At 36.1% G+C, this 132408-nt stretch overlaps 1 protein-coding gene, 1 long non-coding RNA gene and 1 other non-coding gene across 7 annotated transcripts in view; 2 read left to right on the top strand and 1 right to left on the bottom strand.

Annotated features, from left to right (window-relative positions):
* Window positions 1-28919: 28919 nt before the first annotated feature.
* On the bottom strand, window positions 28920-83487 carry LOC126823486 (uncharacterized). The gene is made up of 3 exons (XR_007681179.2): window positions 83409-83487; window positions 30719-31064; window positions 28920-30059 (listed from the first exon to the last, which is right to left on the bottom strand). It is a non-coding gene; the product is annotated as an uncharacterized LOC126823486 (long non-coding RNA).
* Window positions 56391-99855, top strand: LOC126823485 (collagen alpha-1(XII) chain). 5 transcript variants are annotated; one of them, XM_050552355.2, is made up of 14 exons: window positions 56391-56835; window positions 68486-68501; window positions 69973-70032; window positions 80155-80730; window positions 81363-81419; window positions 84394-84489; window positions 85949-88354; window positions 88529-88585; window positions 89504-89563; window positions 93248-93521; window positions 95088-95383; window positions 95580-95612; window positions 96409-96969; window positions 97246-99855. In XM_050552355.2, exons 1-14 carry the CDS (start codon window positions 56791-56793, stop codon window positions 97251-97253), a joined length of 4545 nt encoding a protein of 1514 aa, XP_050408312.1. In that variant the 5' UTR covers window positions 56391-56790; the 3' UTR covers window positions 97254-99855. The 5 variants fall into 5 exon arrangements, with proteins under 5 accessions (XP_050408312.1, XP_050408313.1, XP_050408314.1 ...); XM_050552356.2 differs by lacking the exon at window positions 69973-70032 and having other exon boundaries at window positions 56394-56835; XM_050552357.2 differs by lacking the exon at window positions 84394-84489 and having other exon boundaries at window positions 56394-56835.
* A 26711-nt stretch (window positions 99856-126566) lies between these two features.
* LOC126824397 (uncharacterized) overlaps window positions 126567-132408 on the top strand; it is a 10749-nt gene continuing 4907 nt past the window's right edge. The window contains exons 1-2 of the transcript XR_008788617.1: window positions 126567-126762; window positions 130248-130337. This is a non-coding gene — a transcript (uncharacterized LOC126824397). The remainder of the gene's footprint in view (window positions 126763-130247; window positions 130338-132408) is intronic.

Genomic DNA, 132408 nt, shown 5'->3' with positions numbered 1-132408 from the left:
ACAACATCTCTATTTCGATAAAGGCACCTGCCTGCATTATTTAAGAGCGAACTCTGCCTTTTGCAGGTCTTTATTTTGACTTCAAATGTTATATAAACTAATTACATTCATATATTTATTTACATGACAGGTAAAAATACTCTGTTAAAATTATATGTATATTTACAGTTATAAGTATAGTAAAAATACAGTGCAAGATTTGTCAAATCACATGGTTTGTTAACTTATCGTTTGGTGCATATGAATACAGGGTTAATGTAAGATTACATCAAAATGAATGTAGTAATGTCAGTTTACATTATGTGAGCTGTATATTAACAGAAATGCTATTTGAAATATTATTTTTTACAGAAAATGGCAAATTCACTGTCAAATAGTGGTTACATCGGTTATTCCCCCTTTGACCACATATCAAATATTTAGTGTTATGTCAATCAGTTTAGTCGATCAATTTTAGAGAAATAGACTATTCAAAATCTGAAAGCACCGAACTGGCTTATAAAGACGGGCATATGTCATATATTGGGTTGTGTGGGACATTTTGCTTGAACTGTATCATGCCACCCACCCTTTCCATTGTATGTAGCAGAACAGTAGGACATTAAACCCCATTTTATTTAATTTCTTATGTTATTTCACATGCTCGACTGAAAGGTCCGCAAAACTTTCTCTGTTCGCCAGGATCGAACCTGGGACTAATTAGCCAAGCGGGGACAAACACGATCCTTTAAGTAATTTTACCTTGGCAAATTACATAATATGTAATTCTACAATAGTTATGAAGTATTAATACATAAACTCTCTCAAATAACAGAACATGTTTTTTTATTTAATGTTATTGTACCAATTTATGTAAATTAACATCATGGTAATTTTACACACTGTAATTTTACCTTGGATGTATAATAACTAGAGGTAAAATTACATTACTGACTGTGAAATAACATGCAATGTTAAAATACAGTTATTACGATGGCAATATTTCTGCCAGTTAAAAAAGGCTAAAAATACATAATAATTTTAACAGTGTATGCTCTCTAGACCGAGATTTAAACGGATTAGAACATCCGCAAGATGTGAAAATTTAAGATAAATGGATAATTGAAACTTAGTCTCGATTGCCAAGTACCATTGCCACGATAATAAACAATTTTCGATACATCTTGTGAAATCTTCAAGCACTCATAACTTCGCTCAGTATAAAGCAGTTTGAATGAAATTTTCAATATTTTCATTGTTCATTATTTATCTAAATCTTACATGATGTATATTTAAGCCAAACCTTATACCATGCTTTGAGAACTATCCCAATACCACCAAAATGTAGACAGAGGAAAACGTACATTCAGAGAATTTGGTGTGATGGTGGGTGGCCAACTTTTGCCGAAATATCACCGATTTATCAGAATAGTGATAATATTTGTGAGATATTTGTATTGCGTAGTCTTGTTTAAATTTGACTCCTAATATTGAAAATGTGCTCAGTGGAATAAATTAAAGCGCGATGATTTCCCGAAATTTTGTCACCATTTTATACCCCGAAACCTCCACATACCCATGTTCGCTGGGTGTCCCCGATCCATACGTCACCAATACAATAAAACGCATTGAGTACCAGATTATCATCGCATAATCATTGTGGAACAGATTACTAGTAAGCTTCCTGATATTAATCGAAGGAAACATAAGTTACACCTCCTAGTATAAATAACTCAATGAAAACACTTCTTCTTATATCTAGTACATGAATATCGGTTCAGGAATTCTCGTTGCAGTCCTTTCTCACGCCAATCGTAAATTAAAGATCACAAACTTTTCACAACCCCACCTTAATTTATTCTCTCAATTAAGATACAGATCATTTTGAGAACCTGTGTGCAATCTCTAAAACCTGTGCATTTAATTGTAATTTCTGAACTTTTCCAACCCAGAAAAGAAATAAAATGGCACGATGCCCTTCCTTATCTAAAATATATTCTTTGTAGCAATTAGATATAAATTATTTTAATTGGGGTTTTAATCTTTTGTAAGCTTTTAAAACAAACACCTACTCGCAATAAAATTGAAATGTATTTTTTAGAAGTCGAATTCAGACACATTAAAAGATTAATGATGGGATTGGCAGATGCTGGAGAAATGTTTTGATTTGAATATCATTGGCATGGGCGTGGATCCAAATTCCTTTCATTTATGAACACATGAATTCTTGATTTTGTTTTCCTTTGATGACTTAAAGTACACTGTTTTTACCCCATAAATCCAATTATTAACTTAAATAGTTACCAATTACGACAATAAACACATCATAATAATGGATACCAAGGAGGCTTAGAATAATTCACTTTTTAGAATGCGTTAATGGCGGTGAAACATCATATTAAGCGGCGAAACACACAAGTACAATTGAAACTGATATTTTTGTGAATTTTTCAAACAACTGTAATAATGAAATCAGGGTTCTAGAAAAATTAAGCATATAATACCCCATACACCGTAACATAACCAATTTAAACGATAATTCGAACTTGGATTTCAAAAAGTTGAAGCTACGTTATAGAACTTAATAAGTTAATACTAATCAAATATTTAAATGTTTATATTATTGCGGGCTGTGAGTAGGCATATCCCACCTCGCACACGACACCCATAACTACATATAGCTAATTTAAGGGATAGTTCACGTTTGGATCTAAAATTAAAACTACATGACTAAACATAACCTTGGGGTAGTGTACAATACTTATAAGTTAATGTTAAACAAATAGTTTAGGGGTTTAAGATATAGAACCCAACCAGTACGTTCCGTGGCGTTTACATTCCCGGTTGTCACTTAGCAGAGATGGCGCAGATGGGACTGTCATAAGAAGAGTGTCTAGTTGCTAGGATTGGACGGAAAACCAAGTTCCCTAGTATAACTTTGAAGTTTACGTAAACCCTGAATAACGATGACCAGTTTACCTACAATCAATGGTGATCACAGACCTATACCATAATAAAAATCACGCAGATTAGATTCTAAACTGTGATCAAAACACAGTGATGAATTCAGAATAATGGAGTGACGACATAAAGTGAACTCCCACTAGAGAAAAACCTATAATGAAAAGTGTCACCATTTTACTGTGTTCTATGAAAGAAAGTATACCCTGCATCGCGCTCGACACCCACCAATGACTTACTAATTTACTTGAATACAATCAATTAATAGTTACTTCTTTAATTAAATATATACCTAAACCGGAATTGTCCGTATAGAAACCGTTATATTAAGTGAAGATAATTAATTTCTAAGTGATATACGAAACCGGAAGTAGACAGGAGAAACAATTGCCAATAGATAATATCTTTCAACATTTATCTGTCTTAACGTTTTGTCTTCCTTTTTTTCCTTTGAAAATTCTACGTTGATTTATAGGTGGAATACCTAGCAAAACTGACATAGAAATCAAAGTAGAGCATCAGTTGTATGCTAAAAGACGAATAATTGTATAATTGGGTATCTATACAAACCTAGAACACCAGAGTTAACATTAAACATTCCCAATAGTTACTATACCTATGTTTTGTCTTGTCTCATAAAAAAATAAGAAATGTTCAACAACCACTGTGTTGTACCAGATTACAAATTACTCAGTTCACTGTAAAACTAATTGTGCGAATATTTCACGGGTCTCGTGTTATATTTGGAAAGATATATATTATAACGGTTATACTAAATTCCTTGTTAATTAATTTGTTTCACGCCGATGTTGGTTTCCTCATAATTTATAATCATTCGTTTTCAACAGTGTTATTTACAATGTATCATATTGTAAAAGAAATGGACACAAACTAGGTCATTTCGGGACTAACATGTGGTTAATTTTATTTCAATAATCCGCTCGCGCATAGGGGTCTTTAGCAACGGGAGGAAATCGGAGGAACTGTAGAAAACCCACGGGGATGGACAGGCGACCCAACTCCTTGTCACGTACAACCGGGTATTCGAAACCACGCCAGTTGACTCAATGATAGACCGTATGATACAGCGCGCTCGCGCTAATCATTCGCCCCCCCCCCACGTGATATAGACGGACAGCGGACAGTTTAGCGTAAGACATTTGTTATTTGTCAGACAAAAATTTAATATCGAATCACCCTGTTACACGATTACGTTCTAGTTATAGTTTCGGTCACAGGAGTTTTCAGTCCTAACCCTAACAACGCTGGTGAAAACGTCGATCTATACGTTTGAAATAAAGTAAAAAATAATAATCGACGGTTTAATTCAAATAACATTGAACTTAAAATATTGCCCCGTTTCGTTCGTTTCAGACATTTACCCTACATTCTGTGTTTATAAATCTGTCTTCTTGCTATTTTCTTGTGTTTTATACCTCTAATTTTAACAATGTAGACATTCTTGGCTACCGGGTAAGATATATCGATATGATCTGACATATTTCTTGTGATAAAATCACAATTATCATGTATTTCTCATATATTGTACTTCCTGTAATGTAAGTATTTTATCTACAGTTCATGGTCTATCTTAAACTACAACGAGTAGAACTTTATCTATAATAATTAACAATGATCAGTGTATTAACCTACAAAGGTATGTTCTATATACCTACATTCCAATATATATATATATATATATATATATATATATATATCTTAACTATTGTTCTTTATACCTATAGTGTGGATATATTCGATCAAATCCCGTGTACATTCAATATATTAACACATATATAAGAATGTATGTTCCGTTAAACAGGGGTACTGTAAATACCGCGATTATTTTCATTCTGTTGGTGATTCGGTCTCATTAACAATATTCGAAGAATTTTATATTTTTCCGTGTATCTGACAAGTAATTGTTAATGTTTATGCTGCGTCAATGAGCAACAAATCTGTGTTGGTTTACTCTGATTTAATACTATAGGCTGTATAATACAAAATCTGCTAGCGTCATTAAGCAGCAAATCGCTGTAAGAGTTTACTTCTACATTGCATTACGTTACATTACATCCATTGAAATTAAATTTTTCCACCAATCTATAACACGTGTACCTATAGAACAAATAAAGAAAAGAGAAATTGACTAAGATATAAAGTGACTCGACGTAGGGGTGGGGTTGGGGGCGAATGGTTTAACGTGTGCGCGTTAGATCATAAGGTCTGTCATTGAGTCAAGTAGCGTGGTGTGGATTCCACGCCTGTGCGTGACAATGAGTAGGATCGCCTGTCCAACCTTGTGGTTTTCTCCGGGTCCCCCCCCCCCTTCCAACAGCTAAAGGCCCCTACGCCCATGAGAATTATGAAAATAAAATTGAACCATAATCTTATAGCGCGTTTTTTTTTGTATATTACACAGTAAGAACGTTTTTCCATTTTCGTTTTAGGTTTTCTAATATGAGTGACACCACAATAAAATATCAATTTAGTTGGTAAATTGAACCACTGAAATCTATCACATGAAATCATTAAAAGTGAATGGCAGAGATGAGATTAATTCCAGTGACTGTCTGTAGATAAAATTATAGTCCCGTCGTCTCGATAATTTGATATCTATGATACCCCTTTTAATTGGATTGTGTTATGATACGCTATTCCTATACTCATTATATATTGTTTTATATAGCCATTTATTATCTTTAACACTGCGTTGTTTCCATTACAAAGATATAGCGGATAATTCGGATAGCATTGCCCTATCAGACTGATAGCGGTCAATAGATGATTCTGTTTGTTGGCACGGACTTGCATAGCCTGACTGAAACCATCTTCGTTTTAACCAGGGCTCGCTACAATTAGTTGTGCCAGGTTCCCACTGTCGTGCGATGCGTTACGATAGGATTGTCCACACTAGAGACTTTTGGCAAGCGTAATTTCCTGGTCCGTATCGCGTATCCGTATGGATTTTGCGTGTGACGTCATCAATGTCTGTGTATTTCTCATACGTGATACGGCACACGGATACGGCAGCACGTATGGAACGGCTTTCATACGGAAATGGTCCGTATAACACTGTCGTCTTTTTACCGTCTTTTTTGCTACTTTTAGACGCTGAAATGTTGCATCATAGCGTTTTTATGAATCTATGTGTATCCTGGAACACGAAGGTATATATTTGATGTGATTTTAACAGTGATAACGACTGCAATTTAATCATTTTTTTTATGGGTTTTTCTCGGAATTTTCATATTTTTCCCGCCTGTCTGCATACTGGTTGATCTATGGGCTAAACTTTCTGAAATGATACATTAGTGAAACCAAAAATTGCTAAAATCTGCCAAAACTCTAAAACTACATTGACGCAACGTATCACGTATACGATACGGATACGGGACACGGATGGGAAAAATCCGCTTGCCAAAAGTCTCTATTGAGTCCACGATCTGCTACGTGCAGATACGTTCGGATATGTTTCGATACGGTTAACACGATTGCTACGACTGACCGCAATATATGATAAGACCTGACAGGATCACCACGATTACTCCACGATTAAAACATCGATTTCAATCGTAGCACGAATCGTGATAGTTGAAACCTAGCATTACTCTTGGTGGTATCCACGCTGTTTCCTATCGTGACAAACTTGACATCTGATTGGTTTCAAACCGAAAGTCTATAGGAAATCGACAGAAAGCTGTTTGCATGGTATTAAGTCTCGATCATCAGTTCCTACAGTAATACTGTTATTGTCGAGGGGAAGCCAAGGTGAAAGTAAAAGCAACAATCTTTCTATATTGAAAATTCTCCATCTTTTGATTGTAAATACTAAATTGTTTTCCGGTCTGTAAAATTAAACCATCGAATGTTTTATTGTCAGCAATTTAAGCGGAAAGTCCAGTTATTGAGTTCAAATCAGGACGAGAAAACTATTTCCCTCTGCATCTACACCTAACCATACGATCATTATCACCTCTTTGATCACCGTATATATGATTTAGTATGAACTCTTATATTTCATGGTTCGAGTATTGAGTTCTTTAAGTTAATGTTTTATGGTTATTGGAAGGTATCCCGAGGACAGGCCAAAGAAACGCTGAGAAGCAAGTGCCTACTTCATTAGTGAACTAGTTAGAAGTATTACAGTAAATCACCACCTTTTAGCTATTTAACCATGTTTCCCATTAAAATATTTGACGTTTCACATGTATATTATGATTTATATCCCTTGCTTCCAACTTTAGTATTACAGGAGTTATTTGTACGACAATTAAAGCGAGAATCTCATATTTTCTAAGAAAGTCAAAACATAATTGTCTCTATGTCTTTTGCTCAATAGGTTGTCTACTCACTATTATACGATCATATGTATCATTCTCACACTTAAAAATCATTCACACCGGAAATAATAGCACAATTACCTCCCTTGTTTTTCTATTCCCCCACGGAATAGCTATCTTCAAACGTTTGAATTTGAAGTTGAAAATGATATTTTTGCCAATTTCTCAACTGGCAATAGTGAATTATAGGATTAAAAGGGTTATTCTTATGCTGATTACACTATTTTGCCTATACCGTTTTTTTAGGACTTCGAATTTTGTCTAATGGTTTGGATTGTTCGTACATGGTTTTATTTTATTAACACGGTAGGACTGTTTATAGATACCATCTATTTTAAGGCTTTATTTTAATGCATTTGAAAAATATAACTATAAATATGAAATTATCGCTTTAAGTGGATACGAACACTTATGTTACATTTTTAACTGAATAACTCGCTGTAGATTCTCCTTCTAGAGCCTCTGATACCACTTCCGTTTTACTTGACAAGTTCACAAAATCACTGAGTATGAATTATTTTTATTTTGTAACAAAATAAAACCTTTAAAATATATGCACAAATTAAAGTCTGTATGAATTGCTGTCTGGTTTATAATGAAAAATAAATGTTTTAAATTGACATGCATATACTACAAATTGTTGAATTTAAAGAGACGTATATCTCTGGTGTATATACAAGAAAAAGACGATAGTTTCCGCGAAATAAGCTTTGACCTATATAATGCCGGAAATGGGTTTTGACTTATATTTCCAGAAATTGGCCCAAAAATCTTCAGAATACCAGCGGGCACCATACCATGCTGACCAGCGTAGGTTTGTAATATACATTCCAGAAATAGTTATCTTCGTTAACACACGCAAAAAAAGTAACAATTATAACTCGGATTTATACATAATTTTGCCACGTGGGTGGTAATTAAATTGGGCGTCATGGCGGACAGAGCAAGTTTCTAATCTCCTCGAAATAAATATAACAAAAATCTTTTCAAGTGCTTATATTCTCAACACTTAAAGAGGGTTTAAAGAGGAATTATACGAGGGTTAAATTTGCCTTTTGCTGGGTGCAATAATGTAATACAAAATATTATTTAGACATTTGATGACATGGCAAGCCCATAATCAACACTCTAAAGCATTGGGTGGCTTGGATATTAAGTGATTTAGACAATGCCCGCCATGTCTGCGTTTAACCGTTATATGACAGATCAAGCCGTAATTTAATTTTCCGAAAATGCATGACGGCACTCATGTAGACTATCGATAAAAGGCCCGATGATAGAGAGATACACACAGCTTTCTATTTTTATATATTTTGATTAAAAGGAATACTAATTTAATATAGCTTTAATTGCATCGACTGGTTGAAATTAACCCAGTAAGGGTAACCTTTGATAATTTTGCTCAGAATTAAGTAATTTGACTAAAATTTTCAATATAATCAATATTCAGCTCTTTCTCTATATCACGCATTGGACCAATGGAAGGATTTTTATATGCCCACATTTTAACCTGGACGTATTATGTTGTCGCCTATGCCCGATGCTTGACCGATTTTTATGAAACTTACAATATGTTTACATGTATTACATGTAACTTCTTGGGTTACCGCCCCTACCATACGCATAACTGTAAGGTATTTACAAAGATTGTAGACCCTCCAGAGGCCAAACTATTTAGTCTAATTCAAAAGATCAGGCCACAACTTCTTGGGTTACGGCCCTTGTCGTTTACACAAAATGTGAAATGTACAAAGTTTGTAGACCTGCTTGAGCCAACACTTAGTTTTCCGATTTAGATGAAACTTAAAATATATGTTAAGGTTCAATAAAATATGAAAATTTGGTGAGATTTAATCGCCAAAAATAATATTTTTATTGCCCCAGTATTGCAGTAAAAGGTCGCAATTATAGTAATTCGAATGACTGTTTTATGGGCTTTTTTTATATATATAAAAAAATAGTCAATTAGAAGTATTTTGTGCCAATTGTGATATCAGTATACACAGTTGAAAGATTTACCTGATTGTGTGCAGTTATATGCTGCACTATAACCCCTGTAACGAAATGAAATGAAATGAGCTTTAACGTCCTTCTGTTCTGCCCCAACCGGGATAATGAAGACGGATGTGAAGAAGATGGGGTAGTGACAATTGATTTTGTAATATTTTGTCTTCTGATCTTTCAGTGGATAGTCAAGAGAAATGGCCATATCTGTGTGTACTTGTCGTCTAATGTACGTTATCATGACATTATAATGACACCATTTTTATGTTATGACATCATAATGACGTCACAGAAATGATTTGGGGTCATATTCGGATTTTATGTGCGCATGTTTCTATTATACATTTGTATTGCCTAATGTGAACGGTAAGGCCGCTATTTGCATGTAAAGTTCAAATTAGTTGGCCATTGTGTATTTGGGAACTTTTGTTTTTACATGCAGAATACCCAAATGAACCATAAACAAAGGCTAATTTTGCGGCGCAATTTGTTTTGGGTGCTTTTCTATATTTACCACCCTGTAATGCCCCTTCAAATGGTGTACTGTTGTTATATACATTTGTATAAGTGACTTATTACAATACTTCATAGTGATCTTGATTTCTAAACATAGAATGACTCCATTAAGACTGTCTTTATCAATGTGAAAATTAATCGTGGAGTTCCTAAATTATTTAATTAAAATTTGTAACCGAGTTTTAAATGTATAAATATATAGACCTGTATATATACAGTAATATTGATATATATATATATATATATATATATATGTAGTTAATGTATTTTTGTTAAGTATTTTAAGCTTTAACACATATTTATGATTAAAACAGCCAAATAATTATCAGTTTTGGAACTCTATTACATTTTGCATTATACATGCAAATTGCTCAATTGGCATAGACCCATTTAGTTAATTGCATACGTTTTAAAATCGGTGTTTTTGCAATCTAAGAAACGCTTATGACATGTAATGCAACGTAGTTCAATAGTTTATTACGTCACCATCGGGTTGTAAATAAAAGCATATAACCAGGATCTGGCCATATTCTTGGATAAATTCAAAAATCTAATTCAAGCATGCCAATTTTTATGTCGATCGGACTTAAATTGACGGACTCTGGGCTATTCGAAGAGTGTCATCCCAAGAACAAGATGAACAAAACGAAAAAGATGAGTAGCGGTTAGCGACCTGTTCCTGGTCCAATAATCCGTTGACGGCAAAAGGCACGTATCCCTTAACCACTTACCCTTTACCGGGGATGTTTAGTTTGTGGACGGGGTTGTGGTCCATCCCTCACGATCTTGCGCAATAGAGCACAATATAATAGTTATGCGAAAGCTTAACATGCCTTTTGTGGACTTCGTCCTAATAGATAACCCTCCTTCCCCCAAATCCCCATCACCACCTCCACCCCCTGAAGAGGAGAAACACAACGACCAGTCTCGGCTTGAATCAAAAATTACAAACGGTCACCAATAGCGAGGAACATTAAAGATACATTATGGAAGATTAGATGAAGATCTGTTAGTTCTCACTATAATAGTTAAATTATAGATAATGTAACGGGAATATTCTGAAAATTTCAGTCAAATTACTTCAGTCCAAGCCGAGAAATACTCATTTTAAAAACCTTGTAGCCTCGAATGTCATTGTTGCCGTTGTGAAGAAAATAAAAAAAGTCTCTATTATCCAGTTTTGCGTTAATCATCAATGGTTGTTGAACGGTTGATCGGATTTAAACCGAATGAAAATCGGAAGCATCAGATGGCATCGCGAGTTGATTATGGTCTTGTAATGTTAATAAATGTCTAATTAATAGTTTATATAACATTTCATGCCTAAAGAAAAACCTGCAATAGAAAGATTTAGCTCTTGCATAATGTATATTTAACCACATTTGCATAGAACAACAAATATCTCTATATACCAGTATTGCAAACGACCATCTTCCATAGATTTGTAAAACATAATAAATAAGCATCAGTATTCACTTAGCAATGTTTTATGAAGAAATCGTTTAACTCTTCGTGTTGCCAAAAGTAAAAACACAGAAAACAATTCCGTGAAATGCAGATATAAAATGCACAGCGAAAACAGGCTGTGAAAAATCGTATTCTTATTTAAGAAACATTTCTTTCACTTTGAAATTGCGCGTTAGCAAAATCTTTTGTTAGCTAAGAAACACAAATTTTCGGTATGGTAAACTTTTTAGTAGCTGCACTTGGTGATCCAAAATAGTACACCTCACTAAATGGTTAGTTTACTTTGCATGTATATAAGTAAAATGGATCTGGGTATGTACAACAAAATATGCTGCTTCAATTTGAAAATACTGCGGTATTCTAATATCGTCGCGACATTGTTATAGTACCATTTTAATGTTTGTTCACTACGTCAAAAGGAACCCATTTGCTGGTGCGCCACGATCCTCTACTCTACCACCACCCCTGAGACCTAATCTAATTAGTATACAAAACAATAAATTTCGTTCCGTTTTTTTTTTAATTAAGTAAAAGAAAGTCGGCCACAAACGTCCATTGCACTGTACAATCCCGGACATGTGGTCATACAGACTTAACTCAAAATGAATACAAACTACAACCAGGGAGATAATCCACGAGGTTTAACGATCTAACGGGCTTGTCTGGACAGTGACGTTATGGCCTATTCCTATACCGAATTCCAAATGTCAATGGATCTTTTACATGTACGCTATACGTCGTCCCTTGCCACGCCCTCTGTCGGTCAATGCAGGGATCGAACACGGGACCTCCAGGTTAGCGAGCCCCCCCCCCCCCCCGCCCCATACCCGTTCCATTGATTCTCGACTATATACAACTCTGTAAGCATACCTTTTGATTTATCAAGACTTTTCGCTTGATCCGACAACAAAGAAAACATGTTAGATGTTAAAGACGTACAGCATATGAAAAAAACCCGAAACGATCCGGGTCTAAGCTATTGCACAGTTTATTCGATCGAAGGAAGTCTAGCACTCATTTTCTTGATATAAAAAGATCCCATTCCAAGAATGTTAAATTACCACTTGATTCTTGGCAGTGTGCGGGTGTAAATAAGACTTATAATAACAGAAGTAATAAATGTTTATTGTTCTAGCTCTGTCGTTCAAATCTCGCCCCATTCAAAAACAATATCAATGTTTTGACTTGGAGCAATTTCCATGACGCCAGTCCACTTTTTTTCTGCTTTGTATTAATTATACCATTATTGGGGTAATGAAGATATTGATTACATATGTAACTTGTAAATAATGCATGAAGTATATAAAAACACCTTGCAAATGGCGATATGCCCAACAAATAGCTTTTCCGTTTATAATCCTCACTGTGTTTCAGAATGTGGTTTTGGGTATATTCGCCATTGGATATCGATAATTATGTAATAATAACTATATGTTGCTATTATCATTAATACACATGATCTGTATAATTACTGAATAATTAATTATTCGGGATATGATTTACAGTATGTCTGATTTACACATTATGAAATTTGGATTGACAATATTACTCAAATCACACTAACATCGTATTATCGTTATGTATATCGATACTGTAGCATCTGATCGCAAAGAAAATTTAAAATTTCCAAAACTAGAACGGTAACGCCAAGTGGTAGAGTTTATAGGTTAGGTATTTTCTAACGAAAAACAAGGCGTCAAAGTATAAGGTGAATCCAAGTGTGTGTGGAAATTTAAATAGACTGGAGGAGTTATCACTCCCGGAAGCCATTCAAAAACTAATTCCTTTAGGAACGGGCTCTGATCGAGCGCCGCAATATGAAAATACTGCCCTTTCCCACCTCTGTTCTATAAGGCTATTTTGGAATCCGTTATATTTTTCACCGTCATTCTTTATTTTTCGCCAAAACGAAGCATGTTTCTTTAATTGCAAAATTCGACTTGAAAATAGTGTTGAACTATTAAAAATTTGGGGAAGAGCGGTATTTTCATATTGTACCTTGAAAGGGACGGATATGAACGGTCAGCGGACAGGCGACCGATCAGAGACCATTCCTAAAGGAACTATTTCAGAACCACTGTCTAAGTAAATTCGTTGATCTGGATCTAACTTATTCATCGGGTTTTGGCAACGAAACCATTGCTTCCACTTTGTATCTACAATTGTAACTGAATAATAAACTGAATATCACGTTTACCCTTAAAGGCTTCGTGAAATGTTATTTGACTTTGTAATACGCGACTTCTGGATTTAGATTTGTCTGTGTTTTTGTTTGATTACATGTCTACAGTACGACAGGCAATTTAGGCTGATCAAACTATTTGTTATTGTAAATTAAACCACTGTATATGAACCAACCTTACCAAGCATTAACATGAGGACGATATTCCATTAACGGTGGAAAATAGACCTTTTATATTAAAATACAAAGACTTCGAGCAATATAAGATGTGCTAGAAATATGAACATTTTTCTAACATCCATAGAAAATACACCCTTCGTCTCATCCAATAATAAAATGCAAACTGGAAATCACTGGATTTTGTTTAACTAGAAGTGGTTTCATTCCGTTCTACTCCACTATTACCCGGTTTCATACATGGGGTAGTCACGTATTCAAATTATGTACCCTTGATCGTAGCTTGATTCTACGAACCAATCAAAAACAGTTAACAAACCGGTCTTAGCCTCATTGTTTACGTTCACAACACTATGACGGCTACTTCGCTCGATTACAAGAAAGTTTGCAAGAAATGTAATTTAAAAGAAGTGACATACACACAAAAAGATGTGCTATAACATTTTTGACGGGAAAGATGTTTTTAAGCCGGTCGAAACAGGCTGTGGCAAGTCGTTATGCTATCAAGCATATCGGTCGATAAAAATAGCACAATTATCAAAGGCAGACAATTTGAATACGTGTCTCCCCCATGGATGACACAGGGGTTAGTGGAGTGGAACGGAATAAGACCACTTGGGATACCGAGCATAACCTCACCGCTTCACTTTGGAATCGTGACGTCATATTAACATTCGAAGCCGGATAAAGCGTGCCAAGTTTCATGTTGATCGTACTTGAATTAGCGGAGTCTTGGGCTTTTTCGAAAAGCATTGCCCCAATTAGAATAATAGCAACACGAACAACTGCAAGATGAGTAACGTTCGGGCCCAATTCCGTGTCCAAAAATGACTATATAGTGTTGGCAGCACTTTAAACTCGTTTCCATTCTATGTTATCCTCTTTCAATTCTAAATAATGTAACTAAAATATCAAACCATGTCGGTGGATGATTGCCAAGTTTGCTGGCAACCATTTTTATGAAAATGAACTATTATCACATGTATAAAGATGTAAGACAAATCTTAGCAAGTTTGTTTTCTTTTGTATTCTCTGTATGACTACTGTTACTTATAATATGTTATTACTTATAAATTATCATCTCAAAAACATGTGGCTAATGATTAACTAGTTTGGCATCATACCAGTCTTCCACGCTAAAATATCTTGGGACTTTCTATATTTAAACATTGAGAAACGTAAGAGGAATGGGTGGGTCTGTGAATTGGTGTTATGGTCAATGGCTTAATGATCATAATACCGTTATTTTTAATATGAAGGGGTTGCTACAGTAACGAGTTTATTAATTTATGGCTAATAGAACTGTAAAGAGTTAATCAATTTTCCAGTTGCATTTTACTCATTTCTTAATAGAATATTCTGTACTTCTTCTTGTATATGTTTGTATATTTGTATTTAATTATAATACCATTTTCTACCACTTGTTCACGACAAAAACGACCCGTATTAATGTTAACGTATTTCGTGTTTGTTAAGTATGACATTAATACATACCTCAAATACATATATGGCGTGGGTGGGGTTGGGGGAGTCTGTGAGTAATACATTGGCTCGCTGACCTGGAGGTCCCTGCGTTGGGCGAGAAAATTTGACGGGATTTTCCGGTGTGGTTCCCCCTTATCAGTGGTACTTGGCAGGGGGCATGGCAAGGGATAACGTATAGTGACCGGACAAAAACCGAGGCCCCTTAGACACATTGGCGTGCAAGTAAAAGATCCATTGGCAGTTGGAATTCGATATAAAAGTAGGCCGTAGCGCACCGCTGTCTTGGCAAAATTTCCCCCATAGCACACTAAATGACATATGCCCGTCTTCCTTAGCACAGTCGGGGAAGAACATTAGGACCTTAAACCTCATTCTATTTCAATTCTATCACCGTTGTTCTGGAAGAATAAATATAACTTGACTCGCGTCCGACACTCGTCATTAGACTGGATTAAATAGATCCGTAGACAATATCATAATGGCGATTACTAAAATTTTATATGTCAAGTCGTTCTATCCACAACTTTACAGAACAGATATAAGGCGTACCTGTGTACACAAAGGATAATTTGTAAGCGAATTTCCGTTTCGAACGCATACTTATACAGCTTGATAAATTGTCCAGATGTTTTGTCTTCTATATCTGCTCTATATATATATACAGACAATCAATCGCCGACAAACTATCTGACTTGCTAAATATGTTTCCGTGCGCACACGTTGATAGTATAGATGATATGAGCTCGAGTCTGCTGGACGCCACCGTATATAGCTGTATGCCAACTCAGTCCTCAAACTAAGAACTAAACTCAAGATAAAATAAATAACACGTAGATTTGTTACAAAATGAATATTGTGATTGCACAAGGAATCAATGTGAGCTTTAGGAAATGAAATGAACCAAACATCCTACTGAAGATGGACATACACCATACAGTTTGCTATTAAGGACAGTTTGCCCGGATGGTGTCGTTTCGCCTGCCCTTCGCCGAATTCGAATTGGCAAGGGGCCTTTTATGCGCCGCTGTCCCTTGTCAGGTCCTCCGTCCGGCACCACTGACATGTGGAAAACATGCTGAAAAATCTCGAGGATCTTTCTCGGTCAACACCTGGGGCCTGTTTCACGAAATTTTAACTAAGATAAAATCCAAATTTTAGTACTTTGATTGGATAATATTAGGTTGATTTTAGTGTTTAGCCAATGAAAATTGAAGTATCTACTGAAATTTGGATTTTATCTTTAGTTAAGATTTCGTGAAACAGGCACCAGGACGGAAAGGCAAGCGCTCACCGAGCCCGTCAGCTATAGGCATTTCTTGTCAATGACACGCAATCACCTATGTCATCGGTGTAAAGTTAATCATGATTCCGGTTGAAAACTTTTTCAAATGGTATTCTCACTTAAAAACACCCAACAAAATCTGAAGTATAGCTGAAAATTATCACGCCGCAAATATCTGAGTTAAAGGAGGTTTATTCAGATAGATGGAAGTTAAGAAGCTCGTTGCCAACCTCACCTGCCAGTTGGATGTTGTTACTTATTCAGACACAAGGTGTATTTACCGGCTGAAAACCTCAAAATACCGAATGTCTGACGCGAAGTTATCATTCCGCACCCTTTCGTATTCGTATTTAATGTATGTTGGTATTTATTTGGACAGACCTTCAGAAAGTTGTTGGTGATTAGAATAAAACCATTTTTATTCACTGAATATATCTGCGATTTCTCCTTTAATCTTATAAAGTAATTGATGTAGGTAAATTGCTCACCACAATCTATCTATTAATAAAACTCCTGGTAATGGTAAGAGATAAATTAGATGATGCATCAGATTTTTTTTTTTGGTGAAAACTCAGGTGGTCCGATTTGAGTGACACTGACACGCTTAATGTTATGCAATTGACGTGCCGCGTGAGATCTGTTATATTAGATTTGCTATTTTATAAAACATTATATCAGATATATATATATATATATATATATTTCGAGATAACACCACATGGAGCTGCTAATGTTATAAAAAAACTCAATAATTTAAATTAGATTACAAATTCGTTTCGTTTACTTTGATCTTATTTTTACAGAATTCATCCTTTATATTGCACCCGTTTTTCAAATGGCGATAACCAATCAACGACCCAGAATCATTCTCATACCCACTGTCCCATAATTTAACAAAATGCGCAGCGATGTATATTCATACAGATGAATTGATTAGTGAATAAGTTCACGTGATCTGAACGACGACTTCGTGTAATACATATCAGATGATAATAGAAAAATGAAATGAAACGGGGTTTAACGTCACACTGTTCTGCTCAGACTGGGCTAATGAAGGCGGGCATACGCCATACGGTGGCTATGAGGGCTCATTTTACCCGGAAATCAGCACCTATATCGAATTAAAAATGCCATGGGAATGAACATCGTCTTGACTATACCACTGCCTTCTGGCTCTGTCTAATAAGACTTTAAACTCTATTTCATTTCCCTACAGATGTTCATGTACGTTTAGATTGTGTAAGTTGTCTCCATGACTACGATTTGCATACCCAAGGGCCACCAAGAAAGAAATGTTGTGCCCCCCTCCCAAATTTGTGCAAGGGTAACTTTATCCCTGAAAAGTGCACCGAGGACACGAATACCGTACATGCCGACGTAAATATATTCATGCACATCCCCCTTTCCTTGGTCTTCATAGGCCCCTGAGCGATGTAACGACTGCACCGCCAGACTATATGATCACGGATTAGAGGTGACCATTTAATTTAGCAACAAACTCGACATGTTACGAAGAGACCCACTATTAAACAACCATTGCGGAAGTGACAGACCAGGCATATGGACACAGATCACCAAATATTCCTACGCCGTCACCCACGAAACAAGGACCAAAGCTATTTTTAGTCTTCCTCTCCCTTTTCCTTTTTCCCCCTTTTTGCATGGCGATTTTTGTTGACTTTTTGGTGTAGAATCGAGGAAAAGGGTTTGAAAATACATTTTCTGCCAGGTTTTGGTGAATATTCATAATTTTGATGCGGAAGGATACAAGAGTTGAGAGGTTGGTTAGGTTGAAATGTAGGGCCTGAAATTGCATGTTTATTTGTCTCTAGTGTATCTCAAGTTTTTCATGAAGAACCTCATACGTGCTTTTGGGCAAGTGGTTGCCACATGTTGCTCCATCTGTGGTAAAAAGCGTTCTACCCAACGAAAATTTGGGAAAAAGTAAGAGCCGGTCTAAGATACGAGAATTAACATTGGAGTCAATTGGGAAATCTTTAGTGATCTGTGTCCATATGATTGATGTCAGACATTGTCAGACTCGATAATCTAGTAATAAGACAAGTGTAGCTATATTCTTGATAAAGAACAATTCGGGGAAAAGAATCTAGGGTGTGGGCTAACTCTGAAAAAGGTCTGCCCAATACAAATTGTACTCTAATGATAAGAACCGATATAGTTGCGAATTCAAAACTTCTTGTATTGCGATAACATCTCAGAAGATAGTATGATATGAGGTTAACCGGTCCGTATCTTTAGGGTCTCCTTAACGTTAATATATCTATATTACTGATATTGACACCAAATGATTTTTATCGCCCTTTGAGGATTATAAACCCATAATGTTATTTTTATATTCTGATGAAATATGATGAAGTAAACAATTCATGTATGATAAAATCTTTCATTTTCATACATTGTCTTTAAAGAGACATTCAACCATCATTATCTATAGTTATTTCTTTAAAAATAAAAAAAAATGAACTATTGTAAATACCGGAAAATATTGATTAGCATTAATGATTTAGATTTGATATGTCGTTTTAGGTTACTGTTATTGGTATTACCATTAATTAAACCGCTTTGTATTATCAGGATCAATCCAAAAAGACGAGAAATAATGTAATGATTTTGGGGTTTAGCATTAACTTTTCTGGGACCTCACAGCCCAGAAATTTCGATCTTGGTGTCTAACGGTTAGGATGGGACGAAGAATGGAGGCGTTATATTGCAAAAAAAATGAACGGGGGTACAACGGACCAGGACGAATGCACTATATAGGGTTTTGACCACGAACAGAGTATGACGGCGTCACAGATATTTTGGAATTGTGACGTCAAATCAAAAATGCGCAATTATCTAAGGAAGAAGCATGCCAAACTTCATGTCGATCATAATTAAATTGGCGTAGCCTAATGCTGTTTACGACGACCCTCGTCCCCGAGGAGAGAAAGGAGAAGAATAAGTAGATAATAACGAAAAGAGCAACAAGATGAGTAGCGCATGGGGACCAGATCCTGGTCCCAAAACCCGTTTTGTGCAGTAAGGTAGGGCTTTAAACCCCATTTCATTTCATGTTCTACTTTTCTGCACCAACTCATGAAGACGGGCATGTGACATGCGGCGTGCTAAGGATATTTTGTCGAGACAGTAGCGTTTCCGTCTACTCTTTGTCAAATCCCATCGGTCAGTTTTTCATTTACGTGCACGCCAACGAGTACACGGGTGGCCAGGGATCCATTGTCTGAAACTGACGAGATAATTTGGATTTACTATCCACTTTGGCATTTTGTATTGCTCGGGCTGTTTTCTTGTAGCGTGTATTGTATTTTTAGTGGACAGCTATGCCCCACTCCATATCAGAGACAAGGTGTTTTTTTAGCGGACGAACTCTTCAATAAATACATGTTTATATAGGAAGAACATTATATTTAAACTTATGTATAAATAATCTCCAATCTTAAAACATTATCGATTCATTCCATATGTTGTTAACACAAAGCTCCGTTTACTTCTCGATCGTTTGTATATAAATATGATATGTTGATATTGATGGATAATAAACGATAGTATGTTATAATCCTTACTCCTTTTTAATGAATAATTTATCCTAAATTCTTTTCTTGAAACATAATGTAGCTCAAAACACTGAATCTATTTTTTTTGACCCCAACAGCTTTGAACTCATTGTCCCGTGGCATGAGTTAATCGGGTTGAATTGTTTATGACATTAAACATGTTTTTGAGAGTCGGGTTAAATATTAAAATGGGCGAATCAAAGTTCATCCACCAATTTCTCGATGACATTTAAGAAAAAATATGGCGCCACACTGGTTTTAGAGTTAGTTATATTCTTCTTTTGGTATTTTTTTTTAGTGTTAAACTGAATCATTGTAAAATAATAACAGTTATATTTCATGACCGTTATTGACATCCATTCACCTTGTCATGGGTATGTTTTTTTTAAATTGTCATACAAATCCTAATTCGTGAATTATTACATTGTGAAAATTTAAATGCAGCCACGCAGAACAGATAAGCATATTATATATCTTAGATGTTTAAATAATTTAAATTCTGAATACAATGGAGGCTATTGTGTCTTCTTATAATAGGAAATAGGTGAATCCATCGACATATTTTTAAAGAAAGGATGAAGAGGGCACAACAAAATGCCCTCGTTTTATTTTTTGCGTCAACTCAAAATAATTGTATACCACATAAATATATCACAGTGCATAACATCAACTCCGTAACAAGGAACATATATACATGTATAAACTGTTTTCATAAGTTTCAAGCTGAAATCGTCTTCCTTTTATATATATTAAAGTACCATTCGGTTGTTTTAGCGCAGTGATTCTCAACCAGTGTGCCGCGAGATCTTCCTAAGTATGCCGCGAAATTTTCGACGGCACACTAAGAAAATTTTTCACTAAAGAAGCCAGCTGTCTGATATTCGAAACACTGCAATAAAATATGTTCATGGCTGTGTTTTTCTTTATTTAGTTTGAGTCATTCTGTGTGTCTATGACTAGTGTGTGTCTAGGGTTGTATGCCGTCTATGACTTGCCATGTTTTTATTTTGCAAAATTCAAATATTTTTCATATATATTTAGCCAGGTGTGTCGCTATTTTATCATGTGTTCCAAGGTGTGCCGTTGGCAAAAAAAGTTTGAGAAACACTGTTTTAGCGCAAAAGGAATCTCTTTCATCTGTGATAGATGAGTCTCTAATAGGAATCTCGGTCAAACAAATTTTCAAATCCGTTCTATGCTACTGGTTATGTAATAAGCCCGCCGCCATTTTGTTGTGTTCGAAATGAAATGGGGTTTAACGTCCTACTGTTCTGCTCCTATGCTGGACTAATGAAGACGGGCATACGCCATACAGTGTGCTATGAGGGAAATTTTGCCTGGACAGCGGCACTATCGCCTACTCTTATATCGAATTCCAACTGCCAAGGGATCTTTTACGTGCATTCCAATGTATACACGGGACCTCGGTTTTTCGTCTCATCCGATGGACTAGACAGCTATCCTTGTCAGGCCCTCCCTCCTGCATCACTGACAAGGGGGATCCACGCCGGAAAATCTGGATGAACTTTCTCGGCCAATGCAGGGATTGAACACCCGACCTCCAGGCTAGCGAGCCAGCGTCTTACCCACTTAACCACGTGATCCCCAGAATTGATAAGGCCGGTTTTAAATAAGATTGAATCCAAGCCGTGTGAAATTTTATTATTTTAGCAAAAATGCAAATGACACATCCTTAATTTTAATTCTTTTTTAAGTGGGATTGGGTTGGGGGTGCGAGTTTTATAGTACATTCTTCTGCATCTTAATGCCGCTCATCAGAATCATAAACACATACTAGTACCGGATTAAACGATGCTTTATTAATGATCGTTATGCCCCATTAAATCCCGATTATCAATAAATATATGTGACGAATCGTTACATAATAAGACGAATGGTCTAGACATAATAATACCCAACCTTATGTTGGGTGTATTTTGGGTAGTGATGGAAATAATTTTGTGATATTTGATCTATACCACACTGGCAATCAATGGGAATTTGTTCCAGATTATAGAAATCCGATTTCTAAGTTCTATTTATAGGACGGAATACGTGGTTTGGGGAGGCAATATAGCCACCATTTATTAAAAATCCACGAACAAACACTAGACCCAATAAGAGGGGGTGGGTGTTGATTCTTTTAAAGTAGCTAAGTCTCTAACTCAATATCATCCAAAGTCTTTGACATTGAAAACACGAATTATTTGTCAATTTATATCAACATTGATCTTACGGGGAAAGGATGGGCTCTGCAACATCAGTAAACTACGTGAATGTTTAACCACCGACGCAACCAAAAAGCTAACAAGTGCTCTTGTCTTATCACGACTAGTACTGCAATGGACTTCTGGCAAATTCAAATCAGGAACAACTTAAACGGCTTCAAAATATTCAGAATACGGCAGCAAGAATTGTCACCAGGACTAAAAAGTTTGATCATATTACACCGATATTAAGAGAGCTACACTGGCTACCAGTATCCGCCCGAATAAATTTCAAAATTTTGACTACTGCATACAAGTGTTTTCATGGAACCTCTCCAATATATCTTCAGGAACTACTCACGTTCTACAACCCAAAACGCCAACTTCGATCACAAAATTTGATGCTTTTTACAGTTCCACAATTGTACTCCAAGACATATGGGATGCGATCCTTCCAATATGCTGCAGCCACCAAATGGAATGAGTTACCTCTTGACATTAAATCATCTTCAAGTCTCAACATATTCAAAACTAAATTGAAAACTTTTCTTTTTCAAATCTGCTATTAGTATTGAACAACCAGCGCACAGGGCACTATCAGTAGTGAATGTCAGCGCGATATAAATGCATATATTATTATTATTATTATTATTATTATTATTATTTCTGATATCCAATATTTGAGATAAAATAAACATTTTACAATTGGTACACGAATCGTGTACCATATTGCGTTTTGGCACCATTTGTAACAAGGGACCCGAAGAACTAGGCTAAACATATTCCACAAGTCGTGTCAAACGGTGACCTCATATTCGTATCTGGAGAGCATGCACAATAAATACTATTGGTGTAGACTGGAATAACCAGACGCTAGAAATGGCCATTCGATTGAGACTCCTGGCGTAGTTCTCCGAACATAATTGATTTGAAATCAGAGTAAAAATAGAAGCGATCGAATGTAAATCAGATTATATACACTCATATTACATTATTATATGCATTGCGACCCATTTGTGTCAATTTCTAGGTCCCGAATATTAAATTGTATAACTCACGAAAATTGGATGCGTAAGTCATTGTATTGAGCCGTGGAAACCACTTAGAACCGGCATTAGCCGAGAAAATTCCTCGGGATTCTTCGGCTTGTTTTCCCCTTGTCAGTTGTGTGGGACGGATAACCTGACAAGGAACAGAAAATCATAGTGTTGTGGCCTTAGTAATATTTCATCATTAATTATTCACACAACTTCTACAGGCGAGCATATTTTTTGTATGAAAAATGGATGAAAACAATTTTGGTAACAAGTAACGCCCGTTTGCGTAACGCCCATATGGTTAAATTAGATTTATTGATGACAAGGCAGGTTAACTAAATAACATCTAAAAATGATTTTAAGGGTGGGTTGTCCTAACCTTAACCGTAAATACTTATCATCCAATTCATTGGAATAAGCCAGGATCTCTTATTCACGAAAACTTAAAATTAAAATATTTTTAGAATGCAATCTTTACATTGGCTAAGAGCTAGAATTTTAACTTCCAATCAATAAAAACGTTTAGCTGAATTTTTCGTGATACTCTGTGCCAAGTTTTCACCCCATGGGGGATGCTATTAATTCACGCTATTTAATTCGTAGCAGTTTCACGGATGTTCGTTCCGTGCAGGACAGAATTCAACTGTGATGGCACTCAGTGCATAACATTTCTTATGGCCTCTTCTGTTTTGTATTTAGGTATCATTATAAAACAAATCAAAACAAAAATGAAATTAGACATTTAAATTAATGCAAAATCATCAATATTCCTTCTCTAAGTAAAAAAAAATATAAATAAACGGCACGTCTCCCATAATAACTTTCACCCTTTTTCAGCCCCAAATTTGTGAAATACATGTACAAATTTCGTATTAGATCCGGCTCAGTACTCATTCGTGAAAGACTTGGGAACGTAATATTCTTTAAGACATATGAGAATGGGTAGGGTGGGGGTAACACCGTAAAATCTTGGATGTATGAGCCGCTGCACTGTATACGACCTTGGTTATGTCATATTCTTCTTAGTTAGTTGTATTTTACGTCCGCTTCCACCGAGGTGATATCGCGGACAATTATGCCATATTGTCTTAAAACCTTATTGTCTTAAAACCTATTTTATATTACCGGAGTCTTATAGCATTTTAATTTCGTTAACGGCACATAAATGAAGTACGTAAAAATCGATGTCATAATAGCTACTTACAATTTTAAATAACATTTTTGTCTTAATCCTTATAAGACATATAGAAGTAGATTTCACAAATTAAAAACACTGATATGGTTATACTACTTCTGAATTTATTAACATGCTACGTTTCGATATCCATGTATATAAGTGTTTTTAACATTTTTGTCTATTATTGAGTGCAAAGAAGTGATGTGAATAGCCTATTATTATTATCTTTGACAGATTCCAGACGGTTGAGTCGACATTGACGCGTTAGTTTTAAGAGGCGTAATTTTAAATCTCATTAAACAAGAGATATTATGTTACGATGATCCTGAGTGTAGTAAAAGGTTACACCTACACAGTACAGCTGGCTTCTTTATTGATATGGTAACTCATTTGATTAAAGAGACATTTCATCGGGGTCGATTTATAAAATAAAATTGTTGGTGTGCAGGTACGGGAATGTGAAACGATTCATTGGTTAGTACAAGTTTCATGTTTTGCCAAAGAACATATTAATATCATTATGGTACATAGATTTATTTCAATAATTCATCTGCGCACACGGGCATTTGGAGATAGGAGGAAAGCGGAGAGTCCGACGCAAACCCCCACGGGACTGAGAGAGAGAGAGAGAGATGTAGTCCAATGTTAGTTTTGACAATACAACTTTAATCTTGAGTATTGTAACTATGATTCTTTTGATTAGTGTGTGACCTGAAAGCCAATATTTGCCTATACATCTTGACTATTGTGGCTTTAACTATAATTTAAAACCGCACAAAAGATATGGCAGCCCTTAAAAAAATCACAATGGAAGTAAATAAATCGAGTCGAGTCTTACCCACGCACATAACTGTAACTGTCAAGCCCTACACACCCTAAACGTTATCAAGCTAATGATCTAAGTGCATATAAATCTACCACACGTGAAGCAAGGTGTTTTCTAATGAAGGAACAAGAAGGCGTAAGCAAAAGAAAATAACGAAATTACATTCTTCGGTTTCATACACACCTGTTCAGTAAACATATAATAATCGGTGACGGTTATCGACTGAGACAAAGGGTTTCAAGATAGATGAACACCCGAACTAGTGCAAAGTTGTGCACCCAGAACGCACAACGTTGGAGGTGTTCGACCGAGGTCGAGGTCGGTAACTGGCTTACGCACTGCCACTGGATACTTTGTTTGTGTAAGAAGTTGAATGAGTGAATGAAAATGGACGGATACGACAGAGACGCAATTTTATCACATGCCTCTTATCACCCCAAATCGCTTTACCAATTCGGCTATAACAGGTATCAATAGATTATTTTGTACGTGATATATTGTTGTTTACTCAGAGATTTCTTTTTTTTTGAGGGGGGGGGGGGGGGTGCTCAATAACCTGAATATTGCACGTTTATATCTGCATATGCATATTGCTTATTTACCATTTGGATTGGCATACGGATACAATGTATTTTAAGCCTATTTGCCGATGTCAAGTTTTCGACACTTTTTTATACGCCCACGTGTCGTATATTGTCGTCGCTCCCGCCCTCTGTCCGTCCGGTGTCCACGCTATGGAGGCAAAAGTGAATATCCGATTGACTTTAAATTTATCTAAGAAAAGGCCAAACATAAATTTACCCCAGTTCGCTAGGTTTTGTGTATTTTTTCCTTAAAATATTGGATTAGATATCTAGCTAATGTTACTATTTCACCAACTATAAATCATTAAAAAAATATTTATTTATTGTTAACTACATTTATTTATCTTTTTTTGTATTTATCTTTCTTGTTATTTGTAATGTATGGTTTGTTTTCCACAATCACCGGGTTAGTATGATGGGGTGTTCATTGGATGAGTTTTCTAGCTAATGTTACTATTTCACCAACTATAAATCCTTATTTATTGTTAACTACATTTATTTATCTTTTTTTGTATTTATTTGTAATGCATGGTTTGTTTTCCACAATCACCGGGTAAGTATGATGGGGTGTTCATCTATATGAACACCTACTTTTCCTTAAATAACCGCCTGTACACGTGCTAAAAGAACACATTACAGTTTGATCTGTAACTTGAACAGCTCATTCAGAACAAAGGGTCCAGTGTGTAAAAATAAGTATTACATAATAAATTATATTTAATCTAAAGGAGTGGGGCGACTTCTCTCATTGTAACTGAGAGAGCGGGAGAAATGGGGTTTAAAGTCCACTTGACAAAACTTAGGTCATTTCGGGACTAACATATTATGATTCAGTTTTATTTCAATAATTCGCTTGCGCAGAGGGTTTTTTAGGGGTTCTTTAGTAGTGGAAGGAAACAGGGGGACTCGTAGAAAGGCAACCCTACTCCTTATCCTGTATAAGAGGGAAGTCGAAACCACATCACTTGACCCAATGACAGACCCTATTATCTAAAGCGCAGGCGTTAAATCATTCACGCCCCTCTCCACCAATGCAAACGAGATCTGACAGTCGACTCAAGCCGGTTTAAGATAAAATTAACTTTAAAATATATATTATTATTATTATTATTATTACAGCATATTTATAGTGCACCCTTTCATATAACATGTTCAGGGGCACTTTACAAAGTCACAATGTAAATCACACATAAACAACAAGATTATGGGCATGTTAACGATATACAGAGTCAGTTAAAAGCCTGATTAAATAAATGTGTTTTAAGTTGTTTTTTAAAAGAATATAGAGATGTACAACATCTTAAACTAAATGGTAGATTATTCCATAAAACAGGTGCTATAGCAAACGAGTTTACTTAATTGAGTTAATATCCCATATGCAAATATCAAGATGTTTTCTAATATAGTCTTGTGAACTCTTCTATCATATTCAAACTCTCTTTGCACCCGATAAAGTCTGCACTTTTAGCAATTTGTTCTATTTTGAGCATGTCAAAATACTGTTAATATTAATTTACATATTATATCACAGTGAACTGACAGGTCTGTGCCAACTACTTCAATCAGCATTCTCGGAAATCCACGGCTTCCTCGCTAACTCTTTAATTCCGTACTGTTTGGTTAATGTTCCAGTATAACATATGTTTTTAAGCCCAATGCCATATAAACCCATGGAGTTACCTTATTGGAGTCAAATGTATACTTTCATGTAATTAAGAAGAACTAAGATAATAAATGATACGTTTTATATTATTAAAATGTTATTAAGATATAATGCTACAATTTGTATTAGTAACATGAATTAAGATAAATGCATCTGTTTGTATTATTAAGATGAACTAATTATATAATGCATAATTATATATTAAGATGAACTAATAAATATATAGTGCTATGTTTTGTATTATTAAGATGAGTTCTAAGATATAATGTTACACTATTGTATTACTAATATGTACTAAGATTTGTATTATCAAGATGAACAAAAGATACAAGGCTACATATTGTATAACCGAGGGAGAGAGAGATTCGCTACAGATGGGGGCTGTGAAGAACATTTTCACAGGACAAATGAGTGATGTTATTTCTAGTACAATGTAGTCCAATGTTCATTTTGACAATATATCTTTAATCGTGAGTGTTGTAACTATAATTCATTTGATTAGTGTGTGGTCTGAAAGTCAACATTTGCCTATACATCTTCACTATTGTGGCCTTAACTATAATTCAAAACCGCCCAAAAGACAGGACAACCTTTAAAAAGATCACTATGAAAGTAAATAAACCAAGAAGAGTATTACCCACGCACATAACTGTAACTGTCAAGCCCTAAAAACTCTAAACGTTATCGGATAGAGATCAAGCTAATGATCTAATTGAAAACTCACGCGGATGGACAGGCAACCACATTCCATGTCACGTACAAAAACTGAGAATCGAAACCACGCTACATGACACAATGACAGACCTCATGAGCTAAATCGCACGCGTTAAACCATTCGGCCACCCATCCCTCCTGTACAGATTGTAAATAATTACAACAATTATATGAACCCTGAAGGGGAGTTGTTCACATGTCACTTCCCCAATGATTTGTCTGAAAACACCCCAATTAAAATAAAATTTGAATCCATGGTGCACGGCTGCTCGAAGGAAGAATAGCTGATTTTGATCGTTTCTCATTTTAGACGTGGGAAGTTAGTGAACTTGAATTAACCGTAACAGTTGGAATTAATTCGCTAACACACAAAACAAATATTAACATATGTTAGTCTTAAATTGACAGGTATTCAATACGTTTACGAGAATGGATGAAACCGGAATGCTGCCAATTTAAATAATCCAATATTTCTGTTATCGTCACTATTGGCATTAATCAGTTGCAGATTTCCAGACATCTTGTATCTGTGAAAGGCTAGGATAATATGACCTTCAATCATGATAATAATAATCTTTGGCATATGCAATTAATTTTATCAATTTCTCAAAATATCTATGCCATAACATCATAGTGCATAAGTGTCAAATGAATAAGTTAATTGGTATTTAGGGCTATAAGCATATGCATCAATTTTCTTTAGCAATTGTCATATCAAATCCCAATGATACCAAGACTCAGTCTGGTGCACGTGTAAATAAAATATTTGTCATTCATTCATAAGGTTAGTTCCCTTCTACCTTTAATATTAGAATACATTAAGACTCACGCTAAAGTAAGAGAGGCACATAAGGCCCATAGTATATTATCAACCATTTCGAGGACCGGAATGGAGAAACAAAATGTTTGGTCCAGCAAAACTGAATCTACTTTAAACATACCACGCCTTCGATTTCCTTGACAGTTCTATGTACCTTCAAGAATTGGAGTGGACATAAAAGTAGCCTATGGTGTGATTGATTGGTTTAATGCATAATAAAGTTCATCGGGATTTTCCGACGTGGTGCCCACTTTTTGGTGATGCAGGACAGAGGGTCCTGGTAAGGGAAAACGTATAATCGTTCGGATGGGGCGAAAAAGCCGGTCTCGTGTACACATTGGCGGTGCTGTAAAAGAACCCGTGGCAGTTGTAATTCAACATAAGAGTAGGCCGTAGCACACTGTATAGCGTAATCCCGTTACCATTAGCCCAGTCGATGCAGAAAAGTAGGACGGTAAACCCGATTTCGTTTCCAGGTGATGTTTGCTGCTTGTAAGAGTTCATAAATCAGATAATGTCCATATTATAGTGCATCAACATCATCTATATATTCCAGGATAGGCTAAGTAATCAAACATGTTTTATTTCTACCTCATCATAAGATCTGCCATTGAGTCAACTGGCGTGTTTTCGATTCCCCGATTGTACGTGACAAGGAGTAAGGTCCTCCCACTGCTAAAGACCCCTACGCGCAAGCGAATTATTGAAATAAAATTGAACCATATGTTAGTCCTGAAATGACGTGGTTTGTGTCGAGTGGACGTTAAACCCCATTTCTCTGTCTCTTTTCTTTCTACCTGGGTTTACAATATCAATACGTACTTCGAGATCATGTTTAACTGTACACTTGCCAATCCCCAATAAATCATGTCTTATAGATGTGCAAGATGTGTGTATACACGTACACCAATCATTGTTGCTTAGATCAGTGGCATGTTACATAAAACTTTAATTATTTTATTATCGTAAAATATTTTTTTTCCAAATCCATTTTAATGAATAGAGTTTTCCAGACGAAGTCAGTCGTCATCAAACTTTTAGATAGTGTTGGTGGGATCTGAAAGACAAAAGCATTATTGAATCATTTTTGGCATCTTTTTATGTCATTTTTGTTAGTAATAGTAAATGAAGAGGAATCTTGCACACGCAACCAACAAACACAAGCTACAAAGCTAAACGACAAACACATGTTCAAGGGTAAGACATTGGCTAACACATTAAATACACGTTTGATTGGAATAGTGTTCAGCATTTCGTTAAACCAATATTTCGGTCATTTTGAGACCAACATACTGCAATTTGGTTACGTATGCTATTCGAGGAGCATTTGGTATAGGCAGTGGCCTTTCCACCTACTCGTACTCGAATTCCAACTTCAGAGGGATATTTTATGTGCACAACCAATTTGTCCACCAGATCTCGTTTTTTCGAGGGCTAACTTGATTGCCCATTGTTATATATTCATTTAATATCAAAGAATTCTCGTATTTACCTTTTGGACTTGATTCGTATAGTACAGAATCACGGATGGGATTTCGAAATTTACTAAAATGACTAATTTGTAGACGTACACTATTTTTAAAGAATACAACAACCAACGATGGTATAAACAAAACGTAAATAGATATGTCTATGTTCTGTTAATTACCAATGTGAACAGGTCCTAAAAGGACAAGCATCAACTGAAAACTTATTTTAAAAGAAATAGTTCCTTACCAGCTGGTGTCATGGTATTCTGTTGTCCCATTCCCATTCCATACATAGCTCCCAAACCGCCCATCATACCTGGATACATACCGGACATACCTAAACCGCCAATCATACCTGGATACATACTGTACATGGGATTGTACATAGATGCGGCAATCATAGGGTATCCCATCCCGTACATGCCAGCGCCCATCAAGGGATTGTACATTCCCATTCCGTATCCGGCACCGAACATTCCTAACGCACCTCCGTACATTCCTAGGCCTGCCCCATACATTCCCAGACCTCCCATAGGGACAGCCATAGAACTGGCCACCAAGCAGGCAACAGCAACAACGACCAACTTCATCATCTGAATGTAAAAGAATGTAATTTTAATTACGAAACCCTAGATACATTAAACCAATTAAATGTGCGCATAACAGTGTAAACAATTTCCTAAAGTGCGATTCGTAATAAAGATCCAAAGGGGCAACTGTTGTTAAAAGTATAAACACAATATGTTAGGTATGTGAGCTGTTTAAACTGTATCCGATGTTCTAGAATCAGCAAAGATACCCTAACCTGTACACGACACCCGCCATATTTTATAACTAAAGGAAGCTGAGATTAGATTAATCGTGGTAAATCATGTTTTGTCCAATAACCTAACTAAAAATAAGGCTATACATTGAATAATTGTTTCTTGAATGATATGATTAACATGAAAATGCAACCACGTTCATCGACTGCGCCATCCATATATTATAACTAAAAGAAGGTGTAGATTGGATAAATCGTGGTAAACCATGTTTTGTCCAATAACCTTAGTAAAATTAACACTATACATTGAATAAACGTTCTTGAATGATACGATTAACATGAAATTGCAATCACGTTCAGCGACTGTGCAATATTTATGCCTAATAAATCCAGTTCGTAAAACAGGCTTACCTTTGTAGAGTAGATATGAGGATACCACGAGAAGATATGCTAACGACGTACAAATTGACCAGTCTTTTATACCCTGGACTCATCCCTTAATCACCATGGATGTCATTTTAATTAATTAATTACCTTTAATGATTTTACGGTATTTCCGGGATGTATATCATTACGCGAATTTATGCAAAATTGTATAAATTTTGTAAATCTCGGTATCCGAATTATATAATTCTAAATAATAATAACAATATTTTAACAATTTGTATTTACGTACACGGCTAAGAGAAAATGGGCAATGGTTTACTCTTTTCTGCTACTTAACACAACAATTTGAATAGTTAGATCATGTGCTATAATAAAAATAACAAAATTGTTGATAGCATATATTTATGAGATCAAAAAGTATTATTAAACTTTACTTGAAGTCTTGTAATGGTTGTTCTTTGACGTACACATTCAATATCCCGTTTTTAGGATAGAACTTGTGCTATATTTTCTTCGATTAACATTTGAGGTTCTGTATCTATAGCATCAATATTTTAAAGTATTGAGAGCTTTTTTCTGAGGAATCTGCACCCGAAATCAGTGGCGTAGTCAGAGTTGATACCCCCCCCCCCCTTCTCCCCAACGACCTTGCCCATAGTCTGGTCTATTAGTATTTAATATTCAGACTTAACTAATGTATTGTTTAAAATGAATTAAGTCAATATGTGCATTTATTTTACAATTTAAAATTTGTAGCTACAATATTATGTAATTCTAGTAAAGTCTTTTTTGTGCAGATGTCTGCGGAATTTAGTTATAATAATAAAAATTGATTGTTAGTTTCTTGTTTTTAAAGTAATAATTAAATAATGAGAAGTATCTGTAAATAAAACAACACGAGGTCTGCTTTAGATGGAACATCTATTTGTGTATGCAAAGAAAGGTTAATAGACTTTATTTAGAGCATATTGATCGCTAGCTCTTTCCCTAAATATAACTTAATCAGTGCAAATAGGTCGTACATTATTAAAACAGATCGAATATGTTTTAAGAAATACTTTTTACCAGTGCACAAAGTTCATACATAAATACGAAAATAGCGTGTTCGTTAACAAAAACACCAGATTTCTCAAAATTCAATCTGGAATCGGTTACCAACAATAACAACAGATGGCAATTGTTTTTCTCCAGATCTAAGTGGTGTCTGTCATGTTTTTATTTAGGACTTTAGGTTTGACTCGGTACCCGAATTGGTTCGTTTCCTTGTACATATGACTTCACTTAAAATGAATCTGTTTGTTTTCCTCTGCTCATTGCGCCTACTAAGTAAGTGTCGTGGTTAATGACCTGGAAATATGGTTTCAGCTTAGAAAAGCACGACTACGGGTGACAGAAGAGCAAAAACTATTGTAAGTTCGCTATGAACGATGTATGGACATAATGGTTGACCAGCGTATCGGCCGCCGATCGGTATGTCATCACATTTTAAATGGGTGATAACTGTACTAATACAGTCTTACGGTGTTGGGGTTAAAAACAGTGTGACCGCGAGGTCTTACATTCTGGAATAATATATAACTAAAATAACGGTATTTTCTTTCAGGAACGAATCAATTTGATTTGGTTTAACGTCACACTTCTCTGCACGTACTGAGCTATGAGGGAATTTGGTGCCAGGATAGCAATTTAACTCCAACGGTGAAGGATTCTTTTATGTGCACGGCAACGGGACCCTCTGCGTTACTGTTATATGTCCCTGATTATTGTAAAGCTCTACCTGATTTAACTCTAAAAAATGCCCAGATCCAGTAATGAACATTACTATATTTTGTCAGATGTGGGGTTGGAGAAATGAACTTTTTTGCCCTCAGCTCAGATAATCTCTCTTCATAGTAATATCAGGAATTGCTGCCATGTGTCATAGACGTCTTGTAAGTGCAGAAGAGGCAACTATACAAGATGGACCTTGAAATATCAATAATAGGTAATTCTGAGTAACGGATAATATAGATAATATAAATTTCGTTTTTTTGTTTCACCAGGTGGTTATATATATTATTGTATATGTTTTACTCAGTGCTGTAAGGTTGTATAAAACATCATGTTCTGACATTAACCCGACTATAGACTTAGTAACTTAATTAAACATCATTCTTTACTACTGATGTAATACAAATTGGTTTACATTGGCATCTTAATTAAGAATTCTTTCAATGAATTTGCATCGAGTAATTTCTGGAGAAATACCAGCTGTTCTTTGATGTTTACATAAAATACTGAAATATTATTAAATAAATACTGTAATATATTGTGCTGCAAAATCTTTTTCAGATATCGTGTGTAAATACACACGCCTGAAATTGTGCTTTTATAATTGACATCAACCAGTGCGCCTGTCTGTCCGTCACAGTTATTTTCAAGGTTGATAGGTTTGTCCGACCGCTCATAACGCGGAGAACTCTACTGAAACCCTGTAAACAGACACGCCCGAAAATCCACCTTTACATTAACGTGTCTGTCCATCACAATTAATTTCAAAGTTGGTGGTATATTTTCCGACCTCTCATACCGGGGAGAACTCTAGCTGGAACCTTGTAAACACTCTACAGGTGAAAATTATTCAGAATTGTTGGGATTATTCTGCTAGTTATACGGAGGTAAAGCTACATGGCATCAAGAACTATGAACATGGACATATTGGGAGCGGGTCACTATCATCCAGAAAAACTATTCTACGAATATTAGTCTGGGTACGTTGTCAACATTAATTCAGAATAAAGGGAGATTGGCTAGATTAACCAGTCTTTTACATTATCATAAACATTATCTTAAAAACAAGATGTTGGCGCCAATGAAATTAATTTAAGAATGCCATTTCAGAAAATCCATTTGATTGCAATGACAGTTCAATATCCAACACTCTTGATTTTGTTTTATTGTAAAATTTCTCTCTTCGTGTGCCATATCTTTGTTTTTCGTTAAAATTAACCCCAATTCGTTGTCACGATTCATGTTTGTTTATATTAATGCAAGAATTGTGGGATTTATTGCGGGAAGGGGCTCAACTCATACTTGACTTGGCGACAGATACTGGATAATCAACGCATAAAAACCAAACTCCCGGTTACGCACGGGCAATGGAACTGTTCGTCAAATATTGACAACTGTCCCAAACCCTCCGTACGTTGAAGACAAGGAGGTTCTGGGTGACTGAGACTAATTGGGAGCTTAAACGCCAGACTGCACTTAATGCAATTCACGAGCTTTACATTTTTTCGTTGCTTAAAAAAGTTTCATTCAACATTCTGCAGAAAGGGATTGGTTCTTTGAACGCATTTAAACAAATGTTATTCTAAGACCTTATCGATCTTTTTACTTAAAGAAATGTAGCAAATTCCTTTCAGACTATTTATAGACAGTTTTAGCTACACATGGCTCAAATAATCTAGATTACGATCATTACAGCATCAGACACTGAAACAAGATGCAATGATAGAAAACGCTTGTTGGTTTGTGTTAAATCTGGAGTCGATGTTTGACTCGGTACTCTGTTTTACTTGGTTCATTGTTTTAATTATTCGGTCTTTTTCTAACTAATGACACAATGTAGTTCCCAATAGACATAACAATCTGTTGGGAACTACATTGTGTATTATGTATATCTGTCATTTTTCCTCGCAAAAATAACAAGGCTGATATCGATTTTATGTCGCTAAAAACATAAGATACCGAGTTAAACCGAGTACCATGCTCAAGATATAGCTAAGATTAAAAGATTTGTTTTGAAAGCCATGTTTTGGCTAGAATAAAGTTTGTTTAAATGCCATTTCTACCTAAAAGATAAACAATCACATACATATAAACTATTTTTAAATTTTATTTTGTCAATTATCATCTAGATTTTAGCTATAATTTGAACAAAATACCCTGGAACATTCGACAATCTACAACTTTTAAATAACGTGAACAAAAATATTTTTTTTTTCGGGGATACTTATTTCATTATGAATATTATCGTTAAGAAATAAAGGTTAATATTAAAAAGAAACAGTCATCTGGGCCCGAGGATCGTTCGTTGTTTTGTGCGTTTCTTTTGAACGAGGCCCTAAGTAAAAATGTAGGTAATTCTAAGAATAAAAAAAGTTTTATGGGCTTAGGTTCCGAATGCCCCTTTAAACATGAACGGAAGTGTAATATTATCGGTGTGTTTGGCTTTCTGGAATGAGACACCACACCTTGCAAATCTCCACGACTGCGTAGTAAAGGCAAACCCATGAATGAAATACCAAGATCACAGATAAGAGCAGCAGAGTTAAATCCACTGCATTCTTTATAGCATGTTATTAAGACTCGATTGGATTTTTTAAAACAGACGAACCCGCGACCCGCTGACTAGTCTTACTCACATAGCCACCGTGGCTCTCAGAAATCTACAGACATACAACGAAACACTGTGAGATAAAAATAAAAGCATCCCATGGCATATACCGTTCAGTCAAATTGAGTGCATCAAAGTCATTATTGTTATGGGAAATTGTTCCATCACGAATGTCAACGATTGCTCACTTCAACACGTAATGATAAATGATTTAGTTTACATGTAGCCGTTGTATTGTCACCACTGTGGTATTCAAAGTATGCCCTTCAATTTAATTATCGAATTTACGTAACTGGCTGAAAAGTTCTAAGCCTATCAGTGAAAGACCCGTACAAAGTCGATGGTTTCCATTTGTGTTTTTACATAGTCCCCAGCTTCGAGGTGAACACACTTTTGCTAACGATGCTGCAAGGCATGGATGCCGGTCATGAAGAAATTTTCTTGAGCCACTCTAAAAAAAAGTGGTTCACAGCTAAAATTTTGGTAAATTTCAGTGTCTGCTTCAAAACGGCACGGATTGTCACGGGACGTCAGGAATCTGACACGTTTCTGCTCCTCAAATCAAGAACTGTGGCCCCCATGTTGAAGAAACTTTTAACATCCCTAACTCGCTTACCGCAACACCATTTCGACTTGTATTTGTGTCGGAGTCAGTACTTTCAGTTGCAAGTACATGAAGACTGCCCTATAGCCAGGTTTGTCCATTTCTTGTGATTTGAATGGGTATAGATTGACAAGATGGACTGGTATGAAGACAATAATAACACTACAGTTGCGGTTCTTATGTCTATGGGGGATCACGTGGCTAAGTGGGTAAGACGCTAGCTCGCTAGCCTGGAGGTCGGGTGTTCGATCCCTGCATTGGCCGAGAAAGTTCTTCCAGATTTTCCGGCGTGGTTCTCCCTTGTCAGTGATGCAGGACGGAGGGCCTGACAAGGAAAGCTGTCTAGTCGTTCGGATGGGACGAAAAACTGAGGTCCCTTGTACACATTGGCGTGCACGAAAAAGATCCCTTGGCAGTTGGAATTCGATATAAGAGTAGGCCGTAGTGCCGCTGTCCGGGCAAAATTTCCCTCATAGCACACTGTATGGCGTATGCCCGTCTTCATTAGCTCAGGTAAGGAGCAGAACAGTAGGACGTTAAACCCCATTTCATTTCATTTTCATTTCTTATGTCTATGATACATTCATGGATTGTACTTGTTGGCGGCAAAAGTTTGTTTCAACCCAATTGATCTGTCCTCTTCGGGCTTCGGGGTAAAAGTGATACATGGGTAGTATGTACTCTTACTGAGTAATTTCAAGAATAAACAATGTCAGTTAATTTACGTGTACTTTAAAATTCCCCAGTCGTAAAATTACATTGACATATTTTAAAAGATTCTTCTGTGTCAGATAGCTCCCAGACTCCGGAAGTAATTAAGGGCGGAGGTTGACAAATAACACGTAAAAATCGACATTATAATAGTTCTATATTACGATTACTAGTATAGCAGGTCGACCTTGTGTCAACCGTGCTAACGAGACAGGATGATAAACTGATCAGAAACGGGTTAAAGATGTATTCCTTGCTGATTAACAACGGAAATACAATCCCTGATCAAAGATGTTTATTATGGTACATAACTGTGAGTTCAAAACAATCTCAGATAATATGTGAATGAATAAAATAGGGTGTAATTTTCTACATTTCCGTACTAATGAAAACGGGCTTACGCCATGAGGGGAATTTTGCCAGGACAGTGGTACAACCTCCTACTCTATTTTCGAATTCCAAAAATCAACGATTTTTAACATGTGTACACCAACCCAGAGCACATGGAATATCAAACACACTTGCAGCCCGAACTGTATTTTCTCTTCAGAACACCTGGTATCCTGTCTCAAAAAGTTTTGAAATTTTACATTGGTCAGAATGCATTTTCGCTGTACTGTAGTTTGTACTAATATCTACATACGGTACCATATAAATTAAAGGACAATAACAGTAATACTGTTTGTAGTTTAATCTGTAAAATGATTACAGTTACAATTTTCTAAGGAATATAACTTTAAAGTACACACTGAAAGCATTGATTTGTCTCTTCCCAATGCTCATAATAAACAGTAATAAAGTTGATGAGCATCAAAATTATTTCAGCCAGTAAATGGATTTTTCTATTTTGACATGCTTGCTTGTTTGTAAAAAAAAATATTTAGAATCAAAATATAAGGTTTTGATATTACGTGTACGGTATTTCGTTTGGTAATTATCTCTCCGGGTCCTCCGGTTTCCTCCCACTGCTAAAGACCCTACGCGCAAGCGAATTATTGAAATAAAATTAAAACCATACATTAGTCCCGAAATGACCTAGTTTGTGTCGAGCGGACGTTAAACCCATCTCTCTCTCTGGTAATTATGTGTACGGTGGTTTTGTTTATTGTGTACGGTGTGCAGCATGTCGTTTGGTACTTATATGTACGTTTTTTTGTTTTTTTTTCTAACTGATGCTATATGTGTACTTTTAATATTTTAATGTGTGCCCTTAGTTATAGTACGGTTGTTAAATAAGGTCGTTATGGCTGTTATTCAAATATGGACTTCGTTTCATACAGGGCGCGTAGAAGATATACATGCTGATCTTTGTAATTTAAATCTTTTGGGATTGTTTTGCTTCTACAATTCACTTGTAATACAATCAGGCCCCTGTTGTCTCAGTTGAAAATGTACATTACATTGAAACCAAATATCTGACAACATAGTATTTGTCCTAAGCTTGTAACATATGAGTGGGTGTATTTAAATGAAGAAAAATGTTTTGTACAGTATAGTATTTAATGGGTGGAGGTTTGGTGCAATAGAAATTCAATCTTGAAATGAAACTGAAATAACGCAATACTTAGGCCATTGATCGAATTTTTGGGATTTCCGAGTCTACAAGACAAACCTTACCCCTGAAGTTATCTTCTTTCTACCCAACAGCATTATCATTCTGAAATCCAGTGACGGGTGTCGAGTATGATATAGGATATATTATTATTTCTAGAACACCTGATACCTCTTCTCATTGTGGAGTTCATGTAATATAATGCATTGGTGTTCATAGCCCTTGACCCCGGAGTTATCTTCTAGTAGATCTATGCCTTTGTAGTGCTAAAAATAGTCGCGAGTGTTATGGTCTAGGCAAGCTACGGTTACATTTTCTGGAACACCCGATACCACATCTCAATTGATTTGCAATAGCTGACAATGTCTGTTTCATCTGTGGAAATTTTAACATTCAGAGAATTTAGACAGAATGTCTGACAATATTGACAAATCTCTACATCGTAAAAGCACGTAACGAGTACATATGAGTGAGTTAACATCTCAATAAATAATCTTTTCGTGTAATCTAGTACACATTCTGTTAATTCTTGAAATACAAGCTAAAATAACGCAAGGATAGTTGTCATTGGGTCCCTTGATGAAATTTCGAAAATCCCAGAACCATAACGGAATTCTACGGTTTCCTACACCTCTCCGACACACCCTAGTTGAACAATAGACAGAGACATTAAAAACCAAGGGGACGGTTAGGTTACAAAAACATGATAGTCAGATTATTAGAAATTTTAATACAAACACGATGATCAAACAGATAGAGAGAGAGAGAGAGAGAGAGAGAGAGATGGTGTTTAATGTCCACTCGACACAAACTAGGTAATTTCGGGACTAACATATTGTTCAATCTTTATTTCAATAATTCGCTTCCGCGTAGGGGTTTTAGCAGTGGGAAGAAGACGGAGAGAGAGAGAGAGAGAGAGAGAGAGAGAGAGAGAGAGAGAAATGGGGTTTAACGTCCACTCGACACAAACTAGGTCATTTCGGGACTAACATATGGTTTAATTTTATTTCAATAATTCGATTGCGCGTAGGGGGTCTTGAGCAGTGGGAGGAAACCGGAGGACCCGGAGAAAACCCACGAGGTTGGACAGGAGACCCTACTCTTAGACACGTACAACCGGGGAATCGAATCGAAACCACACCAGCTGACTCAATGACAGACCTTATCATGCAGCGCGCACACGCTCCAACCTCCCTCAACCAGATAGGCGCACACTGGAATATCAACTTAAATGACCCGGAATCATATCCCGGTGTGAGTGGAGAAGAATCATTTTGCCTTCACGGCTTCACTTTTCATCAGTCGAGAGTGGGGTTGACAAGGACAACAATGTGTACACATAAAATGTCCTTAACGGTTGGAAATCGAATAACAGGCACAATGCCACTGTCTGAACAAAATTAACCTTTCTCGCGTTTCAAAACCATAGAAATAAACCAAAGATGGCTTGTGTTGAACCCCTTTCCATTTCTATTTTCAGAATATGAACAGATCATGGAGACATTTGTTTGTAAACTTTATGTCGTAGAAAGTACAATTAATCGTTGTTCAAATGTGTGCGGTAAAAAGTACGTTTAACCTTACTGAGATGATACACAATATAAGAGTGTCATCGTGTTATTATGAATGAAAATAGTGTTACATTTCTCCTAGGGCTTTACACGTGTCACGTTATCAAAAAGAATTTAGATCTATGGAGATAACGCTTTGACTTACAATAAACGCTTATCATGAAGGGGTCTTTGTTAGCTGTAAGCTTTGTTTGTTGTTTTGTAATATATAGAAAGTTGTCTGTCTGTCAACGACTGGTCATGTTGCATGAATGTAATGTATATATCAAATGAATGGAATACCACCCGCATGTACACATATATTACTGATATGCTTGTATAAGTTAATCGCTTGAAGCAGTTATAGTTAAAGACGAAATCCTATTATAGATTTCAGAACATAAGTCTGGAGAGCCGCGATAGCTCAGTGAGTATAACACTAGCTCGCTAGCCCGGAGGTATGGGACTTGGTCCCAAAGTCGGTCGATAAATTTCCTCGGGATTTTCTGGCGTGGTTTGCCCTTATCAGGGGTGCAGAAAAGATAATTTGACCAGAACAGTGTCTTGGGCACATTGGTGTGCACGTAATAGATCCCCTGTAAGTTGGAAATCGACACAAGAGTAGGCCGTAACGCCGCTGTTCGGGCAAAATTTTCCTCATAGCACTCTAGGTGCAGAAAAGTAGAATGTTTGAGACCGTGTCTTTGAGTGGGGTCTGTAACTTTCGGTTTTGTGTTTTTACTCCAGAGAATAATAAAATTGTTAGTCTATTGCAGCGTTTTAATTACCTCTTAAAAAGTTGACATATGATATTGTTTAGTCCCGGTTATCAGGTGTTTTTGGCGATCTTTTTCAGGCGGCTCAATCTTTTTAACTTTCGGCCAATGTAAACGGGATATTTCATCATATGTTGGTGTCTGACCCGCATATTTATTTTGGAGACCGAGTGAAGTCTTGTTGGCCTTGGTTCAAAGATACAAAGTACATTAACCTGCACGTATTTGGGAGAATAAGAATAGAAAATGCTGTTGTTGAAGCGGAAATGGAAACGTACTATTAATGTTGTAAATAGTGCAAGCTGACTGCAAATTTCTGCGAAATCCGAGCGTACGATGACCTCATATAAATTCATTTATTCTGAGCTATCTGGGTAGGTGGCGCGATAGTGTCGGTATCTATGCATTGTAAGGCGTAGTGCTGCTGAAGGCAGCTCTAGAGTGACTTAAAATTGTTTGATATTTTAAAAATTCTTTGATCTGGCGTGTCTTCCATACTATTTGGATTGGAAGTTTTGGGTAGGGGCGCGACACGGCCGGTAGCTATTGTAAGGCGTGGTGCTTCTGAGAGCAGCTCTAAAGTGACTTATAATTGTTTCATATCTTAAAAAGACCTTAACTCTAATTCTTTGATCTGGCGTGTCTTCCATACTATTTGGATTGGTCGTTTTCCAAATGGGATACTTGAGAAGTTAAAGAAACAAAATTTCAATCAAAATGCATTCAGAATTAATATAGCTTTTGGACCTAAAAGGATATTGAACCGCGAGTAGAGACTTAATGCATCTAAATACAAAACAGCAGATAAAATTTAGCAATGGTAACACAATTAAAACTAGTGAAAAAAAGCTTCATTTACAATGACGCATCCGCCATCATAAATATACAATGTATCTCTCTATGCATTAATGTTTTAGACAACCCACACTTGGTTTTATTCTCAAGCTGCTCATCAAAGACGATCCGTTTCTTCTCAAACAGATTGTTGGTGGATTTTATAACAAAATAGGTTTCTTGAAATGCATTAACAGGTTGTATTTATTGTTTTTCGTATGCTAATAAAACCAAGAATAAAGTTTATTGTTTTTATAAAAATCTACATTTTCAAATCTATTTTGCGTTTGCTATTTAAATCGAAAATAGATTAAACTAGGTTTATAAAAGTCTACATTTCCAAGTTTCTTCAAAAGTACAATCAATATAAATAGTTTTATTCTAGTGTGTTGGGTTCAGTGAAAATAGAATGCAGGTTTGATGGGATTTAAAAGAGATTTGGAAAGACAAAAACTTTCCCTGTAATAACGCATGAACATAGAAATATATGCAGATACAGCCAGTATCTATTTCTATGGTATAAACCAGCAAAATATTCGGAACGTTTTTATGCTCGGATGTGATTTTGACTAAAAAAAACCAATTTACATTAATTTTTTATATCTTTTTTTTGTAATTTTTCATCAGTTATATTTGTCGAAATGTAATTGAATGACTGTTGCTTGCGCCTTGTTAGTCCAGTTTACATGGTGAGTATATGGTTTCATATTTCACTTCCGCATTGACGCTTTATAGAGTACACGACGTCGTCGACTGATTTCCAAAATGTGTCTTAAATATGGGATATCAGTATTGATAGAAATGAACCAATAATGCTTGCTTCTAATGTCGAAGATTGTGCATAATACTGAGTTAGAGCAATGCGCCCTTTAAAATAATAGACTACATATTTTTTACTTTTGAGACACATTTGAATTGTCGGGTTGTTGTGCCTTTCAGACTTCTTTTCTTGCGAATAAATCATTCTGTTGACGTTTTCTCTGAGCTTAACGATATTCGCTTGGTTTCAAATTGATCTTCGTAAAGTTTCCAATTTGTTGTAAAGTGTTCAGTCTATTTACCGTCAAGGAAAACCTTGCCTCTGTAATTTATACTCTAAGATACTCTAAGACAACCGCTGCCCTTAAATGACAAACCATCAACAATAAATTAGATTTGGCAGCAAACATCTTGTGGAACAATCTGAAATTGATATAGATCGATATTGGGTCATTTATTTCACATCAACTAGCCCATTTTTTTTCTGAATTTTGGTGCTTTCAAAACAAGCGTATAAAAGTACAGAGTATCTGCTGTATCTTATACAACCGTAAAAGAAGCCCGAAAGAGTGGGTTGCTTGTCTGAAACTAAAATTAATTGCCTCGCAAACATATGTAAAGAGAATTAAATGTCCACATCAAATTCCTATTGGAAAAGGTAAAATGAAACGAAGATGGGTTTAACGTCCTACTGTTCTGCCCCGACTGGGCTAATGAAGACGGACATACGCCATACAGTCTGCTATGATGGAAATTTTGCCTACGCATATATCAAATTCCAACTGCCATGGGATCTTTTACATACGTATCTTTGCCAAACCCTCTGTCATGCACCATGAGAGTTTGTCGGTCACACCATGTCACAATGTTTAATAAGGCCCTATCATAATGGTCTCTACCGGCGTATGATAACGGGTGAAGGCCTATTTACTGGAGAGGATAATAATTATAAAATTCAGTTCCATCGATCTCATCAGTTGATTACGTATCAAATTAACATTTGAAACATATCGTGCCCTGTTATAAAGATTTCAAGTTGTTGGCGGAACAAAATAGTACATGTGTAAGTGAGTTTGCATTGCCGAAATAATTGCTTATAAAGTAAAGTTCATTTGTAATTGGGCTAGTGACCTTGTTGGTCTCCTTTGATCCTGGGATTATCAAGTAGTTTCGTCTTCTGAAAACCAGTTCCAAGTCCCATTTGGTTAATGATGATTGGTGTCGTGCATATAGTAGGGTATGCTTATCCTTGTGAGAACATCTAGTATCATTTATAATATTCGTGCATGTGGTAGGTGTCAGGGTTTATTTACGTTCTACTAATACCCGATACCACTTCACATATGTCACACACTTTTGTGTAACTTTTGTATTTCAATTAATGAATGAATCACCGGATATTCATCGTAACATTAACCTTAATAATTTTGACTGTCAATATTAACATGGTAATGCGGGTATCAAGTGGTTATCATTATAAATATGGATAATACAGTGTATTGTATATAATTGTGTAACCGTTAACTGTGGTGTTTAGATACCACAATAAAGACCCGTGTAAACCATGGATTATTTGTCGGGGATTGCACCTCGCCAATTCCGTTGGCTATATGTGCGCTACCGGCAAATTATAGGGACCTTTCGCATCGGTACTCAAAAGTAATATTCTGCTTGATTTGTTGTATATCTGCCAAAAAATCGATTGAAAACTTTGACTTGACCGAGAAATTCATGGAGTGAAAATTAACGCCATCTAGCTATTATCGTACGTCGGATTGCGACACCGCGCGTGTTAGAGGATACGAAAACGAAAAAGTAAACGACAGATGCGAAAGAATAAAACGTCTTCGTTGCGAAATTTAGTTCCAAATGTACGGTTTGGTGGCAAAGATAGATTGAACATGCTCAGTCTGAAGCTTCGTTTGATGTGATTTAAAGGAAATAAATGACATGTATATTTGTTACAAAATGAACATTTAAAATCATTATGATGAATGTTTAATAAGCATCGCCATATCCGTGACCGCGATGGCGAATTCCCGTGCAAAACTTACAATCGCCAATGAAACGCGTGCGTCAGAAAATCGGAGTTGTATGCCCCACATGTTTTGCCCGACAATTGAAAACGGGATGTTGACCAAACATAATCATTGACATTGGTGGTTGCAGGCCCTTAAGCTATGAATTGTGATGGTTCTAGAGGCATCAACAAATTAAACGTGTATACACATTCGTCCCCTAATTTATAGCCAAGTGATCACCGTGACGTTTCGAAATTCGAATTCCAGGTGTTAAAAGTACGGGCTAAACTTTTGTGACGGCGAAATAGGGATTAACGTTCACACAGCATAATATTTAACATACTATTACATTGGTATTCAGAAGTGGGAACAACCCGGATAATCAGAAGAAAACCAACTAGGTTGGGCAGATGAACCCAGTCTTTGTATGTACAAACATGTGTCGAAACCACGACACTTGACTCAGCCCTTATGCTCTAACGAAACTAGTTAGACCCCCACAACCTTGGACATTTTGTGATGAGATTTATTCTTTCGCACCGTACGTAAAATATACGCAATTACTAAACGATTAATCCGCGGTTTATCCAGCAACGAGATATATATTTATATTGTCATTAATCTCATCTCAAGAATCCAGCAAAGTCCGTCTAATCTATTTACCCGGGACATAAAAATGTTTGAAAACGAAATAAGCCTGGTATAAAATGACAAATATTTCTATCATATCCCGCCGATCTTGAAAAGGAGTAATCCATTGGAAAATCGCTCTCTTAAAGCGTAATGAAGCGATCAGAAACCCATCGTAAAATTATAAATCATACATTTTTTCTCGCGGTTTTTATGATTCAACGATTCAATAGGTCTTTGATTATTTACTGAGAAACATTCTTTATAAGTTAATTCTTGGATTACACTCACACCGTGATCAATACATTAAGAAACACGATAATCTAATATTTATTTTTGGGATTTAATGTAAACCATATGGGGTTAGGAAACAAGGCCATAAAAAACTATAATCTCTATTACCAAAATATTTCATTCATCAGAAAGTCGCATGAGATTGATTCGAAGGTCGCAACCTTTCACATCAATTACTCAAAAGTGGCGACACCCCGACCAGCATGTTATAAAATTTTACTTTTTTTTTATTTTCAAAATGTCATTTTAGTTAGTTTGAAATGACTAAACCTTTAAAAAAAAGAAAAAAAAGGTTTAATTAAGTTTGATGTGTTGTTTTGCGAACTGGGTTTGGTCTGTTTTCAAAACTGAAGTTCCCCTGAAGGAGCTAATGTTGAGATATAGGTCTAACTGGAACCAGTCATCAAGCGCTACTCGTCGTCCTGTTCTTCTTGTTCATGGAAGTGACGCTCTTCGAAAAAATGTTTTGGCCAATTCAAGTACGATAGACTAGAAACTTTACATGCGCGTTACTTGAACAATGAGACATCGAATGAATTCATTTTATTTTTGATATCACAAAATGGCCGCGATAACGTCACCCTCTTGTTCCTGGTCCATAGTACTCTCTTACTTGTATGGTCAAAGGTGAAAAACTAAATTCAGATTAGTGAATAGCCGAAATTCCATGCTATATTAGAAAGGAACATTCAATTGAATATAATTTGTCACATCACTAGAAATAGGCCACTAGATCAGCTTAATTTAATACTTTATTTTGAAACAAGCAAAGGGGTTTAATACTGGTAGGCAGTGTTTATAAACGTGTAAAAATAATGTACATATAGGTAGAAACAATATTCCATATGAACTAAATCATTTGAATAAATAAACGGTCGGGTTTTAATTAGAATGTTTGAAAATGTTCAATGTTCTACGTCTTATGAATGTCAAACATCAAAGTACTGTTTCATATTTCAGTTACTTTCATACAAATGGTGTGAAGTCTACTATGAAGTTTAACGGCTGATCAACACGGCCATTTAAGACTAAAATATTATAATCTTGCATTGCGCCAGAGAAGACGATTATCCGTACACCAATGTTCCACCTACGCTTTTTGATATCCTACTTCTTTTACATGTCGGGGGGGGGGGGGGGGTTGGATGGCTGAATGGTTAGCGTGCATCATAAAGTCTGTCATTGAGTCGACTGGCGTGGTTTCGAATCCCCGGTTGTACGTGGCAAGGAGTAGGGTCGCCTGTCCAACCTCGTGGGTTTTCTCCGGGTCCTCCGGTTTCCCCCCACTGCTAAAGACCCCTACGCGCAAGCGAATTATGTAAATAAAATTAAACCATATGTTAGTCCCGAAATGACATAGTTTGTGTCGACTGGACGTTAAACCCCATTTCTCTCTCTCTCTCTCTCTCTCTCTCTCTCTCTCTCTTTTACATGTCATTCGAAATTGAAAAACACCTAAGATTGTTCTCGGCCCACGTTTGTTTGTTTTTTTTGTTAGACAATAACATATGTTAGAATTTTCAAATCATTTTGTTTCTTACAGTTACAAACAGTTGTTTTAATAAAAAATAAATGGTTTTAGTTCCCAGACATGTAATATATCTGTAAGTAAGTTTTTGTTTATTAAGAATGTCTTCATACAATTAGTTATCTGTCTCGATACCATCCTAGTAATTAGACATTTCTAGAATAGGCAGCGTCGGCGTAATTATGTCGATTCAGAAGCACTAGGTCATTAAAAAGCTGGGATGGGTGTCTGTCACCAATAAATGAAATATCTTAAAGTGCCCGTTAGACAATATTCAAAACAACCATAGACTCTCCAAGTAATAAACCCCCGCAAATACCATAGTCTTTCGATGTAATAACTCCAAATATCATTGACTCTCCAAGTAATAACCCCAAAGAACAATTGACTCCCCTTATAAAACCCAAATAGTCATATTCTCTTCATGGCAAATAATTTGAAATCACAAGTTTTACTCTGTAAACAGATTCGTGCTTATCTTGTTTATTAAAAGTCGACAAAACATCCGAAAAATAAAGCGATATGAAATGTTGGTATGTATTTGTAATTAGACCAACAATTTAGCTTTTAAATACCTGTTCTTTCGTAGTATGCGAAATGGATCGATATGATATGTTTTGTTTTTTTCTGCATGATCGATTTATACTGGCAATCTAGTTAAAACACAGATCCTATTTCGTTTCGATTTTATAGTTCAAAATTTCCTTTTATTTGTCTTTACTACACTTGGATCTGGAAGAGTTGTTATTTAACTCGTGTTCTGAATGGTGTCAGGGATAAGCAAATGAAACGGTCTGTTACGGCGAGCTTTAGGCGTGTGTTTCACGGAACTGTGGGTAATCCACTAGTAACATCAATGCTGATTGGTTAATCAATTGTCTGACGTCATAAGGTCATAAGTCGGTTTTTTGACCCCTGACGTGACCTATAGCTATAACTTGTCAGATCTTCATGTAGTGTATAAGCCATCGAAAGTATAAAAAACGAAACGAAATATAGATCTGTATTTTAATCAGATTGTTTATACTAGTTAAATGATAATTCTAAGATAAGGCGTTTTTATCTGAAGTAATTTGTCCCATATCTCCTTAATTGGCCATGTTTAATTGTAAGTTGGACAATTCTAGTAAACAAGGAAACTCCATTATTCAACTTGTCACCACGGAAATATACCATAGTTATATTTTGAAAAATATCACATTGAAAACAATTTTATATTCACCTCAAGCATTGACCTTACTCCGGATAAGGAATTAATATTGTCATGAAAGTTCGATAGATTGCTTGAACATCACTAAATAAATTCAACGACGAATAAATTGAAAGTTAAAAGGTATAAATCTGAGCAGATGTCTGCATAGACGAGTGTCAAATTATGCTAACTGTTTAATGACGTTACGTCAAATCAAACCTGTGTTCAATTTTTTACCAATGGATTTAAATGCGTATGCTCCCTAACCAAAAGATCCCTATATAGTTCAATCCTAGTGATCGCCGAGAACATTTCTCACGCTATTACGACGCGATTTCCCTTTGTGAGAGGTATAAGACAAAAACAAGTTGGCGTGCACGTAAAGTAACCCCTGGGCAGTTGTAGGTGGAAAGGCCACTGTCCGTGCAAAATTTCCACCACTGTACACTGCATGGTTTGTACCCGTCTTCATTAGTTCCGGTTGGTTCAGAAAAGTAGGACTTTAAACCCCATTTCATTTATTTTCATTTCTCCTTATTTGAGTTTAAAAGTACGCCCTTGGGAACATATTACATGTACATGCATAATCACTAGCTGATATTATTGCGTATATATCAGATTATGTTAATATATCAAAGATAAATATAACTGTATAATAATTAAATTTATCTGTTTTGTGCTTCTCTAAATATTTTCCTATCTACCGCACTTTTTCATAGGATAACATAGCTGACATTTCTTGACTATTTCACAGACACAAGATAACGGTTATAAAAATATTTGAAATTAAAATATGTAATTTGAAAGAAATTAGTTATAAAAGATAGCTTTTCTAACTTCAAGAAATGGATTTAAAGCAACAATATCAGATGATATTCTTTGAAGGAAATACAAACTTTCTGATTTCATATCGGGGCTGGTGGTACGCTCACAATGTATACATGGGCAGATAACCATTTCTATGGTTAGTTATTGTCGCAGTTATTAAGTCTTGCGATTGAACAATGAAATTTCTTAGATACAAATTAAAACAAAACTTAATTACGTTACCCGGCTTTCATTTCTGAGCGGCACAGTATTATGTTTCGAAATTTTGTAACTGTTCTATTTCTTGAAATTTTGGTATTTTGTTAGCATACTTTAAGCCTATCAGTGTTTAACCATTTTAAATGAAATGAAATGAAATGGGGTTTAACGTCCTACTGTTCTGCTCCTATGCTCGGCTAATGAAGATGGGCATACGCCATACAGTGTGTCATGAGGGAAATTTTGTCCGGGCAGCGGCACTATCGCCTACTCTTATATCGAATTCCAACTGCAGGGGATCTTTTACGTGTATTCCAATGTATACACGGAAGCTCGGTTTTTCGTCTCATCCGAAGGACTAGACAGCTGTCCTTGTCAGGCTCTCTGTCCTGCATCACTGACACGGGGGAACCACGCCGGAAAATATGGATGAACTTTCTCGGCCAATGCAGGGATCGAACACCCGACCTCCAGGCTAGCGAGCCAGCGTGTTACCCACTTAGCCACGTGATCCCCGTTAACCATTTTAATCTGGCACTTTTCCTTTATTATTTCATAGGGCTCTTATCAATTTCTTTTTAAATTCTGCACTTTAATGTAAACATTTATAAATATTTGCTACTTCGTTTCGTCTAATAGAATAATTTTTGAAATGTCAGGTTAAGAATACAGTTTTTGCAATTCCTTTTATAAAGTGTATTTTGCTTTACTTCGCAATAGAGTTTGGTCGTAAATAATTTACCTTTTATGGTTTGTTGAAACCAAGTCACGCAAATGTCTTTTGGCCCTCAAACACTATCCATCTTGTTGTTCTATTTTTTCTTTTTCTTCTTTGGGTAAACTCTCTTTGAAAAAAAAAAAAGCCTCTGACAATTTTAAATTACTCTCGAAACAAAACTTGCCCGTTCCTAAAACCATGATTATATGACGTCACAATTCTAAGATGACTACGATGACGCCATGCTCCGTTCCTGGTTTATAGTACGCTCATGAAATCAAATGATATGGGGGTTGGGGTGTTGGTGCTGGTAGTGTTGGTGCTGGTGGTGTTGGTGGTGGTGGGGGGTAACGTCCTACTGTTCTGCTCCAACTGGGCTAACGAAGACGGGCTTGTGCCATACAGTGTGTTATGAGGTAAAATTTGCCCGGACAGAGGCGCTACGGCCTACTCTTATTACGACTGTCAACTGCCAAGGGATTTATTTTACATGTACGCCAATATGTACACGGGACCTCGGTTTTTCATCACACCCGAACTAGACAACCCCCATCTGCACCCGTGACAAGGGGAACCCACGCCGGAAACAGTACACCCATACTAGAGTTAGCTAAGTGAAGTTGTCTGATTGAACAATTATTTGGAATAGATTTTTGATTATTTGAACAGATTTTTATTGTTGTAAGAACTGTTTCAATAAAAATTCACAATGCTCCATTACCATTCAACATTACATGCCATAATGCCCCATTATAATTTACCATAATATTTCATAATGAATATAAAAAAAACCCCTCCATTTCTATGATGGGTTGAATTTGCTAGTTTCTAACAGACCCAGGCTGTGGACCAACGACATTATCGTCGTAAGTATTCAAAAATCTTTTATCTGACCAAGGCTGTGGACCAACGAAATGCCAGGGGTAAAGATTCAATCCAGTTTCTAGCTGAGGCTCGAATTTAAGAACATTCCAAATTGGCGGAATTACAATCAAGAGATATGGAAATGAGTCCAGTCACAGTTCTGTTAGTCCCGAAAACAGAATATGTTATGTGAGCAGAGTCGTTACGTAATCAAACTGTACACCTATAATGATTGGTCGATATAGTATCCTATTCATTTTGCGCATGCCTTTTCGCCTTGCAGATAAAATTAAATTCTGTTCAATCGACGATCCTAATTGAGTGAGCGATATCTCGCCAGAAACGATGCACCCTCTAACGTCGATTAAAAGACCGTTTCTATCCACAATGAGTTGTTGCCGTATACATCGGGTCTAACCCTTACTTTTTACGCGAAACAAAATCTAATGGATTGGTGTAAAAATAAACAATAACCAGCTGATACTAATCTCAAACCGAATACAATCCTTGCAACCTAGGGTCATTATTCATTACGGAAAAATGCGTTTTCATTGGTTGATCGTTAAGATCCTCGTACAAACTTTTAGCTCTTAACCAATTAAAAGGCTGCATTCTTAAATAGTTTCGAGGGGATGGATGGCCGAATGGTTAGCACGTGCGCGCTGTATAATAAGGTCTGTCATTGAATCAAATGGCATGGTTTCGATTCCCTGGTTGTACGTGACAAGGAGTAGGGTCGCCTTTCTAACCTCGTGGGTTTTCTCCGGGTACTCCGGTTTCCTCCCACTGCTAAAGACCCCTATGCGCAAGCGAATTATTGAAGTAAAATTGAACCATGTGTTAGTCCCCAAATGACCTAGTTTGTGTCTAGCGGACATTAATCCCCATCTCTGTCTGTCTCGCTCTCTCTCTCTCTCTCTCTCTCTCTAGCAAGAAGAAATTATACACCAACTGCAATAAACAAGAATACCATACAGATATTATATTATAGGCATGAATGAAACTAAACGAACACACCTTGATGTTTTCATATTGGATATCTCAATAGCAGACTCATGTTTATCAACATCGTTCTGCAAGAAATAGCATAGATGTCTTAATTCTTTCTTTTAACTGTAGCGTCTTTTTATTAAATAATTCTTTAACGTCCATAAAAAAAAAAAATATTTAAAAATACTATCGCAATTTATCAACGTTGTTACACTGGCTATTCCCATTAGCTTTACTATGTTTATCAACATCGTTCGAAGAGAAATGATTTAGATGTGTTAATTCTTGTTAAATTCCAAAAATCGAGCTATTTGTCTTTTCATTCAAAGTTTACTATATGTAGTATCATAATGACGTTCTTGACCATCATTGTCATCTTCGCTCGGCATTCACAATCTTCACTGCCACCCACAACGCCGATAAAGATAACAGCATTAATCATCTGAAAAGCCATTCATTGTAGTCGAAGTTTATTGCTCCAAGTGGCCGTTTCTATACGTTTAGATTGCGAAACATGTGTATTGCTATAGGTCATTTATGATTTATAATTGTCGAAAACGCAGTCAAATTGTTAAAATTGTTGATTATATAATATTTTGTTCTAAGAAACCATTAGCCATTCCAGCAGATAGTACTACACCCGACCTTACCCGCACATGTGCTCAAATGAAGTTTCAGTTGTTACAACCATGCTTCATATCCAGGCATGTATTTCCCTTGTCAGTGGTTCAGGGCAACTGTCTTGTCGTTTGGATGGTCTAAAAAGCCGAGGTCGCGTGTACACATTAGCGTGCACGTAAAAGAACCTTTGACAATTGGGATTCGATATAAGAGTAAACGCTTTTTCATTTCATTTCATGCTTCATATCCATGTGTTTTATTCCATTTTGAACACGTTTTAGTTGTTTGTCTATTGCAGACTTTGGATTGGCCTAATCCGACAGGACAGGTTTGATTGCAATCGATCATACAAATTTAACAAGATGCACTGGGTGAATCAGAATCGACGGATAATTTAGTACATTTTCAGATGTTGAGATGTTAACGTAACCTTCTAGGTGGAATCTGTAAATTTAATCAATGCCGATAAGTAAAATACGAAAGTCAGTTAGCTACGCGAATCCTTTCAAATACAGAAAACAATGGGGTTTAACGATCACTCTACACAAACGTGCTTATTTCGGAACTAAGATATGATGCATTCTTTTATTTTCAATAGTTCACACTCGCGCATGTGGGAAACTACAAGATCTCGGAAGCGACCCACGCCTTGTAAGATTCAATTGTTGGGTCGGATCCACGATTCTCAGAACAATGAAAGACCTAAGGTCTAAAGGTCATGTGTTAGACAACCGCTTTACCACCCAACACATCAAGATTCTCCATAACATATGGGTCGTGTTTGAAAAGAGATAAATGGTGATTTCCTAAATTGTAAAGTGGTTTCGGATATTCTAGAAACAAAAAAACATAGCCTGCCTCATAAGACTCGCCCAATTATATAAATATGAAAGTACAATGAACTTTCACGTGTTGGTGCATGACCATTTGGAATAGGTAGCCGAAAAGAAGAGAAAGAAAAACCAAAGAACGCATTAACGTTCCAGCTATCACGATAGCTTGTCACTCCTGTTGGCCTCTTCTGACTTGGTAATGGGGGGGGGGGGTGGATGGCTGAATGGTTAGCGTGCGCGCGCTGTATCATAAAGTCTGTCATTGAGTCGACTGGCGTGGTTTCGAATCCCCGGTTGTACGTGACAAGGAGTAGGGGCGCCTGTCCAACCTCGTGGGTTTTCTCCGGGTCCTCCGGTTTCCTCCCACTGCTAAAGACCCCTATGCGTAAGCGAATTATTGAAATAAAATTAAACCATATGTTAGTCCCGAAATGACCTAGTTTGTGTCGAGTGGACGTTAAACCCCATTTCTCTCTCTCTCTCTCTCTCTGACTTGGTAATGACAGTCCCACGACGAATTGGAATTCCTAAGTAACATTAATAATAAATATCTTTCTTCTTCAACATCAAATAAAACAATATATTCATTAACGGCGTTCTATTTCTGGACTATTCTGAAGCGATAGCATTTTTTCAGACTATCCTAGAATACGAGACATTGTTGTTCGTCCCTAATAGAAATACTAACTAATTAATAAAGTTGGATATATACTTAAAACATCATTGGGTGTGACAATACCTTACTTACAAATTAATTATAGTTCATACTTAAAACTATTTGTTCAGCATTCCAAGTCATTTTGATGAAGAGAGGAGTGGAATTGTTAAAAACAAAACCTGCCAACGCAATATTTTTAGACCTAGGCTATGGGTGTGTAGGTGTGGTTGAGTATGTGGGCTGAAGATGTGTGGGTGGGTGGCGCGAGGGATTTAACGTGGACTCAACACTATTTTTCAAATATGCATGTTTGTTAAGTAAAAAGGAGACGTTGAAATATTACGTGCAAATCAACGTCTTCCCATGTGACCGATTACACGTGTTTCCTTGTCAGAGCACCCGTCCTGCACAAGGGGAAACCACACCACAGACGCATCCTCCATACCCGGACACAACCTGGATAGAAACCACACCCCATGGTTAGTGAGTCACCGCCATATCAATGAGCCACCAAGCATCAAGGTACCCCGTACCCTGCTAGTATCTAAGATCGGGACGCATGCTTACCTCTCCGCACAGTCTATTATCTCCCGAGGGAGATGGGTGGTAGAATCTAGCTGCAGTCAGCCATTTTAGCGATCAAACGACGTATTAAAGAGGCATTATCCAAGAACTAAATCTACCCACTGCATGTGTTTCTTTTGGCGTTATATGTTGTATAAATTATAAATTAGACATTTATTAACATAACAAGACCCAACCAGCTCTCAATGCCATCGGATGGCTCCGATTTTAAAAAGATTAGAACGGTTCGGGCATTTAATGATTTAATTTAGAAATGGATCAGTCTCGAATAACCAGCACCATGGTTACGATAATAAACAATCGATGCACACATCTGGTCAAAGCTAAAAACATTGATAACTTCGCTCAGAATAAAGTAATTTGAATGAAATTTCCAATGTATTCATTTTGTATTATCTATTTTTGAACTATTATAGCAAGAAGTGTGTGTGATGGGGGGGGGGGGGCTAATTTTACCCGGACATTGGTATCCAGATATTGTTGTACACGGGAACGACTATATTTAAAGAATCTTCTCCGAAGAGATTCAAGCCTCGCACATACCAATTCTAACCAAATTATCTAACTACAAGACTAGCTCGGCTACCTTATTTCCAATACCTAATTAATATTCCGAGCAAAATAGTCATATTAGATTTAATGTAACATGGACGTGCGTCTGTATGGAACTCGAATTATAGTTTATAACAATAAAATATGTAAACATTATATTTACCAGTGATAAAAACTGTATTCATTAACTAACTGATATTGTACGTTGTCTGCGATATCACTACTTGTGTGGGAAGACCTTAAGCCAACAACTACTGCTACTAATGCTATTTTATTTCTATCCTAATATCGTTATTACTAATGAATCTCTAAAGAGAGAGAGAGAGAGAGAGAGAGAGAGGGAGAGAGAGAGAGAGAGAGGGGAGGTTTAACGTCCACTCAACACAAACTTGATCATTTCGGGACTACGCTCAATTTTATTTCAATAATTCGCTTGCGCGTAGGGGTATTTAGCAGTGTGAGGAAACCGGAGGGACCCGGAGAAAACCCACGAAGTTGGACAGGCGACCTTACTCCTTGTCACGTGCAACGGGCGAATCGAAACCACGAGAGAACTTATGATACAGCGTGCACGTGCTAACCATTCCACCATCCACCCCACCCCCCTCCTCCGACTCTCTCTGTCGAGATTGGTTCGAATTTGTACCACCGTTGACGCTGCAAAGCCTTGAAATGTGGTCAGATCGAAAATAAAACCGTTTTGGTGTTAATGGACAAACTTGTCTTTAGTCGCTGATGATACATTTGTGTTTAAAACGAGTGTAGTTATTTAAAGAATTTTAAACACAAATGTATCATCAGCGACTAAAGACAGGTTTGTCCAAATCGCTGGGATTCATATTTCGGCTAAGAGCGGCAACGTGGAAGAAATCATCAAAATGTTAAGGAGCGGGAGAAACGCGGTTAAATATAGATTGATGATTCTATCATTAGTAACAAACCGTTTCATTAACTACATAAATATCCCAACGATTACATAGTAATGGCACCAAGAAAATAAACAGGAATGACTGAGACAGTGTAATCATTGGCGAACTTGTATATAGGGGAGGAGTTGGCACGGCGAGACGATTTTTATCACTGGACGGGCATTGGTTTAAAAGCAGACTAAACCAGTCCACTTATTCACATCGGTAATAGATGAATGAAAAGTTTTTCGTTTCTTTAAAACCTGTTTTCCATATAAAGACATCGCTACGTGAAAAGTCCCGCCTCTATCAATGTAGGACTTGTCAGTCGAGTTGTATGAATAATATCAAGAGCGTTTTGCTAGTGAACACTTCAAGCGAGGCATTATTGTAATAGCGAGACAACTCAAATTCACACAAAATCTAACCAGTTGTCGCATTGAACACACACTGAATAACAGGTTGATTTAGCAGACTAAACGTAAGGACGTTCAACGTTTAAGTTCTAAGCAACACGAGGGACACTGACTATTGGATTATTATTGAGCGATTTTTAAAACTGTATTTTAATAGCAGATAACAGAAATGGAGTTTAAGAGTTTGTTTTTAGTGATTGCTTTATTTCCACTGGTAAGTATATTATATAACTTAATTAGAATTCCTTTGGATGTTAATACAATACTGGCAACTTTCATTTCAATGAGACTGTGTGTAATACGAAGGGAATAATTTAACCGGGAACCGGCGTTTTCTCTTACTCGTCTTCGAATTCCATCTGACCGGGCGTCGTTTACGTGCGCACCAGTATGTACACTTGTGGACCTCGGTTTCTCGTATCTTCCCACACACTAAACACACTTTGAATGTAAGCCTCAAAGGCGCAATTCTTGGTAATTGGGAACCAGATTTGAACAACCTCGAGGGTTTTCTCGGTTCCCGTCTGGATTTGAACTCCGGACACTCTAATGCCCCGTTGTTTGCCCACTTCAGCTTTGTGTGTTGTTATTGACAAACTAAATGCTGTACGAAATAATGGTTATGGAAGTTGCTCAACAGTCCTGGGAAACCCCATAATCTTTGGCACTACAAGAAGTCCGCATCAGTCTCGAAAATAATCCTTGTAGAGTTTTTAACGAGACGGTGATCTTTATGAATTGCCTAATGACAGCATGCCGACTTTTACGCAGGTCGTGACTCAGTGAGTATAAATTGATCAATCCAAATGATTCAATTCCGTTTAGTATTTACAAAGAAATAATCTTCGCTAAAATCTTGTAAATCTGAATGATTCCAAGCCGGGAAAATCAACCGTTGATATTTTGATTTTTTTGCAGTCAAATGTTAAATAATCAAATTGGGCGTATTTAAGCGTGCATCTGGTTAGTTGTCGGTTTATATTTACAATGAATATTAATAGCAGTTCATCGTTTGATTCATATTTTTGCATTTACTGCTACTTGGTGTATATTGACACGATCTTTATAGTATGCGTGTTTTCATGATTTGTTGAGCTGTTCGTCTTATTCAAAACAGTTAACATTCAAACGGTATTTAAAAAAAATTGCTGGGATCATAATAGTTCCTTAACCTTAAGGTAGTCCTTTTGAATTTGACCCAGTTTTGGGTTAGAATTGAGGGAATTATCATGACAATTGAGGTTTGAAGATAGTTATATCCTCTGTGTAGAGTCTTATATTGTACTACATGAATATATTATCCATTATTTACACTACCGCCTGTAATAACATTTCTATTCACACTTAATTCGCTCTTTATTGCACTGTTCACTTTAAAAAAATATCTTAAGAGATGTTATTTTTATGTCGAAGGTGGCTTTGCTCGAATATTCTCATTATGTCATTTTAGTTGACGGGAGACGTCTGTCTACTTGTAACCTGTTTGAAGAATAAACCCATTTTATCATTTCTTTATTTGCCGCAATTTTCACTTCAAAAACATCTTAAGATATGTTGTTTTTCTGTCGAAGGTGTCTTTACCCGAATATTCTGATCACGTCATTTCGAATTATAAGCAAGACATCCACTCGCTTGCAGATTAAATCTGTTTGATCAATTTATTTATGAATTGTATTTAAATCGAATTGTGTGGGTGTTTCGAAGTATACTACGATTTCTCGCCACAGCATTAAAGCACCTATATTTTCTCTAAATTGAAATCCTATGCGTATTTTATACTTGATGTGATATTGCGCTGTGCTTCTGTCTATCGCTTACTGTAATGTATTTCTGAATCAGCGTATTTTGACAATTATCATGCTTCATTTAACATTATACACTATTCAGCATTAGTATGACCGTGTGAATTTATTGATAGGCGAACAGAAATTACAACATTCGAATTATAATCTGAATAAAGGTGGTCCCACATTTTTTCATTGGGTGTTAAAAAATATTATCTGGTAGCTCCGCGGTTGACGATTAACGCTTAGTTACCTTGCATTATGAAATCAATTTTCGGCCTATTACATATAGCTGTAAGTATTGACAGATGTGGTACATAGTACAGACTATGTCTAGCCTTTATTGAACACCTGATACCACATCTAATTCATTTGTTCCCACCCATATTTTATAAAACGTACTACTAAAGTACTAAGTATTAAGTACGGGGTTATACGTTGGGTTAATAGTTCGTATAATTTGTCTCAGCCTTATGCACATGTATGTCTGGTTAGCCCCCCACCCCACCCAGTCCACTTTCATTTAGAATTAGACACGTTCTATTTTAATATAGGGGCAAAATCACAACAGGTCTTTTTTATAATCAAATTGATTCGTGTAGCGAATCGACGTGTATTATTAATGTCGTTAGTCAATTTTATTAACCCTGAATTATATATCCATTAGACCAGTCGACTTCAAATAAACAAGGACAGTGTCTAGTCGTTTGGATGGGACCAAAAATCGAGGCCCCGTGTACACATAATTGTGCACGCAAAATAACCCTTAATAGTTGGAAGTCAAAATAAGAACAGGCCGTAGCGCCGCTGTCCGAGCAAAATACCCTCGTAGCACACTGTATGGCGTAAGCCCGTCTTCATTAGCCCAGTCGATGCAGAAAAGTAGGCCATTAAACTCTATTTTATTTCATTTCAAATCATCAAAAGCTGTATTAAACCGTGACAATTGTTTTTGTGAAGACAGTTTGTCTCAAATGTATGTAAATGGCGAATGAACTTTTACCATTAAAATAAAATATTCGCCCCGGCGGGTTGTTAAACACTTATGATTTATGACAATACTTTATTTACTTAGAGCTCAGATGTAGGTGATCGTACGCTTAAAATACTTTACATAATTTTGCAGCCACTTAACATTATATTATATGGTTCTCCCGAAGTCACGCCATGATAAAATATAATCTGGGATTATGAAATTAATATTTAGGACTTGCTATTCTGGAATGTCTATGTCTTTGTCGGCCCTGTTTAAGTTCTTTTCGCCGATCTAATATCAGAATTAACTCGACTGGCAAATGCAGTGTATATATAGCCTAAGTTGGTAATTGGTATGGAGGGGGCGGGGTAGGGTGTGTAAGAAACCGTCTACCCTTAAAAATTGGGGTTTGTACAAACTGGAAGACTTTTTGCTTGTCTTAATTAAAAGGGAATGTTCCTTTAATTTTATTTTATTTATGCTGCAGACCACACTAGCTGTAAAGAAGGACATTAAACCACATTACTTAATTCATTCACACCTCGAACTGTTTTGGGGACGGGTACAATATCAGCGACTCAGATACAAATACAAAAACTAGAAATAAAGGAACCTAATCTTTTTAACGACATGTTTTATAGATTATAGTTATAGAACTACAACTTAACTGATATTTCGTTAATAAAGACGTACTTAAAGTAGCTAAGTCTCTAACCCAATATCATCCAAAGTCTTCGACATTGAAAACACGTATTATTTGTCAATTTAAACCAACATTGATATTGTAATCTTACTGGGAAAAGATGGACTTCTGATATCCAATATTTAAGACAAACTAAATATTTTACCATTGGTACACGAATCGTGTACCATAATGCGTTTCAGCGCCATTTGTAACAAGAGACTCTAAGAACGAGGTTAGACATACTCCAGAAGTCATGTCAAACGGTAACGCCATATTCTTATCTGGAGAGCATGCACAATAAATACTATCGGTGTAGACTGGAATAACCAGACGCTAGAGATTACCATTCGATTGAGAATTCTGACGTATTTCGCCGAACATAACTGATTTGAAATTAGAGTAAAAACAGAAACGATTGAAGGTAAATCATGTTATATACATTCATATTACATTATTATATGCGTTGCGACCCATTTGTGCCAATTTGTAGGTCCCAAATATTAGCGATTTAGCTCCTTTAACTGTTGGTCTATATTCCTTGAGTGGCATTTAACGATTGAGCACATTCAAAAATACAACACAATATACCTAGAAAACAATCACTGGTTTATACACATATAGCACGACGTTTCGACAAATATTCTCTTATCGTTTTAAAGTACAATTAATGATTGTTTTCCGTATCAATTGTGCTGTGTTTTTTAAACTGTTGGTCTCATTCTCGAAATTGTTAAAATCAGACTACTGAAAACGCAAAACCTTTTATTTATCTTTATCCTTTTTTTCCTTTATGCATGGTTGATTTTTGTTAGAATTTTTGAGAAGACTAGAGATATTTGAAGTTGCATTTTCTAACAGGTTTTAGTCAATATTCATGATTTTGATGTGGTAGGATAACATAATTAATTACTTTGACATGTAGAGCGGGTTCCACGGCGAGCCTGATACATGCTTTGCCAGATGTTGATCCATCTGTGGTATAAACCAGCGAGAATTTGGGAATAATTTAGAGGCGGGAAAAGAGTTAACATTTAAATCGATGCGTGATCTATGGCCAGTTGTGAAATGTAATGAAATGGGGTCAGTCGAGATGAACTGCCATGCGCGTTAACCGTATAATTCATAGTGACCGAAACAGGTTAACGTTTAGAAAAGTGTCTTTAATGTGTTAATAATACTTTACTCAGGCTACATATGTAAATATAGGTATTTTACAGTATTAATTTTATTTATCTTTCTCAAGGTGGTAAATCATAAACCATAAAAGTAAGAATAACAACGTTTATCTGATGTTATGATAAATGATATGTTTATATCTCTAAGATAATAAAATAGGTTATACAATTATGATATTTATTTTGATAAATATATCAGATTTAATTGTAATTCTAGTTTCAAAAGAATAAATTATTTTAGGCTGCTAAATATTATGGTTATATATATAACGTATATATAGAGATAAACAAGTAGTCTTTAAATACAATAAGTTTAGTTCTCCATCAGGACGGAGGGCCTGACAAGGACAGCTGTCTGGTCGTTCGGGTGGGACGAAAAACCAAGATCCCGTGTACACATTGGCGTGCACACAAAATATCAGTTGACAGTTGGAATTCGATATAAGAGTAGGCCGTAGTGCCGCTGTCCGGGCAAAATTTCCCTCATAGCACACTGTATGGCGTATGGCCATCTTCATTAGCTCAGTTCGGAGAAGAACAGTATGACGTAAAACCCCTTTTCATTTCATTTCATTTCTCCGTCAGGAACAAATACACATGGTGATCATTACAAGACAAGCTAAATATCACACCTCCACCCCGACACCCGCGAAACAAGCCCATAGCCGTGTGCTGTCAAAGCTGGTAAAATGTTTCAAGGTGGGGGGTTGGATGGCCGAATGGTTATCATAATGTATCATAAGGCCTGTCTTTGAGTCAACTGGCGTGGTTTCGAATCCCCGGTTGTACGGGTCCTCCGGTTTCATCCCACTGATAAAGACCCATACGCGCAAGTGAATTATTGAAATAAAAAATTAAACCATATGTTAGTCCCGAAATGACCTAGTTTGTGTCGAGCGGACATTAAACCCCCTCTCTCTCTCTCTCTCTCTCTCTCTCTCTCTCATTTCAAGGTTTCTAAGTGCTCTGTGCATTTAACATGCGATCATATCACTAATTATATTATATCTAAATGTAAATACCCAGATTTTAGTGTAGAGATGATCAAATTAGTATTAATATGGGAATATGATCAATTTTAAATGTATTACATTTTTTAGTAGATATGCAACCCTTATTTTTATAATTCTGGCCACGGTCTTTATATAAAACCCTGTTCTTTTTATCTAGCTTGACATTTGATAGGACATATATCTATACACATAGTGTATACTAAATATCAATTGACGTAAAACATATATCGACAAACGAGCCTTTGATGAGCCCGATAACAAACGACATACAATTCGTATCATTATCTGTAAACATGTACTGCGGTGTGAGAAATATCTATTTTATTTCTCCGACTGTCTCCTTTATAATAAAATATGAAAGTATAAATTATAATCCCTTTTATTGTATAGTTGAATAACTGACAATGATGTCCATTATCCAGAAGTCACATACCGACTCCGTTTCAAGTATGACCTGAATGTAGGGAAAAAAAAGTGCATACAAAAAGGATATGACAAATTTGAGCTGTCAGTCAATGGGGTTGGGCGATTAGGTTTGTAATGTACATTTGATTACCATAATAGTATACCGCAGTAACTTTCATATAATATAATAAAAATAAGCAACGGGAATTAGTCGACTTAACAGAGATTATAGCTGAATCTGAAGTAATATCGCGACATATTGTATAGGATTAAATCCCAGATTTTAAAACTAGATTACTGAACATTGCACGGATTTAGACAAAGTCACCATGGTAACATGTGATGAAAAATTATATACACTATCCCGTCATGGTTACATGCTTTACCGGGTTTAAGATCATAAGGTCTGTTATTGAGTCAAGTGGCGTGGTTTCCAACCCAAAACCAAAGCTAGTACGTGCTTGAAGGATTGCCCGACTAATGGTGTACCCCCCCCCCCCCGGTTTCCTGTCACTACTACTATCTACTACTACTACTACTCTCTCTCTCTCTCTCTCTCTCTCTCTCATAGCGGTTATAATTCAAGATGCGAAAAGAAAGATTTTCTGGGCTTATTATCGCTGAACTTTAGCAACAAAATAATAGAGTTTCAATTATCAGTTTCAAATAACAAATTAGTATTAAAGAAAATGGAATTCATTACCGACTTTCCAATGTCGAGTCACTTCAATTTTTTATCAGGGATAGTAAGAATATTCTGGTTCGTCTGTTTCAAAATTTGATTAATTATTCAATCTAGGCTGTTGAACAACCGTACAACAAAAAGGCATTAGAGACAATAAGAAATTATATCAGCTAATTCATAATTCTTCGTTTATACAACCTGGGAAATAGCCAAATGAAAACGTGGGCGAATAAAAACTAACAATATGAATTTATTAACGGAGCCGAATCATTCATTTACCAATAAATTATTAAATCTCGTCAAATAAAAAACAAGTTCCCAAGAGACATTTAAGCGGTGCTTTGGACTTTTAGAAATGTTGGTTGAAACAACGTTACTATTGACTTTAGCAATTTACCATAAAACCAGACCAATTATTGATGATGGACGTAAACACGAGTCATTAGCATAAGGTTTGAAACAATGAAAAAACTATTTTTACTTCTTTATGATTCTGTATATTATGCTGCCCCAGGGTAAAGAACATTCCTTTTCTGTTTAAGTCACCAAATGATTGCGTATTAAATAATAAATTGTTTCTTCGCCCAATTTGACGAGGAATCAATAAAGGACTTGATCACTTTTAGTTCTCTGATAGTTTCACTCAAAAGCTTTGAAAACATAATTTGTGACTATGGCAACACCACTCTAACTGATTTAGGGGACGCTTCAGTCAAATGTCCATAGACTAAGAAATATGGAATTCGATTTATGTGTTTGTTCTATGTCAGTGACTAGCAGAACACGGTCATATTTGATAAACACCATTAAATATTTTAAAGTTTATGTTAAGAGCGTAACTATGTCAAGTACATTTTATGAATAGACATCCTTTTCAACTTATAGTGGTCTTACCTTTTCTTCATAAAATTTAGCTCTTACACGCTATTATAAAGCTACTAATGTGCTGAAAAGATATTAAAGTATGATAATATGCATCACGGTCTTCGACAAAGCAACTTATTCTTATTTTTTAGCGCATTGTGTTTAAAAAGATTTTAACATAATGCAGATTAGGAAAAATAGGAGGCAGGCCTCCTTATAAACTACATCTTATATTCAGGTTACTAATATAAAGTAGAAGCTAGGCAACCGTGCAATAACCAGGTCCATTATCTCAGGACAATGTTCTATGCAAGATAGTTAAACAATATTCCATGTATCTATTCTCGAAAATACAAAATGACTAACCGAGAAAGTGTTTCTTTTTAATAGTTAAATTAAATGTTTTTCCTTTATAATCGTTGTCTCTTAAAAGAAAAATGATAACAAAAATTTGTGAACTCCCCAAATGAGAAGTGGTATCAAGTGTTCTAGAACCAGTAAGCATACCCTGCCCGTGTAGATATTATGTTGTACTTATGTTGAATACCACACAACCTCAATGTTTTGACATTAAAATACACGAACTGGAAAGGTTTAATATCTGAACAACAATATATAAGGGGTTGATTGTCTCAATAAGTTTATGCCTGGTAAAAAGGAATATGTAGGCCGTGACGATTTTGTGGCTGTTTACTTCCTAGTCATTCTGGCTCAACATCATATCATGAATATTCCTTAATACCTGACAGAAAATCTGAATTCAAACACTCTTCGTCGACTCAAGGACGAATGTCAACAAAAGGTGGAATGTAAAACAGAGGAAAGAAAGAGGTGAATTGCTATAAATAGACGAAATACGCGCGTACATTCGTTAAATCAGCGGCAAAAATTACTAGTGTTAATCCAGATACCAGTCTACTAATTCAGTAGCGTATTTACTGTTTAGGCTACTAGATTGCCTTCATCTGAACTAATCATGTTTATTGTCTACTCAACCAAATACCATATTTAACCCAAGAGGTGGCCAGCCTTTTAACTACTGATACATCCATCGTCAGGCTTGTACGTGATAACACATAGCAAAATCTAGACATCGAAGAATTCCACACAAATTAGTTAGATATCTGGCTTAATTTGAAGTGTTTGTACACTTGAATGATGTATATTGCCTAACAAGATCTTGACGGCATCGCATCTGTTTTTCTTATTCAATTGAAGACAACGTCTTTTCAGAAACCACGTCTACTTTTCAATTATCCAACATCTGTTCGCGCGTTAATTTGATGTTTACACCAAAGGAATAACATCGTGTAAATGTTTAGTTATAGGGTGGCATTCAGGGTGTGGGCGTTATTAATATATTTTCTTATGAAAAGTAATCTTTTTTTGTTACTTGGTTAGAGAGATTTCCATCACGAACTTCGCACGGTTCATTCAATGTTGTTTTAGGTCATGTACAATAATATGGTAATGAGATGCTGTGGAGATCTAAGGAAAATGTACTTATCTAACGTACTAACATAGCGGGGTTCCTATAAATTTAGATAGTTTCTTGATCTATTTTGAGATTGGTATGGCGGGGATTTAATGGTAGAAATACGCAACGGAATCTGACCCCAAAGCAGCACTGAATGTCTACCTCTCAAATTCCTTTCACATTTCCATTACTAGTCATACAATATTTACAATATTTATAATCCATTCAACACTATGTCATTTCAGGATTAACATATATACTCTTATTTCATCAATTAGCTTGTACGACGTGGCCTTGAAAGATACATTATGTAAGATTTGGATAAAGATCTAGTGACACGATGTGTGCAATAATTTCAACCACCGTACTGATTGTTCGAAGCTAAGTCTCGCTCCTCCATTTTCAGCTTAAATCAAAATATGGCTGAACTGTTCTAATCTATTTAATATCGGAGAAATCCGATGCCTTCGAGAGTGGATTATGGCCTGGATATGTTAATTAATGTCTAAATAATAATTTAGAACACATTTCAGGCCTAAAGAAAGACCTGCAATAGGCAGATTTTGCTCTTGCATAATGTATGTTTAAGTAATTTTTGTTGGACATTTGGTGCAGTTCTGTCTTCGGTCGACAATTTACTACTTACGTATCCACTTCATTAAGAAATGCACATCTATGTATATTTATGGCTGTAGATTGTGAAAATAGTGGTAATTTCCCAATAAAGATAACTACCATGGACATCGATGGTTAAACGTGTTGCTCCAGAAATAGAAGCATGCGTATTATGAACATCTTATTTAACAATCAGTAAAACTAAGGTTGTTCACCAAATAAGCTTTTTACCACCCGATGTCTTGAATTGTAATGTCTAAATACATCTTTGTTGACCCGAGACAACCCCATTTAACAGTTTTTCAGTCCTTTGTGAATATTTCAATTCCTTGTCAGTATTGTTAATCTTATAAAGATATATGGTCAACTCTAGTCAAAACAAATACATCTTCAAATGAATGAGTAAACATTGTACAAGTTAAAATATATGCCACTATCTGATCTGAATCAGCGACAACCAATTATTAATAGCTTGATAGTAGCGACTAAAGATATAGTGTAAATAAATATGCCGTTAGCTATATAAACTCCTCGACAGAATAAGCATGCCCCCCCCCCCCCCTCCTCCTCGTACCTACTTAAAGGTAAACGCACCAATAGTCCAGGCAGTTTTGAGGCTGGTCCCTGTGATTTCAGTACAAACGTTCTAACCAAAGTTCTATAGCTACGAGTTCTTAAATATAGTTGTTGAAAGCTAGACACATTAACAATCCCCAATCTCCTTAAAGTCCGTGAGTATACGATAAAATATACGATAATGACATTGAAAGCATCCTATTTAATGCTGCGGTAGTCAGTTGAATATGGATTGAAATTTATGAGCTAGAATTATCTATTCATGTCATTTGTCATTGTATTAGATACAATTGCTGTTTTCTATTGGTACATGAGGCTATAGGAATGGAGAGGGGTATTAAACCTGTTTTGAAAAATATATGGTAATTTTATTCCTATGGATACTTGTGCAATACGAGGTAATGGGAATTTGTCCAGACAGTTGCATTTCTGTCTGTTTTCTTTAGTTGCCAGGGGTTCATTGACGTGCACAAAAATGTGTACACACGTGACCGACTCGGCAGCTTTTCTTGTCAGCCTTACAGACGCCATTCTTGAAGGTTCTTTGAAGATTATGGTGCGATTCAAACCCGGGGTACTAATTACGATTTTCAAGATTTTACATATTCTCTTAAACCACAATTCAAATTCCCAAATTTATATATAGAAAGAGATGTATCGAAACGTGACCAACAAAATTCCCTTCATTTGCGTCTTGCTATTCCACATTTCCAATATATTTACTAGACAGTGTACGTTTATCCTTGTAAAATTGAAATGCCTGTAATCAAAACTCATCGTCTGGGTAGATAAACTGATTTTGTTGCAGTAAGCAGTTCGGGACTGATGAAACGATAAAATTAGAGTTGGTGCAGGTGATAAGATGATATTACCCACATATTAGATATAAATAGATTTTATGTATACACATGCTTGATAATGTTAAATCATAGTAAATATTGACTAAAGCCCACACAAATTACTCAAGTTTTACCTCAATCCGTACCTTCAAATTCATAATTCATACGCTCTAGGACCCACCAATGTTAAAATCGAGCTTGTTTCATACTAACCTTACTGCTAGTACATGTATCATTATGAAATGAAATGGGGATTAACGTCCTACTGTTTTGCTCCGAACTGGGCTAATGAAGACGGACATACGCCAACAATGTGTGCTATAAGGGAAATTTTTGCCCGTTAGCGGCACTACGGCCTACTCTTATATCGAATTCCAACTGTCAAGGAATATTTTACGAGCACGCCAATGTGTACACGGGACCTCGGTTTTTCGTTTCATCCGAATGACTAGACAGCTGTCCTTGTCAGGCTCTCCGTCCTGCATCACTGACAAGGGGAAACGACGCCGGAAAATCTGAGTGAACTTTCTCGGCCAATGCAGGGATCGAACCCACTTATGATTTAGTCACTACCGACTCCTTTTGATCATCAACAGGGTTTTAGTTTTCTGTTTCAAGCTATAGTTGTCATCTGTTATATTAATACGGAGAATTATTGATGGACTGGGAATGAAATACCTGTCCAGAATATCATAACTATATATAGCACCTCAAAATGGTAATAATTTATATATACATGTAAATTAAATTGTTTCATTTTTTATTTGCAGGTTATACGATCACAAGGTATGTTGACTTATGTTCATGATATTATTTAGCATTTTGTTTTATTAGTAGATTCTGTAGAGAAAATAACAGATTTTCAAATAATACATGGAAAGCAGCACTAAATGTGCACATTTGTTCACAATAAGACCCAATATATATGTTATGAAATATGTTTGTTAAGTGTACTAAAGGGGATGTAGGAAACGATTTTGTTAAAAGGTCAATAATTTAATAATTTGTCATAGTAGACTTACTAAATATTAGTTTACAATCGGTATTAGAAGGATTACCCTAAACAAACATAACGTTAGCATGTGGTCTAAAATAACACGTTTTGTTGTTTGAATTTTAAATTTGTAGCACTGTTTATTTTAGTTTTAATATTAACAGTTCCATTGACGTTTGTATAATGCATGCATTTTTTTGTTTTGTTTTGTTGTATAACATTAATATTTTTATTCGTTTTATTTTTTTGTTATATATTTGAATAACATATCGTCTTGAAGTAATAATATACCAACCAGTGTTCTCAAAAATAAATTTGTAAAACACTAAATTCCAAGAAGATGAGCCGGTTTACTTTTACAAAATAACCTTGTAAATCTAAGAAAGAAATATGAAAGAAACAGGTCTCTTAGATAAAAGTTTTGATATCAAATTTTAAAAAAGGTTGTAAATCTTGACATATGTCTAGCTCTAAATCATTGGCAAACATTTAATGTTTTATTTTGACATCTTTGAAACAATGACAGATATCTAGATTCAGCTATGTAAACAAGTGCATCTGGGAGATCTATCTATGAACGGTCTTGGCAGTTTTATCATCACCTTTCATTAGATATATTTGTTTTTTTTTTGTTGGGTGTCTATTGTTACATCATCTGCATCATCTATCAACTGATAGCTTTGTGTTAAAATATCTGGAAATTTGACAAATCTACGTTTTGAATCAACGAGTCTTGAAGGAAATGCATTAAATCAAGAACGTTTAAATCAAATCTGAAAGCTTTATATTATAAAACATAATGGCTCAGTTTAGTTTTTATGGATCAGAAAAAGTTGATATTTTGGATGATGTTATCTCTTCTTGGTTCCTACAGCTGGACATTACTATTATTATTACTCAAGACGACCCTGTTTGTATGTTTTAACTTGTTCAATTATGAGTTTTAAATGGCAGTCTGTAGCAATGACTAATTGTCCCTTTAATTATTGGATTTGATTAGATTTGATGTTTTTTTTAATTCCAGAATGTAAAATAGAATTCCCGTGGATTAAGGCGTGCTAGATTACACTCATACACTTGTCCAAATCTGACAAAAGGGACGTAATCTACGGGTTTCATATCTTGGACTTTTATTCCAATCTAAACACACATTGTCCTTTAAATTCTTTAATGACTAAAGCTGACTGCTGACTGCCATAAAGAATAAAGTAATTGTGTGCTGAATATTTATTTTGTTCCTAATCTTTAATTCTATTTCTCTAGGGAGAGTTAAATATAAAAAGTTTAAACCTCGAAACGATTATCTCGGATTATCAGAATATGGTAGGCATTTTATGAAAGGTGCTTGGTAGATGAATATATTATACATTTATTCATTCTCCAATTCTATCAAATTATTTAGAACTATAGCCCCCGCCTATCTTGAACTTGTATAATGGGATTTCTTTTATAAATACATGCAACTTTATCTGCAATGCATGATAAAGGAAGAAAACATTTACTTTATGCTATGCTTTTCTTTTGAAATATACTAAATTATACTATAAGGATGCTTAAGGGAAATTCTTATACTGCTTCAATTGGAATTTCGTAATACCCTGACAGATTCAAAATCTCAATGGCTTATTTTATTCTATGCTTCCATATAGTAGATACTTCGCATGCTGTTCGCATAACTTGTGATTCATTTCGTCTACATTTAACTATGTGATATACCGTGCTGACAGTATATTTGTTACCCTCTTGTATATAATTATATAGAAAATTAACCATGTTATGCTTACATGTACAGCGTGCATGTTTTTAACGCATAATTTTCGCATTACACAATGTATATATACTACATTTGTTTTTAGCATTACTAATATATATATGTATAACAAGTTTGCGGCCGCGTCATGGGAATAGCTTATTTGAACTATGGAATACACTTGAAGAGAAAGAAACCAAAGAAAACTAACAAGTTTCTAGTTAAAGGCTTTCCTATATATAAATTATAATTAATTTGTGCCACCGATTTTCCCACAGGAATACTTGCGCTCTTCAGGACATTGAGCTTTATGCAACTCACACGAGATCAGAGATTGCACGCCCAAATTTTACGTATATACTCCAATGAGCCTTGAGCTTTCTTTGTATAATTGCATAATAATTTGTTATGTATGTCAGAAGTATGATAATCGCAGTAATTATGAATATGCATTTATTATATATAGCATTTGCTACAATAAAAAGAGTGGATCTGAAAAGTCTTAAACAATCTAAGCAAATAAGCCAGCAGTAATTCATTGATTATTATAAACACCTGGTTAATTGTTCCAATTGCTATGAAGGAAAATGTCAACATCGGCATTATTAATTTCTTATGCCATCTGGACTTAGGGATGTGGCTAAATTGTAATTAATAATCCACCCACACTTAATGCACAATTCGACTAATTAATTCAATCAGATAACACATACTACAAGACCTTGAACCCGATTTATGTTTACAACGTACAAAAAGTAATGCGACAATAACATAATGCGGAAGGATGCATTCAAATCTTATTATATCATAGATATTCTAGGTTAACTATCTGCGGAAAGACTTCACACATTTCCGTTCGCAATCCTGTTTATATAGAACCGTTCCGCATTCCAGTTACTGAATGTATAGAATCCGTTCGCATTTCTGTTCTCGTTTCTGTTTCTTGGTATTCATTTCTATCCTTTTCATCCGATTTCCTCAACAACAAATCATCATGTAAATTGTGTGTACCAAATTTTAATGAAGCAACGGTACACATTTCCAGGCGAAAACGGAGGGAAGTTGCCAGTGGCAGATCTGCGATGTACATCCTTTATTTCAGGCGAAAATAGATCCTAGGGTACCATAACTTAAAAGTACATTGGATAGCCTTGGTACGTCAAAGTTTAAAAACAGCCTGGTGGCTCTAATTAAGCGTATCAAAATAAAACTTTGCCAAGACAACGGTTACAGCCTTTCCGTTTGTTGTATCTTACTACAAATAGCTTTTACGGTATCGATGCTTCAGGGATCACTATAACCAGCGTCTGAGCAACAATCTCAGCTTTGTGTAACTCTCGGCGATAAGAAAATGAGAAAATTCGTTTGCAGGTAAATAGTTAATAAAAGGGGCGATACGCGGTTTCAGAAAAACATACACAGTGAACCTATTGAGAACACCTAAGCACACGTGAGAATAACAATGGAATAATAATAGTTATAACCAGGTCATCTCTTTATTTCATGTCGTATTTTCGGATGTTTGCAAAATGGGTCCATACCAAATTGTCACAGATCACCATTAATGTCCCCAATGACATTGTTAATTCTCGTCTCTACCGGCTCTAACCTTTTTCCAAACTTTCGTGGGGTTGAAAGCTTTCTACCACAGATGGAGCAACATATGGCAACCTCTTGATCAAAAGCAGGCATGAGGTTCACCATGGAAAACTTGAGATACACACACTGGAAGTAGAGACCTTTAAACATACAATCTTCCGCCCTACATTTTAACCTAACCAACCTCTTAACTCTTTTATCCTTACGCCTCAAAATCATGAATATTCTCCCAAACCTGACAGACAATGTATATTCAAACAAACCATTTTCTTCAATATTAAACCTAAAATTCAACAAAGATCGTCATGCAGAAGGCGGGTGGGGGTGGGGTGAGAGAAAGACCAAAACTAGCTTTGACCCTTACTTCGTGGGTGACCAGCGCGTAGGGATAATTGGTGAGCTGTACCCGAATGGACTAACATTAATCCATTAGGAACATTGAGGCCGCGTGCGATAATCATTATCCTTATAATCCGCTGGAGTATAGAGAAAAATGTCCCTTTCACACACTTTACTAACAATAAATCGCCCCCAAAAAACTAAAAATAGCAAATATACATATCCACCAGAAATGATAAGTAATTAGCAAGTGTTGGACGCTTTCTTTCACTTGTTTATTGTTAAATGCTATGGTAAAATATGTTAAATCGTCACGTAGCTATGCTAGATGTATCAGATTTAGAACTTCTAAATCAACTATAACATTTTGATGAGTGAAACATAGATGAAAAAACCACGCGGTTGGTCCAATGGTTTTTCCTTGTACTACACGTGAACATATATCAATAGATAACAGTTTCACGTCTTCCTGTCGTTGTTTTATTTAAAATTTGGTTAAAATCGCCTAGATAATTGATTAGAAATATCCATAAATGTTGTTTAATCTCTTATATGACATAATTGTAGCTTAATATGGAGTTCCCCAATCGAAATTTTGTGAACCTAAATGACCAATGACCACATAAACTGCATCCAGAGTTACCATAAGCTTGCAATATGCAATACTGAAAACAACTGCTGAAACAATTGACATTCCATGTTCAGAATTGTTTTAAAGTTATTATGCGTTCGGAACGGGGTGATTTACCAATATTAGTATTATAAACTTTTGATATATGTACTACGATCTGTAGTGCCTAAACACTGAAATTTGTTAATGAAGTACAGTTTTAGTCATAAAGAATTTGTAAATTACATAAATATAAACCAGATAAACCGGAAAATTGTACATGTGACAAGTTGAAAGAACTTCCAAGAAGACTTTTACATAGTGTAATAAACTTTAAAACTAGGACAAGGCTATGTTCGTTTATATACTATTCAAAAAAAGTAGGGGATATTTGATTTTGGGGGCATAATACTAAAATATGCAAATGACTACGAAAAAAGTCACTATAGAACCTAACAGAAGAAACATTTCCAGTTACATGTGACGCCCAAACGCACCAATAGCTACCGCATGGAATGCATGTGATGCTTGGGATCATCATGGGGGTCCAACCCAAGATTTGCACGACTCTGACTTTGAATGTTACAGTCATTGTGGCATTGAATTCCAGGGTGGAAACATCAGTTTAATTGTTTTAGTGACCAGAAAACAAATTTTGATATGCGTCGGCTTACCCAAAATGAAAGGTTACGTGCCCTTGGCATGCTACAGATCGGCACAACACAGGCGGTTGTGGCGCGGACGATGAATGTTTCTCAGTCTGTCATAAGCAGGCTATGGTCCAGATACCGTGATACACAATCTGTACAGGACAGACCACGCTCAGGTCGACCAAGGGCGACAACTCAAGCCCAGGATCGATTTATCCGTACCTTGGCCTTGAGAAATCGTGTCATCACAGCAAATCAGATCAGCGCTCGTCTTCAAACAGACACTGGTGTGAGAGTGAGTGGCCAGACGATTCGGAATCGACTGCTTAGGGGTCACCTTCGCGCCCGACGTCCTCGCGTGATCCCTTGTTTGAGAGATCATCACATTCAGGCAAGACGTCGTTGGTGTAGGGATCGTCAACACTGGGATAATCGACGCTGGAGCAATGTGATGTTTTCAGATGAGTCAAGGTTCACTGTTGATTTTTTGGACAGACGTAGGAGGGTGTGGCGTCGTCGAAACGAGCGCTTCCAAGACGTTAACGTCATGAGACATGATCGATTTGGGGGTGGTTCTGTTATGGTGTGGGGAGGCATCACTGTTGCTGGAAGAACGGCTTTACATGTTGTTGCAGGGCGTGTTACAGGCCAGTACTACCGGGACAACATCTTGGCAGTCCATGTTGTGCCGTTCGCACGACGTCATGGCCGCCGTTTCATCTTCCAGGATGACAACGCAAGATGTCACAGGGCCAGGATCGTTACAGGTTACCTCCAACAACAGAACATCACCACATTACCTTGGCCAGCACTGAGTCCCGACCTCTCCCCCATCGAGCATGTCTGGGACATGCTTGGACAGAGGTTACGTCAACGTCAACAACGTCCTGCCAATGTCCAAGAACTTGCTGCTGCGTTGCAACAGGAATGGGACAATCTGGACCAAAATGACCTTAGACGTCTCATTAGGAGTATGCCACGTCGGATCAATGCTTGTTTGGCAAACAGAGGAGGATTTACCCGTTACTGACTTGGTTGTGATGCTGTGGTAACTTTGCTGTTTGACCCCGGGTATCATTTTACCCTTATAATGGTCAGTCTGTGCCTTACTTAGTCTAACGATCATTTGGAATAAATCGATGAATGTGAACTTCATTTCATTTTGTCATTTGTTTCTTCGTCAGTTTCATTAGGTGACTTTAATAACACTTAAAAATCAAATATCCCCTACTTTTTTTGAATAGTATATTAGCCCGATTACAAATTGCATATATTACAATAAACATGGCAGCTTGATCACGCGCATGCAGTAATTCCCAACTTTGTGAGACCACTGATAACTATCAGATACCATATAATCAAATTGATTTTAGTGATTAATTTTCATAAGCTACATGTACTCTCCAGTACATGAGCGTATACGCCATTCTTTATTTTGGTGGGGGGTTGGATAGCTGAATGGTTAGCGTGCGCTGTATCATAAAGTCTGTCATTGAGTCGACTGGCGTGGTTTCGAATCCCCGGTTGTACGTGACAAGGAGTAGGGTCGCCTGTCCAACCTCGTGGGTTTTCACCGGGTCCTCCGGTTTCCTCCCACTGCTTAAGACCCCTATGCGCAAGCGAATTATTGAAATAAAAATTAAACCATATGTTAGTCCCGAAATGACCTAGTTTGTGTCGAGTGGACGTTAAACCCCATTTTTCTCTCTCTCTTTATTTGGGTTATTTTTGGCTTGCTAACGATAAGAGAACGCTTGTCGAAACGTCGCGCTAGATGTATATAAATCTGTGATTGTTTTGTGGGTTTTTTTGTGTACAAAATGTGGCTGGTATATGTCTTGAAAATTAAACAATTTTGTTCAGATTATAAGCCCAGTAGGTATAGCGTACTGTCCAAAAGGCTTAGATAATGACCTGGGTGACATAATGATCACTCAGGTCAAGAATAAGAAATCAACATTGACGACCGAACAATTGGGTTAAATATGCATATCTGAGCATTTAATAGTAACATATTTGACCCGTCTTAAAAGTAGATTATGAGTTTATATGCGTCTTATCGCGTCCCTATATTAGGTTGTATTTTTGTGATAAGTGACAAGTATGAACTATATTAATGATAAATAAATAACCAAATAAATATTACTATTAAATGTCTTGATTTACAATATTTACCAAAGCATGTTACATCAATTTATGACATACCTCCCTTATTTTTAAATATTTATTTCCTACTCAAAAATTAAAGATAACGAAATGCGGGGGTCATCTAGATGACCCACACACAAGCATATCTTCGATAAAAAAAATCCATTGAAAAAAAAAAGTCGACCTGATTTAAGCGCGAGTTTTAATATTTAGTGCAATTTGGATGGTCTAAAATAGATCTTAAATGGCTGCTTGTTTATTTTCGCTGTGAAATAACTTCAGTCAATTTGAGACCGGTCTGAATCAGATATTAAATGGCTGCTTCTTTATTTTCGTTGTGAAATTTTAGACTGAGATGGTAAGATTTTATTATGTGTACGACAGGGCGAATCTCCGTGTTTCGTCCTATCCTAACGTTTTGGCAACACATTACCTATCAGCCCCGATAACACTACCCGGATAAGTAGGAACCCGAGTGAGAAATAATAACACAATATGGCATATATTTTGCTAAATTTCAAAAACTCATTCATTAAAAAATTGACAATTTGTGTGAGTTACTCATTGACATTATCAACTGCTTTTATATACTCTTCAACAAAAGTAGGGGATATTCAGAAACAATACAAAACTGCAGAAATGCACGGCTGTTTTTTATTAGACGTAACCAGTGTATGTTAATAACAGGCCAATTGCCTACACATGAACATAAACAGTTCATATGGGCGGCTTATCTGACGGCCCCATTTCACTCGCAAAGAGATACACCTCCAATAGTGAAAATGGACGTTTTTGATTTTTGTCTTAATAATGAATAATTGCTCCACCAATCCTTAGACATTCAGCAATTCGTCGTGGTATGCTCCTAATCAACCGTCCAATCACGATTTGAAGCAATCTGTCCCACTCTTCTTGCAGTGCCACGGCCAAATCTTGCGGTATTTTGTCGACTCCCGATCAAATTAAACGTAACACACTAAAGGAAAGACACACTAAACAGTAAATCTCATGCAAGAACCGATATGTTATGAAGGCATACATGGATAGATAAACCAGCACGCGGCAGTTTTCATCAACCCTTCCTTGAAGTGTCAAATTTGACAATGATCCCCTCCCACGAGTATGGCGCTATTGCGTGTCGCACATGCAGCTCAGTGGTTCTGTTGGGGCGATAAGTTCTTCATCTGTGAACATATTCTCAAAGCACGTCAAGTATACATGACTATTTATCATATCACATTTGCATTTCAATATCCCCCACTTTTTTTAAGAGTATATGATCAAGATACATCTCCTTAATATGCATATTATGCATGTACAAGATCGAGTTATTCACTCGTGTCATCACAGCAAATCAGATCAGCGCTCGTCTTCAAACAGACACTGGTGTGAGAGTGAGTGGCCAGACGATTCGGAATCGACTGCATAGGGGTCACCTTCGCGCCCGACGTCCTCGCGTGATCCCTTGTTTGAGAGATCATCACATTCAGGCAAGACGTCGTTGGTGTAGGGATCGTCAACACTGAGATAATCGACGCTGGAGCAATGTGATGTTTTCAGATGAGTCAAGGTTCACTGTTGATTTTTTGGACAGACGTAGGAGGGTGTGGCGTCGTCGAAACGAGCGCTTCCAAGACGTTAACGTCATCAGACATGATCGATTTGGGGGTGGTTCTGTTATGGTGTGGGGAGGCATCACTGTTGCTGGAAGAACGGCTTTACATGTTGTTGCAGGGCGTGTTACAGGCCAGTACTACCGGGACAACATCTTGGCAGTCCATGTTGTGCCTTTGCACGACGTCATGGCCGCCGTTTCATCTTCCAGGATGACAACGCAAGATGTCACAGGGCAAGGATCGTTACAGGTTACCTCCAACAACAGAACATCACCACATTACCTTGGCCAGCACTGAGTCCCGACCTCTCCCCCATCGAGCATGTCTGGGACATGCTTGGACAGAGGTTACGTCAACGTCAACAACGTCCTGCCAATGTCCAAGAACTTGCTGCTGCGTTGCAACAGGAATGGGACAATCTGGACCAAAATGACCTTAGACGTCTCATTAGGAGTATGCCACGTCGGATCAATGCTTGTTTGGCAAACAGAGGAGGATTTACCCGTTACTGGCTTGGTTGTGATGCTGTGGTAACTTTGCTGTTTGACCCCGGGTATCATTTTACCCTTATAATGGTCAGTCTGTGCCTTACTTAGTCTAACGATCATTTGGAATAAATCGATGAATGTGAACTTCATTTCATTTTGTCATTTGTTTCTTCGTCAGTTTCATTAGGTGACTTTAATAACACTTAAAAATCAAATATCCCCTACTTTTTTTGAATAGTATATTATTTACTGCGATATGATCTCTACTGTTGAATCTTTTTTCTTGGTTCAGTCTCCATTAAACAAAATTTATGATATCTAGATTCACAAAAAAGTTGCAACTCTGTTACTATAAACCCCATTAAATTTTAACCTCAGTATTTTTGTGAATTTATATTTAGAAAAATTTAACGCTTTGTTAAACAGTATGTCAAGCGAAACGGACATCTTATGAAACATGTAAGATTGTTGACGTTTGACAAGATTGAGTAGATTTACGATAAAGCGTCAATTGACATGTTTTGTTGAGTTTGTTTAATAATTGGTTGCGAACTCATATTTTCTGCACTTTCATAACTAGAACAATATATTTGGCTTTGTAAACATAAGAATTAAATGTAAAGTCATTCCAGGTTTTCTAGAAAGAGCAAAATTAGTATAGCATACTCGTTTTTCCTGCTTATCGTCTAATAGACCTAGTGATTTCATTTGACCCCCACACCCCACCCCACCCCAGCCTTAACTGTGAAAGACCCCAAGCGAAGTATTGAAATAAAAATTGTACCATATACTAATGGACGTTAACGCCCCCACCGCCCCTCTCTCTCTCTCTCTCTCTCTCTCTCTTTCTCTCTCTCTCTCTCGATATAGCCTACCCAGAACCTACAAAATATAATGTATTTGTGTATCCCGGCGTGTTTTCACGTAATATCACGTACTCGGTAAGATTTAGAGCGTTATACAATTTGTGATAGTCAAATTCTTCGCAAACTTTTCCTTGTCCGAAATTAGAGAAAAAAATCTTTAAATTGTGAGTTAACATTCCTTTTATTCAATGACCATTAATCACTTCTTTATTATATCATTTAGGGTCGGCCGGACACATTTGTCAGTGTATGGTTATATGTTAACAATGTGACGTGAAATTAATGCGATTTCTTTTGTGAAGATGTGATAAAAGAGTAAAATATACCAGGCGCATTGTTATTAAAGTTATCCTCCCTTCCCTTGGGACATATTTGTAATTAAATTGTTGCCGTGCTTAATTTTTCCTGTACTACCTTTTTTTATATTTACACCTATACGCTAAAGTTTAACTGCATCTTTTAAGAAGTTTGTATTCAATTGACCTGGCCTGGCACTTCTTCTAGCCAATAAAGCGATGTTTTTGCCATGGACAAAGACTGGTTGTAACCAATCGCAGTAGCTAACTGTATAACTTAAACAGAACAATTAAGTGGTTAGATCCAAATTAACTGAGACAAAAACTGGTTTTAATTTTTATCTGATTTACCCATAACAAAATTCAGGAGAACAGAACAACAACACACAAACATAACGAACGATACGAAACACAACATAATTAGATACATTTTGCCAGATTACAGGTAGATATGGAATACTAAACAATATTTAAAACGAAAACGAATTATCAAGCTTGTTATCGTTATTGTTGCTTTCATTTAGTAATTGGTTTATAATTTAAAAACTACCACAATGCAATCACTCAATGAATCTTTAAACGAACAACATTTGTTATATTTGATACCAACCTATGCCCGATAATGTTTGCTTCATTGCGAATTGCATTATTGCTGTTAATGCTTCATATAATATTATGGTTTATTTGCTTTAAAAAAACATAAGCAACCTATTTAGCTTAAGTAAGTTTACCTGCTTAGCTTTCAGGCAAATATAACATCTCATTATTATTTATGGAATTCTGTGTAATGTATCCAATGCATGAATATCATTTCTTTATGGATTTCTGTTTAATGTATCGAACGCATGAATATCATTTCATCTCCGTCGTTACTTTAATTTCTTTCAGACTTTGTTTAATTGGATCAATTAGATTATATCTTTTAAAATTTTGCTTTCGATGGGAGTTTACAATTATAAGAATATGAAAGACATTTTAAATATGTTTAAATATGGCACTTTTCATATGGTAATATTTTGGTTAAAATTAATTAATTAAACCAGTTATTAAAAAAAGCTAACTATCATATTTGTTTCCTTACAGAGGAATATTGTGGTGGAAAACCAGCGGATGTTGTATTTTTACTTGATGCCTCAAACTCTATCTGGGGTCCAGATTTTAAGAAACAATTGGAGTTTGTGCAAAATATTGTTTCAATGTTCAATATTGGTGAAAACTATACACAGGTTGGTATGGCCACATTTAACAGACATACGGATCTTCAGTTTCATTTAAATACCTATCACAAGAAAGAAGATTTAATTGAAGCTATTGGATTGGTGGAAGAGACTTACGGTGATGCTACGAACACTGCGGATGCTGTTCGCTTTATGCGGAGAGAAATGTTCAGTCCACGGCATGGTAGTCGAAAGGGTGTTCCCAGAGTAGGCGTCATTATCACCGATGGACAATCGTCAAATATTTTAAGAACTGTTTTTCAAGCATCGAGAGCCAAGCGGCAGCATATAAACTTGTTCGCCATTGGCGTTGGTGACTTAGTAAATGCTAGAGAATTGCGAGGAATAGCCAGTAAGCCATCTATGGAGTACATGTTCCAGGTTTTGGGTTATGGTGCTTTGGGTTCTGTAAGAAATATTTTAGCTGTCCGAACATGCGCAGGTAAGTAATAAGATTTAGTTTTATTTTGTTTCAGAGGCTATTTTGATCCTTACAAACAAATATTGAACTTCATATATATAAGCAAGCGCATCTAAAATGAAATATAATGTTGTTTTATAATATATTGCTTTCTGTATGTTATGATCTCTTCAATACAACTGTAAATGTCTCCAGTTTCCGGTGCAATAGGTAATCAAACAATCATGTGATTAAGAAATTATCAGGGAACATCACACTTTAATGAACCCACGGGGTGGCGCACTGGGTGTGTGCTGGCCCACTAACGTTCGGCTGTTGGCCGAGAAAGTTGCTCGGAATTGTTCTACCTAGTTGCCCTTAGTCATTGGTGCAGGACAGTGACCATGGCAAAGCAGACGGTCGCGTTGATCAGATTGGATAAAAAAAACCAAGGTGTCGTGTACACTTTAGCGTACAAGTAAAATAACTCTTGGCAGTAGATAAAATGTAGACAGAAAGGCCGCTGTTTGGCAAAAATATCCCTATGCACATTGCATATATACCCGTCTTGATTTACCGGGTTGGCCAAAAAAAAAGGTAAAACATTAAAATACATTTCATTTCATCACACTTTAACAGGGTTTAGAGCTAAAAGCCATTTTGTTATTTTTCAGTAAGTGGTAAGCCAAAAAAGTTAACCACTCCAGTATTTGTTAGAAGAACAACCACAAGTAAGCTCTTTAAATCTGACTTCAAACATTTATATTATTCACGCCCCGTCTACCGACACTGAAATAATTTATATGGATTTGGAATAAAATCCCTGACTTTTATCCTAATTCCAAAGTTTCGGATTTTCCATTATCGGGTCTTAAGAAATCTCAATAGCAGTCACCGATATGTCACGCGATTGTTTACTGACAATAAAAATAAATAGTCGTGCAAATTATCTTTACAACATCAAGATAGAATATGACTGAGTTGATGCATCGATGGCATCAGTGGATTTTTGGTCTAACTGCTGCTTGTTAAGAACACGCAAGGACCTGCCATTCCAGGACCCTTTATTTCAAAATGCCCCCACTCCCTTTCGATAAGGTTGACTAACGCTGTCCCATGTGCTACTGTTTATCATTCAGGGATTTTAAAATCAGTATTTTGAAATGGTTTCTGGCTATGGGGATTTTTTTGATCAACAAAGATTTTTTTAATGTCATTGTTCATGAAAACAAATGACATCATGCCTTGAACGCATTAGCATTAATGCAATAAATGGCTTAGCAATAATCTGTACACATTGTCGTCCATTTTGTTAATCTCATGATAACCCCCAGGTTAAGAATATAGTCCCACGGAAAATAATAAAACAGATAGAAGTTACGGTATTCACAAAATGGTCGTTCGAATTTCGGTCAATACATTTGACGATATAATCCAATGCATGCGGACTGGTTTTATTTCAAACCAAAAAATGTCACATGAATCCATTTGTGCTTTAACCACACAACGACACTATGACGCCAGCATTTGTAAATTAATGTTGCCATTTTGAAAGGTTTCGTGAAGTCATTTATCTCCAACAAAAGCTTAAGTGCAGGTGGCTAGAGTTATGGGGGTTTTTAATATGTACTAAGGAACCATTTCCGTATTCTTCATGTTATACAACGTGCCAGTGAAAGTAATTTACGATATTTTAGCCTTTTATCAACTTGACCCTTAGGGTCACTTATAGAAAGTGCTGTATAATGGCGCAAAAGATCCCTTTTCTAAAGTTTTAACCTCACATAGTATTTGATAGAGCTACCTCTGTTCTGAATACAATGCACGTTTAAACCTACACATGTGTTCATACTTTTTCTAAAACCACAATGTTTATGTATTATCATGTCTGCTATTCAAACCTGTATGTTTCCAATTTTCATTTGAACGACACCATTAGAGTAGTAGAAATAAACGCTTTGATTAGAATAATGTGGCCTTAAGTCATTTAACGTGATCGGGCAAATAAAGAGAATCTTTTAACTGAAATACGTAAACACATATTAGCAGTCTATGCGTTATTTCTTCTAGATATGAATTCATTTGTTGGGTTTAAAAATAATACCTTGTAGGTTATCGTCTCGAAATATTAGGAATAACATTGCACTCATTTTTAAGACGGCTGTACAGTGTACATAACTATTTTAGATTCATTTATCAAGAGCAGGCATTTATCGTCTAATCATTGCTGATTTGAGACACACTCAGTCTGAGTATTCACGTATCTCAAATGCACAAAATATGTAAAGACTCTTGTTATTGCGTAATTAGGAACATTCGGGTAGATAAAAAAAAATCTTCATGAATAATGATATCTTGTATGACGACGTAGTAGAATTATTATTATATTTATTAAAGATGTTGGTGTGTAATCAATCAAAACTATTAACCAAATACTACCACATAATGTTGGTTGATTGTGTACTACTGACATAAGTTAAGTCGTTGGTATTGAAAATAATCCCCTTTCACTTTCTTGAAGAAGCAGTTCATGGCAATAAGGGATAAGTTTGAAATTTAACCATTAAGGAAAATGTCACGGATTGTCTTATTTCTGCTGCCCCTTTCCAGCCTATGAAAAAAGAGACATAAACCGATCGAATGGGCTACATCAGAATGAGACAACTAGAGCATATGGAAAAAGAGATAAATCTAGTTAATTGTGATTAAGCTTTACTCACGATAACCTGGAATATGCAATGGCGTGTACACAAGTTAAAAGCCACTCTTGAATAAAACGCATTCGGTGCTAAAATTAATATACACTGTGTTATCTATTATGCAGATGAACAGATAAGCAACTTTGATTAGTCATTCTCATCTACATAGGTTGAATAACCGACATATGTTGGCATTAAGTAACTACATAAATCACACTAATTGCTCTAATATCGTCATTTTTTCTGCTCCTAAATGCATTTGCATACCGAAAATCTGCAGAATCTATTTAGACATTAATTTATAACATCGCCTACGTTTGTTAATACATTTTTAAAAACATTTGAGCCAACGCCTAAAGAAAACGTATAGAAGTAGCCGCTTGCTTCTGAATTCCTTGATTTTGACCAGCAATCAAACATTCCCTGCTTTAAGGCAGACGACCTTACTTCTAGGATGTTTGCGGTTTATAATTTCTTTTTCAAATTCAAATTACGCCCAGTGTGCAGCATTTAAAAGCTAAATGCAAGTTTTCAAAAAATCAAAGTATGGCAACACGCTCCACTAGTAAGCTTTCACATCGCTCAGTTAACATAATAGTTTCTAAACTGAATAACCTACACGAAATTGCATAATTATACGCATATTTGTTGCTGTACAATAATAGCCTTTGTAAAAATGAAATGTCACAATGATAGGCGAATGGGCATTATGTTAGATAAGAGTGCAGGTAACAATTTATTCCTTTATATAGGAGATATTTCTTCCATTTATGAACTATCTTTTCGAACTGCATTGTGAACTTGTCCCAACTATGTTTTTAAACTCAACTATTAATATCTGCATTCAAACACAGCTATAAAATGTGGACTACATCAACTCAAGAGCCCAAATCGACATTTTTGTCTGGAGTCTTGTGATAAGGCTAAAGTTAAGCATCAAGTTTTTCTGAAAAACTCCCAACTTATTCTTACTAAACAAATGTTTTAAATGAAGCAATGTTTATAGATTCATCATCCACCAATAAACAAAATGGCGGACTGGTGCATGAAAACAAAACTAGAACCACGACGCCATCTTTTGAGCAGACTTCGGGTTTTGTTGGTAAAGTTCGATCGTAGTTGTAGATTTTGTGTTTCATGATAAGAAAATATATGTTCCATAATGCAATGTTGCTTTGATAGTACAGAACTCCAAAAAAGAGTTTTGTCGTTGTTTTTAATGTGTACAATAATTTTATTTTTGATTTGTTGGAGGTTCAATTTGCTGTCATGGAAATATTATGTGTGCATATTAATTGTTAATTTGTGCTGTTATCATACTGTACTAGTTCGTAGAGCTCTGCTACAGTACCATGTTGTTGTCGATTGTCCAGTGTGGAAATACCGGATGTAATACTTTTCGTTTTGTGCTCCATATACATGCTTGTTAATATTGTTATTGCCGGTTCCAACAGTGTTTCTACATTGCCATTTTTATGTTATTGAATGTCAACAGTTTTTGTTGTTCATTGTCTTTGTTCGGAGTAGTCGACTTCATAATATTTTGTTTTTCTGGCTTTGTATTTGTATTCATATTCTGTGCCACCGATTCAATTATTGCCATTCGTTGTGCAAGCGACTATGTCACATATGTTTCAGTTTGCTTTTATACACAGTAATTGCTTCCTGATAATCCTTTTAGTACAATCAACCAGAAAACATATTAGATTATTTTGTTATTGTAAATATTTTGTCAGTGGTAAACATCGCACCAGGACATGTCATTTTTGTCCTGGTGATAATATTTCTTGACCCTGACTTGGTAATACTTTCATAAATTTTAATGATTCGAGAAGTGGTCAAACAACATTTTGTCGTCATGCAGTTCGCATTAAGAGATATATCTTTGGGCTAATTGCCCAAAATAAAATGTTGATTACATTTGGGTATCTATTAAAGATTTCAACTAATATCATATTAGGATTATTAATTGTATGGCCAGCTTCTAAAAGACCATAAGATATGGATTGAAATTCCTCATTTTCTTGAATCTTTAAGATCTTAAAGGACACTGAGCATATAAATCCATACCCTGGATATCGATTTCCAATGAGCTTTAAGATCTTTTTGACACTGTCTACACAACATTTCTGAAATGCCTCTACAACAGTATCTACGCCTGGCTTTCAAACACATCTCTATATTCTGTACATGTATGTCCTTATGTTTGGGTGACAAATATGTGTTTCTGCGTTATTATGCTTTATCATGATTGATCGGCCCATCTGTTTTAATCCATCATCTTAAGAAAAACTGGTGTGTTTACAAGAAATATACAAATCTCTACCTGTAATTATTGCTTTTTCTGTTAACCAAATTGTTAACTTGTAGATCGTTCATCAAATTTAACAGACCTGACTGTATTAGTATGATTATCATATATTTTACAGACGAACATTTTGTTTTCCTTAAAGTCTATCATGATATTGATGTAATATTTCACCACATTCATCCCAAGTATTTCACAAATTCTTAAGCTTTAAAGATGATGGATTTTCTTTTAAAACATTTTCATCTTCTAGAGAAACGTCGAAAAGATCATAAACCTCCCACCTCTACCAAAAATGAAACAGCTGCATCGTCGAAGAGAGGGCACCCTATTCCTACATCTGATATCATTATATCGAAAACTACCAAAACCGGTAATATCCCCATTTCCACGACAATACCAATCCTTTCAACTAGGACATCTATTGAGCAAAGTTCAAGCGATATAAGTAACTTATTTGGAAGAATTGGTCCACCAAAATTCCCTCCATTTCACAATCCTAATTCTAAGTTAGAAGCCGAAGATTTCATAACAGGTCATTCGGAAAACACTTCTCCTTCTGGCTGGCTGCCTCTTGACCCATTTGACGAAAAACCGTCAACTGTCTCTCCTAATTCGGAAGATGCGCGAAATGCAGATAGGTTTTCGGTTACTGACACCCAACACACACCGAAGGACCAGAAGGAAGACACTTATTCGGGTGACGTAAATGCCGATAATTCACAAAACAACAACCATGACACGTTTACTGGTACCAATAATCCAAACAACAACAACGAGCTTACAAATCTCGACAACAATAATAACAAGTTTAGAGCTATTTCAAATTACAAAAACAGTTTAACAGGTGTCGATAACCCAAATAACAAAACTAATCAACCCAATATGAATAATAGAGGCGTCAATCATCACAACAACAGTAACAAAAGGTTAACGGATGATGCCAATACGTACAATAATAAAAGGTTTACGGATGCAGATAATCCGTACGACAATAACAACAGATTAACAGATGCCGATAATCCTTACGACAATAACAAGTTTACAGATGTCGAGCATCTAAGCAACAATAACAAGTTTGCAGATGTCAATAATCCAATCAACCATAATAAGTTTACAAATAGCGAGAATCCAAACAACAAAAAAAGGTCCAGAGACGTCGATAATCCAAACAAACAAAACCGGAATACAGATGCCGAAAATCCAAACAACAAGAACAGGTTTACAGATGCCGAAACTCCAAACAACAATAACATGTTTACAGATGGCGATAACGCAAACAGCGATTACAGGTTTACGGAGGACGACAATCTAAACAAGAACCCCAACAACATATTTAGAGGTGTCGATAATCCAAACAATCGTTTTACGAATGTCAATAATCCAAATAACAACAATAGCAGGTTTACGGATACCGATACTCCATACAAACAAAACCGGTTTACAGATGCTGAAAATCCAAACAGCAATAACAAGTTTACAGAAACCGATAATCTTCACAATAATCGAAATAAAGGTTTTGATAATCCAAACAACGGGTTTAGGGAGACCGATAATTCAAACAACAACAATCCTTTTACGAATGCCGATAATTCAAATAATAACAATAACCGGTTTACAGATGCTGACAATCCAAACAAACAAACACGGATTACAGATGCTGGAAATCGAAACAACAATAACACGTTTACAGGTACCTATTATCCAAACAACAATAACAAGTATACAAATGCCGACAATGACAGGTATACAGATGAAGATAATCTAAACAATAATCAAAATAAAGAACTTAGGGGTGTCGATAATCCATACAACAGGTTTAGAAAAACCGATGATCCAGACAACAACAACAACCGGTTTACAGATGCCGATAATCTAAACAACAACCCAAATACAAGATTTCGTACCATCGATAATCCAAGCAACAACAACCGCTTTACGGATGCCGATAATCCAAACAATAACAATAACCGGTTTACTAATGCCGACAATCCAAACTTCAACGACCGTTTTACAGATGCTGCAAACAAGTTTACAGGTGCATATAATCCAAGCAATCTCCCGAATAATAGATTTCCAGCCATCGATAATCCAAGCAACAACAACCGCTTTACGGATGCCGATAATCCAAACTATAAAAATAACCGGTTTACTGATGCCGATAATCCAAACTTCAATAACAACCGGTTTACAAATGTCGATAATCAGAACAACAATCCAAACAACAGATTTCGTAGCGTTTCAAGCAACAACAATCGTTTTACGGATGCAGATAATCCAAACAACAAACCGAACAACCGATTTCGAGGTGCAGATAAGGCAGGCCACAAAAATCGTTTTACGGATACCGATAATCCAAACAATAACAATCATTTGAATAGAGATGAATTTACCGACAATTCTAATTACCGCAAAGGATTTTCAAATTCATATAATTCCAATAACAATAATAAATTCCCTGGTTCGACCATTCCAATCGACGAACATAAATCCCCTTTTTCTGGATTTCAAAACAAAAGGAATGGATTTTCAGACAGCGATAATTCCAACAAAGAACTTCCAAGATGCAGGAATGTATCGCCGTCCTCTTCTGGTGACATTGTTACTACAGAAGAGCCAAAGAGTAAAGGAAACGACAACCCCACTGCTCTACCTCATGGTGAGTACTGAAGTATGCTCAAACCAGTTGTTAACACATTTAAAACAGAACTTTTAAAAATCATTACAGATTAAATAAGGAATATGCATTAGCATACGTACTAGTAAATCAGTATTCAAATCTTTACTGTGTATACTTATTTTGTGTCATCAGCTATTTGGGTGTATTTTTTAGAAGGAAAAGAGAAGATTAACACAACAGATGAATCATATTCTGGAGATGAAGACAAAGGTTCATTCATGTAACTTCGTACTGAATAAAACTAAACTGCATCGCTTAAGTGAGCAATGTTAAAACAGCTTCTGAATGGGTAGCCTGTGTAATAATAGGTCTGCTTATGCCTGAAATTGGAATTCTGTTAAGGTTTTCGATACCGGAAAATCTTGGTATTAGCATTTCAAAGTTTAATGTTACATTCAGTGGGTGTTTGAGAATTTTATCCGGCCTTTTAACATTGAACATTAATACTGTTATTTAATCAGCTTTTCATTGTTGTTATTTGCAGTTTATTGTTGTTATTGGCAATTGATTTATGTCATTAGTGATAGAATTTATGGATATTTTTGACAGAAGTGGTTACTTTATAGAAGCTATTGTTGATAGTGGTTCCATTTTGGGCTTAGAAAACAGCTTTTATTGTTGTGATTACAGTTTGTTCTCTACTTGGCTTGGTGTATATTGTATTGCTCTGTTGTTTAGTGGACATTATGTTTATGTATACTGTATAACATATTAAACAAAATATTATTTTCTCTACTTGTTTTGGAACATAGATTGAACATGTTCTTTCTATCTTAGAAACTCGATAAACAAGAAAATTCAGCATTTTGTAATTAAACTATGAATATATTATCATTAAAAATATATAAGTATATAAGCATATTACATACTTACCACTTGATATATTATGCATAATGCTATTCGATCCAAATAACGGGTATATGGCTTTTGGTACCTGAAAATGGATTATCTTCAGAACATTTAAAAATTTGATATAAATCCATACGCTTTGCCATTTAGTGTGGTCAAATATATACATGTAGTTATGAACTTTAAATTATATGTTAAATTATGTTTATCTTAGCACGTACCCGATTTAAATTTTATTTTAAATTTTGAATATAATATGGATATATTTCTTTCTTTCAGCAACTACAACAACAACTCCCCCACCTCCAAAACCCACCGAAAGAACCATGCTTGAACCAGGTAACGGAAATAATGCTAGAAATAAGCGATACAAGACTGTTTTTTGTTTATATTGGTCGAGTTTAATGAACCATTGTTATAGTCTCTTTGCTTTATACAGAAGTAGCACCTGTGGGGCAAACAAATGTTGCCTAGTCGTTCGGATGGGACCACGTAAAAAAAACATGGATAATTTGAATTAAGTGAAGGGTGGAATGAAACACATAGATCACCGCATGTTAGTCTTTATTTCTGTCCATGCTTAATAGAAGAGAGTTGTCTAACTCGTGCACTGTATATCATGCTAAAAGCGTGTTATTTATGGATTCATGGATTCGTTCCCAGGGCAACTATTGAAATGCAAATAGCAGATGTAATCCTTCAGTGACCCATTTACGTTGAATGGGGTTGAACCCCATATCCTATGGAAGCCTATAACTACCATTCCTAATTTCTACCTTTCGCCTCTTCAGAACACGAAAGTCGAAAAGTCGAAAAGTAGAAGTTACGACAAATTGTGAGGCGACAAGACGGTATACAAGCCAAAATCAACTCGAAAATAGGAAATTAAGAAATAACACATCGCGATAATAGCGCTCCCCGTTTTTTCTTAATTTCTACTTTTCGACTTGCATTTTGGCTTGTATACCGTCTTGTCGACTTTCGACTTAGTCATATTTTTGTATTTATTGATGTCAGTAAGAAGGCGCCATCACGCTATACAAGCCAAAATGAAACTCGAAAAGTAGAAATTAGGAAATTAACATACTGCGCTATTAGCGACCTATGGTCTGTCGTACTGTCGACTTTTCGACTTTTCTACTTTTCGCCTAGGAAGTTGTTGTAGTCTCTGCCTTCCAGGTCACATTTGAATACGCGCAATTCCCGTTAACAAAAATGTCTGTGTGATAGAGTCTAGTATTATGCAAATTAAAATTCTAAACCAGTCTTTACAATGTAATCAGTGTTGGCGATGGGAAATTAAATTATACAGTCGTCAGTATTATTATAAAACTTACAATCTAAGCTTGATCGAGATATTAATAAAATAATCGGCATCATTACTAGACTCTATCACACAGACATTTTTGTTAACGGGAATTGCGCGTATTCAAATATGACCTGGAAGGCAGAGACTACAACAACTTCCTAGGCGAAAAGTAGAAAAGTCGAAAAGTCGACAGTACGACAGATCATAGGTCGCTAATAGCGCAGTGTGTTAATTTCCTAATTTCTACTTTTCGAGTTGCATTTTGGCTTGTATAGCGTGTTGGCGCCTTCTTACTGACATCAATAAATACAAAAATATGACTAAGTCGAAAGTCGACAAGACGGTATACAAGCCAAAATGCAAGTCGAAAAGTAGAAATTAAGAAAAAACGGGGGGCGCTATTATCGCGGTGTGTTATTTCTTAATTTCCTATTTTCGAGTTGATTTTGGCTTGTATACCGTCTTGTCGCCTCACATTTTGTCGTAACTTCTACTTTTCGACTTTTCGACTTTCGTGTTCTCAAGAGGCGAAAAGTAGAAATTATGAATGGTAGTAGGCTTCCATAATATCCCCTTTTCACTTTAATCCTCGAATTGAAATACGACAAAGAATTGAAGAAGCTGTAAAGGCAGTGTTATTCTATCGCTCATGACATTGGTAATCATAGGTGATTTACAAACACCCCCTCTATCGAGCCCTGTCTGTCTCCCAAACTATAGTCTCTTGCACCATATCTCTTAGCGGTGGGTGAATGATATTGTTGCAAACCTACATGACCCAATTGTACTCTGTTAACCAAAGCATCAATGTATTTTTTTTTAAAAGTTATCCAGGCATATCATAAAGGTTTTTCTTTAATAGTTTAAAATGGTGGTAGTTATTCGGTAACGGAACGCCCATTACATTAAATGAAGCGTATAACTTGTATAGGTCAGTGATTTATTGTAAAGGTTGCAGCACCCTCTTATTTAAACAGTCGGTATTAAAATGATTGAACTACTTTGATCTGGGTCAAAAATAAAATAGTCGATTTCATTTGATTTCATTTGACTTGTTTTTCGATGGTGTTGAACGATCGTGACGCCAAACTAAAACCAATGTTTGTAAACAAAGCTATTTCCTCTGAATCTTTCGACACAAAAGCATATGTATAAAGAGGGCGTGTCAACTTTAATAGAACTAACGCGTCATGTTAATCTAATACAACACCTCATACCGATCTAAATCAAAGAGTTTGAGCTCTTTTAAGTTTTCTGGCACAATTATTAGATGACTATCAACTCATGCGTTTGAATATAATAATAGAAATAGAACTATATGAAATCAAGCTCATATGAAACGTCTCTCCGGAAATTATTCTATAATTGAGATGCATGAAAAAAAATCATTTTGTAGTATATCTTTGATCTGTGAAAACCAATTTTCTGTGGATTAATACGATTTTGCCTTAGGTTCACTTACACTATGTATTAAGCTTTGAAGAAAAATCATCATTAGATGTTATTTGATCCAACCATAAAGATATCATTTATCATGATGGGTAATTTAAATTGAAAGATTACTTTCTATGAAAATCTCTATATACGTGCGCTATAATAATAGACGCTATATGTCGATATAAGAAGTAATATGTGCGTGTGATCCATTGTCAAGCAATTTTGACAGACTGTGGCGAGGAAACAATGTCACAGCATCCTACCCACTTTATCATATGAAATTAGTGGCTCTAAATTTCGAATCGTTGTACAATAAAACATGCGCTTTATTACAGTCATTTGATCATGATGGATTCAAATATGTGAGGGAGAATATTATAATATGTTAAAACGTAATGGAAATTAAAGTTGAAGGGGATTACGACATGACATCTACCTGGGACGATTTATTACACCTTTTATGAAATGTTTGTTGTTGTTTTCATACATGAGTGCGTCTGACTAGGTTGTGGAACGTTAAGTTTAAATTGTTTTATGTCGACCTTGGTGATTCGAAGTTTGTCTATTCTCCACTTTCCTTATAAGACATACATACAACGTTGCTTGGATATTTAACTGCCACTACTCGCTTTAAAATGTTATTATTGTACAACAAAGGCCGTAAAATTAGATTTGTAATAGGTAAGACATACGAGAGGGTGTCTGTTTTACAATATTTATGTGGTATGTATATGGTGATGATATATAGTTAACGATGCGAAATAAGACCCAATTATACTGTCTTACAAATTTTATTGTGTTCTTTATCGTTTAAATCATACCAGATAGCGTCACAATGAGTGGGGAATCCCAGTCCCGAACTTAATATTGCCAAGCTCATTGGCTGGTCATTAAATTTTCTCCGATTTGGTAAAACCAAACAAAACAAAGAATGCTTCAACTCGATCTCCCTCCACACCGACCATACGAATAACGTGGTTAATTTTAAGCCTTTCAGCAATAGTTTCATGGAATTCTAAAGCAGGGTAATGAATAAAGATTTAAGCATTATACAGTAAATAGGCTGCAAACATTTTTTTTAGCAAACCAACCATGGAATTATTCAGGAATCGTTTGTTTGATTTAAGATTCCAAACATGCTCACAAACTAATTTGCGAGATGGAATATTTTGTTTCACAAGAAATAAATACAATATTGAGGGACAAATGTCTTCATGATGTTTTGGATTAATGATGTTTTCCCGATTTTCATTAACTTTGTTTATTTATATCTTCAGCATGTAGAAACAAGAAAGCTGACATCGTCTTCGCCATTGATTCCTCTAACGGCATCAACCGTAACGATTACTGGCAGCAGATTCGCTTTGTACGTGAAGTAGCCAGACGTATGGATATCGGCGAGAACAAGACCAGGGTTGGCCTTATTGTATATACTGACCAGGTCTTGCGCCAGTTTGACCTCTCAGACCATACCAACATGAAACCCTTATTAGAGGCGATTATCAGTTCCAGACGAAGTGCTGGTGGTACTAGGATTGACAATGCCGTCAGGTACGTTTTACTAAAATACCTAACTACTTACTTATCGTTAGATCTGGGTTAACGGTCTACTTTGATTTCAAAGACCTGTTCTCGTCTACCAGCTTTGATGAAACCAGTTTTACGTCACACCACGTCAAAATGTATTAATATGATAGCCAGTATAACCATATGCTAAAGTGTTCTCCCCACAGGAGCAATCATTTATCATGTGTGCCCTCTGTGCTATATGTCAAAATTAGATTACTTTTGACGTTTTATGTTCGTATCTACATGTATGTTGGACAACATTTTGTCCAATCTAAAACACTGACCGATACTTATAATGTCATTTACAACAAGTGGTTAAATCTGTATCATGGTGTTTCGGTTCATTCCCACCCAGCTCAAAACTTAAATAATCATGTTAGCGTGACTAAGGTATAATTGGAATTTCTAAAGAAGGATTAGCTGTAGTCTGTTTCACATTGGGCACTGTTTATTTCATTAGGTTAAACCTAATAGTAAAACAAAATCACTTGATAATGTTTTATTCAACATTTATTATAGTAAAACATGTTTATTTTAACACTTTTAATGTAAATGGAAAAACTTAATATAAAAAATAAATAACTAAATAGCACTATGAAATGAGCATCAACATTAAAAATATATATTTACATGAATATATATATTCATATATATATATATATATGAACATTTACATTTGCCATTTTGACATATCAACTGAAGATGTCACTCCCTTAAATATGTTTTAATTGAACCAAATAGATTCATTACTTTGTAAAAAATCACTCATTAAACACAGTTCACATGACACTTATTAAACACAGTTCACATGACACTTATTAAACACAGTTCACATGACACTTATTAAACGGTTAATCCATATCTAATTAGGTGAACACATTTCAGCTACAGACCATAATCCCCCAGCCCTAAACCCTTAATCCTCTTAATCAATATTTTGAGCTGGATGGGAACAACCCGGTGTTTCACACTCTTACAACCTGCTTAGATATTAATTATAGCCGTTTAAACTTTTAAGAACAAGATATGGGACGGTAAATACCTACTTAGATGGAAATCCATGGACAATGGTCGAATATTTTAGCTTAAAAGCATAAAAGAAAGTATATTTCACTGAAAGAATAGATAGTAACGCTTAAAGATTGATTATGTAAAATAAAAAAGGAAAATGAGCAAAGTTATGAATGTTTGAAGTTTTAACATGATAGTCTCGATTGTCAAATAACATTGTTGTGGTAATAAACTAAGTCTCGATTATCAATTTTAACGTTCAATTAATAAATGATGCGGTGGTTCTAATTCACAGCCATCCAATGGTCTATAAAATTGATTATGGGATTTTCATGTGAAAAAATGCCTAATTGATACTTTATATAACATTTGAAGCCAACATGATCTGTAATAGGCATATTTACCTCTTATATAATACAGCTTTAATATTATCCCATATTATTAGTCATATCATATACATATTTGTAATGTATAGAAGATTTGCTTCCTTTGTTTTCTTGTGGGATAATCAAATAGTTATTATTTTGTATCATGCAGATATGTAAGAACAAAAAGTTTCCGGAGAAGTCTCAGTCGACCCGGTGCTGCTCAGGTTGCCGTCTTCATTGCCGGAAGCAAATCTAGAAATATCCATAAAACAAAGAAAGAAGCTGGTGATGCTCGAAGTGCTGGAATGACTCTGTTCAGTATAGGGGTTGGCAAGGGATACAGCAAGGATGAGATGCATGTCATATCCAAGGGTAATAAAGGATGGGGTAGACATGGTTATTTTGTGGATGATTTTGACCAGATAGAAACAATTATTAAAGATTTAACAATTCAAGCCTGTCGAAGTGAGTATTTAAACCTACTTCGTATTTTAATCGTATTAAAACAGCTTAGTACAGTATATCATTGATGTCAAATTTCATTAACATCTTGACGAAATACAAAGATATTCAGATTTTAAAGATAATTCTTTCTACTCATTAGCCATTTTGACTTTGTGGAACGTCTTTTAACCTTTTCTGTTTTCTCTTTCGTTTTCAGCCAAACCAACAGAAACACCTCTTACTAACTTGTGTAAGTAACGATATTTATTTCTATAGTAGTAAATACTAGTAAATATATGATGAACGAATGCACAATGAATAATTAAATGGCATGCAATGACAGCACTCCCTCTATGGATTGGCTTGCCTCTTATGATTTGTTCTGAGAGATGACAGTTTGAGATTTAAGCATCTAGATGAGACATTAGGTCAGGTTAAAGAGCACAGGTGTCTTAAAGATGTAAAACCAAACATTCTGATTTTAATACACCGTGTCGCTTGACATTTTAAATAATGAAATATTTTGTGTGGAGTGGGGAGGCAGTAGGGTGTTACGAAATGAACTGAAATGGTGATGTAAAGTTTTAGTTTTCTGCACCATGAATCGAACTGATGGTGGTGTTTGTTGACTATGTATGCACGAGTAGCACTGCAAAGTATTTAACCGCAATGAATTGAAAAAGAAAATTGCTTTATGTAAAATATTACGAAATGTCACATTTACTCAAAACCTGTGCGTTAATATTTGTGTAAGAACATAAAACAAGTCGAACTAGTTTGTGGATTCACCAAAAGATATTGGTGCAAAATGTAGGTTAGATTATCATTCAATACTGGTTCGGGTGGGCCTACATTATTTGGCCTTCTACATAGTTATATATGAGTGATCTCCCATTTCAACATGACTGTAGTAAAATAACTAATTGACCGATTCACTGTTAGGGACTAACACAAATTTTTATTCGATTGAACGTATAACCATTTGTAATAATGTGTATATTGTCAGGTAAATGGTGTTAATAATTTACCATTTTATGTTGTTTCAGCATGCGGATTCAGGCAACAAGCTGATTTAATGTTTGTTGTGGATAGTGCTAATGCAGGGAGAACAAACACAAAGAAGACACTAGAATTTGTTCGAGATGTCAGTAAATCAGTGGATATCGACCAAGACAATGTCCATGTTGGTCTAATGTCGGCCGGATGTGACGCAGGCGAAGAAGGGTTTTCGCTTGGAGCTCACAGAAATGAACAAGCCATGAAAGACGCCATATCTAGAAATCAAAGGGGAACGGATATAAGCAAGCTACTGAAGGATATGCGTAGGAACTCGTTTTCCTCAAAAGAGGGTGGCAGAAAAGATGCTAAAAAAGTTGCAGTAGTGGTTGTTGATGGGCAGTTGGAACAACCACTGAAAGCTTTAAGAGAAGCCAGGTTTGCTAGAATCCGGGGCGTGGAGGTGTATGTGGTGGCGGTTGGTAATGGTGAAGTTCAGAAAGAGATAGAAATGATGTGTGATGATCCTCTACAGAAGCACTTTTTCCGTGTTGAAAATTATGATCAACTAAAAGGCTTAAAGACGGATCTTGTTGATATGTTTTGCGATGGTAAGTTAAAGAATCATCATTCCAAGCCAGATTCTCAATAATACAAAACCCTATTTTTTGTTAGCTTTGAAAACCTCTCCAAACTGGCATTACATTATAAAGAAAGAACTAGCACACTGTGCATGGGCGGTTCTTATTATAATAGTGTGTGACATTTATTGTTTGCGCGATCTGTTTTGAATGTTAATTTCCTGCTTTCAGGAAGCAATTAGTCAACATTTAAGTTAGTTTCTTTTAGATAAAATTACTTATCATTTCAATATTTTTGTTTTTCAGAATTATAATTCAGACGGCGATTTTGAGATATTCTGTGATAGGGTGAGAATGTATTTGGGGGACCAGGATTCCTTAATGTAATGATAAACCTACACCGGACATAGACCAGGTCAAACCAGTATGAACGGAATGTCCATGCTCCTATTTGATATTATATGTCCCTATTCCGTTCTCCAGTAGCTGACCATTTTGCTCAGTTCTAACCAGGAACATTTTGTGCTCATGATTAGTCTCCAAAGACATATTTATTTACCAAAGACTATGGATACGAAATTGCGGCGGATGTAATGACTATTTGGAAAACTATCGTACAAGTGCTGAGTGGAATTTTATGAGATATTGACTCGCAATTCTTTCATAGCTAGTGGGAAGTACATTGAAACCGGTGTAGGGAAGATTGGGGGTAGGGATGGGCGTGTGTGCAATATCGGTGCTGCTAGAAATGAAATCGCTGTCTCTATGACGTAATTACTAGTTTTACGGTTCATCAACGTAATGTGTCGTGTTTGTGTATTTGTTCTTCAATGAGATTAATTGTTTCTCTTGGCCCAAAGGAATGAATCTCAGGAACATTAGAGTGAATAACAGTGGGCTTAACATATTACACATCAACTTAAAAAGGACAATAAGAGTGATGTTTTCGCCAGTTAAAAGCACTAGGCCAATAAAATAAATAAATACCTGTGTTTACGTTTAAATGCCCCCCCCCCCCAAAAAAAAAATTAAAAAAAATAAGATCGGTCGCTCTGATTTTTTTCGTTGTGTTGTTTGTATTACCTATTTCCTAACGTTTCTGTATTAATTATTGTGAAAGGTTTTTGCAAATAATTCTAATTCCCTGGGAAATCGAGAAAAAAGTTTATGGTAGGCGTTATCGACTCAAAAAATAGGATCGGTGAGGTAACCGTAAACACAGGTATTTTTTATATTGACCTTACATATATATATATAAATTTGTCTGAATGTCTATGTCATATATTTTTGTACATCTAATAGATTAGTTTAATCCATAAAAATAGTGCTATTTACAAATGTATAATAATAATCATAAATTATAAATCTAAAAGACGTGCTCAATGCACATAAATTGTTCTTGGATATATGATCGCTATACTCTGCTATATTTATTACTTGTTATTAAATTGAGATATCTTCAACTTTCTATAGGATTAATGCGGTGAACTTGGGATAAATTAAATAATACGTAACCGATTTTCCTTTGAAGTCGCTGATCAAAATATGAAATATGTATTTTAAAATTCACATTAATCATATTTATGCAATAACTAAAGCTCGGTGATTCGTGTCTACATGAAACTTTTTTAGCTTCTGTCTTACTTGAATTTATATTATAGAGCAATTCTTGCCTTGTTCATATTTCCTAATCCCATGCATTTTTTAAAAATAAAATATAGAACAAATAATATCCCAATAAATAAATATATTATATAATAGTTTGGAAAATATATATTATCTGTTATTGTTATTTTTGTCTTTTCTATTATCCTCCCTTACTTCTTGTATAAAACTAGTGATTTTCTCACTCTTGTTATTACGTTACTTTTTACAAGCATTATTTGTTATTATCCTATCAGTTATCCGTATTATGCATTTTATTATGAACTGTCCATCCATAATATTAGTCATCATTTTGTTGATATTTTCATCAGTAGCCCGAGAGTACATTTCGAAGTTTACATTATGGGTAAAAAAACTTATTGTACGAATAGTTTCCATACCTCCACATTATTTCAAATAAACAATAAAGAGAAAACTAGCTTGCTGATACCCACAAATTAAAAACAGATACTGACAAACCACAACATATTAGAAACCCCCAAATAACAACATGATTGGGTGATAAAATCACATGATTTCAAGTGATTTCCAAATGGCGGCGTACATTCAATTTAACACAGATACCCTACAGCTCCAAATATAGCCCCAAATATAGCTCGTTTACTGTATTTTTGTTATGTGCACGAACCACTCTACCTACGGGTAGTTTGTTATTAAGAAATAGGAGACGTCGACGTTAAAATGAAAGGAATTTTCTATTCAGGGGACAAAGTTTCGATGGGAGTTTCCATTTTGAATGTCACATGATACCTGTGTTCTTTAACATGATTGGTCCAATGTAGTCTCTTAATTCTTTAAATAATGTCTGTTCAGCTAAACAGTTGCTTTCTGTAAACAGGAGTGCGATATTTTTCCCGTTTGTTGTATATTTGACTAAATCAGCGCCCGGATTCACTTCCCAAGTATTTAACAAAACATACGATGAAAATTGTTAGTGGCATAAACTTCCTATTTCAACGATAAGTGTAATCAGATGTTCTAGAACAAGTATTTTCGGGATACATCATGTTTAGAAGATTATCAGAGTATATGTCTATGGTGTAATATATTAATGTAAGTTTCTCCCGAAATTTGTAAAAAGTAAATTTGCCAGTTAATGTATATATAAAATATATTATTATTATTATTATATTATTTTTAATAGATCTGTTGTATGATAATTTATTTGTTAGTTTCGTGTTGATGCGCTAATAGTTTCGTAGTTAACAGAAGTTTCTGTCGCAGTTGGATAATAAAATATTATAAAACCCAGGTCTCGTTCGAATTCTTTCTAAATGAAAAGGGGATTTGATTGCCGAATGGTTAGCACGTGCGCGCTGTATCATAAAGCCTGCCATTGAGTCAACTGGCGTGGTTTCGAATCCCCGGTTGTACGTGACAAGGACTAGGGTCGCCTGTCCAACCTCGTGGGTTTTCTCCGGGTCCTCCGGTTTCCTCCCACTACTAAAGACCCCTTTTATTGAAATAAAATTAAACCATATGTTAGTCTCGAAATGACCTAGTTTGTGTCGAGTGGACGTTAAACCCCATTTCTCTCTCTCTCTCTCTCTCTCTCTCTCTAAAAGAAATGCGTGTCTAGTCTTTCGGATGGTATAAAACAGTTTTCCAGGGTACATGTTTCTGTCTTAGTTAGACAATATAACAGGTCTCGTTCGAATTCTTGTTTAGGGTTGTCGAGCGTGCAAATTGGAATTGCAATTAAAATGATCCATTGAAAAGGAAATTTAAAGAAGTGTCTTCGGGATTCCAGCTGTTAGGGAAAATTCTTCTTCTCGCACACATTACAATATGTTAGTCTCAAAGTGGCCAAAGTAGTCAGTTGATGAGATGTTAAACACCATTTCATTTGAATTCAGTCTGTGCTTCAAATGGTTTTCTTATTTAGTACCACCCTTTTATCAGAAATGAACTGGGGGTTTAACGTCCTACTTTTTTTGGACTGACTGGACTAATGAAGAGTGGTATAAGTCATGAAGTTTGCTATAAGGAACGAGAGCGGCACTCAGGCCTACTCTTATTTCGAATCCAGCTGGCAAGGGTTCTTTTACATGCCTTCCATTGTGTACACGGGACCTCGGTTTTTCGTCAACAACTAGACCTACTTCCTTGTGAGGCCATCGGACCTGCACCACTGATAAGAGGAACCACAATGGAAAATCAGAGGAACTTTCTCAGCCAGTACTGTGTGGTTAGTGAGCTACTGCGGCAAATTATCAGTCAACACCTTCATGATTAGCAAGCCAGCGTCATACTCACTGATCCACTTCGACTCCCCTTTTCATAGGATTTTGTGAAGTAAGACAGCTGTCGTTAACAGTCTGCTAGCTAGGCCCAGCCCATAAGTTTCCTAGATGTGATTTTTAATATAACTTTTCGTTGTAAACGGCTGACTTAAAGTCAATCACTGATGAAAACCAAGCTGAGGCAACGGCGGCTCTGATAACTCTGCTGCCGAAGGTTCTTTAACGTTCACGCCAAAATTTATAGGGTTATTTGGTTTGCTTCTGGTTCACCTTCAAATCTAAAGGGATATTCTCAACCACAAGAGTGTCGATAAGGTGTTCATATTTGAGGAAAAGCCAATAATGAATTTCAAATCACTTTTGGGATAATTATTTAATCATAAATTACACATCCACCTGTAGGCCCACCAATGGAGATGGAATAGCTGTTCGCACACGTGGGGGGTTGGGTGGCCGAATGGTTAGCACGTGCGTGCTGTGTCATACGGCATGTCATTGAGTCAACTGGCGTGGTTTCGAATCCCAGGTTGTACGTGACAAGGAGTAGGGTCGCCTGTCCAACCTCGTGAGTTTTTCTCCGAGTCCTCCGGTTCCCGCCACTGCTAAAGATCCCTACGCGCAAGCGAATTATTGAAATAAAATTAAACCATATGTTAGTCCCGAAATGACCTAGTTTGTGTCGAGCGGACGTTAAACCCCATCTCTCTCTCTATCTCTCTCTCTCTCTCTCTCTCTCTCGGTTCGCACACGTAATGAATAGTATTAACTAAAATGCGAAACCACAATAGCTAATTGCTTAGAGTTGCAGTTATAGTGCTTCAGAGATCTCAGACGCTCGCTCAAAAAAATCCAAACATTTTTTTATTTGCCACCTCTAAATACAGTTTTAACATCGAAGATTTATTCGCAGCTCAGGTTTGCAATACTTTTGAAACTATTGACAAAATGACGGACTTGTCGGTTTATGTCGATGATTAGCCTTATTGTCCATTAGTTCAGCAATTGCGTAAATTTTTGTTTGATTTGGGAAACAAATGTAAACATCATACAAGCGAAGAACCATTTGTGCGCTTGCTCTAGGGTAGTTCTAGGAGAATGCAAGAGAACAGGAATTTCGCAGAAAACATTATTCGTCTGTTGGTTTTTTTTAGCAAGCAGGATATGTTTACGTCTTCCATTTTGTATGACGAGAATGTCACATATAGATTTTGTGTATTTTTTTTATTGTCTATCTGGTTAATAAAATCATTCAAGCGGTTTGATTGATAGAGTCTACCAATCACTTTAGTGTCATATATTTAGACAAAGATGAAGTTAAGTAAACCACCGTAGAATAAAATGGAACGATAGAACGAAATGTTAGCATAATTTAAACGCGACTGTGGTTTTTAATGATTTAACAATCAAATTGAATGTCAAATTAAGGACTGTTAACAAATCCACCCATGAGATATTGATATTTAAATATTCATTAACTGTCGTAGATAACAACCGCCAGTGGTGTTCAACGATTTCAGATGACGCTTTGTTTAGCTCATTTAGGCCATGCAGTGCTGAAAATTCAGACAACAATGCGGGTCTACGTTCACTTTAAATTGGATATTATTTAACAATATTTACATTTATTGTCTTGTTGAATGTTAGCCTGCCTCTTTAAAATACTAAAACAGTTATATCGTAATGAGAGTTGAGGGTCGGCAAATTGGTCTATATTTAAACATACACATGTTGGAAGAGAATTTAGAGACATTATAATGGGTAAAATTGCCATGCCAGATTCCAAGACATTTAATTGGTGCCAACATCTAGTTACTCTCTGATGATTGTATCTTTAGTTGTCTTTTCTTCATCACGTCAACCTTGTATTAGTAATTCTTTAAATATTAGTTTGTGTCGGCAGATTGCTATTCACCCGAGCCACGTACCGATTTATTTTTTCTCCCTGGAATATCCATCATTTGGTTACGTGTACACATACACGTCTTCGGATACGAGAAACTATGCAGAATAAATAAAAGCTAAGATGTATTTTTATTTAAGACGTTGATAACCATGATAACAACTGAACAATTAATCCTAAGATGATTATTAAGTCTGTACTTCCTAATTATTTCCATTAACGAGTAACCTACATGCTTGTAAAAAAAAAATAGCACTTTAATGTGTGGCACGCTATTTATAGTGCAAAAAAAGTGAAGAGGAGTATAACGTCCTACTTTTGTTCACCGTCCGGCTTATGAAGATAGGCATAAGCCATGCAATTTGCTGTGAGGGAAATATTTGCCCGGTCAGCGGCGCTACGACCTTCTCGTATATCTAATTTCAACTATCGATAGTCTTTTCTAAGAACACGCCAAAAACGGGACCCCGATCGATTAAACAGCTGTCAGCCCCTCCGTCCTGTACCAATGACAAGGGAAGCCGCACCGGAAATCCCTTTGAACTGTCTCGGTCAACACCGGGTGCAAATCCGGGACTTCAAGACTAGTGCTCCAGAAGTTTATTCCCCGAGCCATCGCGGCTTTTACGCTGTTTGAAACGACACATATAAGTGCTTTTCCAGCCCCAGTTTCCCTCCAGCTCCGGAATATATAAAATATGTTCTTGGTAGTTTAATTATACATCAATCGACTGATGATATCGTAAATACAGCCCAGCTCACCAATGGACTATACTGTAAGGTAGAGAGGGAATGGGCGGAATATATGTGGAAAATATGTGAAATATATTTGTGAGCCTAGTAGATACTGGGATTTCCCAAACCCAGTTCTTGTTATTATTTGCTCCCATACACGTAAAATACCAGTTGGGAATTGGAATTCTGAGAAGAGACGACGTAGACAATGTTTTATGGACAAAATTGACCACCTCCTTAAGTCAATGTACTCATACAAATTATCGTATGTCAGTTGGTCATTCTCGCATTTTAAAAATGACCCAAGTAAAGTTAATATAAGAAGTTAAACCATTCCATTCTTTTCTCACATTTTGTATATTAAATATACGTACACTTTAGCATTATTGGTGTATATTACGTATATTTTTGTATATCGAAAACTACTCTATCTCTGAGAGATATTTTCTACATTTCTCTCAAGAATAATTGGCAAGTAGTTAAATCTACCGAGCTTCAATATAATGGATGCATCCTTTGTATGATCCTATTCACAGTAAAGCGATTCCTATAAATCTGTATAAATGACCTATAAGTGGTAATGTTAGGAAACAGTTAGTATTAGTACTACACAGCTTGGCTACATTATGTGCCTTAGTCTGTTTACAAAAAATCTATAATATTTAGTACCCCGGGGAGGCCGCGTTTATTTGTGTGCCATCTTTTAACCATTTATCTAAAAAGAACCTCGCCCGATCTTTGATTTAGGTCAAAATAGAGTGTTGAATTAGGTTGATCTGCTATTTTGATTACTGGTAAGATGAACCTTATATGATTAAATGGTTGCTTTGCGAAATTAAGTGGACGTTGCTTCTTTTATCCATTTTAAATAGACTGTAATCATAATCAAATCGTCAAGTTTTTATCAAATGTCGAATTCATACTTACTTCTCTGCATCATACTGCATCTAAAGAAAGATTCCGCTTTCATAAACCCCCAGTTAAAATAGACACCCAAAACACCAAAATTGGTAACGTTTTGCATGTTTACACGGTTGCTAAGTACCTGAGATGTGAAGTGAATATAATGACAACTTTTTGTCAAAGTGAACTTGTGAGTTGTTTTCTATGTGATGGAGACAGGTTATTTCACGAAGTTTAAAATAAAACGGAACGAAATGGTGGTACTATTTTATTTAGACATTTTCCACGTAAACGGACATAATGTAATATTTAGATCGGAGGCCATTGTGGTGTTTATGGAATTTAACATCCCGAACATGTGACTTTTACACATCCATAAACCTATAATTCAACATTTAATCCTTAAATGACCTAAGATTTATTGTACTCTTTGGTGTACATCCATGATGCTAGATCAATGATATAGTAGGTACCCCGGGGATATAAAGGTTGGTTTTTTTATGATACATAGCTAGTTAATTTAAAAGTAGACATTTTTTCTTGTAATATTATCTAAAAGTACAACCGTTGGGGAGTCGATGGTTATTATTTACTGATAGCATTTTGTTAATTAAACTGCAAATGAGCTCTTTGATTACCACCCCAAGTATTATCTTCTGTAAATATTATTGTTGGCAGTTCTAGCTATGAATGAGTTTGATGGTGTATCTTTTTACTTCCCTCATGCCAAGGTATTTTTTACGTATTTATTTATTTTATTTACTTTTTTCCTACCTTTTGGAGGAGAAAACAAGCTTGATGTTTTGTTCAATTAAATCAACGTGGGTGTAAAGGTCACTTATAAAAGTAAAACTGAAATACATGCAGTCAAGGTATACATATGTATATATATGACTACTTGTAGTCAAGGTATTCTTTTCGTAAGTGTTTTTATTTTATTATTTTTGTTTTGTTGTGCAGCCAAAATTGTACATGATGCAAACCTTCTGCCAACGTAGATGTGATTGGCCTCCGTGGTTCTATATATTAAATATAAATTGGCTAATTTTTGACAAAACAGGAAATGTTTTACGGATGGGACCAGAAATAATCTCAGATTGCCCATATCTCGGCTATTTCTTAACGGATCGTCTTCGGGTTTTTATTTGTGGAACCCATATGGGTTCTAACTGATGATTTTTCGAAATTCGGAAGTTCGCTCAATTAGATTAAGCATCAAAGATTTGCGAAAGTTTTCTTCATCATTTTTTCGACATTCAAGATGACTTATCTCCATCACTATTTGAGGTACCAAGTTGAAACTTGGTAGGAATAAGGAACATATCGATGCCTTCAAAATGGCATAAAATTGTGTAACCGTTTCCGGAAACTTCCGGAAATTACCGAGCCCTCCGATTTTTCCCGAACGTGAATAGTTCTCTCCATTTTAAAAATAGACCCAAAATGACATATGGTGGTTTTAGCCCCAGATATTATCTTTCATTTTCAGAGACCTTTTTCGATAACATTTTCAATCGATATTCAGCCGCCATTTTGATTCCGATTTTCGCAAACTTTTTTTTGTTTTGAACCTACTCTAATTGGCAAAAATCCTTAAGGAACCGATTTTTGAATTTTGATTTCGTCTACTTACGGTTTAACTTTAAATTTTCTTCGACTTTTGTACTACTATCTGGTGACCTAACCTTTTAATGGTCCTTCACCCTTTCATATATGATGACCCTCATGTCTACGTACAATTATCATAACGTTCGGCCTTGAATTATAACTTCCGGTTTTTATTAAGAGTTCAAAATTTTTCAAATTTAATATGTATTGGATCTTACTATACTCAATAATGCATGGTGTAACTTGATTGTTGACGTGACAAGGGGTGGCAAGGCGTGACTTGACGTACCGAAAAACATGAGTACTCTTTGGAGTATTTAATTTTCGTCATGCTCTTTCGGGGGATAAAACAAACGTGATGTTAGTGTCCAATTAAACATCGTCGGTGTAAAGAATATTTCTATAAAAAGTACAACTGAAATACATGTAGCCGGGTGAAACAAAAAGTACAACTGAAATACATGTGAAATTAAAAATACAACCGAAATACGTGTAGCCGGGTGTAATTAAACTAAAAGTACAACTGAAAAACATTTAGCTGTGTGAAATTAAAAGTACAACTAATATACATGTAGCCGGATGAAATTTAAAAAAAATGAAATACACGGAGCCGTAGGCAACTAAAAGTACTACTGGAATATATGTAGCCGGATGTAACTAAAAGCACAACTGAAATAAATGTAGCCGGATGGAAATAAAAGTACAACTGAAATACATGTAGCCGGATGCAATTAAAAGTACAACTGAAATACATGCAGCCGGATGTAATTAAAGTACAACTGAAATACGTGTAGCGGGGTGAAATTAAAAGTACAACTGAAATACACACCACCGGATGAACTAAAATATATATGGCTTAGGTCACACCAATTTGATTTTCTGTTCTTCAGGAACACCTTTTTCAAAATGTCCCTATTTCTTTATGAAAGGGACTTACTTAAAAACCGAAAGTACTTGGTCGCGCCGTTCAAAAACTTTCAGTTCCAATTTTTAAACTTAGATATTTTAAACAAAAATATTTATTTATTGATCAAAACTGCGAAGAACAGAAAATCAAATTGTTATGGCCTTATTACAATGACACATACAAATTAAAGGACATTCTATTTATATACATGTAGATCATACGAAAAGAAATACTGAAATTTTCAGTTTACCATACATAACATTTATTAGTATTGTTATGCTAAGAAATTTTAAAAAGAATACACAATAAACAGACCGCTAAATGCAAAATAAAGTATCATGTCTAAATTCAGTAATCAAACTCTGCTGTGACTAAAGGGATGGAAAATAATATTATAAAAGAGAAATAATCGATAGACACTTGGCGGCAAAAAAATAAGCTAAGAAATTTAAAAGAAAATACACAATAAACAGACCGCGAAATGCCAAATAAAGTATCATGTCTAAATTCAGTAATCAAACTCCACTGTGACTAAAGGGATGGAAAATAATATTAAAAAAGAGAAATAAACGATAGATACTTGGCGGCAAAAAAATATTCGGAGGTTTTCGTCGACTATGCGCCAAAACGTGTCGGAGTTTTCGATCGGATTACACTGATATTTATCGACCAGCATAATTATAACTTGATTTGTACAATGCGATCAATCTTTAGTATCAATACCACTGGTATTAATATTTTCTCTGATCTCCACGACTTTCCATTTTCCATAAATACTTTCGTCTTTCTTATTGTTTATTACAGTTTTTACAGATTGTCTTTTAGATAACAATGATTTATTATGAAATAAATACGTAGAAAACCAACTCTCTTAAACTATAATAAAACGAATTAGTGCAACAGGGAAGTAGATAGCACGAACTGGTTTGATGCATGATTTTATGTGACAAACCTACTCCCTATGTAAGCCAATCCACTTCAAATCCGGGAAACGAAAACACTTTCAATTATACAATTAAATCTGCCACATTTTACAACAGTTGGCCTGAATAAATATTTATTTTGTTGAATTTACACATATGATAGCCGCAAGTGCATTCACATGCATTTATGCTTTTGTAAAACTGAATGGGGCCAATTTGATCTACCAATTACTATTTGGGAAAATTCACATATCTAAAAGCATGTCTAGAATACAACTACATGTAATTATTAAGGACTTTATCTAGTCGTTCTTATGGGATGAAATAATGAGGTCCTGTGTTCACATTTGTGTGCACGTAAAAGAACCCTTGGTAGTTGAATTCGAAATTTGAGTAGGCCGCAGTCCGAGCAAAACCCCCCTCGTAGCAGACTGTATGGGGTATGCATGTCTGCATTAGACCAATCGGAGAAGGCGAACTGGACGTTAAACCCCTTTGATTTAATTTCTCTGTAACTATTGGCTCCTTTAATATCGTAACTTAATTTTATTCATTGAGGATAAAACCACGAATTATATGAAAATGACTAAGGATAATAAAAACATAAAATTAAATATTATTTTCTTTCGGCTTAATGCATGACGTCCGCGAACTATTTCGTTTCCCTTATGTGCAACCAAAATTTGGCTAATCCAATTCAATTGTCATTAGTGGCATGCCATATAAATTCCAGGCCATTGGTATTAAACGAAAAAAACTGACCCCATAACTCAGTGCAGACCAATTTGTTGTTTCGTCGTTTTAATAATATAAGATCATTTTCTCTGATTAGAGTTGTTTCCGTTATGAAAGTGAACACGCTCTCAAAATTAATGATCTCTTAAATATTGTATTTAATATGTATACACGTGTAAATCCACTTCAATACAGTTTATTTTATGTTATCAAAGTAACTATATCCGTTTGAAGGTGTTGCACTCTTTAACTCCTAAGTTTGGAATTTAAGTGAGAGTAATATAACCGATATAGAGATTAGAATTTCTTTCCTTGTTTACCAATGTATAAAATATCTCCAATCGTTGGTTTGTTGACTTACATTAAAGGAGCTAACCCATGATATATATTTTGTAATGAATCAAACAGTATAAATATTTGTGGTAAACTTGTTGAAACGTTTATCCTAGGCTTGTACAACTATCTCATGATCTGTTCCTAAATTCCCCCTATGCCAACCTGTCTCAATAATGATGTCTACACACAACAATAAGTGATCGCCAGGATTGTCAAGTCTGATACAATCGTTATTTATAAATAAGTTACGTAACACCGGCAAGCAAAATTCGCGACCATACTGACAGTTTTCAACGAGCTATAACACTCAGGTTTATTGACGTATACCTTGTGCAATATGGAACTGTTTCTTAAACCATTAGTGCAAATAGGTCAGATTCCACAGAACATATTCAAATCTATTTAATCATATACTTATAAACTCCAAATATTTTAAGAGGTTCTTAATGTATGATGTCATAACGTGATAATATGTTACTAAAATAAATGTATATGAATAAATCTGAATAACAGACTGTATGCTCTTTATGAACTAAGGAGATGGTTTGCTATCGTATCCTATATTTATTATATTAATTCTGTAAAGGTATTGAATAAAATAACGGTTAAACCAACTAAGTTATTTGATTCCCTTTTATTATGAATATTTAACATACAAGTTAGAATAAACGATGTTTTAAAAAACAAGCGGTTGCCATGCAAGATACGCCAACATCTTGCAAGAGATGGACAGAGAACAAGCTAAAAAAGAAGTGATTTTTCGACAATCAAGGGCCATAATTCAGGACGTTACGATCCGATATGCATGAATATTGAAAGGAACCAAGATCTTTGGGTTACAAAACCTTGTTATACCATATATTTACAATATTTGCGTACGAGGGGCAGCCATTTTGTCCGGCAGTTTTGGTCCGATTTGTACGAAATTCGGACTCAACCATCATAAGGGTATAACAAAGATATATTCAAAGGTTTTTTTTTAAATCGGATACAAAATTGTGACATCTAGAGGGGTCACGTCCTAAAAACGCGACTTTTCGTACAATCAAGGGCCATAATACAGGAAGTTACGATCTAATATGCGCGAATTCAAACAGTGTTTTAAATCGAATAATAATTGTGACCTCTAGAGCGACCCCAAGCTAAAAACGCCATTTTTCTTACAATCCGGGGCCATAATTCAATATCGAAAGCAACCAAGATCTTTGGTTTATAAACATGCATTTCAAGTTTTATCAAAATCGGATTAAAATTGTGACCTCTACAGGGTCCACAACATTGATATACCATATTTTTACGCTATTTGACTACGAGGCGTGGCCATTTTGTCTGTCAGTTTTGGTTCGATTTTTACGGAATTCGAACTCAACCACCCTTAGGATATATTCAAACGTTTTGGGGTTTTTTTATCAATCGGATAAGAATTATGACCGCTATAGGTTCTAACAAGCTAAAAACGCGATTTTTCGTACAATCAGGGGCCATAATTCAGGAAGTTACGATTCGATATATAAACTTACATTTCATGTTTCAATAAAATCAGAAGAAAATTGTGACCTCTAGAGGGTCCACAACCTTGATATACCATATTTTTACGCTATTTAAGAACGAGGGGCGGCCATTTTGTCTGTCAGTTTTGGGCCGATTTTCACGAAATTCGAACTCCGTCATCCTTAGGGTATAACAGTGATATATTAAAACGTTATTTTAAATCGGATAAAAATTATGACCTTTATAGGGTCCACAAGCTAAAAACGCGATTTTTCGTACAATCAGGGGCCATAATTCAGGAAGTTACGGTCCGATATGCGCGAATATCGACAGCAACCTAGATCTTTGGGTTATAAACTTACATTTCATGTTTCAACAAAATCAGATAAAAATTGTGACCTCTATAGGGTCCACAACCTTGATATACCATATTTTTACGCTATTTGAGAACGATGGGCGGCCATTTTGTTAGTCAGTTTTGGTCCGATTTTCACGAAATTTGAACTCAGCCATTCTTAGGGTGTAACGGTGATATATTAAAACGTTTTTTTAAATCGGATAAAAATTATGACCTCTATAGGGTCCACAAGCAAAAAACGCGATTTTCCGTACAATCAGGGGTCATAATTCAGGAAGTTACGGTCCGATATGCGCGAATATCGAAAGAAAATGAGATATTTGGGTTATAAACTTACATTTCAAGTTTCGACAAAATCGGATAAAAATTGTTACCTCTACAGGGACCACATGCTAAAATCGAAATTTTTCATACAATCAGGGGCCATAATCCATGAAGTTACGCTCCGATACATGCCAATATCGAAATGAACCGAGAGTTTAGGGAGATAAACATATATTTCAAGTTTCGTTGAAATCCGATAAAAATTTTGACCTGTAGAATGTCCACAAACAAATTGTGGACGGACGGGGGCGACGGCATAATACATCCACATGAAAATGTGGGCGTATAAAAAATGATGTATTTACTTTCGTTTTCAGGTGTTGTGAAATACACCAAAATTGGGAGACTTGATTATCGCTGATCTGCAACCCATTACAGATTGTCTTAAATGTAAACACGGCAGGTAGTAATTATATTCTTGAGATTAAAATTAGCATGTACTTAAAAGACAATTACTACAAGTTCTGTGAAATAAAAATATAATAATGGAATGTGATTTGAGGCTTCCATCTTTTACAACACCTTAACTGTCTACGAATCCATCATACTTTAAATATAAGCACCAGTAATTGTGCCAGTTACTAACCTCATTAAAATTACTAGTCCTCTAGGATTGGGGGTGGTGCTGGGGGTTCTGTCAATAGCGGGAAGACATGTTCTGCAACCTACTCGCCCTGAAGCCAAATCCGTGGCGGAATTGTTCAAACACGAGTTGTGGTTTTTCGTTCTTTGATAAGATGTTAAATGAGCTAGTTGGACTAATTGCTGCGAAATATTTTAGACAGCTTCGGGTAAAATCCGAATTTAGAATCATGTGAGCGCGGCACGTAAACATGTTTTAATAACCTTTAATTCAGAACTTGACATTACTTCTCAACCTTTTGGTGTATCGTTGTATTCATAAATCATATTTTTAATATCCGCTGCAGCCATGCTGCTAATTGTTAACTAACGGCTAAATTTCCACCAATCCTTCGCTTTAATGCGTTTTCATATCGAGGGAATTCCCATACGACAATCCCTAAAAAAAAACATGCGCAGAGTTAAAAAAAAAAAAATAAAAATACACACCGTGTATGCACTGCTGAGGTTGAGATGGAAGTTATAGAATTCATAATTTTAACACGTCGCCAGTCCTTTACAACAGCTTACCAATATCTTTACATCCATTGCCCTGTCTGTTCTAATTTAATAACCTATGTTATGTTTAGCTATAATTATACTTTTAAAATAAGTTAGTTATCGAAATATTGACTGCACTAACCTTTAATAGTCTATATATGATTAATTACTCTTTGATGTATCCCTTTCTGCTCCGATTTTTATTGAAGGTACAAAGAACGCGTTTGCTAAGAATGTCGATCGTACATGAATTGACGGAGCTTTAGGCCTTTTTCGAAGAACGTCATCCCAAGAATAAGAACAAGATGCGTAGCCCTTGGGGAGCAGTTTCTGGTCAAAAAATATTTTACTAAAATGGTAAGAAGCATTTGGGGTATCCCACCTTTAAAAAATGGCGAAATTACTCAAATGTCACCTAGATCCAAAGCAACGTTAAACGGTGCTCGAGGTAGTCATGGATCGAATTTTGCAATTACAATTACTTATATTGTGAAACTTATTTAAGGAGTTGCGGAAATGTTTCCAAAACAATTCCCCTGGACATATGTCTAGCCATAGCTCAATTAGATAATTGTAAATAATTGATAAAATGGTCTCAAGATTATGATGGTGAGATGATTTTCCCTTATTTCTTACTTAGTTTATACCAGCAAAAGTATGTTATTATAGTCTGAGAATTTGTAAAAAACCTTCACAGCATGATTTCTGCCAAAGTCAGTATTTTAAGTAGAGCATAGTAGAAGACATAGTTTATGTGGAATTTATCAGAATTTATATTACTTAAACACGATTTTTAAATTCCGGTCTGCCCATGGTTAACATAATGCGGAAAACATATATGTGAGCTACTGTCAAAATATAGGTTTTCACATGATTTGGGTATCTAAAGGGTTAGTTGTGCTTTCGACATATCTAGATTAAAAAGCAAGTATTTGGTCAGATACACTGTTAAAATAATTTTCGTGATTTCAGTATCTGTTTTCTTCACATCTTTCAAAATCCAAGTATTCTTCTTCAAACGGTTGTTAATTATGCCCCCGGTGGCGTCTTTACTGCGATGCTGCGACTGTACGACGACTAGAAAATGCACAAGGTCGCGGGCAAACGTGAACTCAACGCGCGAAAATGTCCCAAAAAATTACAAACTTGAAAAAAAGTCGTATTCTCATAGCTTTCCAGTTTAGATAGCAGAACTTTGGCGTTTGTTTTGAACATGCTCAACATAAACGCCGTGACTCGGCGATCATTGACGACCACGGTGACCACAGCACGATAGCTGGCGTATCCACCACGCTTATGGCGATCTTAACGCGCTCTAGCAGCGAAGTCAGGACGCAACCTCGGTCTGACTGGGTTATTAGTAACATTCAGTTGGCTATATTTAATAGAAAACTCATACATTATAGCAAACATATTGTAAAACCTTTAATCCACCCATAAATAGGGACTATATTATCGATTTGTTTGTTTATTTCGCAAAAATTTGGTTACACTCAATTTCGAACAAAACTGTATATTAATCGCCGAGAAAAAGTATTGTGCAAGACTTTTTGGTTGCGCGATCAGTTTGACGTTATTAGCTGGTCATCGCGTACACGGAAACGGCACGTTTTAATACTCCCTATCTTATTTATTAATCCCCCCCCCTTTGATATTTGCGTGTCACACACATGGCCGCGGAATTCTGATCTTAACTGACGTTAATTTCAAATAATTCAATTGTAAGCAGAAATAGTTGTAGATCAGAACATCCCGTCTTAATTAACCCACCAGTGCAGAAAAATAGAAAGTTAAACACCATTTCATTTCATTTCATTTGCATCCGGACAAAGTGAACGAAACCACGACCCATGACGTGGCCATCTATTCACACAACTTTCTGTTTAAATCTAACAATCTAATTACGTTTCGTTTTAAGATTGGTGTTCTATTATTAAGTAATGAAAGAACAGCAGGAAAAATCTGAAACTAATTTCTAATTTAATGTTAGTTACATTTAGCAGAAAATTTAAAAAAGAATGATTAGAATTATGTTTTTCTATAGGCTTCCATTAAAGATACATTATTTAAGAGTTTTATACATAGTTGGCCATGCTTGCTATAATAATTCAAAAACAGATGATAAAAAATAAAAATGTTGAAAATTTCGACCAAATTAATTTGTTCTGAATTGAATTGTCACTTTTGGAAGTTTGGACAAGAAATAGGCATCACTTGTGTCTGCACCGTCTATGAGAATTGGCGATCGTTTGATTGACAAACGAGAACTGAACCCATATATTCTCGATTATCAAGCTCATCCAATATATTCTCGATTATCAAGTAACATGTTCAATGGCTATGGTAGCCGCACTTGGTAGGCCTTTCATCACCAGTTTCCGGTAGTGACATCAACAACTAACGGTAAACGTTAGCTTGGTTCGCCATTTATTGATTTAATTTTAAATGGACGACTGTTTAAATCCAAACTGTATCCAAGCCATCCGTGTGTCTGCAAGGTTGATTTTGAGCTTGTCGTGTAAATAAAGGTCTAATTAATAATTTATATAACATCTGTAGCCTAAATAAAGACTTGCAATAGGCAGATTTAGCTCTTGCATAATGTATGATGACGTGCGCAATGCAAGAGGTTTGTGTACTTTCTGTTTCGAATTCCAGCCAAAATTTATTTTACATTTCGCTTCAACCGGAACAAAAAAAGTCACACATTCAGTCGCAAAACAAAAATGCACGAAAGAGGCGTTCTATTTCCAAACATCAGAGTGGATAAACGGTAGACAGTTTCTTTAAGATCGTTGTGTTTAGAGTATCCAAAATCAAGTCCAATAACTACGAAGTTTGCAGCATTAACCTCTTACATAAATAGTTACTACTTTTAGATCTGATGTATAAATACTTGAACATACCATGATTGCTTGATTTCATTAAGTACACCATCAGGAAATACTTTTTAATGTATTTCCTGATGGTGTACTTAGAACTACCTACTTTGTGAATAGATCTCTGCCCTAAATGGGTGCAATATTCAAACTCTGCCCTGAATGGGTGCCATATTCAAATATTTGAATACTATTTTGTCTAATCACAGAAAATAACATTTTCAATTTTATTAAATTGCCGCAGAGTAATTACTTCTCAAACTGCTCAAAATATAGTAGGGTTTTTTTTCGAATAAAACCGTTGATTTAGAAATTAAAATGTCGGTCAACTAGTTTCGTGTCTATTCTTGAAACTAATTGCCAACAAACAGCATAAGTTCCGTATACCAGATCCAAATATGCTTTCTTTTTATATGCGATAGTTAATTATATATAACAACAAACTAATTGTTGTAATTAACAAGAATACTAAAAGCATACGATTGTTCATTAACAAATTAATTGTTGTTATGAACGAGAATACTAAAACCATGCGATCGTTAATAAGCAGGGGATCACGTGGCTAAGTGGGTAAGGCGCTGGCTCACTAGTCTGGAGGTCGGGTGTTCGATCCCTGCATTGGCCGAGAAAGTTCATCCAGATTTTCAGGCGTGGTTCCCCCTTGTCAGTGATGCAGGACGGAGGGCCTGACAAGGACAGCTGTCTAGTCCTTCGGATGAGACGAAAAACCGAGGTCCCGTGTATACATTGGAATGCACGTAAAAGATCCCTTGGCAGTTGGAATTCGATATAAGAGTAGGCGATAGTGCCGCTGCCCGGGCAAAATTCCCCTCATAGCACACTGTATGGCGTATGCCAGTCTTCATTAGCCCAGGTTAGGAGCAGAACAGTAGGACGTTAAACCCCATTTCATTTCATTTCGTTAATAAGCAAACTAATTGTTCCAATGAATGAGAATACTAAAATCTTACAAATGTTTATTGACAAATTTATTGTTTTAATGAAGAAGCGATACTAAAATCATGCTATAAAACTGAAATGCGGACATAACATAACCAGAACTCCTTGATTCAGTTGAATAGGTGAAACAATAGTCCATGTCATTTGGATTTTACATGTTGCTTTGTTTCAGGAGAGGAAGGTCTGAAGATGAAGCTGGTGTTGAGATATAACCGACTTTGTTTTCCACCATAGACACAGTAAGATAAAATTAAAACTCAAATTAACTAGTAAACACCCGCTTTATCTTTCGAAATAATTCTATTACCGTATTGAGCTTGTCCTATCACTAATCGAAATAAAAGACCAAATTAGTTCTATAACCGTATAGGCTAGAGCTTGCCCTATCAACTCAAATTTCGCCCTAAATAAAAGAAGTCCTTTAATGAGTTATCTGTAAAAAAGTTGGATTATACACTCTTTCTTCCTATAACTAATATACGATTTCTAAAATAAACTGACGATAACCCTAAAAATTAAATCCATAGCTTTTAGCTGTACTGTTTCCATTTGCCATAATCCTGATTTGTACCCCGACCCACCCTTTGCTATATGAACATACACGTTCATGTTGGTGGAATCACAAAGTAATCATTATGTACGATCCTTAAAATCCTAGGACAAATATCTCCGAAATACCCCCAGCACTACGATCCCAACAGTATAATAAAATTAGATATTGCTAGCTAATGAAATTTACACTTAAATCATTATAGGGATCAGGTGTTGTAAATTGTGACCTATTTCGTGAGATTATTTCTAATACGATTCCGATAATTCTACTGCGATGCGATTACTATTACAGATAATCCTAATAAGTCAATGTACGCCTGTTGTATACGTTACTATCAACTGTATGTAAGCCATTGCTAGTTGTTAGTATTTTATCATGGATACCAATTCGCTTATGCTTGACTGAAATAGCGAGTTGTGAAATGTCAACTGCTGCCTTATATTCATACTGCTTTGTCACAAAGTTTGGCATTTTATGACCGGTCATTTTGTAGTAGTGTTTAATCAAAAGACAGAGAGTAGATTGTGGAATAGCGGTAATTTGTAAAATGTCCGACATTCATGTTACATCGTTTCGTTATGATTGTATGTGCACTGAACTAGAAGTTAAACCCCATCCTTACATCTTGCAGACGATCGAGAAGGATAAGGAAGATAATGTCTTGATAACTAAGGATACCACGTCCCTTTCTCTTGCTGGGAATAATAAACAATGGAGAGACGCGAGAATCAGAGATGAAGATTGTCTTGTACTTTTTAAAACTCTTGTTAATAATCTCTATGTGGTTGCCCTGGATTTGAAATTCAACAACATAGGTGATGAAGGAGCTCGGCATATTGGGGATTTGATGGCCGAAAACTGTACGCTAAAGGATTTAAACTTGATCTTCAATGATATTGGAGAGGATGGTGCAGGGTTCATCGCAAATGGATTGAAGTCCAACGAAACTTTGTTGTCTTTGAGAATGACTGGAAATAAAATAGGCCACAAAGGAGGTATGCATTTTGCTGGAGCATTACAAGTGAACTCCACTTTAGCTGCTTTGGATCTTGGCGATACGGATCAAAACATCGAATCTATGATCGCCTTATGTTCCGTTCTGTACCAAAATACAAGTTTGAAAAGTTTAAACCTCAGTCGACCGCTGCTATTCACAGTTCAAGAAGAAACTACAAATCATTTTGCGAAGCTGCTCAAAGTCAATGCTAGTTTGCACGAATTGCATCTCAGGAAGAGTGACATTCGAGACTATGGCATGACCAGGTTAGCTGAATGTTTAATTAATAATTTCACCTTGACGCATCTTAATCTGAGTAGTAATCGAATCACAAGAGACGGGGCAAAGGAATTAGTAAACGTTCTGAGTAATAACACGTCCTTGAAATTAGTTGATTTGGCAAATAATCGTTTAGAGGACAAAGGCGCCATTTATGTAGCAGAAGCACTGATACATAATACGAAACTTCAGACTCTTGTGATAACAAACAATAACATTAAAAGTCGTGGTTTGTGTGCTATTGCTAACAGCATTAAGCAAAGTATGGGACTAACAAACATCTATATTTGGGGGAATGACCTTGAAACAGATGCTTGCGTGGCGTTTGCTCAATTAATTGACACTGGGCGTATTCGTAAAACCAACACGGATGTGAAACCCTACGTAGTCGATGGAGTTACATACCTTAGTGAAATAAATGCCAAGCCCGGACGTCATTATACATGGGCGCCTAGTTACGAAGATGATTTACCCGAATGGCAGTTAAAGGAGGATGAGGAGATTCTTAGTATACCAATTGGTTAAATAATGCGTTTTATGTCTCCTTTCTGGGCCAGATATGCTTCTGGACCTGAAATTTGTGTCTTACTTCTGATGACGTAAAAAAATAAAGCACAGTCGTTTTTGCTAATCACATAGAAATTAAACTGAGAAATGAAATTATAATCCTTTTTGACTTTGTTGTTGTCTACTTTGATGGAAGAAAACAAATGAAATGGAATGAAATGGGGTTTAACGTCCTTCTGTTCTGCTCCTGTACTGGGCTAATGAAAACGGGCATACGCCATACATTGTGCTATGAGGGAAATTTTGCCCGGGCAGCGGCACTATCGCCTACTCTTATATCGAATTCCAACTACCAAGGGATATTTTACGTACATGGAAGAAAACAAAAACCAACCAAAATATACCAATGATTCATGTACAAACATAATTCCTTAAAGACTTGATGCCTGATTTTAAAACTGTAGAATCACCTGCAAAGTACAATTTTGTGAAATTTGCATCTCTAATAGGAATATCGGTCAAAGGAATGACCCAATTTGTTCCAGTATTTACAAAAGTCTATTTTGCCCCCCCCCCCCCCCATGTGGGAAAACGGCTACCATCTTTATTTGCCCTGAAAACAAACTGATGAGCAAGATTTTAATCCGATTGAATCCAAGCTGGGGGATTATCTAATACTGGTATTTTGATTAAATTCCAATTCCAAATAATCAACCTGGGTACATATTGGCATGGATTAAGCCTAGAGAAATTTGATTTTTTTCCGAAAAATGCAAGTCAAGCATCGCTACTTTAATTAATATTTAAAATCTAAGATATGTGTGAGATAATGAATTCTATAACAAGCATGTTCTTAGATTAACTTCATTTTCTTAAATTGAAATCTAAGTTTTAAAATACAACAAAACTAAAATATTGCAATGAGAAATTATAATGTATTCAGAATAACAAGCACATTGGGACGAGCAAAATACAATTGATCAATTTCATTAGTTGTTTTTTTTGTATGCTTTCCATTTGTCTGTTTAGTGTTAGTATAGCCTGCATGTTATTATTTTTGAAAATATTGACAGACCAATCCCCGTTCGGTTATGGGTGTATTGGATTTAGTAAATATTTACATTGTATTTCTTTACACAAATTAAAAGTGGGCTTATCTATAGAATCCATTGTGATGACTTTGTATATATGCTCAAGAATGGTGTAAAGCGTGTTTATGGATGACATAATGGTGTAAAGTGTGTAAGAATGTACGACGCAATGGTGTGGGGATGAATGACCTAATGGTGTAAAGTGTGTGGGAATGAATGTCGTGGTGATGTAAAGTATGTGGGGATGAATAGCATAATGATCTCAGCTCTATCGATATCGTCCTCTTACGAAGACTGGCTTAAAAGTTATAAGCCTGAAAAGGATAGATCAGTTGGATTCAAACAAACTTTTGCCACCAACAAGTACGGTCATTGAATGAATCAAAGCCACAGGAAATGTAACTGCAGTGCTATCTTCGTTCCATACCATCTTGTGAACCTACCCATTGAATCACCAGAGATGGACAGAACTAGCTATAGGACAGTTATCAAGCACTTGCAACTGAAAGGACAAATCCCAACACAGATACATTTCGACATAGTCTCCAAATATAACTTCCTTTTCCACAGTGGGCTGCAAAATTTAAACCTGAAAGAGCAAGCCTTGATGATGACCCCCCGCGTCCTGGAAGACATCAACAGTATTACCCGGGTGCATGACATGGTGATGGCTAATCAAAGATTGACCACTCGACATATTGCCAGTGTGGTTGAGCACATTAATATGAATGATAAACGTTTCGGCAGGATGGGTGCCAAAGCTCTTGACTGTGGACCAGATAAGTGTCAAATCTGCGCCGTTTGGATGCAGATCCTGATAACATTTTGGACAGATTTGTGACCAAGGATTAGACAGACTTGTTTCCAAAAATGAAAAGGGATCTAGCCGGTCGTCATTTTCCTAGTAATGAGGACGTCATATGTCAGCAGAGAACGGCGTTTTTAGGGTGACTGAAATTTTTTTCTTCCTGACCGGCATCTAGGCCTTGAAATATCATTGTGTACATCTCAATGGGAAACCATCAAGTTTGTACAGGCCTTGTCAACCAGCCCTCGTGGTTTCGGTAATTGATAGATTCTAGGTGTCAGGCAGTAGTATCGCTTGTCTAAACCTCTTCGTTTCTCTGTCCACGTGTACAGATTGTTCAATAGCCGGATTTATATATAGTACCTGGTGAATGTTCAAGGTTAAACTCAATGTAAATGTTGTATATATGATGCCAAGTAGAGTGTCAAAATGTGACTAGAACAAAGAAGCTACGACCCATAACAGTTGTAAGTGATATCAAAGAATGTGTAATTATTACTTTTTAACGGCAAACTAATTACATACTTCATGCATACACCCCCTCCTCTATAGAACATTTACTAGAAATGTATGTCTTTTCTCGCATAGATAACACCCCCTTCTTATTTATAATCAGATATCAGTACTATATGGGTTGATGATAATCTATACGTAACTATACATCCGGTGAATACATATAGGCTACAAAAATAGAGTCTACATTTTTCTGTATTCTAACAACAGATGCTATAATTAGCTTTTAAAATCTGAATACATATACATGTAGGCTACAAAAATAGAGATGGTCTACATTTTTCTGTATTCTAACAATAGATGCTGTAATCAGCTTTTAAAATCCTTCTAGGCTCCTCCGTTCAAACTCTACACTAAATTATAGATTGCGTTCGTGATCTCCTGGTCACTTTCAGTTAGAATGTGATGGAAATGCGAATGCCAGTTAAATTTTAAAAAAAATCAACTGCCCTATTCACTGAAATCTCGACATGTTTAAGTTTTATGGACGTAAATATTGCATAAATTGATAATATTGATGAAATCTTTAACTAAAGGTATCGTATTAATGGGTATAAACATGTGTCTAGACTTGTGTAGAAATAGGTTGGTCAACCCCTTTAAGTGGTTGTGCCCTAGTTAGACTAGAGATTGGGTGTGTGGTATCGGGTCAAGCATTTCACCCTCTCCTCCTTGAAATACATGTATACTCTAATTATTTACGGTTACTTTACAGCGACAATCAAATAGATTTTAACATTTTAAACCCAACAGCACAAAGGATTACCACCCTCATCCAAAAGATGATCAAGGATTTCTTCAAAGTTAGCTACTTTTAGGTATTCATTAGTACCTTTTAACGTATGATTTCCGTTATATTTCTGACTATAAAGTGTGTAAATGAATAACCGGTGAAGAATGCTAGTAGCCTACATTGGTTGAATCGTTATGAATGCAGCAGAACTCCACAAATTTATTTACTATGCGTACTCGTCAAATGAGAAGTGATATCAGATGTTTTAAAGAGATTAAACACGCATCTTCAATCTCTATCAACATATACACTCATAATCATAATAATATACGCTAAATACTTAAATTTATTAACTATGCGAAATCGTCAAATGAGAATGGCATCAGGTGCTCTATAGATATAACGCACGCACTCTTAATCTTATTACATGATATAGAAGCCCAAGCCCATTGTAGTCAAGGAAATGCTGTGACCCCACCCCCTTCAGCAATGTATGCACTCGTAATCATATACACTAAATACTTAAATCACATATGTGAGTTGCAAACGACTGACGAAATGTATTGTCGATGTGAATTATCCCGCATAGCACACTGTAATGCATATGCCCGTCTTCATTAGCCCAGTGGGGCATAAAACCCCGTTTCATTTGACGACGAGGAGAAAAAACCCTCTCATTCATTATTTTTGTATGACGATTGTGTGCTCAAATATAGATACCTATATCCATGTAGGTTAAGAGACGGGAGTTCAAAGACCTCTTCAATCCAAACACTACAAGTATGTACAGAAACAACATAAATAGAAACCGCTCGTTATCTGTGAGCGATCATGACATGTACATTGTTCTTTGATGAAGACTGCCGATAACAGTATTACAAATACCTCAGTTTTTTTTATGTTTGAGCCGCTTGACCCTTCTCTGGCACTTAACATGGATAATATGGATACCATCGCCACATAACAAACACCATTATGATTCATTTTCTACGATTGTTTTCAAACTCTCGGATTATTTGAAATATACATTTTTTAGAAAAAAAAATACCCTGGACGCAGTTGCAAGAGGAAAAAACTACGTATAGAATTTATTAGAGCAATAACTGTGTAAAAATTTAATTCCGATAGGATTCCTCCGTTTGGAAAACTGAACTATATTTTGCATGTCAACGATTCAGCATTTGGGTTTAATTGTAACTTCCCAATGCTAGCAAGGTGGATTTTCTTTCGCTAAACCTCTGATCTACAGTTTTTTAGTGGTAGGGAAAAACACTACCCGTCTCTGAATTTCGATAGTTGTCCCCCTCAGGACAATCCCATCAGGTTTTTAAAAAATAATCCCAGGAACTAAAATCTGCAGACCAGACTAGACCAGACCAGTAGAAAAGTGGTATGAGGTTTAACGAGACCTGTATATGGATTTTTAAACGGGTGGAAGGATTGACAGAGCTTAAGTCATGGCCAACGATATGTCTTCTAGTTTGTTCATGGTGTTTCAAGTTTAAGAACATTTGATGAAGAACATCAATCGTTAAAGGTGGCAGCTTATCACCTTACGGTTATGTCGATATTACTGTTTGCTGAGGCACTCCCCTTTGACGACTCATTAGACCAATTTTTTTCCTATTATTTGATAGAATTCCATTCATTTTAACTATGTGTAAGATGAGTTTTTAAAACACCATATTAACCGTGTGTGTGTGTGTGTGTGTGTGGTGGGGGGGGGGGGGTAACACAACTATACTTAGTATCAAATTATACTCTATTGTATAATTTTGTATAGTAGTAATAGTATGTCAGTAATTAAATCCAAATGTGGGTTACGCCGAAATTTTTGTCATTTTTGTGAATCAGGTTACCGCTTAAAATTTAATTGTATGGTGCCGAGAAAATATGCCACAATGTAGTACAATAAGACTAACTTCTTTCGAACATAAACTACTTATTTTGAATTTTGTGTTTTGTTTAGTAGTTATTAGTTTTTTATGTTTTATTCTTGCATCTACTGTAACGCAAAATGTAGCGGTAACTGTCGATTAGGAATAGAGAATGGCGTCTTTGTCACAATCTTTGAATACTGATGTCAAATCAAAAGCCGATGTGCAATCATCCATGTCGATCGGTGCCTTAGGCACCAACATTAATAGCGGTTGGGGACCAGTTCCTGGTCCAACAAAAAAAAATACTCAGCACCAAGTAACCAATCAACGAAATGACCAATATCCCATTAACAACAACACGTGTTACCGCCGGCGAAAAATGTTATGGGGTCGCTTCCGTGTAAGCGTTTCCGCGCGCGTGTAATGCGACCGTTTGTATGTAAACACGCGCGTGGAAACGCTTACATGGGAACGGCCCTATTACATTTGCATCGATGAGAGAATACAGACTTATGACGTCATTTACCTGGGATTCCCCATATTTTTCAGTGATTTGTCTGTACACATGGACATGCAAAAAACGCACACAAACTCATATTTGAAAGCGGACCTAACTCGGGTTTCAAGAAACAATCTTGCTCCGAATGATGCTTTTTTTTTTACTTAATGCCATGCACTACCATTAACATGTGCCTGAAGTTTAAACAACATGTAGATTAAAGAATAACACAGCTGCAGACGTGACTAAACAAACATATATAATAGATTTGTCAACTGTAATGTGAGCTATTTTTTGTTTCTTTAAATTATGGCGCAGTTAAAGTGGATGTTTTCGTAAAGAATCTTTGTGACACTGGGCGTTCATCACGTATACAAACTGGAAAAGGTGGGAGTTTTTTGTTACGAGAATTTTCTAAACATTCGTCTTTCGGACTTTTTGGCCTTGACATAATAAAAACAACCAAATAACCCAGAAAACGTCGTGATATTTAGCACTCATCATGATTCAATTTCATTATAACATAATTTATATCGGATAGGTTGGGCTGTATGGCGTAATTTCAAAGCAATGCTTCCCATGAGCGAATTTCTTCAACGGTTTCTAAACAATTTTAATTGAGTATGATATTCGACAGCAAGCAATTGCTCGTCACCATGAAATCGTACATCCATCGTTGTGCATACGCCAGCAAACAACCTCTTGTGGTGCAATTTGTTTGTTGATCATTCAACGCACGCTGAAATATCACATGGAGCCACGGTAGCTTTGTGAGTAAGACGTTGGCTCGCTAACCTGGAGGTCCCGTGTTCCATCCCTGCGATGGCCGAGAAAGTTCTGCGATGTTTTCCGGCGTGGTTTCACTAGGGCAGTGCTGCAGGACGGGGGAACTGGCAAGGAACAGTGTATAGTCGTTCGGATGGAACCAAAAACCGAGGTCCCGTGTATACAATGGCGTACACGTAAAAGAACCCCGGGAAGATGGAATTCGATATATGAGTAGGCCATAGCGCCGCTGTCCGGGCAAAATGTCCCTCATAACACACTGCATGTCATATTCCCGTCTTTATTAGCCCAGTCGGACGTTAAACGTTAACGGTAGGACGTTAAACAACATTTCATAAAATAGCATGTGATCTGGTGACCTGCCTAAACTAAACTTTTATCCATGGGCGCTGCGATTTGACTTGTCGCATGATGAACGGGGGCAATTTCTTGCTCGCACACAAACATGACCATAATTTCGACAGTTCTAATGTTGCACATGCGCTCAAATATTAGAATGGAGCATGTGCGAAAAGTCATTCGCTTTACGGGAGTTGCGATAGCTCAGAGAGTAAGGCGCCCGCTCACTAACCAGGAGATCTGGCATTCGACCACGGTGATGGGTGAGAAATGTCCTACATTTTTTTATGCGTGGCTCTAGAGGGAGGGGGTGGGGAAAATGTCCATGGGTAATATTCCTAGAACCCCTTTCCCGAACCCCAGTGGATTTTGATGGGTCAGAACAGGTGTTTAATTTGTTCAATGGGCGTACTCCGGTGTCCATGCGAGTGACCATTAGGAGTCTGGAAAGGCCATTAGCAACCCATGAGCTCCAGTGGTGCCCAGAAAGGGTCTGGGGAGCTCTACTGGGAGCTGGGCTTCCGAAAGAACCAATGGAAGCGGTGTCTAGGAAGGCTTGGCACCCGGAACCCAAGGAGGTCACACTTTTTTTTCTGTAATTAATGATGGGTTTTTTCGTATTTAGCGATATTTCTGTATTTAGATTTTTACGGTAAATAATATCAATTGCTGTAGATACCATACCAATTTGACAATTTAGTGAATTCTAGAGATGATTGCGTGTGCATAATTAGTTGTGAGACATTGTTAATGATTTTTGTAACACAACGGGTTCAACATACTAGTCTATACCTCCGCGGATCTCATCAACACCATTTCCCAGTGACGGTGGTATTTTCCCGTAGCTAATAATTAGGTGTCTCTCTTGCCAATCAGTTCAGTTTTATATTCTATTTCGCTATCTGTTTTGCTCGGCATTTAATGGACCGGGTTGTCTATTAAGGAAGTCCTTAAAATATTTTTGAAGTTTTTGACAACACTGCAAACGGATATCATATCGAGCCGTCATATTGTCCAAACAGTATAGATATATTACTGATTAAAATATTGTTAATCAAAAGTACAAGATTTTAGTTAGCAAAACATGATTTTAAACATGGAGAAAATTAATCATTTTCTAGTTTTGTTAATTTGAAATTAATTTAAATTTACAGACAATATGAATTATATCCGTGTGCGCTTTACAGTCGAGGTACTAGATTGTTATCATTCTGAAAATATTTTTTATAAAGTTTAAAACTCTGTGCTACCAACGGGCTATCTTATTACACCTGTCAGAGCTAAATTAATTATGTTTGACAAGTAGCATTTATATTCTTCATATATTTTATCTTGAAAACATTAAAAGCAGTGAAGCCAAATAAGATAATTTAAATGAACACTTTAACGATATACATGTATTCAGACGATACAATAATTTTTATCTGAAGACGGCATGAGAAAAAGCATTTGTTTATTACCGTTATCTCGAAGTCTTCCACTAAACAAAGATAGTATTAAAATTTCTAATAGAGCAACATGGATTTCACAAATATTTTCCTAGCGTTGTTCTTTATAAATAATTTATCACTTGTGGATAGTAAATTGGACGATAATTTAATATTAACTTATAGGGACGATGACCATTTACAGAAGATTTATTCGGATGGTAGCAACGTTGTTTTCGCGTTTTTTACTTTGAAAAATGAACTTGTGGATTGTGATATACGTACTCTCAATGGATCTGTTTCAGCCCATCTGTTCAAAGAGGTATAGTACAGTTTTGATGGATAATGAAGCAGCGATGCGAGAAGGCGCCCATGTTTCATTTGTAACACCATTGTTGATTTGTCTTTTTTTCCGGTTGTCATTTCTTTGTTTTGTTAGTTTGTTTTACTTATTGGTGAGGTTTGTTGTCTAAATTACTCGTGTTGTCTACCCGTTTCTATCCGTATACCTGTTGGCGTAAGTGTCAACTCCCCGCAGAGGGTTGAACTCTTTGGAATTAAGGGATATTGGTTCACAGACCAATTTACAAATCGACAAGCCCCCACCCCACTCTCTGTTCAGTAAGACTTTTCTCATATACGTGCGTTCCACCATTATTCTCATGACCTTGCATAAAGCCATTATATGGTCAACTTTGATATCCACTAAAACGTCCTACCTTAACCCATTACAAGATGTACGACATCCTACTAACTTGATCGTAAGGACTGTTATTGAGTTAAGTGGCGTGGTTTCGATAAGGGTCTACCCTCGTGGGTTTTCTCCCACTGCTAAAGAACCCTAAACGTAAGCGAATTATAGAAATAAAAAAGGACCCATATGTTAGTCCAGATATGACCTACGAGTGGGCGTTACCCCCCTCTCTCTCTCTCTCTCTCTTCCTCTCTCTCTTTTTCCCCCCCAAGTCAGCAACCAAGGTTTTAAGACTAATGGGCGCTGACATAACGAGGGATATATACACTCTGATTATAGTGTAAACTGATATACCGGATTACCTAAGTATACATATGAAGAAAACAAGCAGCAATTTATGCAGTAATTTTATCGTAAAAAAACACTATCATAAATCTGAAACATTACAAACACTTGTATAAATATCGCGAACAAGACTCATAAAATACGATCGTGTTACCAAGATTTTAATTGTTACCTTATCCATGCATCAACACGTTGGACATAGGATTGCAATAAATTATAAAATTCTGAAATTAAATAGAGAAACATTGGATAAAAAATAATTAAAACGAAAAGTGTACAACAGTGTCGTTTTGTCCACAAAAATATATATGACATGTAAAAAGCCACATCTTTGTATACACGATTGTTACCGTTATGTGGAGCAAGTAAATGCATCGAATGATGAATATACGTTATCACTAGTCTTTGTATAATATAGCTTATTTTAATCTAATAAATGTGCAAATGGCAAGATTCTTAAACTGCAATTGTCAAGGGTTATAGACTTCAATAACCACTTCACCTATATTTGAAATACCTATTTAGACTTAGAAGATATTAAATTCCGATTAACTAATTAGGCTTCCAGGCGTAGATCCCATAAATTTTCTGATATATGTAGATTACGTCAAGTTAAATGTAATCAACATATCTTCAACGGTTGGTTCAAACGTTAAATGGCTAATAATGTCATCCGTTATTGATCCATCCGCCAAACTAGTATTCCCACGGCAGTGGTAAAATGTAGATCTTCTGTAAAATCTATAACCTACATTTTTCATTTCGTCTATATGATTAACATTTCTGTCCTACATGTTGCAAAACCCCTGGGACTCTTATTTACGATATCTTAAATCATTTAGAATCGATTTTCAGCTAGAGATTTATGTCTTCGTGCACAAAGCTCCAAGAAGATAAAATAATCTTCACAACTCCCTCGAGTCCATTAAAAATACTTTAACGCTATATTCCTTTTTAAAAATGTAGATCAGGTAGTTTCACAGAAACTTTTAAAGTCTTTTATGCGTTGATATGTTGCCTACTTTTCCGCAGATTGTAGAGTGAGCGACGCCTGGATCATATCAGGCCTGGGACTATAAACTCAGCTCTGTCCCATTCGCTTGAGACTCACTCACTTCACTCGTTCGCCCTGTTAACACCTGAGCTCCAGTGATCCAGTATCCCAGTTATCCAGTTATCCAGTCTTCCAGTTTTTCCAGTCTTCCAGTTACCCATTCACCATGGACCCGATAGTAAAAACCTACCAAGTGCCAGAAGAAGAGACAAGCCGCATATCATACCACGTGGCCGTCAGCAGCACGGAGAGATTAACCGACAGGGGAATCTTGAAGTGCCTGATCGACCTACTCGGCAAGTGGGAAGACATATTAACAATCTACCTAAAAGAAGACGAGTGGCACATCCATGTAAGAACGAAAGAAGTAAAAAGTAAACTCCTCGATAAAGGGAAACACACGCACATGGGGATAACATATCAGTTCCACAAACGTTTTACCAAAGTAGTCACCCTTACAGTCTACGACTTCCCTGTATCATACTCCGATGATTACTTCCTAGAAATTATGGGTGACATCGGACATGTGAGAACCTTCCAAGACCAACAACTCCCGGGCACCCATGTCTACAAAAGAATAAGAGAAGTGGAAATAGAGATCCAGAACAAGAAATTCAAAGATATACCCCAAGTAATAGTATTAAAAGCACATTACGGAGATGCCAAAGTACGAGTAGTAACACCAGGCCAACCTTCTCCATGCTTCAGATGCGAGAAGTTTGGCCATTCACGAAGAGAATGCCCTCTCCGGGCCCCTGAAAAAGACAAGAAAAAGAAGACAGCTCCAATAGTCCCAACAGTCCCACCAACCACAGTAAAGACAGTACAAAACAGCAAGCCAACAGTTCCAGAAAATAAACCACCAGTAACCCAGTCTCCACCAGTCGAACCAAAAGCTCCAAAAAGAAGAAGAGAGGATGGAGCCAGATCAACATCAGAAAAATCAGACTTTGAATTTTCTAAACCAAGACCCCCTCCATTAAAGATAAACGAAAGTAATATTGAAATACAAGAATGCAGCTACCATCCCTCTACGTCAACACCTCGCGACATAAGTTTTGATATTAATATCCACAGTATAATCAGCAACAATAGCACATTCGACGACTAAAAAAATATATAACACGTGATTGTCTGCGATATCACTTCGGTGGAAGCGGACGTAAAATACAACTAACTCATCATCATCATTCGCTTGATTTTATAATCCAATCGTGTTGCCTACTTTTCCGCAGTTTGTACAGAGAGTGAAGCCTGTATTATAGCAGGGCTGGGACTATAAACTCAGCTCTTTCACATTCACGTGATTTTATTGTTTATTGTCTGCATTGTTCGTGTGTGATGTTGCTTACATGTTGCAAATAGTTAAATATATCTTGAATTGTTAGCTTAACGATTAGTTAATATCCATGATCGTCATTTGCATTTTTTCAACAATCTCTAATTTGTCTTGGCTTCAAAATCAAATATCAATGGTAAATAATCTTCCAGGTAGAATTTAATCGGATTAATGCGAGGCCTATTAAAAAGATTTCAGCAACAAATAATAAGTGGCACTAACCAGTTTCACATTCATCATGTCTTTGTAAAAAAAAAACACTTTAACACTATAGCGGTTTTCAAGTGGTTTAAAATCAACCGAATGGCGATCAGAGGCTATATAATGTATAGTAGTTTTTTGATAAGATTTATTGGATTTATTTTTAATTTACAGGCATTAAATAATAAGGAAGTGGAAGCTGAAATGAAAATGATTGATATTAGTCGACTAATTAGACAGTGTAAACGATTTATAAGAAAAATGGTAAATATATTTAAATATATTTTGAAATTGCTAAAGACCCCTACGCGCAAGCGAATTATTGAAATAAAATTAAACCATATGTTAGTCCCGAAATGACCTAGTTTATGTCGAGTGGACGTTAAATCTCTCTCTCTCTCTCTCTCCCTCTCTCTCTTACCGTTTGGTATCTATAAATATTTTGTCCTAAATAAGCAATCCGTTCTTAAGGTAACACTTCACTCACACGCTTCAGAAGGATTTGTATGTAGGGATATTGTTTGATAATACAAGTGATTATAATTCAGTTCAAGGGTCCCTTTGCTCGGATATGAAATGAAATGAAATGAAATGGGCTTTAGCGTCCTACTTTTCTGCTACATCAAGAGTAATGAAGACGGGCATATGCCATGCAGTGCGCTATGGGGGGAAATAATGCCCGGACAACGACGCTACGGCTTACTCTTATTTCGAATTCCAACTGCCATGGGTCTTTTCTTTAACGTGTACGCCAAGGGTCCTCGGTTTTTGGTTCCCTTCGAACGACCAGACGCTGTTCTTTGTCAGGCCCTCTATTCTACACAACTGACAAAGGGAAACCACTTCGGAAAATCCAGAGGAACTTCGTCGGTCAACACCGGGATGGAAACCTGGAACTCCATGTCAGAGAGCCGGTGTCTAATCACTGAGCCACCGCGGCTCTGCCAATATATCAGCAACATAAATTAAATGAAAATAATTGGGGCTTAACGTCCTTACGGGCATACGCCATACAGTGTGCTATGAGGGAAATGTTTGCCTGGAGCAGAACAGAAGGAAGTTAAACCCCATTTCATTTCATTTTATTTTCATATCGAATTCCAACTGCCAAAATGTTTTATTACGTGCACGCCAATTTGTACACGGGACCTCGGTTTTTCGTTCCATCTCTCCTGCACCACTGGCAATGGGGAACCACGCCGGAAAACCCGATGAACTTTCACGGCCATTGCAGAGACCTCCTGGTTAGCGAGCCAACGTCTTGCTCACTGCGGGCTTCTACACCTATGTCTTTAAGCACCTATGTATCTAGTAAATGCTGATTACACCATGCTTTCTTTTCGCCGGAGCACGCTATTTAGAAAACAGAGTTAGTTGTCCAAGAGTCTTGCATACTAAAATGGCCATGTTGAAATATTAAAGTATTTAGAAATGTAATAATGCCATGGTGAATAGATCACAGATCCTACTTTACAATAAAAACCTCACACGAAGTCATGAAGTTGCCAAAATAACAACAGGAAGAAAGGTAGGAATGAAAATATTTTCCTTTATGTAATTAGTTTAAATTCCATCAAAAATATAACAATAAACAAATCAACTAATGAATCTAATATTAAAGGAGCTAAGTCTCTAACTCAATATTTTCTATAATATTTGAAATTAAAAACACGAATTAAAATTCAATATTGATCAATTTCAATCAATATTGGTGTTTTTATCTTGTCAATAAACCTACAGGATCCTAATATCCAATATTTAAGACACAATTAAAGATACATTATACAAGAGCTAAATCTGCCTATTGCAAGTCTTTATTAAGGTTTCAGATGTTATAAAATTTATTAATTAAGACCTTTATTTACATGACAAGCTCAAAATCAATTCTGTAGACCCACGGATGGCTTGGATACAGTTTGGATTTAAACAGTCATTCATTTAAAATTAAACCAATAAATGGCGGACCAAGCTAACGTTTACCGTTAGTCGCTGATGTCACTACCGGAAACTGGCGTTAAAAGGCCTGCCAAGCGAGGCTACCATAGCCATTGAGCATGTTACTTGATAATCGAGAATATGTGGATGGAGTTATCGCCTGTCAATCAAACGATCGCCAATTCTCATAGACGGTGCAGACACAATTGAAGCCTATTTCTAGTCCAAACTTCCAACAGTGACAATTCCGTTCAGATCAAAGTAAACTGACTGAAATTTTCAACATTTTCTTTTTTTATCATCTATTTTTGAATTATTATAACAAGAATGGCCAACTCTTTATAAAACTCTTAACTAATGTATCTTTAACATTTTATAATCAGTACACGACTCGTGTACC

The sequence above is a fragment of the Patella vulgata genome, chromosome 6 (genome assembly GCF_932274485.2).
Source record: "Patella vulgata chromosome 6, xgPatVulg1.2, whole genome shotgun sequence".
Classification (NCBI taxonomy): domain Eukaryota; kingdom Metazoa; phylum Mollusca; class Gastropoda; family Patellidae; genus Patella; species Patella vulgata.
The sequence above is the reverse complement of the archived record's forward strand: the minus strand, read 5'-3'. Positions and strand labels throughout refer to the sequence as shown.

Coding starts and splice junctions, on each gene's coding strand:
- LOC126823485 (XM_050552355.2), top strand. CDS start 56,791: ATGGAGTTTAAGAGTTTGTTTTTAGTGATTGCTTTATTTCCACTG. Junction 81,420..84,393: donor TGTTAGAAGAACAACCACAA/GTAAGCTCTTTA, acceptor CAATGTTTATAG/ATTCATCATCCACCAATAAA. Junction 88,355..88,528: donor CCCCACTGCTCTACCTCATG/GTGAGTACTGAA, acceptor TGTATTTTTTAG/AAGGAAAAGAGAAGATTAAC.